General features: G+C 39.3%; 3 protein-coding genes and 1 pseudogene across 15 annotated transcripts; 2 read left to right on the forward strand and 2 right to left on the reverse strand.

Annotated features, from left to right (window-relative positions):
* Positions 1-505: 505 nt before the first annotated feature.
* Positions 506-33,536, reverse strand: LOC111749762 (uncharacterized). 2 transcript variants are annotated; one of them, XM_023544653.2, is made up of 4 exons: positions 32,981-33,536; positions 6,843-6,964; positions 5,488-5,569; positions 506-4,749 (listed from the first exon to the last, which is right to left on the reverse strand). In XM_023544653.2, exons 1-4 carry the CDS (start codon positions 33,407-33,409, stop codon positions 4,705-4,707), a joined length of 678 nt encoding a protein of 225 aa, XP_023400421.1. In that variant the 5' UTR covers positions 33,410-33,536; the 3' UTR covers positions 506-4,704. The 2 variants fall into 2 exon arrangements, with proteins under 2 accessions (XP_023400421.1, XP_064146010.1); XM_064289940.1 differs by lacking the exons at positions 506-4,749; positions 5,488-5,569 and adding an exon at positions 5,588-5,704 and having other exon boundaries at positions 32,981-33,435.
* LOC111749731 (high mobility group protein B2-like) lies at positions 11,928-13,801 on the forward strand (annotated as a pseudogene).
* Positions 33,123-91,439, forward strand: DMTF1 (cyclin D binding myb like transcription factor 1). 12 transcript variants are annotated; one of them, XM_023544463.2, is made up of 21 exons: positions 33,126-33,255; positions 35,063-35,202; positions 41,393-41,451; positions 42,196-42,263; positions 42,454-42,576; positions 43,264-43,380; positions 46,425-46,547; positions 53,666-53,760; positions 59,231-59,345; positions 63,710-63,786; positions 67,612-67,769; positions 69,123-69,155; positions 70,059-70,168; positions 72,334-72,562; positions 73,776-73,927; positions 75,188-75,397; positions 79,253-79,338; positions 80,906-81,061; positions 81,582-81,962; positions 82,584-82,722; positions 82,924-91,439. In XM_023544463.2, the coding sequence occupies exons 6-21, from the start codon at positions 43,272-43,274 to the stop codon at positions 83,031-83,033; spliced, it is 2,283 nt and encodes a 760-aa protein (XP_023400231.1). In that variant the 5' UTR covers positions 33,126-33,255; positions 35,063-35,202; positions 41,393-41,451; positions 42,196-42,263; positions 42,454-42,576; positions 43,264-43,271; the 3' UTR covers positions 83,034-91,439. The 12 variants fall into 12 exon arrangements, with proteins under 12 accessions (XP_003407219.1, XP_023400232.1, XP_010585600.1 ...); XM_023544464.2 differs by lacking the exon at positions 35,063-35,202 and having other exon boundaries at positions 33,124-33,255; XM_010587295.3 differs by lacking the exon at positions 42,196-42,263.
* On the reverse strand, positions 84,129-103,899 carry TMEM243 (transmembrane protein 243). The gene is made up of 4 exons (XM_023544461.2): positions 103,611-103,899; positions 86,994-87,044; positions 85,956-86,060; positions 84,129-84,677 (listed from the first exon to the last, which is right to left on the reverse strand). The coding sequence occupies exons 1-4, from the start codon at positions 103,686-103,688 to the stop codon at positions 84,555-84,557; spliced, it is 357 nt and encodes a 118-aa protein (XP_023400229.1). The 5' UTR covers positions 103,689-103,899; the 3' UTR covers positions 84,129-84,554.
* Positions 103,900-144,179: the final 40,280 nt, after the last annotated feature.

Consider the following 144,179-nt stretch of genomic DNA (forward strand, 5'->3'; position numbering starts at 1 on the left):
TTTGGGGAAATTTGTTAAGCAGTGATAGATGACTAAAACAAGAGGTGGTGTGAAGTCCTAAGGATAAAGTGTTTTTCTATTCAAGAAACAAAAAGAGAACTCACAGCTAAAGTTTAGTATTGGCTCCAAGGTTGAAAGGAGAATGTATTTTAGAAGTGTGTAACTCAGAAGATCTATGCTTAGACAAGAAAAAAGATCTTCAGAGCAAGGGTTAATGACAGCAGAGAGGAATGGAAAAGATGGATCTAGGTCCTAAATCCTTCTCAAGTAACCTAGTAAAGTGAGAATTTACTTTTACTTTTGATTAAAGTACATACTTTGAAATTTCTTTGTGGAAGAAAAACATTTAGCTGTGGCTTGGAACTAACTATTCTGAGCTGTGTTAAAGAACAAGGCAGAGAGGGAAATGGGAAACTATCAGAGAAGGAAGATCAGGGAAGCCCTGCCCCAAAGAATTTTCTCTCTTTTTAAGTGAGGAAATTCCCTACTTGGGCTTAGTTTAAAAAAAAAAATCCACTACAGCACTTATTCTGTACTGCAAGAGTTGGTTTATGAATCTGTATTCTGTTCCAGACTATGAGAAACTATGGTTGAGTCTTACTTATACATGTATTCTGACGCGTTTCTTGAGATGTAGAACATAGTAGGTATTCGAGTATTTAGTGAAACAATAAAGCAATGAATGAGCAACTATAATGAGTTAGGGTTTCTTATATCATAGTGTGACTGGGTTATTCTTCAACCAGTATTTCACTCTTCTGGTTGTTGTTGTTGTTAGCTGCCATCCAGTCAGTTTCAACTCATAGCAACCGTATGTACCACAGAACAAAACACTGCCTGGTCCTGTGCCATGCTCACAATTGTTGTTATGCTTGAGCCCACTGTTGCAGCCATTGTGTCAATCCATCTCATTGAGGGTATTCCTCTTTTCTGCTGATCCTGTACTTTGCCAAGCATGATGTTCTTCTCCAGGGACTGATTGCTCCTGACAACATGTTGAAAGTACGTAAGACACAGTCTCCCTACCCTTGCTTCTAAGGAACATTCTAGTTGTACTTCTTCTAAGACAGGTTTGTTCGTTCTTCTGGCAGTCCACAGTGTGTTCAATATTCTTCACCAACACTACAATTCAAAGGCATCAATTCTTCTTCCATCTTCCTTATTCATTGTCCAGTTTTCACATGCATATGATGCGATTGAAAATACCATGGCTTGGGTCAGGCGCACCTTAGTCTTCAAGGTAACATCTTTGCTTTTCAACACTTTAAAGAGGTCCTTTGCAGGAGATTTGCCCAAGAAATGAGTCTTTGGATTTCTTGACTGCCATTTCCATGGCTGTTGATTGTGGATCCAAGTAAAATGAAATCCTTGACACTTCCATCTTTTCTGTTTATCATGATGTGGCTTATTGGTCCAGCTGTGAGGACTTTTGCTATCTTTATGTTGAGGTGTAATCCATACCGAAGGCTGTTGTCTTTGATCTTCATCAGTAAGTACTTCAAATCCTCGTCACTTTTAGGAAGCAAGGTTGTTAATGAGTCTTCCTCCAATTCTAATGCTGTGTTCTTCTTCCTACAGCCCAGCTTCTCAGATTATTTGCTCAGCATACAGATTGAATAGGTGTGGTGAAAGGATACAACCCTGGCACACACCTTTCCTCATTTTAAACTACTCAGTATCCCCTCATTCTGTTCGAATGACTGTCTCCTGATCTTTGTATAGGTCCCTCATGAGTACGATTACTGTTCTGGAATTCCCATTCTTTGCAATGTTGTCTATAATTTGTTATGATCCACACAGTCAAATGCCTTTGCATAATCAATAAAACACAGGTAACCCTCTTCCTGGTATTCTCTGCTTTCAGTCAAGATTCCATCTGACATCAAGCAATGATATCCTTTGTTCCACATCCTCTTCTGAATCCAGCTTGAACTTCTGGAAGTTGCCTGTCGATATACTGTTGCAACTGCTTTTGAATGATCTTCAGCAAAACTTTACTTGCATGTGATATTAATGACATTTTTCAATACTTTTCATATTCGGATGGATCACCTTTCTTTGGAATGGGCACAAATCAGTGGGTTAGCCAGGTAGCTGTCTTCCAAATTTCTTGGCATAGACAAGTGAGCACTTCCAGTGCTGCATCCATTTGTTGAAGCATCTCAATTGGTATTCTGTCAATTCCTGGAGCCTTGTTTTTTGCCAATGCCTTCAGTGCAGTTTGTACTTCTTCCTTCAGTATCGTTGGTTCTAGATCATATGCTACCTCCTGAAATGGTTGTACAGCAACCAATTATTTTTGGTACAATGACTCTGTGTATTCCTTACATTTTCTTTTGATGTTTCCTGTGTCATTCAATATTTTCCCCATAGAATCCTTCAATATTACAACTCAAGGCTTGAATTTTTTCTTCAGTTCTTTCAGCTTGAGAAATGCCAAGTGTGTTTTTCCCTTTTGGTTTTCTATTACCAGATCTTTGCACATTTCCTTGTAATATTTTGTTTTCTTGAGCTGTCCTTTGAAATCTTCTGTTCAATTCTTTTACTTCATCATTTCTTCCTTTCACTTTAGCTATTCTACATTCAACAGCAAGCTTCAGAGTCTCTTCTGACATCCATTTTGGTCTTTTCTTTTCTGTCTTTTCAGTGACCTCTTGCTCTCTTCATGTATGCTGTCCTTGATATCATTCCACAACTCATCTGGTCTTTGGTTATTAGTGTTCAGTGCATCAAATCTATTCTTGAGATAGTCTCTAAATTCAGGTGGGATATACTCAAGGTCATATTTTGGCTCTCTTGGACTTGTTCTAATTTTCTTCAGCTTCAACTTGAACTCGCATATGAGCAGTTGATGATGTGTCCCACAGTCAGCCCCTGGCCTTGTTCTTACTGATGATATCGAGCTTTTCCAACATCTGTTTCCACAGATATAGTCGATTTAATTCCTTTTGTTGCTGTTTATGTTGTTGAAAAAGGTATTTGCAATTACTAAGTCATTGGTTTTGCAAAATTCTATCATGCAATCTCCAGCATCATTTCTATCACCAAGGCCATGTTTTCCAGCCACTGTTCCCTCTTCGTTTCCAACTTTTGCATTCCAATCACCAATAATTATCAATGCATCTTGATTACATGTTTGATCAATTTCAGACTGCAGAAGTTGGTAAAAGTCTTCAGTTTCTTCATCTTTGGCCTCAGTGGTTGCTGTGTAAATTTGAACAACAGTCATATTAACTGGTCTTCTTTGTAGGTGAACGGATATTATCCTATTGCTGACAGCATTGTACTTCAGGATAGATCTTGAAATGTTCTTTTTGTCAATGAATGCGACACCATTGCTCTTCAATTTGTCATTCCCGGAACAGTAGACCATATGATTGTCCAATTCAAAATGGCCAATACCAGTCCATTTCAGCTCACTAATGCTTAGGATATTGAAGTTCATCCGTTTCATTTCATTTTTAATGACTTTCAGTTTTCCTAGATTCATACTTCATACATTCCACATAACAATTATTAATGGATGTTTGCAGCTGTTTCTTCTCATTTTGAGTCGTGCCACATCAGCAGATGAAGGTCCCGAAAGCTTGGCTCCGTCCATGTCATTAAGGTTTACTCTACTTTGAATAGGCAGCTCTTCCCCTGCTGTATTTTGTGTGCCTTCTAACCTGAGGGACTCATCTTCCCACACTATATCAGACAATACTCCGCTGCTATTCATAAGGTTTTCCCTGGCTAATTTTTTCAGAAGTAGACCACCAGGTCCTAGTCTGTCTTAGTCTGGAAGCTCAGTTGAAATCTGTATACCATGGGTGACCCTACTGGTATTTGCAATACCAGTGGCATAGCTTCCAGTACCACAGCAACACACAAGCCACTGCAATATGACAGACCGACAGGTGGGGTATTCAACGGGCACTATACTAAATACTTTTTATGCATCGTTTCACATAATTCTCACAATACCAGTGTGAAATAGGTACAGTTATTTGCATTTTACAAATAAGAAAATTGAATTGACTCACTTTACATATCCCACACAAATACTGACACACACCAAAAATGAGGTATTCATCATATATTCTTTTATGGGAGTTTTTCTTGGGTAATTTTTAAAATATGTTTGACACATCCACTAGTTACTGATTTTGCAGTTTAAGTCTCAAAGAAAAATCTAATTTCCCTTATTTTATAATTTCTTGGGTGGCAAGCCACTGTTGCCCCCATATACCACCTGTTGCCCTTTAAGCATGTGATTTTATATACTTTTTCTGAGGTTGGAACCCCCCGTGTTCAGCTGCCTTGGCCTAGAGATGGGCACACCACGTTACATGTGCAGGAATCTGGACCAGCAAGGTGCTGACTGCATGTGGGAAGTGGTATTTTTGGAGGCAGTGTGGGGACAGTTTTCAGTATCCACTCCATGTAGTAATGACAGAAACAACAGCATTAATGCATAGATCAGACTCTCCCTAAAATTTTGAAACAACTTGACCCCGTTGGAATATTTTCTTAGAAATAAGCTGATCAATTTTGCCGTACTTTAATGCCAACGGCTGTGTCAGCATTGCTGATTTGGAGGCCAATTACATGATTTTATAGCTATTCTGGGAAAACATGAACATACTGGAAATAGAATGGCAGAGAGTATGAGAAGGGACCGAAAATGGAGACAAGCCAGATTGTTAATGACTTCCATGTTGCTCAGCAGAAATCATCTCCCATGGTCTCTGTTGATATAGTTTGAATCTAGGAAAAAAAAAATCGTAAGTTATGGATACAAAAATGTTTACAAGAAGTCTTCTCTTCCTGCAATTAAAAATACATGAAATTCAATAGTCTACTTTGAAACAAAGTCACCCTGGTGTGGTGCAGTGGTTAAGCACTCAGTTGTTAATCAAAAAGTTGGCAGTTCAAACCTACCCAGCAGCTCTGCAGGAGAAAAGACCTGGTAACCTGCTCCCATAAAGATTACAATGTAGGAAACTCTATGGGGCAGTTCTACTCTGTCATATAGGGTTGCTACGAGTCAGAAGTGACTCACCGGCACACAACAACAACCTTAAAATAAATAATCATTATTCCAAAAACATTTTATCAACCAAATCTTTGCCTAGAACAGTAGACCTCATATAAGGGTAAGTTAGATGTAGGGACATAGTAATCTCAAGGAGTTCTTAAAATTAAGTAGGATGAAGGAGAAATTTCAGGAGAAATGAAAGCAGAATCACTAATATTAAAGAACTCAGACCAACTGTTTTATGGCTCTTTCCCATCCTGGCATTGATGTACACTTAAAATTATATCACATACATCTTAAGAATAATTAAACTGTTGAATCATTAATAACTATTATATGTGAGAGAAAACCCAACTCAAACTGGCTTTAACAATAATGGAATCTCTGTCAGCAAAGACTCAGCTCTCTCCATCTCTCCACTCTCTTTTGTACAATACAGGCTTTCTTCTCAGGGTTTGTATACTGACCTTCCTGGGAAGCTTCAGGATTTCCCCTCTGGTGAGAGTAAAATGGCTAGTCAAACCAACTTCATATTTCATACCTTGATATCTAGAAGAAAAGAGATGTCTCTTCTGACATTTTCCACAGAATTGCATTTTTTTCCTCTTTCCTTTTCTTTTAACAAGATAGCCCAGCAAATGTCACCTTAAATACGACTGTTTTGATCCAGTTGTGCATCTATCTCTGAAACAAACACTGTGGTTAGGAGGATTGTAGACACTGATTGACTTGGGCTAGCATGGACCACATGTTCTACAAAAGACGTGTGATGGACCCAGCTCTACACTCATGAACTCCAGGCCTGGATCATTAGACAATTTCCTCCTTCCCTAGGGTTTAGCTCCCGTTTGAGGGGCTTTGGGAATATTACTGGCTGTTATCCTCTGTCAGGAGAAGCGCAATCCATTAGAAAGATTCTAACAAACTTGGACCTCCCAGAAGTACCCCTCATGCCCCTTCCCAGTCACTTAACCCATACCCACCAAGACCAACATTATCCTGTCTTCTAACACCATAGATTGGTTTTTCCTGTACTGGAGAGTGAGCATGAATGGTGAAGATCTTTGTAGCACATATTAACATCCATCATGAATGGTGAAGATCTTTGTAGCACTATGAAAATGGCCCTAAACAACCCAGACGAAAGGAACTGAGTGGTTGATGTTAGCCAGGCTTTGTCAGCAGCCACTCCAGTGCTGGCCAAGAAGTATTTAGAGCAAAGTTGCCAAGGCAGCAGAGATGATGATTATGCATGGGCCCTGCAGCATAGATTCACATTGCTGCCTATGAATGCCCAACCTGCCAGAACTATACTTCAAGGAGACAAAAATCACTTGGAAGCAACTACACTGGAGCCCTTTCACCCTGGAAGAGCCAGCAATTCTTTCTTGCAGGAATAGATACCTATTCTGGATGTGGACTTGCTTTTTTGCTTTCAAAGACTCAGCCAGTACCCCTACACCTGACGCATAGGCATGGAATCTTCCACAACGTAGCATCCAATCAGGGAACACACTTTACAACAAAGGAAAAATGGGAGTGGTGCCATCAACATGGGATATACTGGTCTTATTTAATACCTCATTATTCAGAAGTGGTCAAACTGAGAGTTGAAATGGAATGACCTTCCAAAAGCACAGCTAAAGCACCAGTTTAGAGGCAATATCCTGTAAGAATAAGGCACTATCTTTCAGGACACAATATATAGTTTGAATCAGACATCTTTGCATAGTGTACTGTCCCCAGTAGAAAGAATACATGAGTTCAGGAACCAATTGTGGAAGCAGGAGTGACCCCACTTTCCATTATTCCCAATACCTACTGGGGGACTTTGATGCCTCCCATCTTCTTAACTCTGATCTCTGCAAGAAGCACATGCTTTCCAGGGGCCACAGCAGGGTCACGAAGCCACAGATGACACCTGGTCTCTTGGGGTTCCTGTGTCTACAGACCAGCAGACATGAAAAGGAGTCACCATATCATCATGGATAAATTACCCTGATCAGCAGGAGACATAGGGCTCAATGACATAATCACAGCAGGAATGAGTAAGCATGGAACTTACAGGATCTACTTGGGTGCCTCTTGGTTCTCTATGAATGGAGAAGTGTAGCAGCCCTAACCTGGAAAAGGGATGATTTTCAGGAGCTCTAGCCCCTCAACAATGACAGTAGAAGTCACACCACCAGATAGGTTACCCAGACTAGCAGAGAGGCCATCTGAGAATGAGGGGAATTTAGAATGAATAGTGCAGAGGCAGACAATGGCCATGAGTTGCTACCTTGAGACCAACTGTAGCAACAAGGTCTATTGGGGGGCCCACCAAACCCTTGGAGGAACTGCTCCCTGAAAAGAAGTGGATCTGTGTGGTACCAGGGGTAGACTGTGGCAGACACAGAGATACGCTGCTCCAGTCCCCCTTCAAGAAAGGGCTTGCTCAACTGCAAGAAGTATGGTTAGCTAACAGTCTCCACCCAGGTGTTACCTCATTTAGGGTCCTGCTGCAGCTAGCCAAGGCCAAACACCTCTCAGGGAAGCCTCTAGCCAATGACTGAGCAAGGCAATAGTGTGAAAATCTAGCCATTTCTGCAAAGTGCAGGGCTCTTCTACAGGCCATCTTTGCTCCAGAGCTCCCCATTGTGCTGGCAGAGACTAAGTCTGCACTATGTCTGATGTTTTCTCTGTACCTTCTTTTGGGTTACTCTCCAATAAACATTTAGCATCTGTAATTCTAACTCAACATCTGCTTTCTGGGGGAATCTTACCAGCACACCAATCAATGCTACTTGGGTTGTGTCTAACTTGATGCATCTAATCTCAATTTATAGCCTTTTATGCCTGATTTTAGCATTATACTGTTTAAACCCCTTCAATAGCCTCCCGTTGCTTCTTAACATAAATACAGAGTCTCACCCATGTGATCTGGTGTCTCACTGTCCCTCGCTCTCATTGCTGCAGCCAAACTAGCCTTGGAAATTTCAGTCTTCATACTTATCAACCAGCCCTTACATAGGTTATTCCCTCTTTCTGGAATGGTTTTTCCACTCCTGATTTTCACTTAGTTAACATTTATTCATCTTTTAAATCTCTGTTCAGGTGTCATTTTCTCAGGTGGGTTTTCTCTGACTTTGTGAATAAGTCAAATGCCTACCATCAGCTTTCGAAGCATGGTATTTTTCTCCTTCAGGGCACAAACAAAAGTTTGAATTTTACATTTATTTGTTTGACATCTGTCTCCCCATGGTAGCAAAGACCTTGTCTGCTTTCGTTCACCATTATAAACCCAGTGCCTACCACAGTACCTGGCATACAGAAGGTGCTCAATAAATATTCTTGAATAAATGGATGAACAAATAAGGGTTGCAAAGTCATTCTAAATACAGAAAAGTAGTGGAAGGATTGAGTCATCAAATGATAGGCATACTAGATTCAAAAGAACCTGTACAATACTGGTCAGCGCCATATTTACATTGCAAAAAACAATTTAGTTTTAGCAAAAGAGTAGCATCTTTATCACAAAGTGGTGTTAATTTGAACTTAATTGGGTTTTTTTTTTTGTATTTAACTTGTAAACTTTTGGTTTATGAATGTGAAAGAGCTGAAAGCATAAAGAGTTGACACCTAGTTTTATGTTTGTCATCACTGGAGGCCCATGAAAATTGGTTCTTTGAAAGGGATTTGTTTGTCAATTACTGGAGTTTGAGAAACATTATACAACATTAGTACTTGAGTCACTGGACAGGGCTCCTTAAATTCTCTCTGAATCAGAGTAGGGTTAGTTTGGAGCCTAGGCCAAACCAGGTCTCTGGGGGATATTTTGTACCTCTGTGGGCAGGCATAGAAAGGCCCAAAAGGCACAGTGAGCAGGCCCCAGCCCAGCACTGCACTATGACCTTTCCTGTTCCTGCAATAACAAAAATGATTGGTAACAATTTGTTACGATTGGATGACTACTGCTCAGCATGCAGAGTTTAACTTTCTCAACATGAGCAAATTTAGAAGTAAATCTGTTCTCACATGGACTTCTTTCTCTCGAGTTAATTTTTAAGAGTTTCATTTAACTCGTTTCTGACAGTAAATCTAAGAACACTCTCCCATATGAGTTGGAACGCTGTCCTTTAGAAAATTCAAGTAATTCAGTAGGTTAATCCATCAAATATCCTATTTTGCACTTAGATTACAGAAACTGAAGCCTAAATAACTATGGTCATAAAATGTCACTGAATGGTGCTTTTGTTCTATCTCCTAGTTTGTTGCATAGTGCCTGGGGTCTTAAAAGCGTGCAAGCAGCCATACAGGCTATAACAATAGGTCTCCATTCATCTGGAGTAGTAGGGTTGAAAGAGGAGTCAGGAATTAGAAGACAAAATGTTGCCAACATGAACATCTGCCTCCTGTGCCGTGGGATCAGAAGAACTGGATGGTGCCTGGCTATTATTACTAAATGATTTGACCTAAGATTCCATAAAGAACCTTGATCAAAAGGGGGTTAAAAAACAACGACAACAAAATTCCAGGTTCTCAATGGAATACAGACCTTCTGGAGCCATTGAGTCTGGACGAACACCTGAAGCTACTGCCCTAAGATAATCTTCAGACCTTGAACCTCAAACCCAAACTTTTTCCAGATGTCTGCTTAGCACCAAACAACAGTTTAGCTTAATTAGTAAAGTATGTCTGTCTTGAGCATCGAATCTTTCAAAGATTTACTTATGTGGCATCAAATTGACAACAGCATCTCAAAAGGTTAGATGAGAAGCTTAGGGGGCAGACAGTTTAGGTTACTGCTGGTGGAATAAGTTGGAAAACGATAGTGAGAATGGCTACACGACGTGAAGAATGTAAACAATGTCACTGAATTGTACATGTAGAGTTTGTTGAAGTGGTGTATCCTTTGCTGTGCATATTTTCATGTTTAGTGAATGAGTAGGTAAGTAAATAAATAATAAATGTGTTTAGGTATTGTCATGGATTGAATTATGTCTCTCCAAAAATGTGCATATCAACTTGGTTAGGCCATGATTCCCAGCATTGTATGGTTGTCCTCCATTTTGTGACTGTAATTTTATGTTGAGAGGATTAGGGTGGGATTGTAACACCACCCTCACTCAGGTCACCTCCCTGATCCAAGATAAAAGGAGTTTCCTTGGGGTGTGGCCTGCAGCACCTTTTGTCTTTCAGGAGATGAAAGGGAAGCAAGCAGAAAGTTGGGGACCTCATATCACCAAGAAAGCAGCACCAGGAGCAGAGTGTGTCCTTTGGGCCCAGAGTCCCTGTGCCTGAGAAGCTCCTGGACCACGGGAAGATTGAGGATGAGGACTTTCTTCCAGAGCCAACAGAGAGAGAAAACCTTCCCCTGGAGCTGACACCTTGAATTTGGACTTTTCGCCTACTTTACTGTGAAGAAATAAATTTCTCTTTGTTAAAGCCACCACTTGCGGTATTTCTGTTATGGTAGCACTAGATGACTAAGACAGGTATAACTAAAAAAAAAAAAAAGTCACTTAACAGCAGTGTAACACAGCCAAGTTAATTACTTTGGCAATCTAAAAATGGTACAGATTATGTATGACACTACAGAGAATGAGTGGTGACCTATATCAAAATGAGACAGTTACAGTGATTAGAATAGTTGTACTTTGATTCAAATGTTTCCATGGAGAAAGGCCAGCATAAAGGAAAACCAACTAGGTTTCTCTTGTCAATGTGGAATCCACAATTTACCAAAATTCAGGGGAGGTTGCCTAAATTAAGGAAATAAACACATCACTTCCTTCTGACAGAAAACCCAGCCCCAAACCTAAATAGTCACTGGCAGAGATTCTTATCAAAACATTACTTTCAGTATCAAGGGGAAAAATAAGCTTTAGGATCCGTGGGGTAGAAGGGACTGAATGGTATCAACTGACCCAACTTGTTTTTTCCATAAAAGAATACAAAAGAACTATTTTAGGTAAATTGGTATCTGAACTCTTTTCCCTAAAAAAATAAATAAACTTACATTAACATAAAAAGAAGATAACTTTTAGAGCACACCTGTTAGGATATCCTTTCTTTTATCTCATTTCCAATGTGTAGTCATTGCTGTTTCCTGCTGATACTTTCACTCTAAAATGGAAGCAGGAAAGATACTGTGAAAGTATATGGATACTGGTATGCCATTACTACTGACACATTTTATTAATCTACATTACATAGACTAGAAATCTGGGAAAAATGTGCTCACAAATGTGGCAATGATCAGGAGGGAAGATGAGTAGGGAAAAGCGGCTAACTACTCATTCATCTCCAAGCAGGGTGGCATGGCCTTGGTAAGTTTGTCATAGGCTTAGCTTTCCGCCTTCAAAGCTCATGTATGTGATTTGTCAACACACCATGCACCATATCTCACTAATTCAGCTCATGAAGACTGGCTTAGAAACTCAAATTCAAGCGCATTAACTTGCAAAGGAACATATTTACTGCCACATATTTCATAACCTGCACATTCTTCACCTATAGGAACACTAATGGAAAAAATGGGAAGCTATGTTATAAATAAAAGCCTTCTTGAGGATCATAACCTCAGAATGAGTGGTGTCAGTACTATGCTATCTCTGGACCAATGCCTCCTGTCCCTGGGCACAGTCAACCTTTGCCCCTGTAATCTTTCTTCTTCTGAAATCTCAGGGCTGGCCAAGCCCCCAGACTATGTAACTGATACGTTCTTTCTTTAGCTACTAAATTCATTCAGTCAGGCTACAGTTCAATGTTACCTGCTGGGCAATCATTTTTCCCCTGAAGAGGAGATTTTGCTGTTCTATGCTCTGATTCTTCAAAATTTGAATTCTCAAACCAGTTCACACCAGAACTCTTGGAAAGAAGCATCTCTGCCGGATCCAGACACTTTGAAGGACTCTGAGGAAAGGCTCCTTGGCTCGCACCAGCCCAGCACCATCCTACACTATGGGCAAGGGAGACCGCCACAAGCTGCAGCGCAAAATGTCCTCATATGCCTTCTTTGTGGAGACCTGCCAGGAAGAGCACAAGAAGAAACACCCAGACTCTCCTGTCAATTTCGCTGAGTTCTCCAAGAAGTGCTCTGAGGTGTAAGACCATGTCTGCAAAGGAAAAGTGGAAGTTTGAAGATGTAGCAAAAAGTGACAAAAATCACTATGACAGGGAGATGAAAAATTACGTTCCTCCCAAAGGTGAATAAGAAAGGAAAGAAATAAGATGTCAATGCCCCTAAAAGGCTACCCTCTGCCTTCTTGTTTTGCTCTGAACATCGCCCAAAGATCAAAAGCGAATGCCCAGGCCTATCCATTGAGGATACTGCAAAAAAAATCAGGCGAAAGGTAGTCTGAACGTTCAGCCAAAGATAAACAACCATATGAACACAAAGCAACCAAGCTAAAGGAGAAATATGAAAAGGATATCGCTGCATACCATGCCAAGCAGGAAAGAAAGGTCCTAGCAGGCCAACAGACTCAAAGAAGAAGGCAACAGGAGATGAGGAAGAAGGTGAAGATGATGAGGAAGAGGCTGAAGAGTACTAATGTGTGTGGAGTATGCATGTGTGCTTAGGAGATGGTTTAGCTAAGAATGTGAATTCAAGTGCAGCTCAATATTAGCTTCAGTATAAAAACTGTACATAATTTTTGTATAGCTGAAAAGATTCTTCGTAGAGAAAATGCTTTTCTAAAAACGCAAGTTATAGCTTTGTAAGGGGCTATGTACAATTAGATTTTAAAGTTTTGATGTTGAATGTGTCTAAATATTTAATGCTTTTTTAAAATTTCTTGACTTGTGTATGGTAGCACTGCAAACTCCTGGGAATTAGAATCAACAGTAAATTTTAGGGTTTTTAGGATGTTGCTTTTTCTTAAATTTTGTAATAAAATTATGTATATTAGTTTTTTTTTTTTTTTAATTCTCAACAGGCAATCACATTTCCTTTTAAAGTCTTAGTGAGGAGGAAAGGAGCTCACATTTACTCCCAAACATTCACAACACGTAGTAATCATGAATTTCAAAAATGCTTCCTCCTTTAGCTTCCCCCTCACATGTCTCCAAAATGTCATTTGGGCAAAAAACTGTTTTAAGCAGAACTGCATTTATAAGGGAAAGAGAGATAATTGGGAAGCGTTACAACTTGGTTGTAGGTTATCAGTTTATTTTAGCCATAGTTCCTAGACCCATAGGTCAAAAGCTTAAAAATACACACAAGATGAAAGTAAGGATAAAATCAGGAGCAATCAGAAACCAGGGAGGTTAATAAAACTTCTAATCCATGAATAGTGAAACCCAGAATGTAGAGTGGGTTAGAAAACTGGTCTAGCAGAAATCAAGAGAGCCAGAGCAGACCCCAGGGCGGTTCCACTGGCCAATTCCAGGGACACCTTTCATAGCATTGTCTTAGTGAACGGCACCTGCTGGAGTTTTGTAGTGCACATGCACAGTATTTGTGGAGGCCTTGGGCAGGCAGTCCGAATCCGCCAGGCACTCTTTGGAAACTCTATGAGGAAGTTCTACTCTGTCCTATAGAGTCACTATGAGTCAGAATCGACTCGACGGCAGTGGGTTTTTGGGGGTGGGGTGGGGCAGGAGAATAAGATCAGAGCTACAGGCAGTTAAGAATATGGAGAACCAAAGGAACTAAGGGTGAGGGCAATACAGGCAAGGCAGAAGATGTGAGACCATAGCACTAAAAGGACTTTAAAAATTCAAACAGTCTCTTAGTTAAAAAAAGCACTTATATAGATTATACTGCATTTAAATCTTTAAAAAAAAAAAAAAACCTTTAGGACCCTATAAATAAGGAAACTGATTCTGAAGAGTGAATTAATTTAACCAAGGACATGTGATTAATAAACAACAGCATATAACACTAAATAACAGACTAACTTTCTGGCCCAGATTTATAAAGATTTTTCGCTGCAGGAGACAATTTTGTTACAGTGTTATTTTGGATCATTTTATATCGTTTGTTTCTTTATCTCAAAAATTTCAGATGTTTCTGTCTTCAAAGTTGAGTTTAAATCCAGTTTCGGATTCTTTTCACACTGTGTTGCTCAAAGCAGTCACCTGGAGATCTTTTCTCTCTTTTGGTTTAAGTCATCCAAATCCAGTTCTCCAGTGGTGGTGGGGATGGACAGGATAAGAGATTCAAAGTCAGGGAAAATATTCTTTTTCTCCAATTTAATTCTCTCTCTGCTTTTCAGAGAATTCTTCCCACCTTCCGTTCTATCATCCTCCCCACAGGAAAACCCAAAGTGAGAGTTGGGTAACAAGATGTTTTAGGAATGTAAATAGTATTGTGGGAAAAAGAGAGAATTATTATGGTTTCTTCTCCCCAATCTAAAAATGCATGATGACATAGCCCATATTTCAATTATATAACTTTTCATATATTGTTAAAAAGTAGTTTGCATTATGACTTTTTCACTTGAATATTAAAGTGTCAGTGTTTCCAGTATTTTCTGAGTGCATTCTGTAAGATCCCGGTTCTAATTTAATTTCCTTCCATTTTTGTCAACAACTCTTCTAAGTGCTAACAGCTCAAACAAGCAACATAAATGCTCTTCACTCATTCTTGTCTCACTTATTTGGGCAAACAATTATTAGTTACTAATTTGTCATTTGTTAGAAGATATCTTTATCTTCTAACAAATCTCTAGGTTTGGGGCTTATATTGAGATACTGTAACTTCTTGTAAGTACCCTTTTGATTATGGAGCTAAATCTCTACCTTTCTCCCTCCCTCTTCACAGTCCTTTACTTCTGCCTAATCCTTTATTAGTTCCTTCCATTGCATTTTATTGCAACTCCATTTAATTATAAAATCTCTCTGCACCCTCAGACTTTTCTAAGTGTTCCTTCAGTTACAATACCATAGTCAAAATCTGGCTGTTCCCTGTGACATCTTTAACTTGAAACATACTGTAGTAGGCGTCTTAGTCATCTAGCGCTGCTGTAACAGAAATACCACAAGTGGATACCTTTAACAAAGGGAAATTAATTTTCTTACAGTCTAGTAAGCTACAAGTCCAAATTTAGGGCTTCAGCTCCAGGGGAAGTCTTTCTCTCTCTGTTGGCTCTGGAGGAAGGTCCTTGTCATCAATCTTCCCTTGATATGGAGCTTCTCAGCGTGGGAACCTCCAGTCCAAAGGACACGCTTTGCTCCTAGTGCTGCTTTCTGGGTAGTATGAGGTCCCCTGTCTCTTTGCTCACTTCACTCTTTTATATCTCAAAAGACATTGGCTCAAGACACAATCCAATCTTGTCAATTGACTCCTGCCTCATTAATATAACTGCCACCTATCCCACCTCATTAACAACACAGAGGCAGGATTTACAACACATTGGAAAATCATATCAGATGACAAAATGGTAGACAATCACACAATACTGGGGATCATGGCCTAGCCAAATTGATACAATATTTTTGGGGGACACAATTCAATCTATGACAATAGGATAAAACCCATTGCCGTCAAGTCAATTTCAGCTCACTGTGACCCTACTCTACTCACAGGACAAAGTAGAACTGCCCCATGGAGTTTCCATGGAGCGGCTGGTGTATTCGAGCTGCCAACCTTTCAGTTAGCAGCCAAGCTCTTAATCACTACATCACCAGGACTCCTAATAATAGGGTAATTCTTCTTATTTTCTCCAATTCAAGTTTAATTGACAAGAAGGATTAATCCTTCTCCCAGTTTCGCACTGCCTGTTGGCTGTCTTCAAGCCACTTCCTTTCTTTGCTTTCCATACCACTGACTTATGGCACCTGTTCCTTATGCTTGTGCTTTCTGGCTTTCTAGGCCACATCAGCCTATGATTGTAAAACAATGTCATGATCTCTGCGTATACCCAAATTACAATAGTTTTAATCACCACTACGTTGATTACTGGATTTCATTTCTCCTTTGGAAAATGTTCCCAGTTATTTCATACATGAGTACATGACTACCATCTACCTTGGCTGCTATGGTTACCAAACTATGTCTTCCATATTCTTTTTCTACTTTTCCTTTTCAAGTTCTCTCCAGGTTCTATCCACTGTTCTTGAAGCTGCCTAAAGTAACCATTTTTTCCCAGCTCCTACTCATTACATTTCCAGAGAGAAACATTCTAGGGTCCAAGAGTCAGGGCACTTCTACACTTGTAACCTAACAAATTCCAACACCATCCTACCTTCAATGATTATTTTAGCACAAGTTTAGATTATTCTTTCTCTCATCTCTTATCCTTTTGATTTCAATGTCAGTTGTGATTCACTTAATAAATCTGTCCCATTATCATCGAGTTGATTCCAACTCCTAGCAACCCTATAGGACAGGGTAGAACTACCTGAATATTATGGATCATATCTTGACCACCAAAACTCCACAAGCACTGCCATCTTATAAACCCTGCCTTACAATGAAATTTCTTCATTGTTAAAATCTCAAATTCTGAGTTTCATCTCACTGCCCCTTCTCTCCAACTCTCCCCATTCCATCCATCCCTGTTCTGTGTTCCCCGAGGGACTTTACGTTCAGGTAGAACAACTAATTATAGATGAAGAGGTCCCAGGTTGAAAACCAAATAATTTCTCTTTCACCTGAAATGTTCTATTAAATGAGATCTTCGAAGACAGAAACTATTCATCTTTATATCCGTATTTTGCTCTTTGAATGATTATCAGCTCATAGTAGACACTCATAAATGTTTGATGAATGGTCATTCCTAATTACTGAATATTAGATGTTGCTGACAGGCTTGCTGGATATCCTTAACAAAAATACTAGGTAACCAGTAGGTTTGGGGGTTGGGTAAAATGGGAATGACAAATACAATTTTCCTACAAAATTGTTTCCTCTTCCTCCATGAGACTGACTTTTATGTTATTAAACAAAACATAAAACATTAGTACCTTAATATCATATGTGTAAACTATTGAGTGATCAAACCATATTGATGGAATGTATCAAAAGTGCTCAGGTGCCAAGTGAAAGAGATTTCAATGGCCAAAGGAGGAACAATTTGAGCAACAAAACACATAAAGCAATACTGGATTATAACTCAACGTATAAAATGAATATCCATAAGCTCTGATACAAAAAAAATTGAATAAATTAGTAAACGGGGGGAGGGGGATGGACAACTCTCCCATCAGAAAAATTCTAAATAATTTATGTAGCTACTTCACCCTCATGGAAGGGACACCATAACTCCCCACTCCTTAAGTGTGGACTAAGTAAAGTAACTTTCTTTCAAAGAGTCCAGGAAAAGGGTAAGAAGAATATCTTCACAGTGGAGAAACAACAAAAACTACTTCAGCCAGGTGATCAAGATTCACATCAATAGTGATGTTATATGGATATGTATCCTTGACATTATATAATGGAACTGGTACATACCTCTGTGGTCTTTCTTCAAAAACCCCATAACCACAATCTAATCATGACAAAAATATCAGACAAGTTCCAATAGAGAGGCATCCTACAAAATATCTGACCAGCATTCCTCAAAACTGTCCAGGTCATAAAAAATAAGGAAAGTCTGAGAAACTTTTACAGCCAAGAGGAGCCTAAGGAGACTTGACTAAGTATAATATGGTATCCCAGATGGGATTCTGGAATAAAAAAAGAATATTGGATAAAAACTAAGGAAATCTGAATAATATGGACTTAGTTAATAGTAATGTATCATTAATGGTTCATTAATTGTAACAAATATACCATACTAATGTAAGATGTCAATAATAGAGGAAACTGAATACAGGGTATGTGAGAACTCTATTATCTTCTAAATTTTTCTACTCTAAAAAGCAAAGTCTATCTTTTTTAAAAAAAGTTGTTTTTTTTTTTTTTTGCTACATCTAAAACTGGTCTCTAAATGTGTACCCTACCTTTCTTACCAAATAAAAGTCGAAATTTCTTAGCTTAGTATCCAATGTCCATGGACCTGGTAATCTGCAAAAAGAAAAATGGCCACTGATAATATGCACCTGTGAAGGGGTGGAGTCATTTCTTCCAACTCTTATATATGGGCTTTGTCAGTGACATGTTAATGTGACACCACTAGAGGCTTAAAAAGTGGTTGAGCACTGGGGCTTGCCTTCTCTTGCTGCTCTTGGAACACTGCTGCCATAACCCTGAGCTACCTGGCTGATGTGGCCACGTAGAGGAAAACTGAGGCACACCAGCCACCAACCTATCAACTAGACATGTGAATGAGGCCATCTAACCCAGCTAATCTTCCAACAGCCTTCAGCTCCATGAGTAAAACCCAGGTGAAAACAAAAGAACTGCCCAGCTGCTCCAGTCCCAAAAGCCAACAGAGGAGTAAACTAGAAACTGTTTTAAGCACTAAAAGTTGCTAATTAAAGCTAATTAATACACCCCACCATACTCTTATCACACCATTTCCAACTTTGTTGACCAGAATTCCTCTATGCTCCACACAAACTGCAAGATTTTTTATTCTCTAAGAAAGCTTTGTACTTTACTGAATACTTGCTTATATTTCCCTCCACCTGAACTGACTTTACTACTACTACTATTGAAATGTCACTCATCATCCCATTTTTACAGAAAGTTTCATGTATAAATAATTAAATAAATAAAACCAAACCCATTGCTATAAAAAAAAAAAAAAAAACCCCATTGCTATAGGGCAGGTAAAACTGTCCCACAGGGTTTCCAACGCTGTAAATCTTAAGGAAGCAGACTATCACATCTTTCTTCTGTGGAGCCATTGGTTTTGAACCCCTGACCTTTTGGTTTGCAGCCTAGCACTTTAACTACTGCGCCACCAGGGCTATATATGTGTATATATATAGACAGGAAATTCAATTCACCAGAGTTTTTCTTAGAAAGACCATTGCTTTCTTAAGAAATTCCTTGGTGTGAAGGTTAGGCTCCTGAAAGGCATTGTACTGAATAGGATACAGACTTACCTATAAAAACAGAACGCCAAAACAGAAGTGGATTGAACATGTGACAGCGAGGGCATAAGTTTCGAGGGCAGGTATGGAAACTCTACAGTGTTAGTCCATCTTGTTGCTCTATCATTTCTGTTGTCTTTATCTGCATAGTTTAAGATGGCTCATTACCAACACATCCACATTCCAACATCCACATCCAGGAAGGGAGAAAAATGAAAGAGGGAGCAAGCTCATTCCTCTAAGGGAACAACCCAGATGCTATACACATCGGTTCTGCTTATATCACACTGGCCAGGACATAGCCACACAACTATACCTAACTACATCGTAGGCTAGGAAATGTCATTGTTATTTTGGCACCCAAATATTCTCCTACTGCTGTAGAAGAATGTTATGGATTGAATTGTGTCCCCACAAAACATGTTAAGTCCTAACCCCTGTATCTGTAACCATGACCCTGTTTGGAAATAGTCTATGAAGACGTTATCAATCAGGTTTACGTAAGCTTATACTGGAGTAGTGTGGGTCCTAATCCTAGATGACTGGTGTCCTTGTAAAAGAGAAGATACACAGAGACAGAGAAAGGACAGTCAGGTGAAGACGTGTCCACAAGCCAAGGAAGGCCAAGGATCACTGACTGTCACCAGAAGCTAGGAGAGAGGCACGGAACAGATTCTCTCTCAGAGCCTGCAGAATGAATCATCATGGCTGGCACCTTAATCTCAGATTCCTTGCTTCCAGAATTGTAAGACAATAAGTTTATGTTCTTATAAGCTGCTCAGTTTGTGCTATTTTGTTACAGCAGCCCTAGGAAACCAACACAGGAGGTCAACATTAGTCTCAGCCACAATTAAGCTTAAAAAGTAAGCCTGTTAAAATGCTATGTGTAAAGCTAGAGAAGGAACTGGTTTGATTCCTGAGAGGTAGAAAACAGAGGAAGCGGGAAAAGAAATCAGGAAAATGGGGGAAGCCTTATGCACAGTAATAGGCGATCCTTCTTTGCAACCTTTAACTCTCTTATCAAGCCTCTGAATGCCTGAATGAGAAGTCTTGTGGTAACTGGTGAAGAGGCTCAAGACTTCAAGGTAAAAGGGAATATACCTGGCTGCAAGAGTTAGAGGAAGAGAGTGCCATGATACTGTAATCCTGAAAACCCACAGAAAAACGGCAAGCTTTGAACATAACTGAACTTTGGAACTGGGCATTTGAGCCAATCTTATATTGAATTTATAAGATAAGAAGTCCTCACTGACATCTGAGTATACCCAAAGCTTCTTTTAAAATCCATAACACTTAAACAAAGGTGCTAAGAGTAAGAAAGTATAACAACAACAAAAAAGGTTTCCTAAAATAATAATAAAAAAAAATCAGCATAGAGTTCCTAGTGATGCTACTTATAGCAACCATAAAGTTAGCAACTGGAGAGAGCTTTAGTTAGGTTTAACATAGTGTTAGCTTTAGCTACTGGAAATAGACACGAAGTATGACTCACTTTCTTAAGTGAAATGTAGGCTAAGTGTAACCATCACAGATTTTAAGAATGTCATTTACATTTCTTCTCAACCACATTTTGTGTACTGACACTGATGAATCAGTAACGAAAACAGGATGAACTGGTCGATTTCCGATCTTTACAAAAGAGCCCAAATGGACCACAGTTTATTATGATAGTGGAAACAACATTTGCAGATGGTAAGGTCTGTAACAGCTAAAACAACTGTGTGCTTCTGATAGAATGAAACATGCCAGACTACCAAATAATTCCTTGCTGAATCAGCCTCATCAACAGAAGCTGATGGAAAAAAAAAAAATTTAGATGAACAAAATAAACATAAATTGTGAGCCTTCACATATCATTTTTTAAAGGAATTGACCTTTTAGATGCTAACCAGGTACAATGCAAGAAGTCCTTCTTGGAAGAATATTCTTGAACAAGTCAGTCGTTTCTTTCTTATATAAACTGTCGGGGAACAGAAGTTGAAAGCATCTTATCAAAATAGGAAATGGAGAGCATCATTCTGCCCTATTTTGACTATTAGTGGGTACTTCAGCTTTCTGCCTACATATTCAGGCAATCTGTATGTTACTCATTACATATAGAATTGAGATAACTTCTATGAATATTCCACTTTATTAGTAATATAACAAATATAGGAGTATCTATTACACTCAAAAAAAATTTTTTTTTATTACACTCAATTAAGCAACGTTCTTTTTCTACATATACCATGGCTTGCAAGCGTTTGTTTCAGTTATATTTTAAAGCATGTTAAAAGGAATTTAAAACAATTACTGTCAGCTTCTAACATAATTCTAAAAATCCTAATATTTTAATACCTTTATCACCTGTGAGCATTATGAATATCTCTTCAATTGTGTCCTTTTACCGTTTGTCATTTTGTCTCTCTATCATTGGAAAGGACTCAGGCAAATACTCCACTCCCAGTCCTTTAGGAACCCAGAGGCAACTCTGTATTCTTTAGAATGCCTTCAGCTGTTTTATGTCCTAAAAATACCAGTCATTTCCAGGTACATGTTTCCTCCAATCTCTATTTCCTATAGTACAATGTTGTAACATGGAATTGTGGTCCTGGGTACCCCCTTTAACTGTCTTTTGTGATAGAATTCCAAAATCTATCACCAAAAAAAATGAAAGATAATGAGGAATTGAGGCCTCCAGCCAACAGCCAGGGAGGAACTGAAGCCTCCTGTCAATAGCCATGTGAATGAGCCATCTTGGAACTGGATGTTCCAGGTTCAGTCAAGCCTTCAGGTGACTGCAGCCCCAGCCGACATCTTGATTGCAATCTCATGAGAATCCTAAGCCAAAATCACACAGCTAACCCACTCCCGAATTCCTGACCCACAGAAGCTGTGATGTAATAAATGCTTGCTGTTTTAAGCCATTTCGGATACTCTGTTACACAGCAATAGATAACTAATGTGGAAAGGAGACTTGTTGCATCCTACCATTAGTTACATGCAATCCATTCTATTGCAGCATTATTTACAATAGCCAAAAGGTAGAAACAACCCAAGTGCCCATTAACAGATGAATGGATAAACAAAATGTGGAATATACATACAATGGAGTATTATTCTCTCAAACACAGAAACAAAATTCTGACACATTCTACCACATTAATGAACCTTAAAACCATTATGTTCAGTGAAATATTGTAAGTCAGACACAAAAGAACAAATATTGTACAATCCCACTTACATGAAATATCTGTCGTTGTGAGATGCTGTTGAGTCATTTCCGACTCCTGGCGACCCTATGCACAACAGAACAAAACACTGCCCAGTCCTGCACCATCCTCACAATTGTTGCTATGCTTGAGCCCACTGTTGCAACCACTGTGTCAATCCATCTTACTGAGGGTCTTCCTCTTTTTTGCTGACCCTCTACTTTACCATGAAATATTTAGAATAGGCAAATCTATTGAGACAAAAGAAGATCAGTGGTTACCAGGGGCTGGGAAAAGTGGGAAATGGGGAGTTAAAAAAAAAAAAAGGAAAAAGAAAATCTCATTTTAAAATTCTCAATTTATTATTTATCATAATGTGGTTGTGGAGAAGAGAGAGGCAGGAAAGGCCTGAAAGTAAAAGGCTTCAGATTTATTTTCTTTTTTACGCACCATAGGAGACAGACTGCTTACAGAGTACTGTATTTACTATGACCTTTCCAAATAACCCAGTTATTTATAACATTATATAGAAAATGCTGTTGATCTACATTTCTCCTGTAATTCATCTGCAATGGTAAAGCAGCATGAGTTCCTTCTCACTGGAGATTCTTGTGAAAATGTATTACAGGCTCAAGATTTAAGAGTGTTCTGAGCAGAGAATGATCCTATGGCAGATGGCTCTTTGGCAAAGGAAAAGAAAGAAAAGACTGTAGCATTATGTGAAAGCGAACTGTTCAAAAAAAAATAGAGCTTTTCCAATTATAATAGAAATAGAAAAAGGAGTTTCACCATATTTCAGACAATGACTGTGATAGCCTTATATCTTCCTACACCTGAACCAGTAAAGACCAATGTTCAGCATAAATGTAAACTTCTGACAAAAAATATAAACAATCACAGAAAAAGACAGTGGTGGTACTGTGACCACTGGAGTCATATATCTTCCTTACCCTAAGTTTGCTAAAATAGATATAATACTGTTGCAATGGCTACAATTATAAAATATGATTATATATAACAATGTTATTCTCAAGTTTGAACAGATGGCCCATAGAAATTCTGCTTTCCTAATCCTGTTAGTCCTGATTTTATTAAATTGAAAATTATATATTACATGTCTTCACCAGTTCAGCCCACAGTCATTATAACAAAGATATTATGCTCTGAAAATTTAATTTGATATGGTTATATTTAATGTAAATGTAGATTTCTTAAATTAGGTAGATATTAAAAGACTGCATTGATATTTCAGCAAATTTTTTGGAAGGAATAGCCATCTTGATAAAACAGTGTTTTCTATTGGGTTTAGATTTGAAGTCTAACAATTTCAGGTCAAGAAAACCTTTCACTTGCATATGTTTATATGTATCTGTTGTATGTATATCAAGGGTGTCCAATGAGTCCAAGTAGAAAGGGATTCCTCAAGTAAGAGGCCATATCTCCTTCCGTAATGCATAAAACACTTTGCCCAGAAACATGAAAACAGTACTATTTCCAAGGAGTTTCAAAGAAACAAAAAAAATTTAAACAATGGAATTTATAATATCTCCCTTTGTCTTAGGCTGGGTTCTCTAAAGCAAAAACCAGTGAAGCATATACATACATACACACATATATATATACACACACACACACACACTATATATAGAGAGAGAGAGAGACTTATATCAAAGAAATGGCTCGCAAGGTTGTACAGGCTGGGAAGTCCCAAGTCCACGGGTCAGGCTGAAGACTTCTCCTGACTTCCAGAGCTGCCGGGGCTGGCAAACCCATGATTGGCAGGTCAGACAGTAGGCCTCTGGCTCACACGCTGCGGAGGCTGACCAATACCAAGATCGGCAGGTAAGACGGCAGGCTGCTGGCTCCCAGGCTTCAGAGGCTGACGAATCCCAAGAACAGCAGGTAAGCTGTTAGCTCAAGTTCCAAGAACCAGAGGTCAGATGAGGATCCAGACAGAGCAAAAGCCAGCAAGCTTTGCCAGAAAGTCCACATATGTTGGATGCAGGCCATACCCCCAAAGAAATTTCCTTTCAGCTGATCGGCTGCTTCAAGCAGAGCTCATCGTGGAGGTGATTATATTATATCAGACCTCATTACAGAAGTGATTACATCATTATATAGCTGCCAAATTACATAACTGCCAAACCACTGAGAATCATGGACCAGCCAGGTTGACCCTCAACCTTAACGATTACACCCTCCATACCTATCTGATGTTTTGAAAGGCAATTAAAAATAAGTTAAAAAGAAATCTAGAGACAGATTCCTGCTAGCTATTGTTATTGCAATACAAATCTTAATATAGCCAAAGAAATTTTTGATATTCCAATCCTCACTGAAATATAGTTGTTCCCATGACAAATTCCATACAACAATCAAGAAAGATAACAGGTCTCTTTTCCTGCTATTCATTCTTTGTTGTTCTGGTTAAAAAATAATAATAATATCGAATATTTTTGAGTGCTTATTATTTGCCAGATGTGTTCGAAGTGCTTTGCATGTGTTAGTCTTTGACTAAACAGGAGCAATAAGCTTTGGTCCATCTTTCCTAACATCTGCAATTTAGCTTAATCTGATGGCACAACTGATTTGATTCGTATCTTGTCTGTATTCCTCATTAAGTTACTAATCACAAGCAAGTTGTTGCCAGTAACTTAGTAAGCTGATCTTTTAATGAAAAAAGTTTGGTAAAAAGATGCATTGAAAATACTACTATAATGTAAGCTCCTCCACTAGAATATAGGTTCCATGAGGGCAGGGACCTTGTATCTCTTAATCACCACTATATCACCTGTGCCTAATCAGTGCTCAGCACAAAGTAGGAACTCAGAAAAGCCTTCTGAATGAATGAGTGTATCACAGATTTGCAAACTCCTAAAAGCTATAAAGATTACAGGGGTGCCTTGTTTTACTTTCTCTGCCACTTCACATTCATTGCGAGGAAACTGAACATATATTGGAAAAAGAGGATTAATCTGTAACAAATCTTTACTTGCTAGAGGACTTTTCATATTTGGCTTCAAAGCATTTAGTCCCTTTGGTTTTATTACTGTTGAAGCTTGTCCTAGGTTTACCATAACATAATCACTAGCAAATCCAAGCCCAGGCTAATTTCCACCTACTGCTGAAACTACTACCCTGAAAAGAAAAAAAAATCTTGCTGAACAATAGGGACATCTGCTGGTTAAAATGAAATGCTTTTACCCTTAAAATACTGCATCTATAAAGACATTAAAAGATTTGGTTAATAAGGTTTCTAGCAACACTGAAGTGTTTTATTAGTACTCAAGCCAGACTTGAGTAATAACAAAAGGTAATATTTGATCATTTATTGTATTTCCAGAATTTCTCAAGTAGTGACACTATCCGAAGAAAAGGCTATAATTTCTTTTGCAGTGACCATTGCCAAATCATAGAAATGGCTATCTCCCTGATCTTCTGGCTTAAGACACTTAAGTATCTATGATATATATCAACAGACAATTAAGTGTCTACAAAGTCAAGGCACTGTGCCACATGCTGGCAAACTAAAGCTTTAAAACATGGCAGAGGTAGCAGATGGCAGCTCTCTGCTCTGACAGCATGCTTAGCAGTAGCAGAGTTAACCTCAGTTAACACCTGCCAAGGACTGAGCCTATCACTTGCCAGTGCTGTGGCCTCACCATTTCACAAACGTACAGGCCCGGTGCTTTCTACAAATACGTCCTTTCCAGTCCTAGCTGAATAAATGCCTTCTCACCCCCTACTATAGCAATTTCTTGCTAGCCTTCTAGTTTCTGCTTACATGGCTTTTCAGAAAGGCCTACTCTGAACTCCTTACGTAAAGTTTACTCTCAGAGCACCCAGTTTGTATCCTTTTTAGAATTTATACAAATTGGTAATTATTATTTTATCAATGTATTGCTCCTTTCCTTTCCACATTAGACTATAAGCTTTAAAAGCAAAAAAACATGCCTTATGAGTCTGTGTGCAGGCATTCAACAATTAAAGTAACAACCATTTTGATTTGTATCCCAAAACTTCAGGGTAGAAAGAAAACTTCTATCTCATTCCTGGGAGTATCTGAAGACTTAGCTACCCATTCCCCTAACTGGAAAGGGGAAACAATTTTTGTTAATATTCCATTAATAGGTCACAATAAATACCTATTGCAAAAGAATAAGACATGAAGAGGGTTAAGGAGAGGTGGTAATCAGGGATTAATTGAAAGCCTAAAAGAAGTGTGGAGATGAAACAATGACAAGATGGAGGGCAGGGAAAAGATCACAATATGGAGTGTCAAAAACTTCAGAGGAAAGCCCAGAGAAGAAATCTAAGATAGAAGAGGGCCTAAAAGGGCCTGGTGTGTGAGTCTAACTGGGGGTAGTTTATTCATTCTTTTAGCATATGAATCCTCATCAGCTCTATCAACAGGACTCAGAGATGGTGTAGAAACATAGACTACTCAGCGACTGATTTACTTTAAACAAAGTCCTTGCAAACATATCCCTTTTTTCCTGAATCACAGGTAGAGGAACCATGCATTAGTATCCAGAACACAATATAATCATGAAACGACTTCTTTGAAACACATTTGTTAATATTTCAGCCTTTCATAAAAGCATAGTATCACCAATATTCAATCACTGATGAGGTACACAAAGTGTCATAAAAGATCTGGAGACGAAGAGAGTTAATAACTAGATCAATGCAGCAAATACCATAAGAGTGGTATAAATAATTTTATAATACAATAATTTTATATTTAGGATAGAAACATTTCTCACAATTTTTCTGCAAAATAATTCCTAAAGAAATCCTAGGATAATATTTTTAAAATCATACAATTCCTATGTACACATTAAATGACGCAGGAAGATCAAAAGAAAATGGAAGGAATATACAGAGTCATTATACCGAAAAGAACTGGTAGACGTTCAAAAATTTCAGGAGGTAGCGTATGATCAGGAACCGATGGTACTGAAAGAAGTACAAGCTGCACTGAAGGAATTTACGAAAAACAAGGCTCCACGAATTGACCGAATACCAATTGAGATGTTTCAACAAACGTATACAACGCTGGAAGTGCTCAATTGTCTATACCAAGAAATTTGGAAGACAGCTACTTGGCCAACCAACTGGAAGACGTCCATATTTATGTCTATTCCCAAGAAACGTGATCCAACCAAATACGGAAATTATCAAATGGTATCATTAATATCACTTGCAAGCAAAATTTTGCTGAAGATCATTCAAAAGCGGCTGCAGCAGTATGTCGACAGGGAACCGTCAGAAATTCAAGCTGGATTTAGAAGAGGACGTGGAACCAGGGATATCATTGCTGATGTCAGATGGATCCTGGCTGAAAGCAGAGAATACCAGAAGGATGTTTACCTGTGTTTTATTGACTATGCAAAGGCATTCGACTGTGTGGATCATAACAAATTATGGATAACATTGAGAAGAATGGGAATTCCAGAACACTTAATTGTCCTCATAAGGAAGCTGTGCATGGATTAAGAGGCAGTTGTTCAAAGAGAACAAGGGATACTGCATGGTTTAAAGTCAGAAAAGGTGTGTGTCAGGGTTGTATCCTCTCACCATACCTATTCAAACTGTGGAAACCCTGGCAGTGTAGTGGTTAAGTGCTATGGCTGCTAACCAAAGGGTCAGCAGTTCAAATCTGCCAGGCGCTCTTTGGAAACTCTATGGGGCAGTTCTACTCTGTCCTATAGGGTTGCTGTGAGTCGGAATTGACTCGACGGCAACGGGTTCACAGGTATTCAATCTGTATGTTAAGCAAATAATCCGAGAAGCTGGACTATATAAAGAAGAATGGGGCATTAGGATTGGAGGAAGACTCATTAACAACCTGCGTTATGCAGATAACACAACCTTGCTTGCTGAAAGTGAAGAGGACTTAAAGCACTTACAGATGAAGATCAAAGACTACAGCCTTCATATAGATTACACTTCAAAATAAAGAAAACAAAAATCCTCACAACCGGAATAAGCAACATTATGATAAATGGCGAAAAGATGGAAGTTGTCAATAATTTCATTTTACTTGGATCCATGATCAACACCCATGGAAGCAGCAACTGAGAAGTCAAAATACACATTGCACTGGGCAAATGTGCTGCAAAAGATGTTTTTAAAGTGTTTAAAAACTCAAGATTTCACCTTGAAGACTAAGTTGCACCTGACCTAAACCATAGGGTTTCCAATCGCCTCATATGCATGTGAAAGCTGGACAATGAATAAGACCGAAGAATTGACGCCTTTGAGTTATGGTGTTGGCAAAAAATACCAAAAGAACGAACAAATCTGTTTTGGAACAAGTACAACCAGAATGCTCCTTAGAAGCAAAGATGGTGAGACTACATCTCACATTCTGTGGGCATGTTATCAGGAAGGATCAGTCCCCGGAGAAGGACATCATGCTTGGTAAAGCAGAGGGTCAGCAAAAGAGAGGAAGACCCTCGACGAGATAGATGGACACAGTGGCTGCAACAATGGGCTCAAGCATAGCAACAATTGTGAGGATGGCGCAGGACTGGGCAGAATCGGCTCGACGTCACCCAACAACAACTCTAGATTCAAATTGTGTTACGAATAATCTGTACATTGTTTGAGTTAAAGGTATAGAGGTGTTATTATAATAAGATTTACTTTAAAAAATTATGTATTAAGCTAATAATAAAATATATTTGTTTTCTCCAAGTAAATACCAACTGACCTTGGGAAAGTGTAGTTAGGAAAGAAACACACAGAGAGGGAGAATTTAATAATAAGGATGCACTTAAGTTTTTCAGAATAAATTGTCAAGTGCACGCTGACCTAAAATTTTGCAGAAGTAAATGGGTGGCCAGGCTATAATTTAAATATCACCATCTTACGCCTTAGTGAAAAGAATCCTGTATGGTTATTCTTTATGAAAAATATGGCTAATTAGGAACCAATTTCTAATAAACGTTAATGTCAGATCAACAATTTTGCATATGTAATTTTATTTCGTTGGAACAAGAAGTTTAATTGCTTTTCTGGGGTTTATTAATTTCCATTTTTAAGTGCTTACTACACACAGAAAAGCTAAATATCCTCAGTCAGAACAAGGCCAGGGCTGACTGTGGAACAGACCATCAATTGCCCATACACAAGTTCAAGCCAAAACTGAAGAAAATTAGAACAAGTCTATGAGAGCCAAAGTACGACCATGAGTATATCCTACCTGAATTTAGAGGCCATCTTCAGAAGAGATTTGATATGCTGAACACTAACGACTGAAGACCAAACAAGTTGTAGAATGACATCAAGGACATCATATATGAAGAAAGCAAGAGATCATTAAAAAGACAGCAAAGAAAGAAAAGACCAAAATGGATGTCAGAAGAGACTCTGAAACTTGCTCTTGAACACCGAGTAGCTAAAGCAAAAGGAAGAAATGACGAAGTAAAAGAGCTGAACAGAAGATTTCAAAGGACGCTTGAGAAGACAAAGTATTATAATAACATGTGCAAAGATGTGGAAGTAGAAAACCAAAAGGGAAGAACACGCTCAGCATTTCTCAAGCTGAAAGAACTAAAGAAAAAATTCAAGCCTCAAGTTGCAATATTGAAACATTCTACGGGGGAAATATTAAACAACACAGGAAGCATTAAAAGAAGAGGCAAGAAATAGAGTCACCATACCAAAAAGATTTGGTGGACATACCATATGATCAAGAACTGATGGTACTGAAGGAAGAAGTACAAGCTGCACTGAAGGCATTGGTAAAAAAAACAAGGCTCCAGGAGTTGACAGAATACCAACTAAGATGTTTCAACAAACGGATGCAGCCAAGAAATTTGGAAGACAGCTACCTGGCCAACTGACTGGAAGAGATTCGCATTTATGCCTGTTCCAAACAAAGGTGATCCAAATGAATATGGAAATTATCGACCGATACCATTAATGATCACACGCAAGTAAACTTTTGCTGAAGATCATTCAAAAGCGGCTGCAGCAGTATTGTCGACAGGGAACTGCCAGAAATTCAAGCTAGATTTAGAAGAGGACGTGGAACCAGGGATATCATTGCTGTCAGATGGATCCTGGCTGAGAGCAGAGAATACTAGAAGAGACATTAACCTGTGTTTCAGTGACTATGCAAGGGCATTCGATTATGGATAACATTGAGAAGAATGGGAATTCCAGAACACTTAAATGTGCTCATGAGGAACCTGTACATGGATTAAGAGGCAGTTGCTCTAATAGAACAAGGGTATACTGCATAGGGTCTCTAGGAGTGTAACCGACTTGATGGCACCTAACAACAACACTACATGGCAGGCTCTGTGCAAAGTATTTTGCCTACATTTTTCTGGGAGGTAGGTTTTATTATCCGCATTTTTCAGATGAGGTAAATGCAGCTGAAAAAGTTTAAATACTACCCAAGGTTACCCTACTATTGAGCAATAAACAGGTCAGACCTGATGCCTATATAAACATGACATGCACTCATTTCTTTAAAAATGGAATGTTTTGCGATACACCCCAATAGGATCCAGACCAGCTGGAAATTTGTAACAAAGTTAGATATAATAAAGTGCTGCTGCTTGATTTGGAGCCCTGGTGGCACCGTGGTTAAGAGCTTGGCTGTTAACCAGAAGGTTGGCAGTTCAAATCCACCAGCTGCTCCTTGGGAAGCCTATGGGACATTCCTCTGGGATAGCAACCGGTCACCATGAGTTAGAATCAGCTTGGTGGTAATGGGGTTTGGTCTGGCAGTTATCTTTGAAACTTGGTGCAGATTCTGGAAACTGGCTGTAATCACTTGTTTTCCTCATTCGACTACAGTTTCCAGTTTTGTGAGTGACAGCAGAGTACTTCAGAGCACAGGCTCTGGAGCCAAGGCTTCAAACCTGGCTCCACCACTTACTAGCTGTGTGACTTCTGACACATTAATTCTGTGGTTCATGTGTACAATGGGATTCGTCTGTAATAATCACACTGGTCCATTTGGTGCTTAAATATATTTAATGTATATAAACCATTTAGCTGACACATAGTAAGCACTCTAAAAATGTTGGCTTACACTGTCCAAATCAAAAAGCTTTTCACAGGGTCTTAAACGCTAGAAAGTGGCCATCTAAGATGCATCAATTGGTCTCAACCCACCTGGAGCAAAGGAAAATGAAGAGCACCAAAGATACAAGGTAAATACGAGACCAAGAGACAGAAAGGGCCACATAAACCAGAGACTACATCAGCCTGAGACCAGAAAACTAGACAGTGCCCCGCTATAACCGAGGACTGCCCTGACAGGGAACACAACAGACAACCCCTGAGGACGCAAGAGAGCAGTGGGATGCAGACCTCAAATTCTCGTAAAAAAACCAGACTTAATGGTCTCACTGAGACTAGAAGGACCCTGGAGGTCATAGTCCCCAGACCTTCTGTCAGCCCAAGACAAGACCATTCCCAAAGCCAACTCTTCAGACAGGGGTTGTACTGGACTAAGGGATAGAAAACGATATTGGTGAGGAGTGAGCTTCTTGGATCATGTAGACACATGAGACCATGTGGGCAGCTCCTGTTCAGAGGGGAGATGAGAAGGCAGAGGGGGTCAGAAGCTGGCTGAATGGATGCCAAAATAGACAGTGGAGAGGAGTGTGTTATCTCATTAGGGGGCAAGCAACTAGAGGTATATAGCAAGGTGCACATAAATTTTTGTATGAGAGACTGACTTGATTTGAAAACTTCCACTTAAAGCACAATAAAAATTGAAAAAAAAAAAAGGCTTTTCACACTTTCATCTTAATTTTCATGATATGCAACACTTGAGAGAAAATCATCCCCAAAGAATAACATGGTAATGTGGGCTACTGGTAAAATCTATGCACACTCTTAAAACCTAAACGAACATTTATTTTTCTAAATCCATTTCCCTGTGTAATTTATTTTCTCCCCAATGTTTCTTTGATGGATTGGGGTCACTTTCACTTAATCTTCCAACTACACTTTGTATTCACAGGAAACTGAAACTGCTGAAAAAGAAACCACCAAGCAGCAACCCATTAGTGACTTAAAACTAACTTCGGGTGCACATACTCTTGATAAAGCTCGTTTGATTTTTACAACTGATGAATAACCCCCACAGTGAAAATGCAAGCCCAGACACAGCCATTGGATGAAAAATTAGTCCAAGTTTAACTTTTAAAACTCCTATCATCCCAGTTGAGAAAGGAAAGCAGACTATAATAAATTTCGTTTTATAAACAAGTAAAATTAGGTTGGAATCATCAAACGAGTTGTAGTAAGCTTCAGGCCACTCCGTATCTCGATTTACAACATCTTGGAACTTTTAAAATTAACAACAAAAACAAATAAAACCTCGGCTGGGACCTCACAATGATTCTTCAAGATTGCTCTGGCGCAGGGCCAAAGTCTTTTCTAAAAGCTCCCAGGTAACTGAAGAGCAGACACTTAAAACGCCACAGCGGATTGCCTAACAGAGTAGCATCTTCCTAGAATACCCAAGATCACGAACTCAGAGGACACATTCCATGAAGAGTTATTACATTACACGCCCAAATAGGTGACACTTCATTTTAATTACTGACCAAGTGTGAAGGGCCGGGCTCTGGACAGACACTATCCGGTTTTTTCTCCACTCAGACCATCCTTCCAAGCCCTTCCACACCGGGGCTCCCTCTACTCCGAGCCTTGGGGAACTCCGAAACTGTGCCCTCAGGGCCCGGCTGTTCCTAGAGCCAAAGATACCACAATTGCGCCTGGGAAGAAGAGCCACCTATAAAGCATCAGCAGCGGGATGATAGGTGCCGGGATTCCCTAATTAGAGGAGTGCAAAAAGTAGGGAAAAAACCACCACACGGACCCGAATTGAAGCGCCAGAAACCCGGAACCTTCTTTGCGCGCCGACTTTGCCGGAAGTGACGCCCGCACCCGGCGCGCGAAGCCACCCCACGGAAGAGGGAGGGGGAGCGTGCAGGGGGCTAGGGGCGGGGCGCGGTCGCGGCTCCGTTTCCGGTGGCTCGTCGCGCTCGCTTACTCCAGCCGCAGCCACTCTTGCCCGTGGCTGCTTCCTCCATCCTGGTATTTTTTGGAGCCTCCATCCTGGTTCTTCCAAAGTGCCCGGACCCAAAACAGGAAGTAAGTGCAATGGAACCTTCAGGTCCCAACCGCCGCCAGGGCCGCTCCGCCCAGTGCAGCCTGCCCGGCCCCCTCGCCGCCCGCTTGCTCCTGCCGGCCGGTCCCAGCTGCCCGCGCTGGTGCACCGCGGGCGGGATTGGAGCCGGGCCTTCATGACGCTGAAGCTACTGTGCCCGCACGCTCGGGCCAGAGCCTCCTTTCTGGGGCCGGGCCGGTGGCGGCAGTGGCTCCGGCTGCAGAGCAGGGGAGCGAGCGACCGCCGAGACGTTGTAGCGATCCGACGGGGGCGGAAAATGGCGGCGGCTTCGGAGGATCTAAATGGCGCCGAGACCCCTGGGGGTGGGGTGGGCCAGAAGCGTCGACAGAAAATTGGGCCGGGGCTTAGGGGAGAGTAAGCGAGCTTGTTTGCTTTTTCGTGGTGGTATATTTTTGTTACTTTTTCTGATTTTATTGTGTGGTCGGGTCAAGGAAAGGTGGGCTTGGGTGGGGTTGAAGGAGTTGGGGCGGGTCTCCCTCAACCCCCACCCCACCCAATCTTTTTGGGTTCATACTTTTTATCGATTCATGGTCTAGACAGAGTAAATCAGGGTTGCTGGCTGAACTGTCTGTGCTAAGTCTCTTTAAGGAAGGGAGATAGGCTGGAGTTTGGGGAGATTTCACATCCGAGCAGGGAACAGTAAAATCTGTCTGCGAAGTAGTAATTTGTCACGTTTTGTAGAGTTCCGAGGAAGTCCACCCCCCCTCCCCCGCCATTCTTTGTGTCTTTTAAATTGGACTTCGTTTTGAGATTCTCTCCAGGGACTTAGCGTGTTTTATCCCGATCTCCACACTGAAATATTTGAGAGTAGAAGTGGCCAAGTGCCATTCCATGCAGATAAATTATACAGCGTGTGTTTTTATAATAAAAACTTTGGTTTTAGATACGGAGAGGGTGATAATTCAATGAGATGTAAAACTGGAATCCCTCGCTTGTGTTAAAATGATTGAGCTTGTGTGATTGCTTTTCTCATAACTTGAGTCATCGTGTCCTTCTTTTCTGACAGTACGAGAGGCTACCCAGGGCATCGACAAAATGCTTATTCTGTAGGCTTACTTTTTAATATTCGTCGTCTTAGAAGATTAAAGTACTTTTGAGGAATTTTTTTGCCTTTGTATTAATTGTACCCATACTTTTAATTCGGGGAAGGTAGTAACCATTTGTAGCTTTTAAGCTCCGGTCATCATTGTGTTGAAAAGTTTTAAAAGATAAAATCCGTTTTTCCTTTTTCGGTTAAGGAATTTCATATTTTTCCATTCAGATTCTTTCTTTGAGCTGTTTTTAAATTTGTGTTCTAAGTAACTTTTTGAGGATTTTTTTTTTTTTTGGGTTGTTGGGCTTTTTTTGTTGTTGTTCTTTTTTCCAGTAGTAATTTGAGTAATTTACGACCACTTTAACATTTAAAAGCTCTGGGCGTGGTGATAACAAACCGAAGACTTAGCTTTATTTACTATGATGGTGTAGAGTGGTAGTGTTTTGCCTATTAGGTTAAGATTTAGAAATCTAGTTAAGGTTTAGGAAAAGAGAAGTTACATTCCTTAACATTAGAAAAATTGTGGTGTTTAAGAGACTAAAATTGGGTATGAGAATAAAGTTTCGTTCTGTAATCAGAGGAACATGAAACAGTTTGATCCTGTCTTTGGCGGGGGGGGGGGGGGGACATGAAGAAATACATTTCATGATTTGTGGTTATTTTATCTTATTTGACTCCCATATACTAGGTGCTTTTGTCTGTTAATCAAGCAAGCTAATATATTTTTTTAATTTTAGTTGATAGGCTCACCCCAAAATATGCTTTTGGGGAATGATCTAGAACCTGCATATACTGCCTGAATCTGTTTAATTGATTGCGGTTGAGCTAGATGGTGGAGCCAAAATGCTATTGCCCTGTCTTCATCAACATTTAATCAGTAAGTACTGGGCATTGCATACTTACTTAGAACTTTATGTTCGTATTTTAGCAGTTATGTGAATGAATAAGTATTATGTAAACAGTTTTCTCTGAGTGTTCAGGTTTGAGAAATGTTCTGAGGGGAAGCAATCACACGCAAAAAAAATTGAGTTAGGATTTGAGCTTCTAAGACAGCAAGGCTGGAACATAGTTGTTGGTAAAGAATCATATCAAAAGTAAAAAAAAAACTAAATCGGTTGCCATCAAGTCAATCCCGACTCATAGGAGCCCTATAGGACAGCGTAGAACTGCCCCATAGAGTTTCCAAGGAGCCACTGGTGCGTTTGAAATGTGACCTTTCCAGTTGCAACCGCTACGCCTCCAGAGCTCCTTATGTCAAAAGTAGGAGGTAGGTATCCTCTTTAGTTTTTGGTTTTCTTTGTTAAGCTCACTTCTTTTTAAGGCTTTTTTTTTTTAAATGTGGAGAAAGGTGGTTATCTCATTCCACCCCAAGGGTGCTTTGACTGCTGGGGGAAAGAATTTATTTGTAAGATTAATTAGCTGTTACCTGGTATTTAATCCAAAAAAATAAACTTGCTACACCTTCCCTACGTAATCCTTATCTTTCTATTCGCTTCATCACTGCAGCGTTTACACACCTTAATTTTTATTAATTTATAGTAAATTTATATGCAAAAAAAATCTGATTATTTTAAACAAATGCTTTTATTATGCCCTGTTAAGTATATTGGTTTAAATTAACACTTGTGAGGATGGATAAGATAATGTGAAACAAGTGTCCTGGAGATTTACAGCCTGACACATAGATATTAAAAAATTGAAGGGGCTGGGAGGTGTTTTTGAAAAGTATTGAGGTCCTGGAGCCCTTGCATTAAATGCACATTTGTATCTGTTGAAAAGATAATCAAAACTTCAGAACAACAGCAAAATTGAGGGGAGGGTTCCACTTTTTATATATCATATGTATAGACTGCCTGTTGAACGTCGAACTTATTATCTCTTGCCTTCTCAAAATGGAGTTGTTTGCAATTTTTTCTTTCTTTTTAAAGTCCGATTTTCTCATACCACCATCATTCTTAGCCCTCCTTTTTTCCTGTATTAAAGGATTCACTAGGAAATGGTACACTTTTAAATGGTTTGCATTTCAGCTCCAAAAGTCTTTTTTGTCTTCAGATGACATAAAATGATCTGAAAAAGTGAGTTTACTGCCTAATGTTAAATATACAGGTAGTTGTCAAATCTGTGTGGCTTTTGTTTGCTTTCATATCATTTCTTCCTTTCTTTTCATATTTTTTTGTAAAGAAAATTCTTGTAAATCACAAATAGTTTTTGCTTTGATTTCATAAAGGTGAATGAGGAATGATAGCTCATTGAACAATTGAATATGAGAAGTCATCAAGAAAAAAGCACACTGGAGAGCCTTTTATGAATAATTTATCTCCTTTTCCTTTTGGTTAGGTGCACTGTTGTCAAGCCATTCTTCCAAGCACCCGTTGTTAAAGCTAACCTCTTACTTACTGTTGGGGGTTATGTAGCAAAAGAAATACTCATGTTTTTTCGCTGCTCATGTGTATTTTAGTATCCGCTGAGGTAGTATGCTTTAAAAATCAACTTAAGTGTAAATCAGAGGAATTTAGTGATAATTGATGTTATTTCCCTTTTAAAGAGCTTCTGATGGTTTCTTGCATAAAGTGCTCAGGTTTTTTGTTGTGTTTTAAATTGTGGTAAATATATAACAAAACATTTGCCACCAACATTCTTCACATATGTATAATTCATGACATTGTGTTCAGCACATCGTGCTCAGTTTCGAATGGATGAAATCTTAAAGTAGCCAAGTACACTTTATAAGCTTTTGAATCATGCACTGGGTGAAAAATAACTTACTTGCTTTTTAATAAGCAGTCTGATTTTATTGCCGGATCAAATCACCTTAAAGTGAACCATACTACCAAGTAAAAAAAAAGTAGTTACCCTTTAATTAAATAACAAAATTGTTTTCAGTAGTTGATAATTGATGTTAATGTTTTAAGCAATTAAAACCTATTTCAGTAGACTCCATTAACAGGTTTATTGACAATTTGCGATGTATATTTTACCATCTTAAGAAGCCATAATGAGCATTAGTAATCTTAATGAGCACTAAGTATCTTAATTCAGTATGCTTTGTGTTCATCTGTAGCTCTGCTTCTCAAACCTTTCCACAGAGTGTTCAGAAGAGCAACTCTCCCGGGTCCTGGGACCACAGTCCAGAACATCCTATCTCAAATATAAAGTGCATTCCTATCTTGAGTAAAATCAGTACTCTAGAACATGTTATTTTTATTCTGTGGCTATGTCTATTTTTTTACATCCTTCTGTGTACCCATGTTCAACATATGGGGATTTGTTACCTGTTATGTTCCTCTAAGATTTTCTGTTTAGCAAAAGAGTCATTCTTCTAAAATAAAAATATTTTAAAGTACATCTTTGAAATTGTTTATTATACATTATTAAGCAAATCCCCTCTTAAGCATTTCCAAAGGCATAAGTTATATGCAGTGATACGTATAGTGGTGGTCAGTACCAATCCTTTTGATACAGTAAGTGCAAAAAAGATTATTAAAGATGTGACAGTATGATGTCAGTATTGTAAAAACAATAAAGATAGGTGCGTTGATACAAGGATAAAGGACTTGAAAGATAATCACAGAAAGGTTAAAGCATGTAAGTAGTTTTTCTTACTATAATAGATCAGAAAAAGACATCTGAAAGCTAAATGTGTTTATACTGCCTTATTGAAGTATGCTAGAAACTTTACCTCGAAGCCAGTGTTTCTCGATCTGTCATTCACTTAATACAATTGTGGTGCTATGTGTTCCCTAGCTTGTTTCATATTTTCTTATGAGAGTATTTTATAATACTGAATGTTTTTAATACCATCTTTTTTCTTTTTTAATACCATTTTCCAATTTAGAATCACGACTCTAAGCATCTAGGGAAAGCAACTGTTGGCTCCTGTGAGCCTTCTCCTCTCCACTAATAGCATCTAGCCCTCCTGTCATACAGGTGCTGTGCTTGGGGACTGATAACAATTTATAGAATTAGCCTGAACAAGCTAGGGAGAGAGCTTTTAAGTTAAGCTTGGTAATTCTTTCCTTGGTTCTTTTTTTAGAGGGTATTTTATACTAAATTGCCCAGATAATCAGGACAATTTTTTAGACTCAGTTTGATGGATAAAAAATAGTTTTTTAGGGTATTTTTTTTACACTTATTCCTTTCTTGTTCAGCTAGGTTATTGTGTATTAAATAAGGTCATCTTGTTCTTGGGAGTTAAAACCAAAAATTTCTCATTTAAATGTAAAAATGGATATATAAAACCAAAACTCAGTACCATCAAGTGATCCTATAGGTAGGGATGGATTACCCAGTAAGCGAGGCATGCACAGGTTTACTAATCTGTTGTGCACAGTTTGATCTGTTTTTCACCACCCCCTCTGACGTGGTGAAACCCGTGTGAAATTGTGCACTGCAGATTAGTAAGAACACAAGCCCGTTCACACTTTACTGGTTAACCGGCCCCTGCCTCTTAGAGTAGAACTGCACCATAGGGTTTCCAAGGCCATAAGTCTTAACAGAATCAGACTGCCACATCTTTGTCCCGAGAACTGGCTAGTGGGTTCAAACCGCCGACTTTTTGGTTAGCAGCCAAGCATTTGACCGCTGCAGCACACCTTAAAACTGTTGCCATCAAGTCGATTCTGCCTCATAGCAACCCTATAGGACAGAGTAGAACTGCCCCCGTAGGGATTCCAAGGAGCAGCTGGTGGATTTGAACTGCTGCCCTTTTGTTTGGCAGCCAACCTCTTAACCACTGAGCCACCAGAGCTCCCTAAAGATGCGTACATAAACCAAAATCCATTGCCATTGAGTTGATTCTGATTCATAACGACCCTATAGGACAAAGTAGAACTGTCCCATAGGGTTTCCAAGGCTGTAATGTTTATAGAAGCAGACTGCTACATCCTCCTGTGGAGCCGATGGTGGATTTGAACTGCTGACATTTGGGTTAGCAGCCTAGCACTTAATCACTGCACCACCAGGGTACATATATATACCAGAAAACTAAACCCATTGCTGTCGAGTCAGTTCCAACTCATAGCAACCCTATAGGACGGAGTAGAACTGCCCCATCAGGTTTCCAAGGAGCGGCTGATGGATTCAAAATGCCAACCTTTTGGTTAGTAGCCATAGCTCTAAACAACTGTGCCACCAGGGCTCTGGGATGCGTATATAGGAACTTAAATACAGCTGAACCTGGCTGGCAGCACTGCCTTGTTTCCTGGGTTTCACAAGTTTTCCACCTTTAATGGAATAGCCTTACACTTTATCATTGCTCGTTTTAGTGGAAAATATTTGATTTTCCTTTGATAGGTTTCTGCCTTACATAGGTTCCAGCTTTCACAGGTTTTACTGCAAATGTTTTGCACCACATTTCAGATATTTTGAGTTGGAATCAACTTGGTGGCAACGGGTTTGATTTTTGGTTTTGTTAGATACTGTAGTCTGAGTGATCTTTTTTAAAGTGTAATTTTTATTTTCTAGCTTAGAGCCCTTCAGGATTTTCAAGGCTCTATGGGATCTACCCCTGTCTATATCTCCAACCTCAATTTCATCCACTCTGTCTCTTGCTCAAAAGCCTCTGTCATACTATGACATTTCCTTCTAAAATGCCAAATCAGGTCATACCATAGGAATGTTGCTTACTTGAAGTCACGTGTCATTATATTTGTTGAGGAGGTAATGAAGGTAGCTATTAAGGTATATCTCAGTGTTTTTGGTATATTTACGTAAAAGGGGTATATGTAGTGGGGAGAGATCTATAGATATATTAGCTTATGTATATGCATAAAATAACTGAAAGAAGCATAAGAAATTGATAACATTATTTGCCTCCAAGGAGGGAATTGGATGACTTGGGAACTAGAGTGGAACACTTTGCACTGTATACTTTTCACCTTTTGAATTTTGAGGCATGTCAGTATGTTACGTGCTAAAAATAAAACCAGGTCAACTTCTTAAATATTAATAAATACACTCATCATACAGCTCTAATTACAGGAGGAAAAAGTTGAGAGCATATACCTAAAGTGACAGGGTAAAAAGGAAAAAAAAAAAGCTATATTCCCCATGTATAGGGAAGACTGCCTGACGCATAGTAGGTGCTGTCTACTATGTGATACGTATTTGTTGATTTACCAAATGCTTTTTAATTTGCAAAGCAGCATAGAACCATCTACTAATCTGTAACATAAGTTAGAGAACTTTAAAAAATGAGAACCAAAATTCCGCACTTAAAATAGTACACTGCATGGAATTAGCTCTAACCAATACAGGTTAATCAAGAATGAAATGTTCTCTTTGATTTAGCTGTTTCAGATCTTATTATCCTTGTACTATTAAATTTTTCACAATAGCTTCTCAAATCCACCCTTTTTATTTTTCACAAAGATTTAGATGAACTTGGCTCTTGAGTTGACATTCATGAAAATAGTAAACCACCATTTTTTCACCAAACAAATAAACAGCTGTGCTGTTTGTTTTTTGCTGTGAGGTTTCTTTTTAAATGCAGAAATGGGCAAAGTATCAGGCCCAAAACACCCAATGCTGTCAAGTTGTCAGGAGTAGAGTTTATACCTCAGTGGTTGGGATATAAATTCGTATAGTCTTTCTGGAATATAAATTGCAGTATGATTTAAAAGTTCTAAAATTTTTTATATCCTTTGAATAATTTTTACTTAAAATGTAAGGAAATTGCATAAAGATGTTTGTTGCAGTATGGTTTAAGGAAATAAAAAATGTCAACAACATAAATGTCCATTGATAAGGAAATTGTTAAATAATGTCACATTTTTTATGCAACGTAAGTTTTAAATGATAACCCTAACCTATTGCCATCCAGTCTGACTCATAGTGACCCTGTAAGACAGAATAGAACTGCCCGGTAGGGTTTCAAATGAGCAGCTGGTGGATTCCAACTGTCGACCTCTTGGTTAGCAGCCGAGCTCTTAACTGCTGCCACCAGAGCTCCAAAAATGACAATAGAGAACTTATGTTAAATGTGTAGTTTGGTGTCCTTTATACTGTAAATTTCTAATATGAATGAACTTTAAAAACTATATGTAACGTATAGTCTCATACACATACAGACTCCAAGCGGTAAGATTGGAAGGAACCATACCGAAGAGTTAATTACAGCCTCATTTTGGTGAGCTTATCAATTTTAATCCCTTTTTATTATTTTACTATCATTAGTTTTGCACATTTCTTTCTCCCATTTTTGCAGTACAGTGAAATCAGTTTTTTAAAAATCTGCTTTTAAATAAATAAAATCTAATGGATTCAGAAATGAGAACAACTTCATAAAATCTAACAGCTGCCTGGGTGTTGATCTATACCTTCTCCACTACAAATTTATCTATGTATGGTAATTATCAAATATGACCATCCTGGATATAGAAGAATTGTAATTAGAGTACTCAAAAAATGAGAATTTTGATCCTTAGTTTTTGCTAAAATATCCCCTTGAACCCCAAATCCTTTTTTTTTCTTTGATTTGCTCTTTAGGATGAAGATAAATGTATTGTAAGAAACCTTTAAAAATCAATCATTTTATATTTTGTAAGGTCTCATATTGCATTTAAGAGTTTATATTTTTCTGGCCCAGTAGTTGTTAAGATTTCTCTCCCCCCCCGCCCCTACATGGGGTTTTTCACTTGTCATCGTAAATGTTTTCTGAAAGGATAGATACAGATTTTAACACTTTTAAATGAAATTTGGTATTATATATAAAGAGGTATTAGAAATGAATTATTATCAAGAAAGATACAATTCCTCATAATATGTATAGAACTGTATTGGTTGATATATGCACTAGGTCATGCTATATATTGGTACCAAGGTCTGTGGTTCACAGAACCACTAGCACAGTTGACTCTGATTATTTTTTCAGAGAATGTTGAACTGCCTAATGGGAGACAACTTGGGTTGAAAACCTGCCTATAAAAACTTACTTCGTAGGTATGGTAAATCATCATTCTGCCCTTTCTTCATTGGGGAATACTTCTAGAAATTGATTTCTAAAAGGTCTACTTAAAGAATTCTGGCTTATCTATAGCTGAGACCTCACAGAGGCTAGAGCGTCATCCGTGTACAGCTAGCACTCAGTTGTTTTCATTAAACCTCACTGCGTAATGCTGTTATTTTCCAGAGTGTTGCAGAGGTAGGAACATGGGGAAGAAACAATCGGGATAACATGAAAGTGATGCTGGTGGCTAAGGGAAGGCGACTTGATTCTGTGGGAAGGGCTATAGCTGATCCATCCATTGTCCAGGTAAGCCTCCTTTGTTCCAATGGCCTCACCTCATGAATTTGTAAATTTTAGTCATAACTAAGTCATAATTTCTATCTTTCATTTGGGAATGGCGTCATTACCATAGTAACATGAATGATGTATTTTTAAAATAATAATTTGTATAGTAAAACTTTAATAAATCACCAAATCTTTGCCAAGGGGAAGCGCATTTGCCTAATTGGTAAATATATAAATGGACTAGTATTATCTTGTGTATCCCTTTTAAAAAAATCTTGGAAAAATGACTCTTACATTAAGGTGAAAGTTTTGATCAATCTTCTGCTAAAGAATCAGAAATTAACCACCAATTTGAATATATCACAATGCTACCAGTAAAAAAAATTAACCAAAAAAGTGATGAGTTTTCCTGAATGTGACAAACAACTTAGACCTTCTTTCATTAGATGTGATAAAACAACTTCTTAAAAACTAAATGCTGTAGATTTTAAAATATTCATAGCAATCAGATTCTTGCAGATTATTACATTTAAATAATGCATATAAACTTTTGGAATATGAACTGTCATTGCAATTTTGCATAAAGAACATGATAGGCAGATACCCAGGCAAATTTTCTGTATGTTTTTTTGGAAGGAAGCAGGAGACTGCTTTGTGTTTCTATCTGGAAATAACTTTTTAAATGCTAATGTGGAGTCTGTTGTACAGATTTGAGTATGAGCACAGTTGAAGAGGATTCTGACACAGTAACAGTAGAAACTGTGAACTCTGTGACTTTGACTCAGGACACAGAAGGGAACCTCATTCTTCATTGCCCTCAGAATGGTAGGAGAAATTGCTGAAATATAATTATGAATCTTTGGATATCTAAATTTCATGTCACCTTTCATTCCTGTTATCCAGATAGTTTAGGCTAGTAGAGTAGTAAGAAAAGTTTATGTCATTTATTGAATTATGATTTTTTAATTAATTTTGTTTCTTTGTGTATTTAAATTTATCATAAATTTTAGCCATTATCAATCTTATAGTTATTTTATAAGTAAAATTTTTTGAGCCTCCAGAGATTATGATGGAAAAACTGTAATATACTTACTCTTTTATGCTGTTTGGTGCTAACAGTATATTTAGTACCTTAGAAAATGTATTAGTAGTCCTGTCAGTAGAAATAGAAAACTTTTTTGTTGGTACCTGTGTTAGAGAATTTTATACAGCTATTTGAACAGGCTTTAATGTGATCATCTGTAATGAATTAAGATTCAGCAGCCTGCTCCTTATTTTATTTATTTAGCATTTAAGTTCATCTTTATTCATCATAGGTTCTGTCTTCTGCTCTTTCCACTCTATAATCCCTGGGTTATTTCATGCAAACTCGTGGTTTTAGCTACCACTTGCCTATATTAAAATGACTCAAACCTCTGTCTTTACTTTGAATTCTCTGTGCTTCTCATAAAACCAGTCAAACCAAACCCATTGCCTTTGAGTTGATTCTTACCCATAGGGTTTCCAGGGAGTGCCTGGTGGATTCAAACTGCTGACCTTTTGGTTAGCAGCCAAACTCTTAAACCACTCTGCCACAAGGGTTTCCGTGCTTCTCGTAACCAAAAAACCAAACCCACTGCCGCCGAGTTGATTCCAACTCATAGTGACCCTGTAGGCACCCTTAAATTTAACATATCCCAAACTGAATTCTTCTTTCAAACACTTCCCAAACCTAGGTCTCTTCCTTTCTCAATCAGTTTCATTACAGAGTATCCCACATCATAAACATAAGTAAAAATAAATTCCTTCTCTCATCTTCATGTCCATTCGATCATGAAGTTGTGTTGATAGTATGGTTTCTTGAATTTTTCTCTGTCCCAGGTCACCGAAGTTAAGATTCTCATTTCTTATCTTGTTAGCTCTAAATAACATTTTGATTATTCTCCCATCTCTAATACATCTTTCAAGCCACTGGTAGACTAAATCATGATACTCAGTGGCATAAAAAGGGTTTTTTAAAGCCTTCTGGTTTTTAGAATATAGGTTAATTAGGTTCTTTAATTTGACACATAGGCTTCCCATCATCTCAGCTTTCCTTCCAGCCTTACCGCTGAACACTTTCATATACCTATGTTCTAACAGTTCAGAAACTTCTTATTTTTCTAACATAACTCAGGGGGATTTCAGACCTCAGTGTTGGTTGTCATTGTGTGCCATCAAGTCGATTCTGATTCGTAGCGACCCTACAGGACAAGTAAAACTGTTCCATAGGGTTTCCTAGGCTATCAAGGATTTCATTTTACTTGGATCCACAATCTGTCCATAAACGTAGTAATCAAGAAATCAAACGATGTATTGCATTGGGCAAATCTTCTGCAGAAGACCTCTTTGAAGTGTTAAAAAGCAAAAATGTCACCTTGAGGACTCAGATGCACCTGGCCCATGCCATGGTATTTTCAGTTGCCTCATATTCATGGGAAAGCTGGACGGTGAATAAGGAAGACCAGAGAAGAATCGATGTGTGACTTGCCTAATTCTCAGTTTTCCCATATCTAAAAGAGGAGGTTGGTTAATTGACAAGTTTCCTTTAAACAAGACTGTATCATTAATTTTTGTCTCTTTTTGAAACCATTGCATTCAAGTCGATTCTGACTCAGTGACTATATATATGTATGTGTGTATATATGTATAACAGGGTAGAATTGCCCCAGAGAGTTTCCAAAGCTGTAATAAATAAGAAAGATCAAAGAAGAATTGATGCTTTTGAATTATGGTGTTGGAGAAGACTATCGAATATGCCATGGACTGCCAGAAGAACAAACAAATCTGTCTTGGAATAAGTACAGCCAGAATGCTCATTAGAAGGATGAGACTTAATACTTTGGACATGTTCTCAGGAGGGACTAGTCCCATGGAGAAGGACATCATACTTGGTAAAATAGAGGGTCAGCAAAAAAGAGGAAGACCCTCTTCGATGAGATGGGTTGAAGCAGAGACTGCATCAGTGGTCACAAACATAGCGACATTGTGAGGATGGTGCAGGACCGGACAGTTTTTCATTCTGTTGTACATTGGGTTGCTGTGAGGTGGAACTGACTGGATGGCGCCTAACAAAAGCAACAACAGTCTTTACGGGAATATATTGCTAGGTCTTCTCCTATGGAGTCACTAGTGGGTTCAAACCACTAACCTTTTGGTTAGTAGCTGAATGCTTAACCACCGCGCCACCAGGGCTCCTTTAACATCTCACTGCCGCTGCCCCTGTTATTCCAACTGCCAAAAATAATTTTCCTCTGGCTTCTGTTTCAAGTTCAGGATACCTCCTCCAGAAAACCTTCTCTCACCTTCTAGTTTAAATTCAACGCCTCTTTTCTGTGCTCCCAAAACAGCCTCTCCTTTCTACTTTCCTAGCTTTTATTGCAGTATTTCAAAATTGTTGGTTTAGGCATCTCCTCCGCTACACTTTGGGCGCCTCGAAAGTCAAGGCATCTTTCATTGTTCTGTCCCCAGTGCTTAGCACATAGTAGGTACTCAATAAATATTTGAAAATGAATCATCCAACTACGTACTGAAGTAACTAGCCCCTGTCTTTACATGTGCAGTATATGGAAAGCCAGATAGTTAATAGCACAAAAGTGTGTTGTCTCAAGAGGTGGCACCTTTGTTCATAGTTCATGGTCATAAGAATAGGAGCTGAGGTACTACTCCACTAGACATAGAGAAGGCGCAGTGTCTTTTTGAATCCTTGTTGTACAAATGGGGTTAATGAACCGAGCAGATGGATAAGGAGATTGTTCTAGAGTCATTACTATTTGGAGATTTTGGGTTTTTTCCTCATTGGCTTAAAGTTTTTGAGATTTTTGTTCGGTGTTGTGTTTTGTTTTCGTTAGAAGCTGATGAAGTAGACTCAGAAGATAGTACTGAACCTCCGCATAAAAGACTTTGTTTGTCCTCTGAGGATGATCAGAGTATTGACGATTCTACTCCTTGCATATCAGTTGTTGCACTTCCACGTAAGTCATGTGTCTTAAGAATATAAAGTTATCTTTTGAAATCAAATTCTAACTTGTGAGAGTTTCAGTTGAATGTAAGAGTTGGCATTTCTAGGTGGGCTTGGACCAATTATTTTCCTTTTTATAGCTCTAAACACTTCCACATATAATGCCTAATTTAATTTTCACGATAATTCTGTCAAACAGTGCTTCTCAACCTTTTTAAAATTATTACCTCCAATGAGCCATTTGTAGACTTTTTTTTTTTATTACCTCCCCCCAGCCCCTGCCAGTGAAATGTTAGTACTGCAGATAATACTGTATTTTTTGTGTGTGTCTCATAAACCAAACTCATTGCTGTCGAGTGGATTCGAAAACTCTTAGTGACCCTGTAGGACAGAGTAGAACTGTCCCATACGGTTTCCAAGACTAAATCTTTACAGGAGCAGACTGCCACATTTTTCTCCTGCAGAGTGGCTGGTAGGTTCAAACTGCCAACATTTTAGTTAGCAGCCAAGTGCTTAGCCACTGTGCCCCCTTTGTTCATAAAGAGAGTAGGAGTTTTTCACTTACTCCACAAGAACCAGTTTTTGCATTGTTTAATAAAGCGTTCTGTAGGGTAGGTATTACTGTTATTACCCCGATTTTATAGATGAGGATCCTGAGACACAGAGAGTTATAAAGTTGTTAGGTGCGGTCGAGTCGATTCCGACCCACAGCAATCCAGTATGACCAAGTAGAACTGCCCCTTAGGGTTTCCTAGGCTGTAATCTTTGCAGAAGCAGATCACCAGGTCTTTCTCCTGGGGAGCTTCTGGGTGAATTCATACTGCCAGCCTTTCAGTTAGCAGCCGACCACTTAATTATTGCGCCACCAGGGTTCCTTAAGAGATAGAATAACTTGCCTAAAATCATAGCCAAGCAGTCTGGTTCCCGTAGTTTCCCATAGTTCATACTCTTAACCCAAATACGACACTGCCTCTTCACATAATACAGTCTTTATGGAAATCAGAGAGAAGCCTAATTAGTTATTCTCATTAGGAAAGTTCTTAACGTGTTTATATTTCAAGATTACTTAGCATAGAATAGGTTGTAGAGGTGTAGTATTTCAGGTGGAATAGTGTTGGAGAAAGTCTACAAACATACCAACTTTAAGGTCAGATTACATTTCTGATTATATTTCACAAAGGATATGGAATCTTGTTGAAGTGTAGTGACCCCACAAAGCTGCAGCAGATGTCATAGTTCATGGTGGTAGAGGTGGAACACGGCTGTTGGTGGCACTCTCAGCGCAAAGGATTCTTACCACGTCTGGGAACTTTGATTTTGCGCTCAGCCATCAAGTGCCATCACACCTTCATCTACTGGGAGAGAAAATACTATGTTTTCAGTGTGGGAAATCATGTCTTCGCAAATAGATATATGCTTTGTATTTAGAGCTAATTACTTACTAGATTGAATAGTGAGAAACAGGTTTATATCAGTTTACTATGGGACTTTTACGAAAAGCAATACTAGTGTTCATATTGCTTCTACTGCGGTATATACAAGCAAAATGTATTACTAACTAAATGACCCTGATGGCCATTCATATGTTTTTTTTTAGAAGTCTTTCCTAATTTGACCATCATTATGTTGTTATTCAGTTTTTAAACTTGGTTGACCTGTCTGGAATCCTCTGTGAACATTTTCTAAGTTAGAATTTTTGAGTGATTATTTTGCTGTAGATTATGACTAGATAATTTATTTGGTTAAAATAGAGTGAAACCTTGATCGTGATGGTAGATTCAAACTACACTTTGGTATTTTGTTCTATTTTGTGGGGTTAGCCTGAATCCTTCATTTCCTCCTTTGTTTCACTTGGGTCCGATGACATAGATAGCACATGAGCTACTTGATGTTGGAGCATAGCATCATCCCATACAGAGGACATCCTGGAGCCTAAGGTTTGGCAGTAAGACTGTTTCTCAAAGGTGGGCTTGAAGTATTTACACATTCCCTGAGTTTGTAGAAAGTGTGTTGATAAAATGAACTTAGGAACATTTCTGCATTAAGGAGGAAAAAAAAATTAGTGTAAAAAGCCTAAAGTCTGCATTCGTCATCGTCATGGGACTGGTTTACTTCCTCTGATTGAATGGATAAGCTGTTACTTTGGACTTCATGGAGGTGGATATTAACGTATGTAAGATTTAACGTATGTAAGATTTAACTTTAAATTCAATATTTGGAGTTGTTTTTTCTTACATGTCTTATAAAATTGATAGAATTTATCTGTCTGGGCCTTAAAAGTTCTCTCAGCACCCACCCATAACTCCTAATAATCCGTCTAGATCACTTCCTGACCCCTTCCTTTTGCAAACATCTGTCATCACTTTTATCGGGTTCCCTATTCATAGTTATTATTCTTGGTGATTACAATATTCATTTATATAATCTTCCAATACTTTATATTCTTTGTGGTTTCCATACTACCCCCGTTTAGCATTTCCCTTTCCACTTTTGCCATTACCTGTTACTGGAGTATATTTGTGATCTATTTGAGACTTGCTGTTTTCCTACCACAACTTCCTATCTTTCCAGCTTAATTGCCCCTAGTACTCTTTAATTCTGCAACTCTTTGCTCCATTGTGACATAGTCCATTCATTGATCCTTTTTTTTTGTTGTTGTTCCTTTTCCCCTTATATCTTTTTTTATCTCCTAATCTAGTTTCGGTTTCATGGTTAATCACTGTAATCACAGTCTTAAATTTATCCTCAAATCTTTTTTCCTTCTCACTTCATTTTCTTCGTCGAAACCACAACCTAGTTAAGTCTGTCTATGCCTATTTATGTCTAAACTAGTACAGCTAACTAAAAGACATTGGAGAAAAATAGGACAAGCAAACTGACTAGCCTCATTTTTAATTCATGAGCATTAATCTGAAATGAAGGATTCCTGGTGGCACAGTGGTTAAGGAAAGGTCGGCAGTTCGAACCCACCAGCCTCCCTATGGGAGGAAGATACGGCTGTCTGCTTCCGGAAAGATTCATAGCCTTGGAAACCCTATGGGGCAGTTCTACTCTGTCGTATAGGGTTGGCTATGAGTCAGAATCGACTCGACAGCAATGGGTAAGCTCAAGAAGGTTTATAATACTGCCCTCTGGTGGCATAGTGGTTGAGAGCTGTTGCTGCTAACCAAAAGGTCAGCAGTTTGAATCTACCAGGCGCTCCTTGGAAGCCTCATGTGGCGGTTCTACTCTGTCCCATAGGGTCGCTGTGAGTCAGACAGCAATGGGTTTTGATTCAGGTCACACCACACTTTTCTAGTGTTCTTTCTCCCACTTGGGGTTGAAGACTTGAAGTGCTCCTGAAATCTCCAATATTTCCTCCACCTTTCTTACTCTCAACTACTAACCTTGCTTCCTACTTCACTGGGAAAATTGAAGAAATCAGAAAATAACTTGTACAGGTTCCCTCCCCAGAAATACCTGTCTACCATCATCTGTGTCCACATTTTCTGTCTTTTCTCATAGTTAAAGGCAGTCCTTCCATTCACTGAATCCCACCCTTCAATTAATTACGTCTGCAAATTTTTCCCTCTCTCTTCTGAATCATCGTTTTTTTAGTTCTCTGCTGGATCATTCCTATCAGTATTACAAACATACTGTTATTTCTTTTTTAAAACGAAGTCACTTTAGCCCACTATCATCCAATTTCTCTCCTTCCCTTTAGAGCAGAATACTTAGAATTGCCTGTACTGGCATCCATTTCTTCTTCCCATTCTTTCTTAGACCCACCCCAGTCAGGCTCCTACTCCTATCACTTCACCAAAACTGTTCTTCCCAGGTCTCTAGAGACCTTCTTGTTGCTAAATCCAATGGTCATTTTTCAGTCTTTGTCTTAGTTGATCGATCCGTAGGACAATATTTATGCTTGAGGAAGCATGCTCTGGAGTAGGTATTAATATCCAAGACTTGCAACAATGTTTATCATTCTCTACCCTGAAACATTTTTTTTTCAACTTGGATTCTAGAAAACACATTCCTCTGGTTTTCTTCCTACCTTTCTTTCCATTCCTGGTTAGTCTTTTACCACCTTGTTTTCATCTCTTCAACTTATAAATGCGAAGTAACCTAGAACTCAGTTGTTAGACTGTTTTATTCCTGCTTTTATTCAGTTGATCTCAATTCGTGGTTTTAAATACTATCTCTGTGATGATGATTCCCAGATTTATTCCAGCCCAGGCCTCTCCAGATGTTTTAAAAAAAAAAAAAAAAAAAAGCCCATTGTTGTCGAGTCGATCCCAACTCATAGTGACCCTATAGGACAGAGTAGAACTGTCCCATAGGGTTTCCAAGGAGCACCTGGTAGATTCAAGCTGCTGACCTTTTGGTTAGCACCCGTAACCCTTAACCACAACACCACCAGGGTTCCCTCTAGATATTCAGTAGGTGTAAAATTCGAATAGTAGTAATTGTGTCAGAACCTCTGTAACAAGGTTGATCTCTTTGAGGTAGAGGTCAGACATACCTCCACTCTCCAACACATTTTATCAGTTCTGACATCGACCAGCTGTCCCTCCCATGGCAGTTTCTACTTCTCTTCTGGGTTTGATAATCCACTGCAGTGGTCACACAGAACTCATGAACTCTGTTTAGAGTTAAGTGGTTTATTCAGGAAGTAACAGGCTACAACTCAGGAACAGGATCAAGAAGCATGTAGACAAAATCTCCCATCTTAAGTGCAGGACAGCACTCTCAGCTTTTCTTGGCCATGCAGGCCTCCTCTTGGCCCACTCAGGACAGGCTCCTCTTGACCCTGCTGTCTGTCACCACCGACTGTGTCACAGAGCCCCTTCCAGACTTGTTGCCCCTGGCTCTGCTGCTGAATCCCGTCCGAGCCTCTCGCTGTCTTCAGTGTTACAACCCTTGACCCTGTCACACTCTATTAGGAGGTTCCTTGCCTCCTCTTTCTCTCTCTGCTCCTTTCTCTTCCTTATCCTGCTGCTACTCTTCTTCTTTCTGTCTGAATAACTCCTGTGGGTCTGGCTGCATACATACGTCTCCTTGTCAATTCAAGGCACGGCCCCTCCTAGTTGGCGGGGGGAGGCACAAACTGACGAATGCCCTTTCAGTAGGCCACAGATACTTCATTTGCATAGCAGCCGTAGTCACCTCATTTGCATCGTTTATTGGCCAAATCCTCCAAGGTACATACATAGCAGTCACAGGGCAGGCTGGAGCCCAGGACCAGAAAAAAAGTGTCACACCAAAAGTTGTTTACAACTTACCCAGGAAATATCAGTCAACCTGGACAAAAATAACAAACCCTCTAGGGTAGGAAACAACGGCAAAGGTAACTCCTCAGGGCTTAGGGATAAAATCTCTCAAGCTGGTTTTCCAAAGAACCAAGGCAAAAGGGGGCCACGTAAAGGAACTTATTTCACTACGGTAGCTATCTCAAGCTAATGTGTTTAAAATGGAGCTCCTGAAACTCTGAATTCTTAAACTTGCTTCTTCAACAACTTTCCCCATCTTGTTAATGGCAAGTCCACCCTTCTGTTACTGAGTGCCCCTTCCTCTATTGGACCCATCCGGATTTGTGCCATCCAATGAGACTATTGAGGCAGCCTGGAGTCACACAAGCAAATTTATTTTGCCGGCAGCCAGCAAAAGGACACGGTAAGGGCTAGAACCTTCAGACAGACCATCTCTCCGGTTTGCCTAAGAGCCAAGTATTTAACAGTTTCAACAAGAAAGGGTCTTGATGTTTATTCGTGGGATTCTCAGGAGGAAGGGCAGAGATTTCTGAGGAGGGGTTGGGTTATACAGATGCAGGGGCGCAGCACAGGATTTCTTCAAGATGGAAGACCTTTGGTTTCCCTTGACATAACTCATTATGGGATGTGATGCAGGCACACTGGGTACCTTTGTCACATAGCCCCTTTCAGCGGGCACGGGAAGGCCAAACAGTGGTCGCTTTTACTTTTGCATACACTCTGCACCTGTGGAGTCGTGCGAGATCTACATTAGCAAGTTTGTTTGCAACATCTTAGAACATTTCAGTTTGTTCCACCCCACAGCCGGAACATCTTGCTCTACAGGGCCTGTGTGTGTTCTGTTCTAATCTCCAGGAGGTGGGTTATAGTTGCACCAGTGCCAATAGGTAAGCTTGTTCGTTCCACTCTGTCCTGCTTGACTTTTTCCCGGCCTGTGTGCCTGGGCGGTGGGGGGCAACTGACCCTGCTCCAGCCTAGTCATGTCTCACTTCCAGTAGCTCAAATTTTTAAAAAAGCGTTGACTCTTCAATATCTCTCATATCTGATTTGTCCACAAATCTCATTGGCTCTGTCACCATGTACATAGGATTTAACTACTTTTTACCACCCTCACTTGCTTTTACCCTAGTCCAAGTCATTGTCTTTTGTCTGGATTTTTGCATTAGCCTCTAGCACTTCTCCCTCTTCAGTCTGTTTTCCCCTTAGCCCTCAGAGTGGTGCTATTAAAAGTTACATCAGTCCTCTACTCAAAATCTTCCAATGGCTTCCCCTCTCTGAGTAAAAGCAAAAGTCTTTACAATGGTCTGTAAGGCCCCACACAATCTCTTTAGTGTTCTTGTTATGTCTGCTGTAGCCATGCTGGCCTCCTTGCCATTTCCATGAATATACCAGACATGCCTCCTGTCTCTGAGAGTCTGTACTTGGCTTTCCTTTTTCTTGAAATGCTTTCCCCCAAGATGTCAGCATGGCTGGCTTCCTCATTGGGTTCCAAGTTTTGGTGACTTTTCTTGGCTTCCTATCTAAAATTTCAAACAGCCTCCCCCAATCTCAACACACTCCCTTGCTTGCTTTTTTTTTTTCTTCGTAGTACTTATTACAATATAGCATTTCTTGTTCATTTTGTGTCTTCGCCACAAGAAAGAATATAAGCTCCATGAAGGGAAGCTTTGTTTTGAGTTTGTTTTTTTCTCACTGCTTATTACCCAAAGTGTTGTATATAATACGTATACGATAAATATGTTTAACAGATGAATATATGTGTGGGAATGTATTGGCAAGGAGTGTGTTAAACAGTTAAATGATCACTTTTTTCCATAGATATTTTTAGATTAATTAGAACTTACTGTTGTTACTCTCGAGATGAATTTTTTCTTTCTTGAAGTTTCAGAGAATGATCAGAGCTTTGAGGTGACCATGACTGCAACCACTGAGGTAGCAGATGATGAGATTACTGAAGGAACTGTAACGCAGATCCAGGTATAGTAAGTCTTTTTATTGGGCACAGGAGGGTTATCTTTTACGCATAGATGAGGTGATAATGATGAGAACATGTCTTCTCTAACATAAAAAACACAAAATTAAGGTAAGACATTATTTGATTCAGGTTTCCAGTACCCACATACATAAGAGTGTCAGAATTGTAATGGTAGATTTTTTTTAAAAAGCCATTCCCTATAGGGTGGTTCACATGTGTTGAAATGAGATGATGCATGTGTTCCTTGTCTACATGTAGTGGTATCAGTTGAGCTGTTAGGTAACTTTAACTTTCATCTCACAGTAATACAAGATAGTTGACTGGAAGATAAAGCTTTTTAAGTTAAATTTTACCCAGTGGTTTTCTGTAGCAACTGATTTAGAAAGGCTACACACTCTGTGTTCTTATACGAATGGAAGCTATTCATTTCAAATAGATTTTAATTATAAGAGCTGTAGTTATGGTAGTATGGTTTCATTTGGTGCTTGTAGGACTACATACATTTTAGCTGTATGTTAAGAAGTCGGTTTATAATCAGGGTTTGCTGTTTTTCTTTTATGTAAGCTTATATAATTGTGTCATAATCAGCAGTTAAGTTACTTCTGCCAAAAGTAATCGTAATTTTTTGTTCTTTTAGATAACCTGAAGCTTAAATCTATTTTATTTATAAGTTTATCTTTGACTGATTACACCTTTATTTTTTAGTAGCTTGTACTTTTTGCTTCATCTCATCATTTAATAAAATATTTTTGAAGTAGACAGTAGAGACATTGTACCATGGTTTGTTTTCTGAAAGGGCTGGGGACATCGCAGGAATATGCACTGTGGATCTTTTGCAATAAGGAGCTTCAAAGTGATTCCACAATCACAGGATAACCAGAGGAATGAGTCTCTGATATGGCTCAGAAAGCTTTGAGCCAGGCTAGAGATCTCATAACCTCCCATTTGGATTTCAGTAGGTGATTTGGACTGAAATTAATTTTCCAGACCCCTTGAAGCACTAAAACATATCCTTCCTTCAAAATGGGGCTTGTCAGATTTATTCTAGATTCAAAGACTGTGTAGTCTCACTTCTGCTTTCCATTGTTCAGCACAGTAAAAAACTGTACATATGTGTGTGATTTGATTTATAACCTAATTATTGTAAGCAGTGGTGGTATTAGTTCTTACTATAAGACAAAGTATAGGATTATTTTATTTTTGTTATTGCCAAAGAGTCAATGAGTTATAATTGTTATTTAGCACCTTGGTTTATTACCACCATTTAAGTGAATGAAAAACTTTTAGTATTTCTAGTATATGTTTAATAAAATAAAATTAGGTTGTGAATGAAAGTCAGCTCAGTTAAAAGTTCAGAAATAGCCTGTCTCTTGCTCAATCCTTGAATGTCGAACCATTTACAGCTATTTGATAGAGTTAGATGGTTAACGTACCATCTCTTTCCAGTGATGGGCACTAGATTAAAGAATAATTCAAACCTAAAAGAATTTTCCAGTATAAACCTTTATGCTTGCAGTAGGTTTTTAGTGAGTTAAATATTTGTCTTTAGATTTTAGATACGAAACCCTGCAGCCAACTCTCAAAGGTTTCATTTAAAAAGCAACAGCGTACTAAATAAGGCCTGAGTAATTTTAAGAGATTGAATCCCTGATGGAGCAGGAGAAAAGTGGGATGCAGAGCTCAAATTCTAGTAAAAAGACCAGACTTAATGGTCTGACTGAGACTGGAGGGACCCCAGAGGTCATGGCCCCTGGACTCTTTGTTAGGCCAAAACTAAAAAAAGGCAACTCTTCAGACAAAGATTAGACTGGACTATTAGACATAAAATGATACTGGTAAGGAGTGTGCTCCTTAGCTCAAGTAGACACGTAAGACTATGTGGGCAACTCCTGTTCGGAGGTGAGATGAAAAGGGAGAAGGGGACGGGAGCTGGTTGAATGGACACGGGAACAGGGTAGAGAAGAGGAGTGTGCTATCATAGGGAAGCAGCTAGGGCCACATAACAATGCATGTGTAAGGTTTTGTATAAGAAATTGGCTTGAACTGTAAACTTTCACTTAAAGCACAATTTTTAAAAAAGGGAGGAAATAAAAAGCCAAAAAAGAGATTTATGAGTAAAGGAGTTGTCTTAGTTATTTAGTGCTGCTATAATAGAAATACCACAAGTGGATGGCTTTAACAAGCAGAAATTTATTCTCTCGAAGTTTAGGAGGCTAGAAGTCCGAATGCAGGGTGCAAGCTCCAGGAGAGGGCTTTCTGTCAGTTCTGCGGGAAGGTCCTTCTTGTCAGTCTTTCCATGGCCTACGAGTTCTTCAGTACAGGGACCCTGGATCCAAAGGATGCACTCCACTTGTGGCTCCTCTTATATGGTGGTAATGAGGTCCCTCTCCTCTCTATTCTCTCTGTTATATCTCAAAAGAGATTGACTCAAGATACAACCTAATTCTGTAGATTGAATCCTGCCTCATTAACATCATAGAGGTTTGGATTTACAACACATACGGTAATCACATCAGATCACAAAATGGCAGGCAACCACACAGTACTGGGAATCATGGCCTGGCCAACTTGAAACACATTTTTGGGGGACACAATTCAGTCCATAACAGGAGTTGTCATGGATTGAATTGGGTCCCCCCAAAACGTGTCAACTTGGGTAGGCCATGATTCCCAGTGTTATGGTGGTGGTTCTCCATTTTGTGATCTGATTATCCTCCATTTTGTGATGTGTTGTAAATCTTAGTCTCTATGTCTGTGGTTGTGGTCCCATTTGGGAGTGAGCTGTCCCTCAGTTAATGAGGCAGGATTAGGTCATGTTAATGAGGATTAGGTTATATTTATGTTAATGAAGCAGGATTAGGGTGGGATACATCTTGAGTTACCGTCCTGCAAAAGATAAAAGCAGAGAGAGAAGGACCTCATTCCCAACAAGAAAGAGCAGGGAGCAGAGCACATCCTTTGGACCTGGGCGGGGGAGGGGGGGTGGGGGGCGGGGGTCCCTGCCCTGAGAACCTTCTAGGCCCAGGGGAAGATTGATGCCAAGACACATGGAGATCTCCAAGGAATGTTGGGCCCAGAGATGTTGAAAGGAGACAGGGACCTTCCTCCAGATCCAACAGAGGGAGAAAGCCTTCCTCTAGAGCTGGTACTCTGAATTCTGACTTCCACCCTCCTAAACTGTGAGAGAGTAAATTTCTGTTTGTTAAAGCTATCCACTTGAGGTATTTCTGTTATAGCAGCACTAAATAACTAAGACAGGAGTAAAATATTGTAAATATTTATATGTTCATATGTAAGTATAAATAGTATAGTATATTTATATGTAGTATAGATAGATACTCTTATTAAACTTATCTGTTATTGATAGTATTGAATATTTGATGATTACTTACGTGTTTATCTTTATATGACTTAAGCAATAATGGTAACTCCCTCAGGAAAATTTGAGTCATAAGGTATTGTTTGCCCAAAGATAGCAGTTAATTAGCATGACAGGCTTATTTCTAAGGTTCATAGAGTGGGCTTTGCTATGTATTTAGATTCTCTTGAGAAATGACGATTTAATTCTCTTAATCAACTAATTTTAGAGTGGATCATCTAAGGAGACCATTTTCTACATCACAGCTCTTAAAAGTGGGTATTGTATGTGTTTTAGTTATCTAATGTTGCTATAACAGAAATACCACAAGTGGGTGGCTTTAATGAGTGGAAATTTATTTTCTCACAGTTTAGGATGCTAGAATTAAGGGTGCCTGCTCTAGGGGAAGGCTTTCTGTCTGTGTCTGCTCTGAAAGAAGGTCCTTGTCTCTTTTCAGTTTCTATTCCTAGGTTCCTTGGTGATCATGTGTCCTGTATCTTCCCCTGCATTTATGCACATTTGTTTGCTTCATCTGTTCTTTTATGTCCAAAAAGAGATTGAGATACACTATACTGCCTCGTTGACATAACAAAGACAACCCATTCCCAAATGGGATTGTAACCACAGTTATAGAGGTCAGGATTTACAACACGTATTTTTGAAGGACTCAGTTCAATCCGTAACGGTGTATATATCAAGGTTTTTTGATAGCTGTCTATTACCCATTACTGATTTATAATAGCTCAAAACTGTAACTTTCAAGTAGATCTCTTAGGACTTCAGATCTTAAAGAATCATGATCTTCAGCATATAAGGAGTCATAGACATCATCTAGTTTTCTCTCAATTATCAGGTTTCTAAAGGCTTCTTAACCTTAAAAAAAAAAAGTACATAAAAGTAGAGTTATAAACCTTTTCAGGATGGTTGCAGTGATTTCTAGCTTTTTGCCCATGGATTTAAAAAAAAAAGTATTTGAGATACAAATCATATTATCACAGTAGATGACAATAAAGATATGGTTCTTGTCATTGTGCTCTGGCTGTTCACTGACAGCGTAACTCTTTTCAAGGGAGATGGGTTTCAGTTATTTTTGAAATTGGAATTTCAGTTTATGCTTATTCAAGAAACAGTCCAGTCTTTCTTAGGAGTTAATCTCCAGCCAGTAATAAACTTAGTAGTTATCCAGTCTGAGACTGGACTGAGTTGAGTGGTCACTAGGCATATGGCTGTTCCTTATCTAGGCTCATACCTGAGATAGTAGTACTATTGCCAAGCCTTTCTTACTTACTGTAGCTCTCTTTAGGCTAAGACTAACGTCATTAAAAGAAGCTTTGCTCATACAGAATGTGTTAGATGAGGTATGTCTGTAATTGAAGATATTATATACCAGGTGATGGTTGCACAAATGTGACTACTGAATTGTACTGGAATTTTTGGCGTGTGAATTTTATATCAATAAAGACAGTAATATAATAATAATTACAAAGTCCTTCGAGAGGAAAATAACCTTCTCAAGGCTAGGAATCAGCTCCAGAGGGCAGGTTAAAACAAACAGATCCAGTAAACAATAAGCAGGCCATGATTTTGCAATACAGTAATGTCTTCTGGTTTAGCCTGTTACTCCTTTTAGTTTAGCAAGGGATTACATTACAGATGACTGTATCTTTGGACAACAGACTACTCCCTATGAGGATATAAGCTGATTATAAACTCAACTTTAGCATTTCCATGATTTTACCTGGAATGATTACAACTGTGTGAGCTTATTTTACATATTCGTATACAAATGTGGTTTTGGATTTCCTGTATTGATTTAAATACTTAAAGAAATTTTTAAGCCTATTTATATTCTATAAAATTGAAGCCACCGTGCAAAATTACATACTTAAATGAAGGTTGTATTTCGTTAAAGCACATAATTTTGTTTTTATACTATCACAGCAATGAAATATTTGTCGCTGTATATTGAATGTATTTTGATAATATCTGTTACAAATGAATTCCATTTTACTGTATTACAGTGTTACAATGCTTAGCATTACAAAAAAAAAAAAATCAATCCGATTGGGTATTCATTCAAGCTGGTATTCCTTTTTTACTTTTTCGCTTTCAAGATTCTACAGAATGAGCAACTAGATGAAATATCTTCCTTGGGTAATGAAGAAGTTTCAGCAGTTAGCCAAGCATGGTTTACAACTAAAGAAGATAAAGATTCTCTCACTAACAAAGGTGTGGTATACTGTGAATTTTCGTATGGGAATATAATGGATGTAGAAAGGATTTGTAGTCATCAGGGTCCTGATTTGGGCCCTTGTTCTTTCTGATTGAGTAGTCTTTGAACTTTTCTATATTGAATTAAAATCGGCTGTGAAACGAACATTTGTTTTTTAATAACTGTTATTTTTCGTTTATAAAATAAATTTTGTCTGGTTAAATTTTGAACTTTTAAATGGTAGCATTTAAAGGACAATATGTTGTTAGGTGCCATCCGTCATGTACGATAGAACCAAACACTGTCTGGTCGTGCGTCATCCTCACAATCATTGCTGTGTTTGAGTCCATTATTGAAGCCACTATGTCGGTCCATCTTGTTGAGGGTCTTTTTTTTGCTGAACGTCTGCTTTACCAAGCATGATGCCTTCCTCCAGGGATTGGTCCATCCTGGTAACATGTCCAAAATACGTGAGGCTCTCACCATGCTTGCTTTTAAGGAGCATTGTGGCTGTGTACTTCTTCTAATGAATGAACAGATTTGTTCATTCTTCTGTAAGTCTGTGGTATATTCAGTATTATTCACCAGTACCATAATTCAGATGCATCAGTTCTTCTTCTGTCTTTTTTACTCATTGTCCAGCTTTCACACGAATGTAAGGCAGTTAAAAATACTGTGGCTTGGGTCAGGCTCACCTTAGTCCTCAGAGTGACATCTTTACTTTTGAACACTTTAAAGAGGTCTTCTGCAGCAGATTTGCCCAGTGCAGTACATCATTTGATTTCTTAACTGCTGCTTCCAGGGGTGTTGATTGTGGAATCAAGTAAAATGAAATCCTTGACATCTGTAATATTTTCTGTTTATCATGATGCTGCTTATTGATCCAGTTGTGAGAATTTTTGTTTTCTTTATGTTGAGGCGTAATCCATATTGAAGTCTATAGACTTTGATCTTCATCAGTAAGTGCTTCAAGTACTCTTCTGTTTCAGCAAGCAAAGTTGTGTCATCTGCATATCGGAGGTTGTTAATGAGTCTTCCTCCATAGTCCAAATAGTCTGGCTCCAAATAGTTCGGCTTCTCGAATTATTTGCTCAGCATACAGATGGAATAAGTATGGTGAAAGGATACAACCTTGATGGACACCTTTTCTGATTTTAAACCACTCAGTATCCCCTTGCTCTGTTCAAGTGACTGCCTCTTGGTATACGTACAGGTTCCCCATGAGTACAATTAAGTGTTCTGGAATTCCCGTTCCTCGCACTGTTATCCATAATTTGTTCTGATCAACATAGTCAGATGCCTTTGCGTAGTCAGTAAATCACAGGTATACATCTTTCTGATATTCTCTGCTTTCAGCCAAGATCCATCAGACATCAGCAGTGATATCCCTCATTCCATGTCCTCTTCTGAATCTTGTTTGAATTTCTGTCAGCACCCTGTTGATATACTGCTGCAGCCACTTTTGAATGATCTTCAACAAAACTTTACTTGCATGTGATATAAATGATACTGTTTGATAATTTCCACATTCTTTTGAATCACCTTTCTTTGGAATGGACACAAATACGGATTTTTTTCAGTCAGTAGTCCAGGTAGCTGTCTTCCAAATTTCTTGGAACAGACAAGTGACCGCTTCCAGTGTTGCGTCCATTTGTTCAAACATCAGTTGGTATTCTATCAGTTCCTGGAGCCTTGTTTTTTTGCCAGTGCCTTCAGTGCAGCCTGTACCTCTTCAGTGCCATTGGTTCTTGATCATATGCTGTCTCCTGAAATGGTTGAACATCAACCAGTTTCTTTTTGGTACAGTGACTCCCATCTTCTTTTGATGCTTCCTGTGTTGTTCAATATTTTGCCCATAGAATCCTTCAGAATTGCAACTCGAGGGTTGAATCTCTTCTTCAGTTCTTTTAGCCTGAGAAATGCCAAGCATGTTCTTCCCTTTTTTGTTTTCTAACTCTAGGTCTTTGTCTGCACGTTTCATCGTGATACTTAACTTTGTTTTCTTGACCTGCCCTTTGAAATCTTCTGTTCATATCTTCCATTTGCTTTAGCTGCTGTACATTCAAGAGCAAGTTTCAGAGCCTCTTCTAACATCCGTTTTGGCCTTTTCTTTCTGTCTTTTTAATGACCTTTGCTTTCTTCATCCATGATGTCCTTGATGTCATCCCATAACTCATCTGGTCTTTGGTCATTAGTGTTCAGTGTTTCAAATCTATTCTTGAGATGATCTCTAAATTTAGGTGGGATATACTCAAGGTGATACTTTGGCTCTCCTGAGCTTGTTTTTTCTTCGACTTCAGCTTGAACTTGGATATGAGCCTTTGATGATCTGTTCCTCAGTCCTCCCCGGCCTTATCCTGACTGATGGATGATATTGAGGCTCTCCATCGTCTCTTTCCACAGTTGTAGTCGATTTGATTACTGTGTATTCCATCTAGCGAGGTTCACATGTATAGTCGCTGTTCATGTTGTTGAAAAGGTATTTGCAACGAATAAGTCATGGCCTTGCAAAATTGTCACATGATCTCTGTCATCATTTCTGTCAACAAGGCCATATTTTCCAACTGCTAATCCTTTTTGCTTCCAACTTTCACATTCCAATTACCAGTAATTAATTATCAATGTATCCTACTTCCACGTTTTATCAATTTCAGACTATAGAGGTTGGTTAAAATCCTCAGTTTCTTCAGTTTTGGCCTTAGTGGTTGGTGTGTAAATTTGAATAAAACTTACATTAACTGGTCTTCCTTGTAGGTATATGAATATTATCCTATCACTGGTAGCCTTGTACTTCAGGATAGATCTTGAAATGTTCTTTTTGATGATGAATGCAACATCATCCCTCTTTAATTTGTCATTCCCAGCGTAGTAGACTGTATGATTCAAAATGGCCAGTACCAGTCCATTTCAGTTTACTAATGCCTAGCATATCAATCTTTACGTGTTCCATTTCACTTTTGATGACTTCCAAATTTTCCTAGATTCGTATTTAGTCCTAGATTTGTATTTAGTACATTCCACGTTCTGACTGTTAATGGATGTTTACAGCTATTTCTTCTCATGTAGAGTCATGCCACTTCAGCAAATGAAGGGCTGAAAAGCTTGACTTCATCCACGTCATTAAGGTTGACTCTCATTTGAGGAGCCAGCTCTTCCCCAGTCATATTTTTGAGTGCCTTTCAACCTGTGGTATCCATCTTCCTGTCACACTATCGGACAACATTCCGCTGCAATTCATAATGTTTTCACTGACCAGTTTTTTTGGAAGTAGATCACCATGTCTTTCTTCCTAGAAGTCTTAGTCTGGAAGCTTTGCTGAAACCTGTCCACCATGGGTGACCCTGTTGGTATTTGAAATACTGGTGACATAGCTTCTAGCATCACAGTGACACACAAGCCACCACCGCCCCCCTCCCAGGCCCCAGTGCCGTCGAGTCAATTCTGACTCATAGCTACCCTATAGGACAGAGTAGAACTGCCCCATAGAGTTTCCAAGGAGCACCTGGCGGATTCAAACTGCCAACCCTTTGGTTAGCAGCCGTAGCACTTAACCACTACGGCACCAGGGTTTCCAAGCCACCACATCCAAAACCCAGTGCCATCGAGTCGATTCCAACTCATAGTGACACTGTAGGACAGAGTAGAACTGCCCCACAGAGTTTCCAAGGAGGGCCTGGCAGATTCAAACTGCAGACTCTTTGGTTAGCAGCCGTAGGACTTAACCACTACGCCACCAGGGCTTCCAAGCCACCACAGTACGACAAAAAAAAGGCAGTATAGTTGCTTCTTATAGGTGCAGGATATCAAGACATTGGACAGTTTTCAAGGGTCAACTAACTTTGGTCTGATACAACAGCTTAGAGACAAAAAGTAGCATAGTGTGTATGGATTGCTAGAGAAGCTGCTGTGAAAAATGTGGGGGTTGTATTTATGCCACTCTGAAGTAAGGAAATGAAACAGAAGTAAGTAAATTGAATCTATTCAGGTACTGTACAGTAGAATGCTCTTGGGAATATATTCACTTGGTGTCCAGTATTTTGTTTACCTTGCACTAGAATCTCTTTTGTATGTTTCTTTTGCCTATAAAACTTATTTGTTATGGAAGAAATGTTTATTGTAAGTTTCTTAAATGCTAAAAGGATAAGAGGAAGTAATACTTTTTGAATCTTTTAATTACCATGTCTTTATTTAGTAGGGTCAAATGTATTTTTACTTAAACATCAGAGGTTACAAAAGTGAGTTTACCTGGGGAGCTTTCAGATGAACGAGAAATTAGCTCCATTTTCTTACCACAGATAATTTAATTACAAAGCAAATCTTTAGTATTTTATTCCTCTAAAGGAATAACAGTTTCTATAACATCACTTGTCTTGTTTTAAAGGACATAAATGGAAGCAGGGGATGTGGTCCAAGGAAGAAATTGATATTTTGATGAGCAATATCGAACGCTATTTGAAGGTATTTTATGGCATGTTTTTTGTATTTCACTAATTTGTTCACTGCCAATTGTAAAAATACCAAAGTAGCATATTGTATATACTTATTGGGAGCTTTTCTTTTGCAAGGGTAGATTGGTTAATATATTGAGCTTAATAATTCTAAGGTATATGGTTATAATTCAGTAATATTTTTAAACAAATTTTTGCATTCTCAATCTAAAATAGCTTTATTCCTTTAGTTTACCACTCTGAAGTTTAGACAGAATCTCTAATCTTGATAGCCTTGAAAAGCCCTGTCCATCCCTTTAACGTAGTCATATTCAAATAATGCATGTTTGAAATGTAGATGGGGGAGTACAATATTTATTTAACCATTCTCCTAGTGTTTGGTGTTTACATTGTTTCCAGTTCCTCACTATTGCAAATGTACTGCTGCCATGTGTGCATTCTTAAACTTAATTTTAAGCTGCACCCTTTCCAAACTGAGCTTTGTAAACTGTGAAGAGTTAAAAACTTTAATTCTTTGTTAATGAATAAAGATTCTTCTCATCAAGCTTGTTGTTTTAAGAGAAACAAATTCAGTGACCTTTGAAACTTTATTCAGAATTTATCCATTGGTCACATACTTTAAAGCTGGAGAAATGCTATGGGTTTAGATAAGGCATAATCAAGTGTTAAGAATAATGTTTTGAGAATGAAGAAGTTGGTTTCTTATCTAGGAGGTTGGAGTAGATGGTCTCCAAGGATTCTTCCAGTTTAATGATTAGAGGGCAGGAACATGACTAGAATTCAGCATGTTTTAGATGACTATTTGAGTGGACCAGGTGAGAGGTGGACTTGAACTGCAGTGATGGAAACAGAATCGGCAGGAAAAGGACAGATAAGCAAGGACTTCATAAGGAAGCCTAGTGACTGGATGTTGGGGAAGAAAGAAAAGGAAGAGTTAGAATAACTTAAGAGTTTTTATTTTGAGTGATTGGGAGAATGATGATAGGATTGGCAGAAATAGGAGATGTCCAAAAGATGCACTGATCTCAGAAAAAGATAGTTTGATTTTGAGTTTTGACCATGGTTTTTATTATATGGTGCTCTCCTAAGAACATCTTAGAGCCATTTTTAAAATTTAAAAAGCCTCAATTAGTTAAACATCATATATTCCATATTTCGGGTAAAAAGGTAAATGAAACTAAGAAGCCAAAAAAAAAAAAAGTCACCTCGCAACAGTGTCTTGCATAAAGGTGCTCAGCAAATATTTAGGTTTGATCACTTACGGAGTTGAAACTGCTTATAAACAAAAGAACTTCAGAAAAGATTCTGAACTTCAAAAACTTTTTAAAGTGATTTTCATACATTGAGAAGTATATAAAATGCACACCAATGTAATTTCACCTGTTTTTTAAGTTTATGTAAATCAATCCTCTGAGGTGTTCTTCTGTAACTTCTTTTGCTCAACATTATGATTTTGAGATTCATCTGTTGATTTGTTTAGCTATATTTTATTGTGCAGATACACCACAAATGATCCATTCCATAGTTAATAGTCATTTTGGTTCTTTTTAGTTTTTTTGCTATTAATTTGTACAAATCTGGCATATGTGAAATGATATCTCATTGTGGTTATAATTTGTATTCCTCTGATTGTGTATTTTTATATGTTTATTGGCCATCTGTATTTCCTATTTGAAATTCCTGTTTATGTCATTTGCCAATTTTTTCTTTGGAGCTTTTTGTCTTTTTCTTAAACTTTTATAGACGTTTTTAATGTATGCAGTATACAATGGTTTAGCGGTTATTTGTGTTACACATCTTTTCCCCAGCTCAATGGCCTGTATTTTTCTTCTCTTTAGGTTTCATTTGATGAACAGAGATTCTTAATTTTATGTTTTGCACACTTAAGAAATTCTCGCTTGCCCCAAGAGCATAGGATATTCTCTTATGTTTTATGGAGTTAGTATCTTAAGAGAGTTTTATAGTTTTGCCCTTTCCGCTGGTGTTTTTTCCTCTATAGGGTGTGAGAGGTGTGGTTTCACTTTTATCTCTTTCTGTGTGAATTACAATTGTCCCAGCATTGTTTATAGAATGTCATTTTTTTCTCCCAGTCAACAGTATCCATTCTGTCGTAAATCAGGCTTCCACAGATTTGTTCCTAGACTTTGTACCCAGGTTTTATTAGTTGAACCCTGCACCAGCATATCAATGTCTTCAAAGTTCCAGTATCTGATGGGGCAAATCGTCATGAACGTCCTGGCTGTTCTTGGCCCTTTCTCTTTCCATATAAATTCAGAATTCACTTGCAGAGAATAAAATCCCTATTGGGATTTTGATTGGAATTCCATTGAGTCTGTACATGAATTTGGGAAGAACTAACATATTTACAGTATTTGTATTGAAGAACATGGTATACAGCTCTCCATTTTAATTAGTTCCTCCTTAATAACTTTTGATAAAATTTTGTTTTTTCCCACAAAAGACTTACATGACCTGCCTGAGATTTATATTTAATGCTTTTAATGTTGATTGTATTGTAAATAACTCTTTAAAATTACATTTTAGGAGTTTTATATAGAAATGCGGGTAACTTTTGTATATTGATTTTTGTATCCAGCAGCCTTGCTAGATGCTCTTTTTTAAATCGAATCGTTTTTCCATAGATTTTTGGGTTTTCTATATCATCTGCAAATGATTGTTTTTTTCCCATCTTTATACTTTTTATATATTTGTCTTTTATCAGGTTAAGATAGTGTCCTCTTCTCCTAATTTGCTGAGAGCCTTATCATGTATGAATGTTCAATTTTATGACTGCTTTTTCCACATCTATTGAGGTTTTACAATTTTTTCCATAAATCTACTTATGTGATTAATTATGTTAATCTTTTTTCTGAAATTAACAAAAAGATTTGTATCCCTGTGATAAACTCACTTTGTGCAGTGATCTGTTAACTTTTTTTATATTGCTGGGCTTAGTGTGCTAAAAGGTTTTTAGGACTTCAGATTTATGTTAATAAATGAGCTTGGCCTGAAAATTCCTTTCTCAAACTCTTCTTGTCTGGTTTTGGTATTGAGCTTATGATAGCCTGATAAAATGAGTGGGAAAGTGTCCCAACTTCTTCTTTACTCTTACAGTAGTTTAAAATCAGAGTTTGGTGTCTCTGGACTGTTTGGCAGGACTTACCTGTAAAGCCATCAGGGCCTGGTGTTTTCTTTGTGAAAAAATTTTTAGTAACTGATTACATTTTTTTAATAGTTTGTGCCTATTAGATTTTCTATCTTTTCCTGAGTCAGCTTTGGTAAGTTGACTTTTTGTAGGTATTTATTCATTTTATTTGTTCTCAAATTTATTAGCCATAAAATTGTTCATAATGTTCTTTTACTACCTGTTCAATCTCTGCAGCATCTCTAGTTAAGCAAAGCATTTTTCATTTCTAATTTTTTTTTTTCCAGAGGTTTATCTTTCCAAATTTATTAACCTTAATGGATCTTTTCAAAGAACCAAATTTTGGCTTTAAATATCCTTTATTTATTTGATTACTGATTCTGTTAATTTTGTTCTTAGGATTTTCTTCTACTTCCGTTAGGTTTATGTAATTTTTTATAATTTTACAAAGTTGACAGAACTTGAATTTATTGAATTTGTTTATTTTTGTAACATTTAAGTATCACTGTATTATTATCTCTTGTAACATTTTAAAGTTTATATTTGACTTTATTAATGAATTAGAAATACATTATTTTTCTAAATGCCATTGATGAACTTTAAAATTAAAAAAAAAACTTTAAAAGTATATTATATGTCCATATGCATTTTATCAGAAATCCCTAAATCAAAGAAATGTAACCCATTTAGGCACGTGGAATAAAAGATGCTACAGAAATCATCTTTGAGATGTCAAAAGACGAAAGAAAAGATTTCTACAGGACTATAGCATGGGGTCTGAACCGGCCTTTGTTTGCAGTTTATAGAAGAGTGCTTCGCATGTATGATGACAGAAACCATGTGGGAAAGTATGAAAACTCATAGTGCTGCATGTTTTCATGTAATTAGGGGAAATTTTTACAGAACTGTCATTGTTTTTAATAGAGTTGTGATCAAGGCCTTAGAGTCAGCTATGAATTACTGTTGAGTTATGTTAATATTTTTATCTTATCCTCCAGGTCCATCCATGTTGTGAATCTGGTGTAATCTCAATATACTAAGGCCTCTTTTAGAATTTAGAATCTAAACTCCCTTATATTGATTAGGTTTAAGACCTGTCTTACTTAAGATGACATTGTCTGCTTTGCAGTAAAATAACATTATAAAAAGTATAGTAGTACTTAGGATTTAGGAAACGTGAAAAGAATGCTAAATTGCTAAGTTTATTGTAACATTTCCTCTTCATTTTTGTAGTATAGCATTTCTTAGATCAGTGATTTTTTTTTTTAATTAACTAAAATCAGTGGAAAATAACTACATTTCTGGAAACTGCATGAAATTCTATTATAGGCACCATTTATGGAAAGGCATCATTAAGATTCTACAGTGCGTTATGTGGTGTTACTGAATATTCTTAATTCCTATTTGGGAATTTTAGTTAGAGTAGTATGGCTGAGTAGATGTTGTCAAGTTACTGGTGCTGCTTTTCCTCTAGCTCTCTTCAGAAGCCTGCTAACGAGTGCACATTTAAAGTCTGAAGGGAATTAAATTATGTTTTTATAGCAGTGCAAAATGAGAAATGAAGGAAAAAAAGTAGAGCATGAATGACTTGCTAACTATTCGTAAGATTTCCATGCAGCACAGATGGCTACAAAAGTGAACCACACTTTCGTAATTATTAAATCGGCATTCTTAAAAAGAACACTTCATTGGCTGTATTGAGTACTTGCTCACTGAAGAGTATTTATGTTAGAACAAGAATTTGTCAGATACCCATGGTACGGTAAAGAAAGTGAAGAGAATTTTAAAATTTTTCAGTGCTTTGAGAGAATTTACCATAGGAGATTTTCTTTTTAGCTCTGGCTAAAAAGTCTTCAGGAATAGCTGTGATTTTAGAGTACCCTAACCTAATTTTGAAAGAAGGAAGAGTTAAGCAGCATAGAAGCAAATACATTTGTTTTAAATGTTGAATTTCCTAGAGAAAATTGTATGGTGCTTACCTTTACAAGACTAAATATATTTGCTGTCTTTTTTTTTTTTTTAAAGCTTTAATTTTTCATCTTGTTAATCCACTTTAAAATGACATTGGCTACTTTAAAAATATTATCAATTTGCTGAGTCTGAGTGACTTTTGGCTTTCTAAGTGAAATACTGGTTTTTATTAAAATTTTTAGCATTCCTTGTACTAATTTGTCTTTTTAAAAATTTCTCTAAATTTCTAGGTATACACCCGAAGAAATTGAAAAGCTCAAGGAGTAAGTTTTAAATTTTTTCATTAATTCTGATTTTTTTTAATGTCTTTTTTCTTTTTTTTTTTTAAGTTTTACTTTGAATATTTCAGGTGATTTTTGGCAGACTGGTATAATTTAATCCTGCTGTTCATTAAGCATAACTGATTTTCTGTCATACAAGGACCTTATCAGACCCATACCCGTACAGAATAGCCATCCCATAATGCATAAATTTAGTCTCCTCCTATTTGTCAGTTACCATATTCTTCCTTAGACATATAAAACAGGCTCCAGAAGAGATTAAGTGATCGTTTTTGGTGGCCTGAAGACTAAACTGGGGGGACTTATGTACCAGGACTAGAGCCAGGGCTGTGCTACGTGGTGTCATTTAGAATGGTGACTTAGCAAATGTTTCACTGAATGTCTGGGCTCACTTACCTCCTGGTAAAGGCTGTTGAATCTTGGGAAATACAGTTTGCTTCATTGAGTTAGGGCCATAAAGCATGGCCTAATGGAATGAAAAAAATTGAAGGTAGATCCTGTCTGTTATGATAAGGACCTGTGAAACCTGTTCAGATGTCTGAAGAAGAGCTTGTTAGGAGCGTGCTCAAAAGGGAAAAATCTGGGGCTTGCCTGGGAGATTGTGTCAATAACCTGAGGGGAAATTTGGTCTTTTTTGAACACATATCCAAGTTATTTATTTCTTCTCTGACCCAGGAAAAAGGCAATTGCTGCCTGTTTTTTTTTCACCCACAGACAAATGTGGACCTCAAAAAAGGCCACACTTTCAAACTTTGGCTCTCAAAGTATTGCTGCCCACAACTTCCAAACCAGTCAAATGGGAAGAAGAAGAATGAAGAATAAATGATGAAATTAGAAGGGAGAAAACAGTTGAACCAAATGCTGATTGGCAGACTCTTGTTTTAGGCTCCGGATAAAGCATGGCAATGACTGGGCAACAATAGGGGCGGCGCTAGGAAGAAGTGCGTCTTCGGTCAAAGATCGGTGCCGACTGATGAAGGATACTTGCAACACAGGTACTGTGAGTGCTACTGGTGGTACTTTCTTACCAGCATTTGAGCCTCTTGCCATTCAGATACCTGCCTTCTGTTCTGGAAAGAAATCTGTTATTTTATTTTCAAGTCTTACTTTTTCTTGAAACTCAACAGGCCCAACTAATCTTTCAGTTTTGTGCTTTTGCATAAGGTGGCATTGTTTACAGGGTCACAACATCTCAGTTCCAAAAGGATTTAGGTCTATCATGTTTCAGTTCAATAGCAGTTGAAAACTGTTCCAGTCGGGAAACATAGAGGACGTAATGTTAATTTAGGCTCATTTAATGGCAGCTTTTCAGTTTGTGTTTATGAAAAACTTTAGTTCTAGGCATGTCCCAACTTAGAGGCTATGTTCCAAAGGCCTGTATGTATTTTGCATATTCCAAACTCAGTATATTTTTGTATGGAAAAAATACTATTATTGATATTTCAGTACCTAGGGCAAACCGCAAATGCCTGTTTAGCTCTAAATGTGCGTAAATGCACTGATAATACTATTAAATACAGTCTTTGCGACAACACCATATTTAGGGTCTGCCACTAACTGTCACTTAACCTTTCTGGGCCTCAGTTCGCTCTGAAAAATTCAGAGGTATGAACAGAAGATCTCATAGTTCCGTTTTAGCCCTAATGTCCTACAAAGGATCCACAATCTGTGCTCAGTCTTTCGGTAAGAAAAATAATTCTCAAGTTTAGCTTGGGCTTATAGGAATATATCTTTTATACCTCTTCTCCCTCTCCCCTCCTCAACTCTGTTAACATGAAATCAGGAATGTTTCCTGCTTAACCCCTCCATCATTTCCACCTGCAAGGCAATGAGAACATAAATTCCACTAAGTCTGCTGTTCTGTGACATGGCCAGCTTAATGAATGAAACAGGGTGGGAGCTTTAGATTAGGATGAATCCAGAAATTCATGTAAGATACTGTGAGTACAGAACTGCTCTTGTTACCATAATTTGGAAGACTGCTGAGTCATTCCCCCATGGCCAGCCTGAGGGGGAATGGCTCAGCATTCTTCCAGGTTATGCTAACAACTGTAGCTCTGTACACACAGCATCTTACATCAACCTCCAGATACATCCTAATCTAAAGCTTTCATCTTATTTCCTTCGTTAAGCTGGCCTTAATGCTTGAACGCTGCCTGCTTCCTTTCCATGTTGCTACATATTGGTTCTGATCAGGAGTTCTCTCCTGTGTGCCTCCCCATGAAATAGCACAGTCCCAGGCTTTCCCTTCGTTTCATATTCTGCTAGAAGAGCAGAACTTTGTCTTGAATCCTCAGTATCCAGAACTGTGCCTAACATGTAGACATTCAAAAAGTATTTGTTGAATGAATGAATAAATCCGTGAAGCAAGCACATAGTCTTTTTTTAATTTTCTAAAAGTTTTTAGCTACCAGTAACATAATGGAAGCAGAAAAAGAGAGGGTAAAAAAGGTTCTCTTTTTCCTTTGTGATTTTCTGCTCAAGTCCCCTAAGAAAAAGACAAGAGAGGAACAGTTGCTGCTGTTAGTGGGTTTGTGGGCTCAGAAAGACTTGGAATAAAAATATGTATGAATACCAGTCTCATACTTTACTAATATTTTATTGTGGTAGCTCGGACTTGGGATAATGGGGAAAGGAGAGGGTATAAACCTAGCGTTTATTAAGATGGGTGGGATCCCATAAGTGTTACCCTACCTTGTCCTTCATTGTACATTTCCTATAAATAATGACCTTTATTTGACTTACTGTACTTCTGCAGAGCAGGGAATCTTAGGTGTGAGTAAGGAAAATGCATGAGTTCTTATGTCCTTCACACCATCATTAAAGCTTTTTCTCACTTAGCTGTTTATATATAAAGGACTCAGTGAAACTTAAAAGTACATGATTCTTTACAGTTATGTTTCGGGTATTTTTCTTAAAAGAGTCAGTCAGTGCTTTTTCTTAGGATCTTATATTTTCTTTTGTACCAAGAAACTTACTAGGCTAGTGAAATGCAACTGTTCTTGTAGGTGTATGTGGTTTCTCACCACAGGGTTCATTCACAAATAAACTCTTAGTACTACTGGGTATTTCTGTCAGTTCTTAGAAATACAGGACTGAATTTAATTTGCAAAAGGAGAAGAAGGTGGCACTGGTAGTCTGGATGATTTCCTTCTTTCAGGGAAGTGGACAGAAGAGGAAGAAAAGAGACTTGCAGAGGTGGTTCATGAATTGACAAGCACTGAGCCAGGTGACACAGTCACACAGGGTGTGTCTTGGGCAGCTGTGGCTGAACGAGTGGGTACCCGCTCAGAAAAGCAGTGTCGTTCTAAATGGCTCAACTACCTGAACTGGAAACAGAGCGGGGGTACTGAGTGGACCAAGGAAGATGAAATCAGTCTCATCGTCAGGTTTGTGTCTTAAATTTCTTAATGACAGAAGCTCCTTAATTGCTGTGAATGTCTTGATTGACTTTCCTCTTCGTTTCCCTAAATTGCTGATGTCTGAAAAACATCCTTTCCATAGACACCCACTGCTGCGTAAGATCCTAAGTATTTCATATTGAGCTCTTTTTGTTTTGTGTTTGTTCCTTTTTAGTGGATTTAGTGCTCGTGCAAAGTACCAGATTGAAGGCGTGGAGACTGAAGTCCTCTCTATATCCACAGAACAGGTACGGCACAGGCAGCGGCAGTGCAGCTTTTCCACTGTCCCACCAATGTGCCTCAGTCCTAGCCTAGGGGGAACGCATTTAGAGTAAGAGGGTTATTCAGTCTCCAAGCCCTTCAATCCATGGCTACTATGCTAAGACTGCCAGGAAGGGGGCTCAGTCTAGTTACCCCACCCCTTCAAACTAGATCAAATCATATACTTCCGTTTCATACAGATTCAAAAATAGTTTTAAGATAATAAACTCAAGGTTATTTTTTGAAGTAGTTGATTTACCCATCAAAGCTCAGCGACTCAGATGGGCGAAAATACCAGCAAGAAATTACTTAAGACACTGAATAGAAGCTGTCATTGTGGCTACTCATTACTGAAAATCCAAGTCAACATGACAGTTAAAACTAGAAAACAAGTGGACTTCTAAAACCCCAAATTTAGTTGTACTATTGTTTTGGTTGCTGCTAGAATTTTTTTTTTTTTAATCATTTTGGTTTGAATTTTGTTTTTAACATAGTTTGTTTCAACTAATCATCTTTATAAATAGTTCATTTTTAAATATTTTTATTCATTTTATAAATGGAAAAGCTCAGATCTAGGAAAGAACTGACTTAGTAAAGGCCACACTGTGAAACTGCAGAACACTCTACAACTAAACCTCGTCTTATGCTATGCTAACCTTCAGTTCTCCTCCCTTTCCTTCACAGTGCTTCACCTGATTCTGACCATTTACAGTTCAGCCCATTGGTTGTATCTTTAATAAAAAGCTGTTGCTGGTGTTAACTCTTAGCTCTGGAAGCGGGTCTGCACTCCAGGAATCCTTTCCCATGCAGCTTAACAACAGCATCTCATTGGCATAACCTGCCAATTCCCTTTATAGCTGTGCCACTATCTGTAGTCAGAGGAGGGTTATTATGGTGAAATAAATCAACATCTAACAGATGCTTGTTTTATAACCTGTAGGATAGCAGAACTTGACGTAGCTGATGAGAATGACATAAACTGGGATCTCCTAGCTGAGGGATGGAGCAGTGTCCGTTCACCCCAGTGGCTTCGAAGTAAATGGTGGACCATCAAAAGGCAGATTGCAAACCATAAGGATGTGTCTTTCCCTGGTAATGTATTATCTGCTCTTTAAGTCCTTCCTTTCCCTTGCCATACTTAACCTTTCAAGAGTTAGATTTCGGAAGTTCTTTACCTCAGCTAAAGAGATAATAGTAGATTTTTACCTTAGAGCTCTGTCCTGTTTCTTTGAGTAACCCTATATTTTGTTCCATAGAGAAGAGATGATGTGATTTGTAATTCCCAAAGCATCTAAGATGAAAATAAACATATTTACACACAATTTTTATACCTTCACATAAACTATGAAGAGGAAATAAATTTTACGTACATATTCTCATTCTACACAAAGGTGTATTTCTGAAAACATGTTTAATTCCATTTTATGGGTTGAAAAATAACTGGGTTTATTATTTAACGAAATTCTGTGGTGATTTATTTCATAGAACAAAAGATTCTCAATCCTATTTGTTTTGTAAATTCAGAGATCCTAAATTGAATTCGCTTGAAGTGAGGCATAGCATACTTTCACTTCATTGTCTGTTTTACACTTCTAGGCACTAAACTGAGTTGCACGGTCTGTTTAATTTAGGCTATCAGATTCATTCCCTTTATTGTAATGCTCTAAATTCCATTTTTCCAAACGAAAATAAGCACCAAGGAACTTTATCCTGACAAAAATGTGATTTTTTTTTTAATAAAACATTCAGCTTATAAATTTATAAATCTGACGTTAAAACCAGAAAAGTGAATGAATACTGATGCAGCTTGAATCTACCTCAATCACAGCATAAACTAAGAGGATTAGTGTAGCTTATCATAAATAGTAGACTAGGGCAAAGTCTAGAGTTAGCCTCTCTATGCAAGAACTTGATGTGGTTGCATGTTAGTATTTGGAAAAGATCAGCTGCTATCTCTGATCTTGTGAGTAGACCCACAGCCAACTGATTAAGCTACTTGGAGTTGCCAGTATTCTTCTTACATAGTAATTTTATCAAGAAGCGTAGAACATAGAAAATGTCTTATTTCCATGTTCTTTACAATGTCTGTTTTTTTGTGTGTGTATAATAAATCAGATAGAACACTAACATCTTAAAATTTTTAAATTTGTCATGACGGGTAACATCTCCAAAAAATTTCAGGGTAAGCTGTGGTTTCAAAGTATTTTAATTGTTACTTTGATAAGATAGTATATCTGGTATTACAATTATTTATTCCAAATACTTTCCCTCTTTACCCCCCACCTCCCATGCTGCTTAGATGGTGGTCTGTTGGAGAATCAATGTTCTTTTTGTCTACCCATCTCCCTTCAGTCTTAATAAAAGGTCTTAAACAGTTACATGAGAACCAAAAAAACAACCCAGCGCTTGTGGAGAATAAATCAGGATCTGGAGTTGCAAATAGTAGTTCCAACTCCAGCGTACAGCATGTTCAGATCAGAGTCGCCCGCTTGGAAGAAAATACAGCTCTTTCTCCAAGCCCCATGACAGCACTGCAGATTCCAGTCCAGATCACGCATGTTTGTAAGTGCCTGAACCACAAACTCCTTGCTATTTATTGATATAAAACCTACATGATTTTGTTGATGACTCTGGCGCTTTTTCTTCTTCTAGAATGTTGATAAAAATTTACTGAAGTTAATGAGTTAAAGGAGATCTATGCTATCTTATGTTTAGCTCAATTAATATTTCCCCAAAGAAGGGGTGTCAGGACTCATAATCAGCTGTCCAAAGCTACGATAAACTATCTTACTTTCTAGATTTGTGAAGAATTAATGATTAATATAAAACTACCCAAAATACAGTCCATCAGTCAAGTTTATAAAGTGGCAGGTAATTTATATTAATTCACCAGAATCACCAGAATTCTGGTGAATTAGTATAAATGCTTTGTTCAGGTTGAAAACGATTTTCTTCAGGGAGAAAAGGCCACTTTCTTATGGGAAACTGTTATTACCCCTCTGTTTTCCTTAGCCTCTTTGTGCTTAATGAGATTATTAGAACCCAGCAATTGTTATAAGGAGAGAAATTTTTTTTTTCTAATATCTAAGTCACACTGATCTTTCTACTGTTTTTTCCATTGATCTTAATTATAGTATTAGAAAAGAGAATGAAATTCTAAGATCCATGTTATTCTTCACTTACCTTTATCTCACATTTTTCTGTCTACATGTTGCTATTTGCCTGTGGAAAAGTCGTTGCCCAAGTGTATACCAGTCACTGTGTGTTACTCTTGGTTGGGCTATTATTGGCATTTGGGGCAGTACAGTTCTTTGTTTGCAGGACTGTCCTGCAGATTACACCAGTGTTCAGTGTCCCTTGACCTTACCCACAAAATCTCAGTAGTGCTCTCCAGTCATTATGACAACCAGAAAGGCTGCCATACATTTCCAAATGCAGCCTGTGACATGCTACTGCTGCCCCTGGTTGGGAATCATGGAGTCACCTATTGGTGTAATTAACAGTACTTATCTGTATATGCAATGGCTGTCAAAGTACCTTAGAGAAATTTAATCATGCCTTATTCTCAGAGTTCTGATATGAGTTTGGTTATTTGCTTTATTTTTCTACCAGTGTAATAAAGCATGCAGAATTTGTTTTCTTTGGCCCTACTTGTTTCTGTTCTATCATTAAAGAATTGCAAAGCACTGAAATTCCTAGTCCAAATAAATATGAGAGTTATTCTTGGCTCTTGGTGAACTAACCGATTGTGCACTGGAGAATGTTAGAGTTTTCCTTGACTATTGGGTAGATAGACAGACATGTTGGGAAGATAGCGAACATTTTATAAATGATACTTATTCATCATTCACAGCATCAGTCATTTAACTTTTAAATACTATCTAGATTTTTTTTTTTTTTTAATCTAGAATAATTTTATTTCTTCCATCAAGAAATGAGAATAGCTCCATAGACACATCCAGACTCCCTGAGGGACCAGATTACTGGGCTGAGGGCTGTGGGGACCATGGTACTGGGGAACATCTAGCTCAATTGGCATAACATAATTTATAAAGAAAATGTTCTACATTCTACTTTGGTGAGTAGTGTCTGGGGTCTTAAAAGCCTGTAAGTGGCCATCTAAGATACTCCACTGGTCTCACCCCTCCGGGAGCAAGGGAGAATGAAGAAAACTAAAGACACAAGGGAAAGATTAGTCCAAAGGACTAATGGACCACAACTACCACAACCTCCACCAGACTGAGTCCAGTACAACTAGATGGTACCTGGCTACCACCACTGACTGCTCTGACAGGGATTATAATAGAGGGTCCCAGACAGAGCTTGAGAAAAATGTAGAACAAAATTCTAACTCACAAAGAAGAAGACCAGACTGGAGAAGCCATGAGAGTATGGCCCTCAAGCACCCTTTTAACTCAGTAATGAAGTCACTCCTGAGGTTCACCCTTCAACCAAAGATTAGATAGGCCCATAAAACAAAACGAGACTAAAGGGGCACACCAGCCCAGGGGCAAGGACTAGATGGCAAGAGGGGACAGGAAAGCGGGTAAGAGGAAACCCAAGGTCAAGAAGGGAGAGTGTTGACAAGTCATAGGGTTGTTAACCAATGTCATAAAACAATACATGCACTAACGGCTTGATGAGAAGCTAGTTTGTTCCGTAAACCTTCATCTAAAGTACAATTTAAAAAAATAATAAATGGGAATAGAGTGTAAGAGTTTTACAGCCCACTCATGATTCTTAGCATTCTGGCTAAAATCTCTGTGTCTTCTTTTAGGTCAGGGGTCAGCAAACTTTCTCAGGCCAGGTTGGTCTTTCTAGAGTATCATTTAGTTTTGTTTTTTGCTTTTATAACAACTCTTTATAAACAGAAGAAAAAAAAACCTCATCCTTAGCCTTAGCCACATTTGTCCACTGCATAGTTTACTCACCTGTGATTTAGGTTATTAATCTGGAATCACATTGAATTATTCTGGGTTAGGTCTTAAGAATCCATCAAATAGTAAGAGAAATAACATGAATCAAGTGCATTTCTATTGCTAAGGGTATCATATTCCTTTCAAGTAACTGAGAAGTGCTGTACTCAGAATATAATAACAATGAACACTGCACATTAAAAGTCCACTGGAAATCATTTTTCATGAGTTTACTACAGGTGCCACTGAAAACACCAATTCAGATTTCTTCTCAGTTCTGTATAACCTTGAGCAGACGCTGTTAAGTCTAAGCCTCAGTTGACACATCTATAAAAAGAGATTATACCATCTGATCTCTGAGGTGCTGTTCAGTCTCCCAAGTTGGTTTTTTTTTAAATAACTCTATTTTATGTGTACCAGATGTAATCTTTATGGTGAGCCCTGGTGGCATGATGGTTAAGAGCTTGGCTGCTAACCAAAAGGTTGGCAGTTTAAATCCACCAGCTGCTACTTGGGAACTCTATGGGGCAGTTCTACTCTGCCCTATAGGATTGCTGTGAGTTGTAATCAATTGAACAGCAATGGGTTTTTTTTTTTTTTTTTTTCCCCTGGTAAATGTTTTTAAAAGTGCTTTTGATCCTCAGAACAACGATATAAGGGAGGTAGGCAGGAAAGGTAAAATCTCTGAACTTTAGCTTGGATTAAATTATCTGCCCAGGTTTACATCGCTAGGAAGCGATGTCGCTAGAACTAAAACCCAGTGTTTTGGTATCCGCAAACCAGGCATCTATATTGTTTACCAGAATATCCATGAAAGTTATTTTTTACCAAGTTCCTGTCCCTTTGCAGGTTAGTCTTAGTGCGTCCCTCTTATTTCCTAATGTTAGATTTTATAAACTATACCAGGGGTTGGCAAATCTTTTCTGAAAGGGCCAGATATTAAATATTTTAGGGTTTATAAGCCATGTAGTCTCTGTCAGAACCACTCAGTTGAACCATTGTAGTGTGAGAACAGCCATAGAAAGTACATAAATGAACGGGCATGGCTGCATTGGAGTAATACTTTATTATTTTTTTTTTAAAGTGTGCTGGATTTGGCTTGTGGAGGCATAGTTTGCAGACTCCTGATCCCTGTCAAAACCCAAACCAAACCCACTGCCGTTGAGTCGATTCCGACTCATAGCGACCCTATAGAACAGAGTAGAACTGCCCCATAGAGTTTCCAAGGAGCTCCTGGCAGATTCAAACTGCTGACCTCTTGGTTAGCAGCTGTAGCACTTAACCCCTACACCACCAGGGTTTCCTCATCCCCGCCATCCTAGGTAAATCCATTAGCTTTTTCTTACCACTGTGTAGCTTAAAAAGCTTAAATGACATCAGGTTTCCAGGTAAATTATTCAAGATGAGATTGCTTTCATGATAAATCTATGTTTCACTGAGCACACTGGAGAAATTTTTAATTTGCAGAGTGTTTTATTTGTTGTCCTTGTCTTTTCCACAGCTTCAACAGACTCCCCTGCTGCTACTGTTGACTCTGAAACAATAACCCTAAACAGTGGAACACTACAGACATTTGAGATTCTTCCAGTGAGTAATAAATACTGCAAAAAGTTGATTTTGGTCATTTTTATGCATAAGAAAAAACAGTTGGAATAGATTTTAGGTTGCTAATTTTTTTTTTTAAATTATCATATAAGCAGCTACATCCATTAGTTGGAAGCCAGATAGTTAGAAGACTAGACATAAATCAGACTTCAACCTTTATAATTAAATTTTTCTCCTTACCTGTAATGAAAAAAAAAAAATGTCGCTGTCAAGTCAATTCCAACTCATAGCGACCCTGTAGGACACAGTAGAGCTGCCTATAGGGTTTCTAAGGCTCTAATCTTTCCAGGAGCAGATTGCCGTATCTTTGTCCTGCAGAGCCACGGGTGGGGTCAAACCACTGACCTTTTGGTTAGCATCCCAGTGCTTAATCACTGCACCATAAGGGCTACCAATAATATGCTCTTTTTATATATGAAAATGATAGTGCACATGGGTAGGATACACACTGTGGGAGTCATAAATTTATAACCAAAAGTTGGTCTTTTGTTTTGGGTTTTTTTTACATTTCACATTGGTTACTCGAGGAAGTTTGGGGACAAATTTATGAGTTGTTAAACAACACTCAGTAAAATATCATGCTAGCCACTGAAGATACAAAATTTAAAAGTCTCAGTCCTAAATAGGTACAGCCACTTCAGAAAGTCTTAACAGATTGTCAGAAGGTTAAGTATAGAGTTACCATATGACCTAGCAATTACAGTCTCAAGAATTCCAATCCCAGGTATATATCCAAGAGAAATGAAAGCATATGGCCACACAAAAACTTGTACACAAATGTTCATATACTATCAGTTAACCAACTTTTCAAATAAGAATCTTATTTTTCCTTCAGCTGAACATTGCTGTTGCTGTTGTTTTTCCTTAAAACAAAAAATAATTCCTAAAATTATACTATGAAAAATCTGTTCAAGTAAGTAAACACTGCTGATTGTGCCTTTTCAGAAATGTGACGCCTTTTTTTTTTTTTTTTTTTAACCAGAAGATTGCTACTGAGAAAGGATAAAGAGGGAATACGGGTGTGCTTTGTTACTGTACTAGAAGCAGTGGCTCATGTGACTACCACAGTGCCCTAAAACAGACAGGCTGAAACCGGATCATGGTGACACTCAGGAGTACAGAATGGGATAAATGCCTGTGCCTCAGCTAAACCACCATTCTAAGTACTGACTTAAACAATAAATATTGATACCATTTGTTTCATTCCCTACTTGCACTTTTAGGATTATTAAGTACATTCATGGCTAGTAAATTACAGTCAGTCCATTTTTGCAAGGTCCCTGGGTGGTACAGACAGTTTGTGCTTGACTGCTCACCTAAAGGTTGGCAGTTTAAGTCAACCCAGCAATGCTACAGAAGAATATCTCGTGATGTGCTTCCATAAAGATTACAGCCCAGAAAACCTTATGGAGTTCTATTCTGTAATACTTGGGGTTACCATGAGCCGGAATCCACTCAACAACAATGGGTTTTGGTTTTGGGGTGTAAAGGTGGGTTAATCAGTAGTCTGCTGCACCTGTGTTAAACTATCTCTTTCTTTTTCCTTTAGTCTTTCCATTTACAGCCCACTGGCACTCCAGGCACCTACTTACTTCAGACAGGCTCAAGCCAAGGCCTTCCCCTAACTCTGACCGCTAGTCCCACAGTAACCTTGACAGCCACTGCTCCTGCCTCTCCGGAACAGATCATCGTCCATGCTTTATCTGTATGTTGCATTACATAAATTCCTTGGTTTTTCTAGTTTATATAGATTATGTCACTAGAGATAAGATTTTCCTAGTATTTATAATACTGTAGAACCCATGTGCCTTCAATAGCATTATATCTAGGAGGAAAATAGATTTTGAGCACAGTTCAAGTATTTGAGTACTGTTAGGGACCAGGATTAGTTGATCCAAAATTATAACATAGTCCAGTTATTTAAACAATTCTTCCTACCACTATTGTTCCAGAAAATTTTGCACCATCACTTCTGCCTTCCCTGGGGTTTATCTTTCATCCCGTGTCTCCTTATATGAGACGAACTTACATTGGAGGAATAGAGACATTAGGAGAGCAAGGACCTCAGTGGGTAAAGGACAGGGGTTGCAGAAAAATCGTGATAAGAACAATACAGACTCAGAGGTAATGGGGTACCACCTATAGATGTCATTTGTTGCCTGTAACCTAAATTTAGTAGGTACTTCTTTATTTTGCCATTGATAGTTTTCTTTAATGTTTTATAGCCAGAACATTTGTTGAACACAAGTGACAATGTCACAGTGCAGTGTCATACACCAAGAGTCATCATTCAGACTGTTGCCACAGAGGACATCACTTCTTCCATATCCCAAGCAGAACTGACAGTAGATAGTGATATTCAGTCAGCTGATTTTCCCGAGCCTCCAGATGCGCTAGAAGCAGACACTTTCCCAGATGAAATCCATCAGCCTAAGATGACCGTAGAGCCATCATTTAATGATGCTCATGTATCCAAATTCAGTGACCGAAATAGCACAGAACTGATGAATAGTGTTATGGTCAGAACAGAAGAAGGAATCTCTGACACCGACCTTAAACAGGAGGAGGAATCACCCTCTGATTTAGCCAGTGCTTATGGTACTGAGGTAAGTTATGCTTAAGGGAACTTAACGCCCTCATGAGTTCCTGTCTCAAGCCTCAGATCTGCAGTTTGGAAAGGAGCCTAGAAATAATTCAGGGGGAACAGCCTCGGGTACCTTCCGTCTATCTTTAGACCCACAGAATAAAGTGCCAACTCCAACCTCGGAAGTATCGTTGCCAGCAGATGTGGGCATGCAAAGACATCTTGTGGCAGCCAGGAGGAATAAGAAAACCATGTCCTGTCTTACCACATTCCTCACTAAAACCTTTTCCCTCTCTACCTCCAACAGACTGAGAAATATTTATTGGAAATTTTTCCTAAGGGTGGTTAATAACGAGCTGTATAGGTCTTCAAGATTTGGCTTGAGAACCTCACCCAACAGTGTAGCAGCAGTGTTTCTTGTTTATGTAACCTATAAATGAATTGGTTTTTTAAAGTTTCTTTTTGCTGATCTTTGATACATTAAACTATGAGGTTAAGATTTCTTTTGTCCATTTTTTACGACCTTAACTTTCATTTTATATTCTAATTTAAAAACGGATAACATTTGAGATTTAAGTCATAACAAACCTAGAAGTATTTGGGATGTAAGTCAGAATCTCTCTTTTTTTTAAATATCATCTAGGATTTAGAGTCTCCTATAGAAGAACAAGTTGATCAAACAACAATCGATGATGAAACAATACTTATTGTACCATCACCACATGGCTTTATCCAGGCATCTGATGTTATAGATTCTGTCTTGCCTTTGACAACACTAACAGGTACTGTAGCACAACCCCATATGTGCCTGATAAATCTTAAGGGAAAAACCAGGCAGTCAGACATTTAATTCAGTTGTTCTAGTCTTTCTTGATCCAACAATGAAGGTACATTAGTAGAAGAGTGTTTAATCTAAATTCTTGAAATAGAATAGAGAATGCATACATACATTTAAGACTAACTTGTACCTTAACTTACTACAGATCCCATACTCCAGCATCATCGAGAAGAGTCAAATATCATTGGATCATCTTTGTGCAGTCCTGTTTCAGAAGACTCAAAGGATGTTGAAGACTTGGTAAACTGTCATTAGGTGATTCTTAGAAACAGGGTAGTTTAAGCAAAGAAGCCACACTGTTGATTGTAACATCTCCAATCTAGGAGCAACTCCCAAGAGGCTTAATTTACCATTCCTCTGGCTTTTAAATAACTGTAGTGCTTAAACCATGCACATTGTTGCTGCTATGACTTTTTACCTCCTTTAAGTATAACATCTGAAGCCCAGTTTATAACTGTAGTTTTGGAGTGTGGGGGCTTTAACTGCATAGATCTGTATGTTTAGTGTTAATTTGTCAGTGGGGAACTTCATTCACTTCAGCTACTACTGCGAAAATTTTAAAAGCACCAAAGCTTAACCACTCTGGTTTAAAAGCAGGAGTCGTCATCTCTAAAGATTAGATATGGCTCTCTATCCAGTCTTAATAAAGTAGGCCTGGTTATATTCCAGGGAAGTCACATCAACATGGTCTAGAGCTTATCAGTGGCCTTCTTAAAAAAGATTAGGAATCATTAGTTTGAGACTTGACGAGAATACAGAGAGACCTAGGAGGTGACTTTGTGGCAGTTACTTTGGGTTTACCCATTGCTGGCAGTGGGAGCTGATTTAGGCAGGGTGAAGAGGAAAGCATTAAAAAGGTTAAGAAAAGTCACTACAGGTTTTTTTAAGTTACTTTTAAAGGGAATATAGATGAGAGTAGTAACAAACCACACCAGAAGCTAAGCAGAACTTTCAAATCCCCCCCCCCCGCCCACCACTGTCATCAGTTTACCAAGTTAGCACTTTGAAGTAAAATTAAACTAAATTAGGAAGGTGGTAATGTTGCCTGCCCTTGATACCATGATTGTTTGTTACATGTTTTGCTGTATAAATTACCAAGAAAAGTTGAGGGGGACATTAGAGTTTTCCATTCATTTAGTGTATTAGCTGGTGGGGTACAGCGTAAACTTCTCCTTCTCAAGCAATGCAATTTGAAACAAAACAGAACAAAATTTTCTACAATAAAAGGAAACAAATCAAGAGTCATTCCTATACTGGAGAAGGTTTAGCCTCTATAGAAAAGTCACAAAAAACCTTGTATAAATTATTTTATTTATTATTGTAATTAGATCTTCACAATCAAAGTTGTCTTTTCACCGTCTGTGTTTTGTTAACGTGATATTAAATTGTAGTTACAAGCGAAAGTTGGTTGCATAGGGAACAATAATTGTATATTCCGTTTAACAGAAATAAAAATATTTGTCTTAAAATGCAAGATTTTGTTACATAGCCTTTTCGCCATGCAATTACATTATAAAAAATTTAATTTCAAAGGTGAAAATTACTTGTGCTATTTGAACTTTGAGTTGTTGGAATGTTAAAGCTTCTTAAAGAAAAAGCAAAGTGATCTATGATATGTCTCCCCTGCAAGAGGGAATTTAGATTTACAATTAACATGAAAATCATGTATCAGACTCCTCCTACAGGAGATTCTGCAGCATACTTTATCCAGCTCTATTCACAGTCCTCATATACAGTTTTGAAGAGTTCTGGTAAGTATTTTTCTTCTTGGCAGCCTCACTTTCCCACATCATGGAAGTACAGGTTTGCACATATACATAACATGATAATAGAAAATAAGATATAGTAGATTAGATTTCTAAATTTCGGTTCTAAGTCTCCTTGCCGATACCAGTAGATCTAAAAGAAGAAGAATTAAATAATTTTAAATGCAACCCTTTTTCCATTGTGACCAGTTCTGTCAGTATATACTTTTTCCCCTAAATTAGACAGTCTTAATATTAACTTACATTCTTGAGTCTAAAATGGCCATAATTTAATTTTTATTATCATTTAAATAGTACCAGTGAGTTTTCACATCCAAGATTATCCTTACTCCCGGGTTTTCCAGTTTTGTTTTATATTCAAACCTGTAGAATATCTGTCCACCAATCATGGCAGGGACAAATTCCTCCCAGGAATATGTATCTTCTGGATATATTTCAAATAATATAAGTAAAAGGTATAACTCTTTAGGGTACTAGAAGGGAGGATGATTTTTAAATTCATATAATTGATTCAGAGTGCCAATACAAAACAGGGCTTATATAATGCATACAGGAATCTAGCTCATTATTAGTCACTCTAGGCTATGGGTGGGAGGATAAGAGGAGGAAAGCATCTCTGTCCTCTAGCTTTGTTCCAAAGTGGGATGGATGGGCCAGCTTTTTCCTCAGATTACAGGAGTTTAGCAGATCAGTGAATTAAAACAGGTAGATACGTCTTCTAGTTTAATTTTAATTTAGATAAGCAAATTCATTGGTAAATCAAAACTGTTTTTAAGGGTTTACTGTTTTGATTCTGCCTCTCCCTCAAGGGAAATGAAACACCCAACTAATGGATGAGCACTTGGCAAATACCCAACAGAATCCACCATTATTCTTTAATTATTCTTTAGCATAAAAGAAGGGCCTCTCCGTGGTAAAATTGAACGTTCTTGTGAGATGGATACAACTGTAGCTTTAGGCTTCCAAGGAGATTTGGTGTTAATTACCTCCATCTTGGGAGATAAGCACAGAGACTAAAATAATTTTATAATTATTAGAAATACATCCAAAGTGCTCTCTCTTCTCCTAAGAGCATATCTGCGTTTCCCAAGGTCTACTGGGCCCTGTATATATATAGTCCTTGAATGAGGTGGAATTAAATTTAAATTATATCAAATCTTTAGTCACCTAAAGTCTTTTAACTTTTTTTGCCATCAGGGCAAAAGATTGGCAGTTTGAATCTAACCAGCACCCCTTGGAAACCCTATGGGGCGGTTTTTCTCTGTCCTATAGGGTTGCTGTGACTCCAGTAATGGGTTTAGGGGGAGATAGAGACAACTTCCTTTTTGTAGACCAGGGCTGGGAATCTGTCCTTATAAGCACAGTCAACTTTAACCCCTCAGGATACTATATTTAGTTAAATAGTACTCACCAGTATGCAGGCAGTAATACTACTCAAAGAGATGCAGACAGCAAAAAATATATTCAATGGTTTTGGAGGTAGTTGAGGGAAAACAAAAGCACTGATCAACGTTACCTGTGTGAAGAGAAATTACGTAAAGCCTTAAGAATATTTCTTTTAGTACTTTCCTTCATTTGTAAAAGGAGACAAAACGTCATACAGCAGTAAAACTAGCAAATCTCAAAATAACCTCTTCACTAACAAGGATTAGAGATCATTTACCTCTTCCCCAGGATTAATGATTATACCAGAAAAAGTTCTACTTACTTTGTTACTTTGAGTACTACTAAAAATCACTATAACCAAAGTTGATTTTATGTGACATCATGTGTACTACTGAAAGATGGGTTTTTAATACCCTATTAGTTCTCTATTTCTATCACAGATAAAAGAATTATATCCATTCTTTTTTATTTAAAAAAAAAAAAAACATGGAAACAAGCTTTATCAAAATTCTCTTAACAAAGTTAATGAAAATGTGCCACAGAAGTGTGATTCTCAGATGACAGGAAATACAGTTTTGTTATTTTATCTGTATTATTCAGGATGAAAAATTACTACACACTTAACCATAACCTTTTAAAACTTGGCCAAAGGATGGATAATGTTCTTTAGGAACAAAATTAAGACATTAGCAGAAATGAGAAAGGCTGGAAGCAGGAAATGGATTGTGACAGAAGGGAGTTGCTGGTAATCACTGACATTTTTACAGATTTACTAGGCAAGCAAATGTGGCCAAGTCAGTCATCTGAAAACCAAGTTGTTTGATTTGTACCATTTTATTTATTCGACTGAGGGATGGAGGTGAGGATTAAATTAGCTACGCCAATTGCAGTTTTGTTGATGGGAGCATTGCTTTAACTGTAGAACACTTCACATGTTCATTGCTGGTCCCTTTTAAGTTTGGTTTTAGTTCTGTTTGTTTTTTTTACTTTACTTGAGCCACAGTACTGAAGTTTTCCAAACTTTCGCTAAGAGTTGAGGGAAGCACAAGATAAAGATACTTACTAGAATCAATAAGGATGTTAAGCTGCCAACAACTAAATTGATGATTCGGTCCTGAAAGAAAAAAAATTTTTGAGCGATATGACTTGTACCCATGGTACTTTCACAGCAGTACAATACTGGGCTTTGGGGTGATTGAGAGTGAAGAAGCCAATATTGTGAACCTGATGCATACAAGTGTCAGACAGAGCAAAAGCATACTGAGCCCTGAGTGGTAAAGGCACTTTGAGAAGGCAGAGGGGCAACTGAGGAAGGTGTACTGAAGAGACAGGACGTTTATACTAGAGTCTTAAAGACTGGGTAAGATTTGAAAGGGGCAGGGAGCTTTACAAATAACGTGCCACTGGGAAAAGTATGAGCAGGGGATAAGGGCTGGGATGAGCCACACCAGAGCCTTGGTGGAAGGTATCAGGAACCAGACTAGATGAAGTGGAGCACTGAGGATTTTGGACGTATTAACGTGTGATACAGCCTAGGTTTCCTTGTCTAATGTAATCTAAAAGTAGATCCTACGGCCAGAAGGGATCATAGAATGCCAAGGCTGAACGCGACCTCAATGACCAAGTCCAGTGGTTTTCCAACCTATTTAATAGCAAAAGCCCAATAAACAAGTAGAATAATTTGATTGCACAGGGAGCCAGGAGTCCTACCCATCAAGTTTTCTTGTCACCCCTATCTCCATTCCAACCAATTCCACAGAATGGTTTTTCAAACTTCTGATCTAATCCAATCCCAGTTTTCCAAGTTAAGGTAAATGCAGGTAGGCCTGGCATGGTTAAATTGTTTGCCTAAAACCATACAGCAAGTTAGAAACAATAACTGTTTGAAACCCAGGATTCCCAAATTCAGCTCACTGGTTAGGTGTAGTTTCAGAGATAGACTAAAAAGTTTATATAGTAGGTTAATACAAAAAAAAAAAAAAACAACCAAACCTGTTGCTGTTGAGTCGATTCCAACTCATAGTGACCCTATGTGACAGAGTAGAACAGCCCCACAAGATTTCCAAGAAGCAGCTAGTGGATTTGAACTGCCGACCTTTTGGTTAGCAACCAAGCTCTTAACCACTGTGCCACCAGGGGCTCCAATAGGTTGGTAGAAGTTATTTATAGAGTTTACAGAATGAGGTGGTGAGGGGTTTAAGACCTGGTTAGTAAACACTAGTGCCAATGAGAATAGCAAGCAGTCCATTTCTGGGAAGTCAAAACTAAGTCTTTAATGAATCAGGAGTCTTGAAAGACTGTTTTGGTAACATCTGGGCAGAGAACAGCAGGATATGAAATGGGAGATGCCAATAAACCAAACCTCAGGAAGCACACAGAACAAGCAGAGAGCAACAACTGAGCCCTCATTTGCAAAGTGTCCACTTTTAAGGATAAGAATCCAAAGAATAGGCAGAGCTGAGAGGGAAGAGTGAAGGAAAGCCCAGTATTGTATCAAGTCTGGCTGATTTAACCAAGGATTAGCCACAACTCTCCAGACAAAACAAACCAGTTGCCGTCGAGTCGATTTCGACTCATGGCTACCCTACAGGACAGAGTAGAACTGCCCCCATAGGGTTTTCAAGGAGCGCCTGGCAGATTCTAACTCCCGACCCTTTGGCAGCTGTAGCACTTAACCGCTATGCCACCAGGGTTTTCCGTGACAAAGGCCAGTGCAATTCTCAAAGGTTATCTAGGTCAAAAGAACTATTTCAGCCACACTCTTAATAAATTTAGAGGACTCAGGCCTTACCACTACCTGGGCTAGAGAAGCCTACATAACACACAAGAATCTGAAGTTAAGACCATTTGTAGGAGAAAAGACCCAAGGACACACCACCTATCACTATCAACTTATTCCCAACCCCGCATAAATATGGTGTATGGTGAGACCATTTTTTAAAAAATATAGTATGTGTATACAGCTAAACTGGGAGCCCCTTGGAGCTCTGGTGGTGCAGTGGTTCAGCACTCAGCTTCCAAGCTCACCAGCAGCTCCATGGGATAAAGATGTGACAGTCTGGTTCTGTAAAGATTACAGCCTTGGAAACCCTATGGAGCAAGCTCTATTCTGTCCTACTGGGTCACTATGAGTCAGAATCAACTGGATGGCAATAGGTTTGGGGTTTTTTGTTGTTACGGAATCCCCAATGTTTTCTGCCTTGTAAAAAGTTCAGCTAAGCCAACCTTCTCTTCCCTGGTCTATTGAGAGAAGTCAGCAAGTATCGGCTCCCATCTCTTAAGTCCAGGGATTTGGATATCTCACAACAGCCCTCACGTCAATAGAAGCAAATGAGCATGTTCAGTTGACAGGTAAACTATCTCCAAACAGCACAGAAGTTGCCCACCAGGATCAAAGCAGTGGAAAAAATAGTAATGATGGAGGGAGAGTATGCAAAGAGCTTTCACACAATTTATCTTCTAACAAATTGTGGGATGAAGATGGTATTACGACTGTTTCACAGGCTCAGGGAAACTGAGAACTTCCCCAAGATCTCAACAGTAAGTGACAGAGACAGGAGTCAAAATGCCAGGCCTGCTTTCCCCACTAGAGCAGATTCCATTTATACCCCTCACTGTAAGAACAACCTAGAATGCTGCTGCTGGTGGTCTAGATAAAGATGTCTGTCAAATGGGCAGATACCACCTCACAAAGCCAAGTTAGCAAAGTACTACAGTAAGTGTGTCTTTCAGGAACGAAGATTTCCTCAAGTGATTTTTCTACATTGCTGAACTTCCTTATGTAAGCATCACTGTTGAAGCATTTTGATGAAAATATGTTTCAACTTTAGTGAATACTTCCTTGCCTCCCTTCTTAACACAGTTCACTGAACAGAATTCCAAGTCATCTTCATGAATATCAGTTATTCTATTAGGTTATAATTCAGTCATCCACTCTGGAGCTCTCAAGGTTAGATCAACTATTTAGGATATGGTCGAAATGTTTCTCAGTGTTTCTTCTTTCTTTGAGCTAAAGCTTTGGCTTCAGGCCTTCTGCTAATCAAAGCAATCAAAGGATTCCAGGCCAAGGACACAGCAGAGTTAACTCTGGAAGACTTTCCACTTCTAATGCTATAATTTTGCTACTCAAAGTGTGGTCTACAGACCAGAAGCATTGGCATCACCTGAGAGCTTGTTAGAAACAGTCCTAGGTCTTGCCCCAAACCTACTGGATGATAATCTGCATTTTAGCAAGACCCCCAAGTGATCCATGTGCACATTTAAATTTGAGAGGCACTGTTCTGAAGTTCAGAGTCTAAACCATTTCAGAGATGAGTTCAAATCATAGAAATTTCTAGGCCCAGAGATTACTCTAGGGATATTAGCATAAAGAATGTCCTGTTCCTCAGCTTCTAGTCTTCAAAGATAAAAAGATAACAGAATAGTTAAATAGCTAGGACAGGGTTTTCAAAAGACAGTGATGGGGTTAATGTGCTCCAAATCAGAGCTAGAGTACATGGAGAAAAGAAAATGTAGCATTTAAACTTTGCTGTTCATGGAATGAACCGAAACTCAGGTTATTTCCACTTCTACAACTGGTCTCTATTAAATCAGTTATTTAATTTCTCATAGAAGCTAGCTGTGCCTCCCCAGCTTTTTTGATTATTATTACCCTATTTCCACCTACCAAAATTGTCCTCCCCTGCCAGAACTTTAAACCTTGTACTGTAGCTCATTTTCACTCCCCAAGGAAGCGTGACAGGATCAGAATCAGTCTTAATCCTCATCTGCAGAAAGTCAAGCTGGGCTTAAGGATATCCCCCCTGTAATGGATTGAATTATGTCCCCCCCAAAATGTGTGTATCAACTTGGTTAGGCCATGATTTCCCAGTATTGCGTGGTTGTCCTCCGTTTTGTGATTGTAATTTTATGTTGAGAGGATTAGGGTGGGATTGTTAACACCACACTTACTCAGGTCACCTCCCTGATCCAAGGTAAAGGGAGTTTCCCTGGGGTGTGCCCTGCACCACCTTTTATCTCTCGAGAGAGAGAATGAAAGGGAAGCAAGCAGAGTTAGGGACCTCATACCACTAAGAAAGGAGCACCAGGAGCAGAGCTCGTCCTTTGGACCAAGGGTCCCTGCGCCTGAGAAGCTCCTCAACCAGGGGAAGATTGAAGACAAGGACCTTCCTCCAGAGCCAACAGAGAAAGCCTTCTCCTGGAGCTGACTCCTTGAATTCGGACTTTTAGACTACTTCACTGTGAGGAAATAAATTTCTCTTTGTTAAAGCCATCCACTTGTGGTATTTCTGTTACAGCAACACTGGATGACTAAGATACCTCCCCAAGACAAATACTCAACAACAGGTATAGAAACAATTCAAGTACACAGATAAAAATATACACACAGTGTATCTTTGTGAAGGCTTCCACATATACCTACTGAGTCATTTATTCATTCAAAAGTTGAAGACTATCTTCCAGATGCAAATAAAACTATGAGTACAAACCATCTCTATCCTCCAGAAGTTTACTATCCAAAGCTCAGCAGGGCACTAAGAAGAAAGGAAGTTAGGTATCTTGAGCAGTTGGGGAGAGATTACCAGAGGAAGTCAAAACCTGACGGGGGGACTAGCAGATGAGCAAGAAGGAAAGGAAAAGTGGTTCACGAAGAGGGAACTCTACGGAGACCCAGGCAAGAGAAAAAGCATAGCTGTTACAAAAAAGAAATGGGGTGAATCAAGAAAGTTGATAGTTGAACAAGTTTCTCTCCACTTGCACGATGCATTCCAGCTGGGAGGAAAGAAGAGCTGGAATGCAACACGCCAGTGGAGAGACTAGCCTTAGCCCAAAGGAGTCACATCTTTGAAAGGCGAAAAAGAGAAATAGATGAACATATATGCAAATAGTTTCTACCTGGGATGGCAGAAGATAACCCTGTGAGGCAAGTGAAGAACATATTACCTCCATTTTACAAATGCATTCCTAAATTCACTGAGACAATGATTTGCCTAAGGTTATAAAAAAAAAAAAAGTTACACAGCCAGGTAAATAGCAGAAGTCTCCTATACAATGCTCTCTGCAAAATACAAACCTAATGAGTACTTCAAAAAGCCTACGCATCAGCCGAATACCCATGGATGCTGAACTTAGTCAGGAGACCAAGAAGTTCTCATCTCAGTTCTGCTATTGGCTAGCTGTGGGACCTCAAAAGGATCCCTTCACCCATCTGGGTCTATCAAATGAGAGGACTGGCTAAATGATATCTGGTCCCTTCCACTTCTCATGATTCATGGTTTTAGGTCATCAGCTTCAGACCGCACTTAGCCAGCTAGAAGGCCTATTCCCCTGTAGTCAAAAAGCAAGAAGCCACCAATCTTGCTTGGTCAGTCATTAGCATCTCAATTTAAGACAGGTAACTACGAACTCATTTCAAATGCTCTGATAGTAATGATGACTCTGGGAGGAAACTGGCAGTAACATCTGAGATAACCCAAAGCCAGTCATTTGTCCTCAGCTACCTGGAAATAGCCTGTGTTGTGGGTTGAATTGTGTCCCCCAAAAAGATACGTTGAAGTCCTAACCCTGGCACCTGTGAGTGTGACCTTATTTGGAAAAAGTGTTTGTAGATGTAATTTGTTAATATGAGGTCATACTGGAGTAGGGCTGGCCTTATAAAAAGAGACACAGAGGGAAGACAGCCATGTGAAGATGGAGGCAGAGATTAGTTATGCTGCCTTAAGCCAAGAAACCCGGGACCATCAGAAGCTACAAGAGACAAGGAAGGATTCTTCCCTTAGAACCTTCAGAGAGAGCATGACACTGCCAACACCTTGCTTTTGGACTTCTACCCTACTCAACTGTGAAAGAATAAACTTCTGTTGTTTTAAGTAACCCACCCAACTGGAATTTTTCATGGTAGCCCTAGGAAACATCCTGATTCTCAACAGTTTGGAATGCCAACAGTGACATATGTGTTCACCCTTCATTTCTCACAGCAACTTATGCTTTGCCTACTTCCAAGATGGATTTGAAGGGCTTGTGCTACCGTAGTGAAATCCAAGTCCATCGGGGACCAATAAAACCAAGGCAAAATTTCTAGGAAAGATGGAGGATGGAAAGAAGGTATAAAAGAATTTACAGGAAAAAAAGTGGGCTAAAAGAAACGTTTCTGATTTAAGCTCAAATTTTAGTACAAAGAATCCTGGCAGGCGAAGAGGGAAGTAAAACGGGCTTTAAAAATGTTATCAATAATAAAAGTAAGCACACTGCATCATTAAAAACCCACTGCCGTCGAGTCGATTCCAACTCATAGCGTCATTAGAAGAAGCAAATTTTTCCTGGCTTAAGAATTTGTTGCATGGGTCTATCCAAATACAGAGACACAGAAATTATTGATATTTCATACACTGGCCCATAAGAAAAGCTAAAGACATAATGTGAAGTCATAGTTCTTAAAAAGTGAGATGTGGGCAGAACATTTATCAGGTGGGGTGGCTGAAATGCCCTGTCAATCTGACTACTTATTCTTAAGAATTCAACTCGAACATCATCTCCACTGTGAATCCTTTCCAGACATGTTTTCCCTCAAGAGGCTTGTTCCTGTCTCAGGGCTTCCAGATCACACCATCCAGGCTTTACATTTAAACACACATAGACACACAAACTTGTTGCTGTCGAGTCAATTTCAAATCATGGTGACCCCATGCATGAGAGCAGAACTATGCTCCATAACATTTTCTCGGCTGCAGTCTTTTACAGAAGCAGATCACCAAGCCTTTCTTCTGCAGTGCCTCGCCGGGGGGGGGGGGGGGGAGGATTTGAACCGACAATCTTTTGATTAGTAATCAAGTGCAAACCATGTGCACCATCCAGGAACCCTTTACACTTACAACATCACAATAAAGCACACTGTCTATCTCCTCCACTAGGACTGACAGTTACTTAAGGGTGGGTAAGTTAGCATAGTTATTTTCCGTCCATAAAGTGTACACTGTCAGTGGTCTATAAATGCTGGTTAAATGACAGAATCATAAAACAATGGTGGCCAAGAGCATTTTCCTTAGAGTGCCTCTCACCAATAGGAGTTACTCTTATCACTCATCTGGAGCCTAACCTGTCAGTAATCTCAAGCTTCCAGTCAGAATCCTCTAGCCCTCCACCCTTTCCCCCCTTGCTGCCCCTGGATCTGGTCTTCACCCATGTCCATTGACTGGAACCTTCCCTATCTGTTACACCAAAGCACTCCAATCTCTGACTATATGGTTGGCAGTTTCAGCAGTGCACCCAAGACTGGTGGATGAGTTCATCTGCTCTTGATACTGTGAAGGCCTCATCTGGAGTCACTCCACCCCCACCAACCACTTCTATGCTTCAGAGCTAGGCTTTTATTTAAAGCCTGTGAAGCCATTAACCTGTCCTAACTGTAAACACCAGTTTACTCATCTGTCTCCTCTAGACTGTAAGGTCTAGGAGGGTATGTTCATGGTTGTATTCTGAACCATTGCTTATGGCAGTATGGCTGAAATCCAGCCCAATGCTGCACTCTCCAAGCTGTGTACCTTGGCACAGGGCTGTGTCCACCCAGAGGAAGAAACACCTTTCTCTAATTCCGACAAAGTACGACGAAGTCATGATGTGTGCCTGTGGGAGCTGCCACTACCCAGAGTGGAGATACCTTCTTCAAATTGTACAAAGGCACCACCACAGTGCCCACACATATTAGATATTCAAATGTTAGGTGAAAGAATAAGCTAACTGGGTTCAAATTTGTGTTTTTTATCCTCAGCTGGCCCATCACGATGGTTTTCATTTTGAGTCTCTCTGCGGAAAGTAGTCAAAACTTCCACCTCTCCTCAGGCTCCAAATTCCACTCTTGAAACCTTTACCAGCAGCAGACATCCTTACCAAAAAAAAAAAAAAGACACCAACGAAAAAAGGAAAGCTCCTTCTCACCTGTCTTCATCCCTTCCAGCATGAAGAAAACCGAAATGTGGCCTGCTCCTTTGCCAGTCCTGCACCTATTCCCTTGCTCAGTTATCTCCTTTGTCACCTCTATGTTGAGTCTCTCCCTCATGGAGTCCATCTCTGGACCAAAAATTTCAAGTCCTTCCAAACATCAGAAGAATGTCCCATCCACCCTGCTTCCCATTTGATCTTAGGCACTCATTCTCCATTTTTTTCTACACATTAAGTGTTAGGAAGAAACTAAAAACAGAGTAGATGAAGAATGACCAGTGTAGAGATGGGGGAGCTATTTTAAAAAGGGAGGTCAAGGAATTCTCTCTGAGGATGTGACATTTGAGCAGGGACCTTTATAAGAAAAAAGGAATGAGACATACAAGTATGTGGAAGAAGGATACTGCAGATAAGCGAGTACAGCAAGTATAAAGGCCCTAAGGTAGGAATGAGCTTGGTGACCTGGAATAACAAAAAGGAGGCCAGGGTGACTGAAGCTTAGTAGACAAAGGAGAGAGGAACAAGGATTTAATGCCTTTCTATCTTCGCTATTTGCCTAACTCACAATAGTTACTTCCAACCCATAGCACGTTTCCTGGAATGTAGTATGCACTTAATAATTGAATGAAAAAATGCCTGCATGTACATTTAACAACCTGCAGCCTATGGAAGAAAATCAAACTCAGTACAGCACTGCAAGACTCTTCGTCAGGCCCAGCCTCTCCTCTGCCTGATCCTCTCAAGTTCTAGTGTCCAGTCACAATGGAGCACTCCCAGTTCTCTCACCATTTCCTGTACCTTCCTGCTACTACTCCTTTTACTCAAGCTGAGCCCCTGTTTGGGGCTGTCACCTCCTCCTTGGTCAAAAATCTTACTCTTGCTCCACAGTCCAAGGCTTGAAAGTCATCTGACTTGATGCCTCCAGAAGAATTACTACTCCCTTCCTCTAGCACTTTGATTGTTAGGTCTCCATCCCATTTATATTCAGTACTCATCCTCTCCACCTCACAAGGTCTTCAGATCACTGGAAGCAGTGATTATCTTCTCTCATGCACAGAGAAGGGCAATATATTCTGCATGTATTAAATGTCCAAAGGACACGAGCTTCCTTCCTACAACTGTTTTCCTGAACTGAGTGATTCAGACCCTTGAGCCACACCGCTTACAATTTTGCCTCCAAAGTTTTGCATTTCACAATTAATGGTTCCTATTTTTTATACCATAAATAAAAGATTGAGTCTCAGAAACAGCTTTCCTTCTCTTCTTCCAAATCACAATGGAAAACTTCATGTCCTGAAAGCTCTGGAACTGGTCCAGTCAGAGCCTAAGGGGCAGTCTTCTAAGAATAAACATGGTGAGAGGACATGAAATGTGGGAGGTTTCCCCAGGGATGCATGGTTTTGCATAAGCAGAGCTGCCCCTCACACTGTCACCACAAACCACCACAGGGAAAGCATCTACATGGGTGGAGCATGAAGGGGATGTTTTGCCTCACTGGCTACTATGACGGTACAGTGAACTCTGACCACAGGTACTACCGTTCTGAGACTTCCCAAAGAAAACAGTGGACTTTGAAATGGTTCCAAGAATACAGGATGTGTGAGAAGAGATTTATGAGAATGTAGACACACCTACCCTCATAACTCTCCCACTCTGAACTCTCCCTCATTGCTACATGTGGCTCTGAACACCAGTTTTTTCCTCATTTTTATCGAGAAAGTGTATTTACAGACATTTTTAAGTCTTCCCTTATTTCACATTTCTCAGTTGTGGATATTTTTGTACACCCATCCTACGCTATTCTTTTCACTGATACATATGCTTGAAATATATACATATTTTTATTGAAGCACTATTTGTGGAAATCACATTACAGTGGAAAACAAACCTACTAAACATGTTTAAAGGGGAAAATGTCCCCTAGAGTTGGTACCACAGAAGTGCCCTCACTCCAAGCTTCAGAATGGGAGGCACAACGCAAAGCAAAGACCATGAGCTTAGAAGCCTGACCAACCTGACTTAGATTTATTCTCCCGCCATATGCCCACCTTGTGGCGGCTTTAGGTAAGTCACTTAGCTTTTTAAGCCTTAGTTCCCCTATTTGTACGATGAGTCTAACATGCAAGGTTGCCATAGGATTAGGAGATAATACCTTTAAAGCCCTAGAACTGAGTACCTGGCATTCAATAAAAGGTCAGTAAATGTTAACTAATAAGGTATTAACATTATTTTTGCCATGTCTAATGGGAAGTCTTGTCAATGAGAAATTAAGAGCTAAGTAGGAACTGAGCTGGCCCCATGCCCTGGGTGGTCATACATCCAATTTCCAGGACAGCTCCATTTTCAAATACATTCCATTGCTTCTATAGAGACGTTCAGGTTTGTCAACCCACATATCCCTATGGCAGCTCAGAAAATATAATCACTATGAGTCAGAATCGACTCAATGCCATGGGTTTTTATACCTATACCTGGTCTTTGGACAGACAAAAAAAGATTCAATACAGCATACCCAGCCTATCACTACAGACCTGTAAAAATCACCTCTACAAAGAGGAAAACTATGTAAACCACCAGCTTCTGGGAGGCTGGGCCTCAGTTTAAGGTGTTTTATCCTTGTAAACCCTATAAAGCAGTTCTACTCTGTCCTACAGGGTTGCTATGAGTTGGAATCGACTCGATGGCATTGGGTTTGGGTTTTGGTTTTTTGCAGGATACATTACCCATTTACAACTGGCCTCTTTGCTGTAGCCTGCTGGGGAGAGGAGAGAGAGTGATGGCTTTATTTGCATCACAGCCTGAAGCACCCCTTCCTGTCTTTTGTATCCAGCACTTCAGGTTTCAGAACACCAGCCCTGCTTCCTACTGTGGTGCAGAATGCCCCTAAGAATGCAGGCTACTTCCTGGTGATGCTAAATTCTCACTTCACTTAAAACTTAATACACATAAAATCAAGAGATGAGTGAAGCATTGTGCCTAGTGCTAAAAAAGAAATGAGGAAACTGGCTCCTGTTCCTTGGGTCTTATACTCTAGCCAAGGAGGCAAGATCTGTACAAAGCCCTGACAGCACAAGGGGCCTGCAAGTGCCGAGGGGCATCTCTGAGGTCAGGGTTTGCAGGAGGGAAGCATGACTACAGGCTGAGTTGTGAGGGTAGTTGTAAGGTGGAATTAGATGGAGAAGTCAGATACTTGCAGAAGAGAGGACACTTCAGAAAGGAGAACAGAGTTTGCGAGGGGCAGGGAGGCTGCTAAAGGAAAGAAGTCAGTGGAGAGTGCCAGCCTGGACACACACAGAGCATGTGTAAGGCTGGTAGGTCTCAATGTTCTGTGGCATCAACGTTCCTTGAGCAGACTTCTAAAAATACCAATGCCTGCACCCCACCCCCAGAGATTCTGCTCTGGTTGGAGGAGGGAAAACAATACAGCAGGAAAGAAAACAACCCTGGCATCTGTTTGTCCTGAACTGCTTCACCAGCACAAGAAACAGTAACTAAGACTGGCCAGGCAGCTGGATGAGAGGAGTTTCCAGTCCCTTGGGTGACTAGCTTGCCTTTGAGGGAGACAGGAGCTCTGCTCAGAAAAGCACCGTCAAGAGGAGAGACACTAGAAGCCTGCGCTCCTTGTAAGACAGACTCTGCGTCTCTAGGCCAGGGGTCTGGGGGCAGCAGGCACAGACACAACAATCCTAACTACAGCTTTATTCTTAATTAAGCAGCAAAAGCCCAAAAATGGGCATGAAGTAGCACTGTAATCTTACACTATCATTTGCAGAGGCCAAGTGCTCCAAGTTTAAATTCCTTACAGAGACCTTGTTTTTCACCATTTTTGCTTATTGGCTTTGGTGGGGTAGGGGGAGAAGGGAGGGATAAAGGAAGAATGCTTTAATATATGGAATTTTTGCTGGTTGACCTGAACCCTAGGGTCCACTAACTTGCCCCCTATACAGAGGTTCCCCCTCCACGTTATCTGCTGGGAGTTCAGTGTATACACCTACCCCCAAAGTTACTCACTTTTGTTATATCACATCCAGGAAGAAATAAAGGGACAATAATTGTCACCACCCTTTTTAAGGGAGGAATCATTTATTTTTGTGATCATTGAAAATCAACAGAGTAAGCTGGTGTAGTGTAGTGGCCTCCTTTTCCCATTTGCACTAGCTACAGTGCACTGGGAAACCCTGGTGGCGTAGTGGTTAAGTGCTACAACTGCTAACCAAGAGGTCGGCAGTTCGAATCTGCCAGGCGCTCCTTGGAAATTCTATGGGGCAGTTCTACTCTGTCCTATAGGGTTGCTATGAGTCGGAAGTGACTCGATGGCAGTGGGTTTGGTTTTTTTTTTTTTTTGGTTATGGTGCACTGAGAGTAGTCCTGGTGGCGCAGTGTTAAGTGCTCGGCTGCTAACTGAAGGGTCACCAGTTCGAACACATCAGCTGCTCCAGCCGCTCTACGGGAGAAAGATGTGCCAGTCTGCATCCATAAAGATTACAGCCTTGGAAACCCTCTGGGGCAGTTCTACACTGTCCTCTAAGGTAACAATGAGTTGGAATCAACTGGACAGCAATGTGTTTTGAGTTTTATGTATACTTATACTGGCTTGCCTTCTCCCACTGGGAGAACAGTTCTGCCCTTCCTCTCCTTGAGTCGCCAGGCTAGATTAGCTGAAACTGTTTTCAGATGATTCTGTGGCCAGCTAGCAAATCAAGATCTCTTGATATCTCTCCATTATAGTTACAAAGACTGCTCAAACTATGTGTTGTCCTAAAGCAAACTTTTAAAGGGCAGGGGAGATAAGGAAACCTTCCATGTTCAAACTCACACTAGGGAGGATAGGGAAGTGGGAAGCAGAGGAAGAAGATCCCTAGAATACCAGTCTACAAAGGGTGTTCTGTAGAATCTTGTCTCATAAATGTCCTTGAGAGGAGGGTAAGGCATTGAACCTAGGGTTGAAAAGACCCAGCACTACCAAAGTAGTTCAGAAAGCATTACTTACCCACCCTCTCCAACTATAGTCACAATGAAAAACAGTATATTAAAGGTTCTAAGAAGTCCTAAAGAAAAATGTTTCACAAACATGACTATGGAACCTCCTTTAAATAATGAGTCACCGTTGTGTTTCGGAAATTCGCTAATTCGGTAGCAATAGCCACATACATTTACTGAGTGCTTGAAATGTGGCTAGTCCAAATTGAGATGGGCTGTAAGTGTACAACACACACTGGATTTCAAAGACTTAGTATGAAAAAAAGAATGTAAAAATCTCAATTTTTATTACATGTGGAAATAATATTTTGGATATAAAGGATTAAATAAGATACATTTTTAATATTATTTCATCTGCTTTTTACTTTTTTAAATGTGGCTATTAGAAATTTTTAAGTCATAAACGTGGCTCACATATTTCTGTTGGATAGCACTCCCTTAAAGAATGCTAAACTACAGGGCAAGCTTGTAAACCGTAGATATATCTTATTAGCTTAGCATCTGTGGCACACTTGTTGTTCATTTGAAACAGGTGTACTACATCATAGAATTTGGGAGTCTGTGAGAACAGGTGACGCAAGCATTTAGATATTCTGACCAGGAATTGCATTCTTAATAAAACAGCCCAGCTGGCAATATATAATCCAAAAGGTATCAAGGAATGAAAGATACACTTCTTACAAAGCTTTCCATTTTTTCCTATTATCCCTTAGATATTTATTGTTAACAACACAGAACTGTTTCTCTTTGCCTTTTGTTCCATGACTGTATCTGTAAAGTCATTCCTAAATATCATGCTAAAGATTGAATAATTTCCGAGTTTCAATAACTGACATCAACTACTGCATCAAGTACAGGTAAAGACAGAAGTTCCTTCAGGGATTTACTCATGAAGGTGCTGCTCTGGGTTATATATTTATTGTTCTACAATACTAATCCAGGATCTTTCGTTCACTACAGAATTTTGGGCAAATTACTTTACCTCCTATTTCCTGTGAAAGGGCAATGTTAGACTACCTAGACTGCTTTTAGAACCACTGTGGCATAGGCTGTATAATCAAGTTACTATTCACTCTACCATGTAACTCATGAAAAGGAGTTTGGTGAAGCATTACCATAAGTGAACTAGTTGTGTGACCCTGAACAAGTAAGACTTTTCGAGATCCAGCTTCCGTAATTATAAAATAGAAACAATAATAGCCATCTTATAAAGAAATTCAATGACCAAACAAGGATAAGCTGAATGCTAGCATGTTGCCTGGCACTGAAGAAACACAAACATTCCTCCAGACTCTTCACACGATAACTTTTTGAGTTTCAGTTGTCTTTGCTTTAAAGTTAGACAATAGCCCTAAAGCTCAAGTCCTTTCTAGAAATAAAATTGAAAGGCTATATATTGTCAGTTGTTATAAAGCAAGTAAGATTACTAAAAGGTCAAAAAACTTGTCACACTATGATAGGAAGTGGATTTCCCCCTCAGAGGTGGCAGCTCACCAATATTGTTTCCACTGCAATGTGGCTATTGTGTGTCCAGTTTCCTGGCAGTATAAAGAGAACTGGGAACACCCTCACACAGGGGCCAGAGATGGGTTTCTCAGGGTCCCCATTAATCCATCCTGCTTTAGCAATTACTGTCCTGCATGGGACTGGCTCCACAGCCTCCACTGTAATGTGTCCTTTCCTTTCATTATTGAGGCAACACTCCTGTACTGCCCACCTCAGACTCTCAAATAAGATCTCTGCTTGCTGTCAATAAAAGACCAGAAATTAAGATGTCTCTCCCCCTCCAGATTTAGCTCCTCAATTTATTAAAAACAAAAACCTGTTGTTTTCTCCCACCCTCAGACCAGGTATCTCCTCCTTTCTCCACTCTGTGGAGTTTCTCTATATTCAGTCATCCTGTTAGTCTCATGGAGGGAACCAGAGGAAGCAATTCTGATAGATCTGAAATTATATTTTATTCTTCACTTTTTTCTCTGAGCAGCTGGATCTACTATCATAATGTCCTAAAGTTGCCTACATAACACGGGGGCTATATAACCTTGGACTAAACAAGTACATAATAAACAGATATATTTGGAATAGTAAAGTTCTTAGATGGGTTTCAAATGAATCATAAGCAATAAGAAACAAAGTTATTGGGCATTTTGGTCTAAGTTATTCAGAAAACATCAATATTTCTAAGTGTCTACATAAATCAACAAGTCCATTATCAAGTCATCTACCTTTATATTGGAGGCTATGAAGTTAAAGGAGGCCAGAAGTCTGGATTACCTAGAACTCTGATCTGTGTGCCAATGAGTGTGGGGAGAGACTGAACATGTGAGGGATTAGGACAGCTGGGCAGCCAAGTGCCCCGGGTCCCACCCCTCCAAGCAGTAAGCTGTCTTCACAACCTAGGCCCCAAATCTCCTTCTAGCTGAATTCTTACGTATAACATAAGGGCATTCATTTCAGAAAGCCCAAAGCTATCAGAGACTCAGGATGGAGAAGCCATTCTCTTTGCTCTTCCCCAAGCTCCTTGAGTAAAAGTGACCACTCTCTACTCTGTACCCCAACATGTCCCTGTCATAACACTAACAGCACTGCATCACATTTGCTGACATATTTCCCCCACCTGACTGGGTCTAGCATATTATGCTCAGTGTTTGCAGAAATAGGAACATCTACTGGACTAGAGCCAAGATTCTCAACCCAGGTGCACTGTGGGCTGGGGTTATGCAAAAACACAAGGTAAACAAGGTGCATCTTCCTGGAGATTCATCTTAAAACATTTTCTTATCCAAACACTTTGAGAAGTGAAAGCAAAATCCATATGGAATTTTAAAAATAAAATAGAAGTCTTGGGGCAGGCTGGAAGTTTCCAGATTCAGGGCTATGTCCCAGACTGCCAGGTATACAAGTGCCCTGTTGTTCTTGCTGGAGGGTGCCTGCTAAAGCTGAGGAATCCAAGAAGCTCTGAGCTCTTAAATGCCCTACTTTTTGAGAAACTGAAAGCACTCTGTCACATGACAAAGATCACCACTACCACTTTTTAGGTGGAAAAACAGGCTAAACTTGCCCGAACTACTCAGAAAGTTAATGCTTAGGGCAGGAAAAGTAGCTCTCTTCACTTGTTGGCCCAAGGCATCACACATTTAAGCTTTCTAAAAAGGTGTTATACCTTTAAAAGCCTAGTGTAATGTACTATATAACTTGTTTGGACCCAGAGATTCTTTACCCACTTCCTGAAATAGAGCTCCATCATCAAAATAACCCTCCTTTCACACGTTTCCTTTTCCCTTCCTTAGCTGCTTCACCGCCTCAACAGAAAACACAGCTCCATGAACACAAACCACAAGCACCTCTTCAGCCCCTTCTCACAGCAATCTTAGGCGCACACCTGAAGCCGGGCTCCAGGGCCCTTTAGGTCTGCTATTCAGCTGAAGACGTGATTGTGCAAACGTCACAACAACATTTCCTCCTGAAAGGGGCTTCCGCACTCCCCTTGAAGGGCCTCCTACAGCCCAGAACTTTCTGAACTTTTCTCCACTCAGCCTTCTAGGCTACTGGCCAACCTAGTCCCACAGAAGGAGAGGAGTGGCAGGGCAAACACCTTGGGAAGGAAAGCAGGTTTGAACAACCAGCTCGCTCTTCTTTCAAGTCCCCTCAGGAGCCGCAGAAGGGCCCAGTGAGGACTCTTGGAGGAAGGAAGGGAGACAGGCAGGCAGGCAGGCAGACAGGCAGACACACACCCAGGCCTGGAGCCACGGTCCCCGCTTACCTTGGCTGATGTCTCTCCGAACAGAGGTCTGTTGTCCAGGCCACTGGTGCCGTAGGTCCTGGTAGAAAAGTCCTCCATTTTTTAGTTCCTTCACTCTCCCCAAGCACCTCAAAACCAGGCCAGCATTACCTCCCGAAGTCTCGGGTCCACGACTCCACACGCGTGTTCACGGAGCACTCATAGCCGGAACGCCCAGGTCAGGTCGGGGAAGTCGGCTGGCGGCGGCAGGTGGGCGCTCAGGCCCGGGGGACGAGGCTGCTCCGCCCAAGCCCCGCTCTCCTCCTCATCCTGAGCAGCTGCCGCGGAAGTGAAAGGAAACAAAAACCGCGTGGCCGACTCTTGGCGGGGCGCCCCCGCCCGGGCATCTCCCACTTCCCTAAATCTCGGCGCGCTGCTCGCCCCGGGGCAGCATCTTGCACAGCAAATCGGTTACCCACCGCCCCCGGAAAAACACTATCCCGTGACACACACACACACGCACACCACCATTTCTTTTCACAATAATTTCCAGATTTTCTACAGTGAGCACGTATACCTTCATGCTCAGAAAAAAAAAAAAAAAGTTTAATGGACGAACGGATTACAAGCCACTCTCCAAGCCCTCCCACTTTCCCACTCCTTCAGTTCCGGAGTGGCGGGAGAAGGGAAGTTGCCGGAGTGGAGCCGAGCGCTCCGCAGACCCCTTCCGCAGCGCTGCGGGTTCGGGTCGCAGCAGTGGCCACGCCAGGCAACTTGGATCCCGTCGCATTTGTTGCATCTACCCGAGGGCCGGCCGGGCCCTCCGCAGCTCTCCTGGGAGCTGGGCTGCAGCCGCGACCTGGGCAGAGCGAGCAGGAGAGAATCCCGGCTCCGCTCTGCACAGTGGGTTGCCCTCCCGGGAAACGCTCCGCGCCTGCAGGCCGAACCTCGGCGTCCCCCGCCGCCCGCACGCCGGGGAGTCCTGGTCGCGCAGGGGACTCGGGCCCGGGTCCACACCCCGCCGAACTCGGAGGCCAAGGCTCGGGAACGCTGGCGAGATGCGTGAGACAGGAAGAGACCTCCCGCGCTGGCGGAGAGCGGGCGCACAGGCTGGGCACGGTGCTGCCGTTTCCCAATCCCTGTCCACACACCCGGACCCGTGGCCACTGTCGCAAACCGCCGGGCCCGCCCAGACCACGTCAAGGCCCAGGCCACCAATCCCGCGGGCCAAGACGCCGCATTGGCTGCGGGTCTTTATTTCTAGAATTGCCAGTTTGTTCCCCGTGGGGGGACAAATCTCGGCACCTGCACGTTTCTCAGCCTTTTAGTAATTCGGAGTCTGTGCGATCCACGTGGGCAAAGAACACTTTTGAAAATAGCTGTGCATATGGTTGGAAGTATCTTAAAAGCAATCGGCCTGCTTTAATCACCTCTGTCTTTGCACCTAGGACAGGACAGGAGTCACTGATAATTTTGGTTTTGAGTTGTCTGTATGTTTGTCTTGTTATGTTCTGTGATAGGGATCTTACGTCGTTTCCAGAAACAGTCTGGAGGTTATACCTGCTAGGGAGTTCCACTTGTCCACACAGCATGCCAATGATGGTGCTGACTGAGCATATTCGCAGCCATACAGAGCGTTTTGTGTGTCTGCCTCTGGGTTTTAGGGCATAGGGAACTGGAAGTGGACAGGCCATCAAAGGTAACATAGTGTCAGTTACTGCATTGGGATTATCTATAAGTATTCTGTCAAGGATTTCATTTTACTTGGATCCACAATGAACATCCGTGGAAGCAGCAGTCAAGAAATCAAGAGACCCATTGTGTTGGGCAAATCTGCTGCAAAACACCTCTTTAAACTGTTGAAAAGCAAAGATACCAACTTGAAGACTGAGGTGCACCTGACCCAAGCCATGGTGTTTTCAATCACCTCATATGCGTGTGAAAGCTGGACAATGAATAAGGAAGACTGAAGAAGAATTAACACCTTTGAATTGTGGTGTTGGCAAAGAATATTGAATAATGCACAGACTGCCAAAAGAATGAACAAATCTGTCTTAGAAGAAGTACAGCCAGAATGCTCCTTAGAAGCAAGGATGGGGAGACTACATCTTGCATACTTTGGTCATGTTATCAGGAGGGATTAGTCCCTGAGAAGGAAGTCATGCTTGGTAGAGTAGAGGGCCAGCGAAAAAGAAGAAGACCTGCAACAAGATGGACTGACATAGTGGCTGCAACAATGGGTTCAAGCATAACAATGATTGTGAGCATGGCACAGCACCAGGCAGTGTTTTGTTCTGTTGTACATAGAGTCGCTGTAAGTCAGAACCGACTCTGTGGCAGCTAACAACAATAACATGAGTGTTCTGAAAAAACGCAACCGTGCTGGAAACACATAGGAAAATCACATCAGACAAAATGGTGGACAATCACACAATACTGGGAATCATGGCATAGCCAATTGACACACATTTTGGGAGGCCACAATTCAATTCACCCTTTGGCCCCCAAAAATTCATGTTCTTGGCACATGTAAAACACATTCACCCCATCATATCATAGCAAAAGTCTTAAATCAATTCCAAGTTCAAAATCTTATCTTCCATAAAATTCTTCATCTGTGAAATCTAGAATACAAGTTATCTGCTTCCAAATTACAGCGGTGAAATAGCCACAAGCTAGACATTTCCATTACAAATGGGAGAAATAGGAGGGATAACACGCAACAAGCACATCATCAGAACGCATTACCTTAGCCCTCAAGGCTTGAAAATAATGCTCTGTTCTCTGACACAATTTACACAATGGCCCTGCCCTCCAGACTCTAGGTATTGGCCACACTCTCTGGATTCTGAGTGGAGGTCCCTCTGCCCTAGGCTTCAGCTCCACCTTCTAGGCCCACTGGAACCACAGCTCTGCTCCCTGGGCTTTTAGGCACACCATTCTCCTAGTCTGTCTGAGTGGTGACTCCACACTTTGAGACAGATGCAGCTCTGCTTCCTGTGATCCTTGTCTCTTCAGCTTCTGTTTCTTGGTTCCTTGGTCTCTCAGCCCCTAGGGCCTTGCTGCCAGTGTCTGCCTGGCTCTGGCAAGTGTTCCAAAGCTCTTTAGCTCCACCAATAAGTGCCTGGAGGCACCCCACTCTGCCAGTAAACTTTGGCTGGAAGGCACTCAGCTCTCTAGCTCCACAGGTCTTCAAGTTTAGCTTCACCAGTAAGTGCCTAGAGGCACCTCACTCCTCCAGGAAGCCTCCTGCCAAAGGCACTCAGCTCTCTTACTCTGTGGATCAGCTCCAGCACATCTTGCACTGGTCTCCAAGGTCTGCTGCTGCTGGTTCTCTGCTCCTGCTTCTCACCATCTGTGCCATCTCCAATGTATCAGCTCTCCTCACTTCCTTGTGCGTCCTCACCAGAATTGTCTTTAATTTCCATAATTCCACTAACAGTCTCTTCAAGGCAATCTAGGCATTTACTATTAGGCACTTTAAACTCGTCCATTCTCTAACTACTCACAGTTTTGTTAGGGGACTCTGGAGGCTGAAGACACTGAAGATGCCTAATTAATTAGTACTCAACCAGGTATCAGGCCACTCCTGGTCACCTCCCCACCGTGTCACTCACTTCCTCTAAGTTGTTTTTCAGACCCCCTGGAGAGCCCTGGAAGAGTTCAGATCTAACTGGCTCAGAGTAGCCTGACATGCACAGAGTAGGCCATGATGACTGACAAATGACTCTGGGCTGCCACGCATGCTCAATAATGCAAGAGAACTTATGTCAAGGAACCAAAAGACTCATGCCAAGGAACCAAATCACCGGAAATGCATCATCAACAATAGTCGAGCCTATTTGAAAAGTGGTCAGTCGGCCACTTCGGTGCCGAGTCTTAGCCCCACCTCATAATAAATAATTACTAGAAACTGTGAATATGTAAAACCTCTAATCCTGCCTACTGTTTCCCTCCACCCCTAAATGCATATGTATAAGTATAAATTGTATATTGCTCGCACAGATTGGGGAACTCAATCTGAGGTCGATACATCTGAGTTCCCACTTGCTAGCCTGCGAAATAAACTCTTTCTCTCAAAACTAGCCTCTGAGAATTTGGCTTCTTTGCACGCTTGGTCCGGTTTCAGTTTCAAAACCACTTCCATATTTTAGGTATCTGTTAGAGCAGCGGAAACCCTGGTGGAGTAGCGGTTAAGTGCTATGGCTGGCAGTTTGAATCTGCCAGGCGCTCCTTGGAAACTCTATGGGGCAGTTCTACCCTGTCCTATAGGGTCACTATGAGTTGGAATCGACTTGATGGCACTGGGTTTGGTTTTGGTTTTTGGTTAGAGCAGCACCTCACTCTCTCAGTACCCAATTCTGTTTTAGTCATCTAGTGCTGCTGTAACAGAAATACCACAAGTGGATGGCTTTAACAAAGAGAAATTTATTCTTTCACAGTCTAGGAGGCTAGAAGTCCAAATTCAGAGTGCCAGCTCCAGGGCAAGGCTTTCGCTCCCTGTCAGCAATAGGGGAAGATGCTTTTCATCAACCTTCCCTGATTGAGGAGCTTCTCAGTGCAGGGACCTTGGGTCCAAAGGACGTGCTATTCTCCTGGCTCTTGTTTCTTGGTGGTATAAGGTCCCCATGTCTCACTGCTCGCTTCTGTCTTTATATTTCAAAAAAGATTGATTTAAGATACAACCTACTCTTGTAGATCTAGTCCTGCCTCATTAACATAATTGCCACTAATCCCACCTCATTAACACCAGAGAGGTAAGATTTACAATGCATAGGTGAATCACATCAGATGGCAAACTAATGGACAGTTACACAATACTAGGGATCATGGCCTAGCCAAACTGATACACATTTTGGGGGGGACACGATTCAATCCACAACATGAATGAAAGGACATTATTAAGTGAAAAGACAACCTACAATGGGAGAAAGTATTTGCAAGTCATATATATCTGATAAGAGTTTAATTTCCAGAATATATAAAGAACTCCTGTAACTCAGTGACAAAATTAAAAACCCAGTTACAACATGGGCAAAGGACTTGAATAGACGTTTCTCCAAAGAAGATAGACCAGTGGCCAATAAGCACATGAAAAGATGCTCAATATCATTAACCATTAGGAAAATGTAATACCACTTCACATTTATTAGGTGTGAGCTATCACTTCACACCCACTAGATTGGCTATAATTAAAAAAGGAAAATAAATGTTAGCAAAAATGTGGACAAAACAGAATGTTTGTGCATTGCTGGTGGCAATGTAGGATGGTGTAGCTCCTACGGAAAACAGTCTGGTGGTTCCTCAAAAAGTTAAACATAGAAATACCATGTGACCCAGCAATTCCACTCCTAGGTATATACCCATTCTGCCCATAAAGGACTCTGGGAGAGATCAGAGTACCTTACTGAGGAGTGGCCTTGGCCATTAAAAAAACAGACCAAACACCTGACTTCATGGTAACGTCAATTGGAACCCATTAACTGTACAAAAACAACCCCATCCATCATAGATTAGGTATGTTTTTCCCTGGCTGCCCTGCACGTATCCTTGCACATCAGTACTAGGTATATAAACAGCCACCCCTCACTATTGTGTGTGGACCTCTAACCAGTGACACTCAACACTTCACTGTCCTGGCAAGAATCTTGGCATCGACCCTCTGTACGTAAGTTCCCTAATAAAGCCTTGTCTAATCAACATAACTTTTACTCTCTCTTTTTTTTCTAAATCCAACCTGTGCCGCTCAGAGCCATTCCTGCCATTTGTCCAATAGGGTGCTACCACCCAAAAGAGCTGAAAATAGTGACTTGGACACTTCTAAACCAGTGTTCATTGCCGCATTATTCACAATAGCCAAAAGGTGGGAACAGCCCAAGTGTTCATCAACAGATAAATGAATAAAAAAAATGTGGCACATATATACAGTAGAATATTATTCAGCTATAAAAAGGAATGAAATTCTGATACATATTACAGCATGGATAAATCTTGAAAACATGTTTAGTAAAATAAGCAAGACACAAAAGGACAAATATGGTGTGATTACATGAAATATCTAGAATAGGAAAATTCATAGAAACAGTAGACTAGAGGTTATCAGAGATTGAGTGGCGGGAGGGAAGAATGAGGAGTTATTACTTAATGGGTATAGAGTTTCTGTTTGAAGTGATGAAAAAATTTTAGAAACAGTAATGATAGTTGCACAACATTTTGAATATAATCAAGGCCACTGAACTGTGTACTTAAAAATGGTTAAAATGGCAAATTTCATGTTACATATATTTTATCATAATAAACAAAGATATAAAAAGTGATGATGGTAATAATACTGGGAACTGTGTACCTCAGAACAAAACAATGCCTGGTCCTTCGCCATGCTCACAGTTGTTGTTATGCTTATGCCCATTGTTGCAGCCACTGTGTCAATCAATCTCGTTGAGGGTTTTCCCTTTTTTCCGCTAACCCTGTGCTCTACCAAGCATGATGTCCTCCTCCAGGGACTGATCCCTCCTGATAACATGTCCAAAGTATGTAAGATGCAGTCTTGCCATCCTTGCTTCTATACATATTAGTATATAAATATACTGTATCATACTAGTATACTAAATATTCTAATACATACTAGTATATAAATATACTGATAATACTAAAGAGATTTAAAAAATATATTTAATAGAGAATATATGGTAAATTCCTTTTACTTGGATCCACCATCAAGACCCATGGAAGAGCAGTCAAGAAATCAAGAGATGCATTGCATTGAGCAAATTTGCTGCAAAAGACCTCTTTAAATTGTTGAAAAGCAAAGATATCACCTTGAAGACTAAGGTGTGCCTGACCCAAGCCATGGTATTCTCAATCTCACCTTATGTACGTGAAAGCTGGACAATGAATAAGGAAGACCGAAGAAGAATTGATGCCTTTGAATTGTGGTATTGGTGAAAAATATGAAATATACCATGGACTGCCAGAAGAATGAACAAATCTATCTTGGAAGAAGTACAACCAGAATGCTCCTTAGAAGCAAGGATGGCAAGACTGCATCTTATATACTTTGGACATGTTATCAGGAGGGATCAGTCCCTGGAGGAGGACATCATGCTTGGTAGAGTACAGGGTTAGCAGGAAAAAAAGGAAAACCCTCAACGAGATTGATTGACACAGTGGCTGCAACAATGGGCTTAAGCATAACAACAACCGTGAGCATGGCGAAGGACTGGGCATTGTTTTGTTCTGTGGTACATAGGGTCACTATGAGTCAGAACTGACTCGATGGCACCTAACAACAACAACCCCAAAACCATATGGTAAATAGCAAGCATCTAAGTGGTCATTGTCTTAAATGGTGACAAGTATTGTGAACTGGAGTGTATGGAGTGCTAAGAAGATACATAAGAGGAGTGTCTACTATCTTCAGGAGGCAGGAAGGGCTTCCTGAAGGAAGCCACATCTAAATCAAGACCCAAAAGAAGCGTATGAGTTAGTCAAAGTGAGAAAGAGAGGCAAGAAACAAGGCCAGAGAGGCCAGATATATCCATACACAAGTGTAGGATGTATTTGAGGAGGAAGATTGAGTCTGGGATAATGATTCACTCTAGAACTGCTTATTTTCTTGTCTATCAATTTTCTGTTCCTTTATTCCATTCTTTTTCCTAAAAACCAGCTCCTCTGCTTTTTCATGACTACTGCTCCCCCAGATCTTCAACTTCTGTATGGCTTTAGCTTGTTTTGGTGCTAAACCCAGGGAAAATGTACCTTACAGCTCCAATGTCCATTGCTGGTTGGCAGAGTCAATCTCTATTTGTAGTTCAGATATTCATGACGAATTTTGATCCATTCAAACAAGATTATGGATTGATTTCTAGTTGCATTGGGCTGTTCCCTTCTCCAACTCGCCAATATTTAGGACCAGGTGGAACATAGCTTCTAAAGTTAACACCCTTTAAGAGGGTGGGATGTTGTTGTTGTTGTTAGGTGCCGTTGAGTCGGTTCTGACTCATAGCGACCCCATGCACAACAGAACAAAACGCTGCCCAGTCCTGAGCCATCCTTACAATCGTTGTTATGCTGGAGTTCATTGTTGCAGCCACTGTATCAACCTACCTTGTTGAGTGTCTTCCTCTTTTCCCCTGACCCTGTACTCTGCCAAGCATGATGACCTTCTCCAGGGACTGATCCCTCCTGACAACATGTCCAAAGTATGTAAGACGCAGTCTTGCCATCCTTGCTTCTAAGGAGCATTCTGGTTGTACTTCTTCTAAGACAGATTTGTTCATTCTTTTGGCAGTCCATGGTGTATTCAATATTCTTCGCCAACACCACAATTCAAAGGTGTCAATTCTCTTTCAGTCTTCCTTGTTCGTTGTCCAGCTTTCATATGCATATGATGTGACTGAAAATACCACGGCTTGGGTCAGATGCGCCTTAGTCTTCAAGGTGACATTTTTGCTCTTCAACACTTTAAACAGGTCCTTTGCAAGCAGATTTACCCAATGCAATGCATCTTTTGATTTCTTGACTGCTGCTTCCATGGCTGTTGATTGTGGATTCAAGTAAAATGAAATCCTTGACAATTTCAGTCTTTTCTCCATTTATCATGATGTTGCTCATTGGTCCAGTTGTAAGGATAGAGGATTGTTTAAAAGAAGAGGGTATGGTTGGAAATCAAGGATAGCATTATCCAGTGCTTTGCCACTAACAGAGTGATTTCCCCAACCAGTAGTGTCAGCATCACCTGGCAGCTTGTTAGAAATACAGAATCTCAAGCCTCACCTGATATACTAAATCAGAATCTGCATTTTAATAAGATCAAGAAGGAATTCAAAGGACATTAAGTTTGAAAAGAACTACTTTGGTATACCTCTATTTTTACAGGTTGGGCCACAGTCTTGTAGATGACCCTCCTATTACCTTGGCTTCCCAATTCTTTACCTTCTCTGCTCTGCTTCAGCCCCATTCACAATACTTCACTCCCATTGCACACTCTGGACTTTGTGAATACCCAGCATTTCACCATGTCTGAAATCAGTCCAGATAGATCATTTGGTAAGCAATAACCTCTCATTCTTCCAGTTCTCTTATTTGTTGTCAATGTATCATTCCTTCGCTCCTCTGGCCACTTCATTATGTCTAATCATTTGGTCCTTCGACTTTCTCCCAGTGGATCTACTTCCCCTTTCTTCATTTTCTTCCAGATCAGAGTCTGTATTCTATCATTGCAAATGCTCTTTTGCTAGTATTTTCAGTTCCCTTGCCCCATTTATCCTCTCACACCTGTGCAGAAAAATCCCATGAGATACGAATCCTTCTGCCTTCCCAGCACCTGTGGCCAGGTATCTAGTATAGCTGGAGAAAAAAAAAATCATAAATGCCCTTGATTTTTAATTCAGAGCAGCCAACCTCAAGTGAGCCCTTAAAACCATTCAGAAATGCTGTGTTACCTGGTCAACTCTTTCTCCTGTTGTCTACTTTCTTCAGACTTCTGTTCTGGACCCTCTCCACTCCTCCCTTCCTCTCAGTAGATGACTCCGCCTCTTATTTCACAGAGAAAAAAACCAAGTCTTCAAATGGGAATTCCCCCAACTCCACAACAAAGTACACATTCACCTATATCCAAACCATACCATTTCTCCTTCCCTCCAGTTAGAATGGAAGAGATGCCTGTCCATTTCTTGTGTTTCACACCTCATTTCATCCCACTTTCACAGGTGCCTCACTATTTGATTATACTTTCTTCTATGAAAAACATTTGAACATGTTAAATTTCAGCGATATCAAAACAGCAACAACAACAAAAATCTTGAGTGAAGCCAATGTCTCCTTCTAGCTACCCACACACTCTCACTCTTAGGACTCTATGGAATTCTTGGTTGCCTATACATCCATCTTTCTCCTCCCCTTCTCCTGTGAAGGCAGAACCTACCTCCCGAGAGAAAGGTGGAAATGCCAGATGTTTACTTTCTGGAATTCTCTTGCAGGAGTGGAGAGGAATGTGAAAGTTTAGGTCAATGAGTTAGGGGAAGTCTTCTGGGTGCTTTCAGAAAGGTTTCTTCCCTGATGAAAGGAGAGAGGCATACGAGGAGAGGTAACCCTCCCATTCTTCTCTGGAGGTTTTCATTTGAGGATATGATGTCTGGATATACTTTTGCTATCTTATGACCGTAAAGGGTAGCTAAGAGGATCCCAGAGAAGACACCCATAGCCTGAGTCTGTGACCCACCTACCTCTCGACTTCTTGTTATGTGGTTTGTGTGTGTGTGCGTATCAGGGTAGAGGGAAGCCTGTATTGTTTAAGTCACTTAGATTTGAGTATTTCAACTGAAAACATATTAACTGGAACATTTTTAAAGCCAAACTATTAAAAGGTCAGTACAGATTGTATCTACTTCCTTATCTCCGATGTTTTCCTCAACTCACTGAAACCTGAATTGGCACTGCTCCACTGTATTCTCCCATGAAGGCTCCAGTGAGAACTTGTCATAAATTCCAGTAGACACTTTCCAGGCCTCTGACATGGCCTCTCAGCAGCACTTAGTGTTAAGAAATCCTGGAAATAGCCTTTACTTACAGGATTGCTGTGAGTCGGAATTGACTCAACAGCAATCGGTTTGGTTTGGTTTATAGCGCTACTGCTCTTCTTCCGTCCATCTCTTAAATATTATTCCCTAGGCCTCTATCCTCGGTATTTTTCTCTTCAAGAGCTGCTCATCTATAGCCATGGCTTCAATTAATATCTGTATGTCAATGACTCCCAAACCCACATAAGTGGACTTCTACCATTTGGCAGGAGACCGAAGCCCTTTTTCAGGTTAACTTAAATAACTCTCATCCATTTCAGTGCGATTTAACTGTGTTCCTGCCCTTTTGTTGACTCTACAATAAAGAGTCATGGTAGAGTGCTATGGTTGTCAATTCTGGCTGGAGATTAAAAGTACTTAGGGAGTTTTTAGATACCCTGATGCCCAGGCCACACTCCAGACCAATTAAATCAGAATCTTGGGGCATGAGATCTAGGCATCAGTGTTTTCTAAAGCTCCCCAGGCGATTCTTGTGGATAGACAAGGTAGAGAATCATTCATTTAGGGACAGAGTATTGGGCCAGGAATCCGGGGCCTAGAGTTTGACTGTAGATCCTCACTTACAAGTTGATAGCATAGATTTTGGAGTCTACAGAACTTGGTTTGAGTCCTGCATTCATCCCTCAGTAGAAGCATGACTTCGAGCAAGTTATTAACCACTCTGAATCTCAGTATTTTGTTAAATGAGCAAAGCAATACTAGCACTGTAGGGTCTTATGGGAATTATAGAAAATAATGTATTTTAAGCACCTGACACATAGTTAACACTATAAATTATGCGTATTATCCATAAAGCAAAATGAACGTAATGATGGCTGTAGCAAAATGGAAAAAAGATTCACTTAATGTCAAAGGGAAAAACGAAATACAAAGTTGGATCTATATATTGTAACCATGTAACATACCTATGCATACGAACCAAGACTGGGAGGAAGCTTGAAAAATATGAAAATAGATTTTGATTAGATTTTCTCTCTTCTCTTTGAGTGGTTTTGAAGTTTCATGCCTGTAGAAAAACTGGCAATGATTCGTTTATGTTTCTTTATTCTTTTTCTTTTCTTAATCTATGCTCAGAAGCAGCAGTAGCATAATATGATCCTTCAATAGCCAAGGGCAAGAGTATTCAGAACTTGAAACTAGTGGTCAGGAGAGGGTGAGGAGAGGGTGTTCAAAGCTAGTTCAGGAAGGAAGAAGTCAGAATCAAGTACCTGTCAGTGAGATGGGTTATAACAGGGGTGAAGTACTAAGTATCTAAGTGCAACCTTTACTGGTGTAGAGAACTATTTCAAGTAGCTGGATCCAGTGAGGGTCATGGTCAGAGCAGAATTTTTAAAGTTCAGGCCTATATAGCTTTAAGAGATGTGTGTCCTAGGCTCTGGCTTCAACACTAGTTGTGTTATCTTCAGTTATTCTTTTAACCTGAGAGTTTCCATTTCCTCATTGTAAAATAAGAGCAATGAAAGAGAGTTTTTTTTTTTTTTTTTTTAAGATCTCTGGCACTAAAATCGTGTGACTTTTGACCATAAGAGATGGAGGCCAAAAGTTAAGGGGGAGAAAGAAAGAAAAATATAAAGAAAGGTTATAGATACAGTGTAGTTATAGTAGCTTTTGATATAGTGACAGTGAGATATTATTGGCCTCTTTTTGGGGAGGGTGTTAAAGTCTTTTTCATGAAGATATTTTCTCTGTGATAATTTCGATATTTTTAATATTGTAAACACTCAAGCCCAAACCTGCCAGCTTTGCTGTAGGCATCTTTCCCATACTATTTCAGTTACTCTTTAAGTAGACATAACAATAGGGTAATTGCACTTTTCTTAGAATAAGGCTGCTCTAATTTTTTTTTTTTTAAGAAAGACTATACAGGAATAAGGAGCCCTGGTGGTGCAATGGTAAAGTGCTCATCTGCTAACCGAAAGCTTGGCAGTTTGAATCCACCCAGTGTCTCAGCGGGAGAAAAGACCTGGGTATCTACTTCCGAAGAGTATAGCCTAGAAAACCCTATGGGACAGTTCTACTCTGTCACATGGGGTTGCTATGGGTTGGAATTGTCTGGATGGCACATAACAGCAACAACATACAGGAATGTAACTAGCTTGTTATTTAAAAATCCAGGTTATTAGTGAAAAATAAATACCTGAAGAAGTAAATGGTATTGCTTAACACTATGTCTGTCACTTTCTATTTATGGGAAATCTGTCAAATTCACTTTTTAAGTGCAGAAACACAGAAAAGTAAAAATTAAAAAAAAAAAATACTACCCAAAATGAAAAAGTAAATATTTTGTCATTATTACTTCTGACTTTTTAAATAAAATAAATAGAACATTACAAAGTAAATTTAAGTCCAATTTGTTTCCTTACCAGGGAAGAACTTTTGGGAATTTTTTTTTTTTTAAGAAGAACATCATGATCAGGATAAAAAATTAAATAAATTACAAGGAGAATAAAGTAATTCGTGCATGCTTTCCATCCAATATCTTGCATATTTTTCCTTCTTGGAGGGTCATTTGTATTCTCCCCAGTGGAAATATTAGCACCACTTCTACTTGGCTGGGTTTTTTGACAATCCCTGTGGTGAGAGCAGACATCTGTTACTTAGCCTCTATTTAGGGAAAAGGTTTTAACTCTCTCAAAATACACCTAGAATGATGTTTCCATTCTACTCCCTAAAAGAGAGACAGGAGTGAAACCTCTTACTATCTAATGTAATTAACTTCTGCCAATGATGCCTTCTGTTGCTTTCTATAGTGAAGTCAATTGTCACCTCCCGAAAGACATATCCACCTAAAATCTGTGAATGTGACCATATTTGGAAAAAGAGTCTTTGCAGATCTAATTAACTTAAGGATTTTGAGAGGAGATCATCCTGGATTACAGTGGGCTCTAACTCCAATGACAAGTGCCCTTGTAAGAGAAGAAGCCCTTGTGAAGATGACAGGAGGGACTGGAGTGATGCAGCTGCAAGCCAAGAAACAGTGAGGGTTACCAATGGCAAACAAAAGGTAGGGAAGAGGCACGGAACAGATCCTCCCACAGAGCTTCCAAAGGATCTAACCTTGCTGATAAATTTGATTTCAGACTTCTGGCTTCAAGAACTGTAAAAAAAAATAAATTTATGTTGTTTTCGGCCACCCACTTCATGGTAATTTTTTGCAACAGTTCTATGAAACCAATACACCTCCACAACATTTCTACCGGGAACTGCGTCTTCTTCACAAGATGTTGCAGTAATTAATGTTGACAAAGTTTTCTCCTGTGAAAAGCCCCTAGAAAACCACTTGTTCCAAGGTAATAAGGGTTCTAAGAGAACCATTGCATAAGAGTACAGAGTAGGAAACCCATCACCTGTATAGTAATGAGATCTACCTATAACATAGGGGCACTGAATTTTTAATAGACAAACAGAACTTTAATGTCATCCTTTATTGACATCCTTAGCCTATACAACTAACTCAAGTTACTTTACTCACACTTTTGAAAAGTCTTTTGCAACTGACCTTAGAACCTGTTGGTAAGTTATGCAAGCATAAAAATTTCATTCATTTATAGTCACAATTCCAAGCGTTATTATCCAATCTTTCTTTTATAATTCACAATGATTCTTTTATCATTTACAAATTGCAGTGATAAAAACAAATATTGAACTTTACTTCACATGGCTTTTAGTTAAAAAATATGTGTGTGTATGTGTACATATATATACACACAGATATATATACACACCCAACCCCAACCCAGTGCCATTGGGTCAATTCCGACTCATAGTGACCCTATAGGACAGAGTAGAACTGCCCCACAGAGTTTCCAAGAAGCACCTGGCGGATTCAAACTGCCAACCCTTTGGTTCGCAGCCATAGCACTTAACCACTATGCCACCAGTGTTTCCATATACACGCACATATATATATATATATGTATGTGTGTATACACACATTAAAACCTGTAAAAGCCAGGACTGTATAAGGCAGAAACCTGTCAGAGAAGGAAAACCCAAATATTTTCCACTAATAGAGAGCGATAGAAAAGTGGTAAGACTGCACCCTGTCAAAGGCAGAAAACTCATGAGGCCTGGAAAAACAAGGTAATACCGTCAAGTTCTGGCTTTCACAGGTTTCACTATAGATAGGTAGACAGACAGACAGACAGACAGATAGATAGATAGATAGATAGATCTCCCCAAAAGGTGAAAAATTTTTGCTATTACCACCATCTGTCAGTTTGTTGTACTCTGGAGGCTTGCATGTTGCTATGATGCTAGAAGCTATGCTACTGGTATTTCAAATACCAGCAGGGTCACCCATGGTGGACAGGTTTCAGCAGAGCTTCCAGACTAATACAGACTAGGAAGAAAGGCCTGGTGATCTACTTCCTAAAACTTTCCAATAAAAACCCTATGGATCACAACAGAATATTGTCCAATACAGTGCTGGAAGATGAGCTCCCTAGAGTGGAAGTCACTCAAAATACACAGTGGCGTCAACAATGGACTCAAACATGCCAACAATTGTGAAGACGGCACAGGAACATTTTGTTCTGTTGTACATGAGATCACCATGAGTTGGCACCAACTTAACAGCAACTAACAACAACAATCATTTTGCCACCCACTAGACTGCCAAAGGTAAATTAAAATTCTGACGAGATCATATTTTGGCAACGATACAAACATTAGGAAATGTTGTACTCTGCTAGTGACCATGTAACTAGAAGAACTGTACTCATTAGGTAGTAAAGGTTAAGATGCAAATATCAACAATTCTAGACCTAGGTGTATAGGAGAAACTCTGACATAAATGTACCAAGAGACTTGTGCAAGAAGGCTCAAGGTAGCATTTTTTATTAAAAAAAAAAAAACTGGAAACAGCCCAAATATCCGTTAACAAAAGAATGGATAAATAAATGGAACATACACATAAAATCCAACAGAATACAGAAATTAGAGAACAATATTATAAATATCGCATGTAAGTGAAATTTTGCTGAAGATTATTCAAAAGTGGTTGCAGCAGTACATTGACAGGGAACTGCCAGAAATTCCAACCGGATTCAGAACAGGACGTGGAACAAGGGATATCATTGCTGATGTCAGATGGATCCTGACTGAAAGCAGAGAATATCAGAAAGACATTTACCTGTGTTTTATTGACTTTGCAAAGGCATTCAACTGTGTGAATCATAACAAATTATGGATCATATTGTGAATAGAAGGAATTCCAGAGCACTTAATGCAGAACCTGTACAGACACTAAGAGGCAGTCGTTTGAACAGAGTAAGGGGATACTGAGTGGTTTAAAGTCAGAAAAAGTGTGTGTCAGGGTTGTATCCTTTTACTATACCTATTTAATCTGTATGCTGAGCAAATAATCCAAGAAGCTAGACTACATGAAGAAGAACATGGCATCAGGATTGGTGGAAGACTAACAAACAATCCACAATACGCAGATGACACAACCTTGCTTGCTGAAAGTGAAGAGGACTTGAAACACTTATTGATGAAGCTCTAAGACTACAGCCTTTAGTATGGATTACACCTCAACATAAAACAAAAATCCTCACAACTGGACCAATAAACATCATCATGATAAACAGAGAAAAGATTGAGGTTGTCAAGGATTTCGTTTTACTTGGATTCACAATCAACGGTCATGGAAGCGGCAGTCAAGAAATCAGACAACGCGTTGCATTGGGCAAATCTGCTGCATAAGACCTCTGTAAAGTGTTGAAAAGCAAAGATGTCACGTTGAGGACTGAGGTGCGCCTGACCCAAGCCATGCTATTTTCAATCGCCTCATACTCATGCAAAAGCTGGACAATGAACAAGGAAGACCAAAGCAGAACTGACGCCTTTGACGAAGAATATTGAATATACCATGGACTGCCAGAAGAACAAACATCTGTCTTGGGAGGAGTACAGCCAGAATGCTCTTTAGAAGGGAGGATAGTGAGACTTTGTTTTGTGTACTTTGGACATGTTCTCAGGAGGGACCAGTCCCTGGTGAAGTGCATCATGTTTGGTAAAGTAGAGAGTCAGCAAAAAAGAAGAAGACCCTCAAGGAGATGGATTGACACCGTGGCTGCAACAAATGGGCTCAAATATAGCAATGATTGTTAGGATGGTGCAGGACAGGCAGTATTTCGTTCTGTTGTACATGGGGTCACTATGACTCGAAACCGACTTGACGGCACCTAACGACAACAATGCATGAGATGAAGTATAGCCATGAAAATCAATGAACCACAGTTGTGTAAATAAACACAGCATGCATGAATCTCACAAAGCATGATGGTGAACAATAACAACAAAAGAAGCGAGTTGCAGAAGGCTTATAAAATATGTAGTAAACACTGGTAGTGCTTTGCTCATATCCCTTTGGGCTTTACCATTTCAGTGTAGGCCAGCCCAGCCTCCAACCACCAGTAACTACAACCCTTTGTGAAGAGGTTTCTCTGGTTGCTGAGGCCTGCTCTATCTAAACACACTGCAGGCAGGACCCTAAAACTCAGGAATTAACACCGTCTGGGAGCAGCCCTCAACCAATTATCCACAGGAGTTGGTGTATAAACACTCTAGCTCCTTCACCCGTTGGGTTGGGTAACTCTAAGGTGTATATCCTACTTTGGCTTCTAGAGCTCTCAGTTGCCCATGGTGTAAATTTTTTGATAATATACCCTTTGTTGGCTGCCTTTCCTTTCCTGTCTCAGTTACGAACTTCCCAAATGGTTTTTTTTGTGGCTTACCTCCAAAATAAACCACTTGCACTGGAATCCATATATCACAGTGTGCTACTGAGGAAACAAAACTAAGACAGTGTGATTCTATTTGTATATAATCCACCAATAAGAAGAATGGCAACATATTGTTTAGAGTAGATAGATAGCTTAATGGTTAAAGATACAGAAGCTAGAGTTGGACTGCCTGGAATTGAAACCAGGCTCTGCCACTTAGTAGTTGTGTGGCTTTAAGCAAGGCGCTTAACCGCTCTGTGCTTCAATTTTCTCATCTGCTGAATGGGGATGACAATAATAATAGTTACTTCATAAGGTTTTTGTGAGGATTAGGGCTAAAATATGTAAAAGATTTAGAATAACGTCTGACTCAGAGCCAGCACTCAAAGAATGTTAGCTATCACTATTATTAAGGATGCATACGTTTGCAATAAAACTATAAAGAAAATGTCATACACAAAATTCAGAAGAGTGGTAACTTCTGGAAAAAAGGGAGCTTGTAGGTCCAAGGAGAGGCAGATGAAGGCCTCAAAGATATTGGTCACGTTCTATTTCTTAAACTGGGTAATGGATATAAATGTGTTTTATTATTATGCTTTATAACTTACATATAAATTACATATTCTTTTATACATATTGAATATTACATATTTTTAAATTAGAATTTTTAAAATTTTCTAAAATAATAAATACAATATTCACTAAATATATACACTGTTTTGAGTCCTTTATGATCTCAGAGTGTTCTCTGCTGCAGCTACAGTGAGCCTCCCACCACTTTCCCAACACCCCCAGGAGGCACTAGCCTCTCAGGCTCTGCTTAGGCTGGTCCATTTGAAGAGACCAGGGCACTTTGGCCCTACAAGTCCAGATCAACTGCTGGGATCCGGCCCAAACTACATGATCCTTTTGGAGACATCAGCAACCTTGTGCTGTTATATTTAAACATATCTTGGTTCTCTAAAATTCTTTTTCTCTCTTTCTCTTATATGAGCATTGCATTTAAAATCTTTAAAACATTTAAAAATCAGTATACACTTATTTTAGAAAAAAAAAAACCTGTATGAAAAAAGTATGCCCACAATATCATCACTCAGCTATAGCCACTGTTCACATCTTAATGCATATTATAATATACATTTTTAATAGTTTATAAGAAATACTATTAAACTATATGCTTTTTAAACTTAATATACCGAAAACATCTTCCACGTTTATTTTTCAGTTACACTCCTCTGTAGGAATAAACAGAAGACACTCAACTGCCACCAGGTCAAAAAGAGGAGGGAAAGTTTACTGTAAGGAGACCTAGGCACTAAGTAAGATAGAAAACCCACCGCTGTCGGGACAATTCTGATGCATAGTGACCCTATAGGACAGAGTAGAACTGTCCCATAAGGTTTCTAAGGAGTGGCGGGTGGATTTGAACTGCCAACCTCTTGGTTAGCAGCCAAGCTCTTAACCACTTTGCCATGAGGGCTCCAAGGCGGCACAGGGACCCATGATTAAAGAAAAAAGTTTTTTTTTTTTTTTTTTTTTTTTACACAGCCTAAAATCTCGGGATGCCAGAGAGGGAGTCTGAGACCGCCCCTTTCAAAAAAAAAAAAAAAAACAAACCCACTGCCGTCCAGTCAAATCCGACGGGTAGCAACCCTATAAGACAGGGTAGAACTGCCCCATGGAGTTTCCAAGGAGCGCCTGGTAGATTTAAACTGCCAGTCTTTTGGTCAGCAGCCATAGCTCTTAACCACTACACCACCAGGGTTTGCATTGCCCCTTTAGAGTTCCACTATTAATGTGATTCTACTTTAATGCCTATTCACTTATCTCTCTTCTATCAACAGGGTTCCTTACCCTATATATTAATATCTTTTTTTTTTTTTTGGCTTATCGGTTCTGTTTACTCATAGTTTCTATTTCCGCATAACTTTAATTTGGTGAAAATTCTGGATTATTAATGACTCATTATTACCCTCCTAGCCAGCCTCTACTTGTGGCCATACTACTTATCTCATGGATTTTCACCTTTTATCTGTTCAGTTAAACATCTAAATCTTTCTGAAGTTTTCATTTCAAATATGTGAGACTGAGACTCAAATGGACCCTGAGAGTCCCAGTATGAGTGGGACTTTCAGTGTCAGATCTTTTGACCTGCGTTTGGGCCAGGCAATCCTTCTAAATCATTTGGTGTGGCCTGCAAAAAAACACCATCCCTGCCCTTCTCCCAAGCCCCCAAGAAGAGAGCCCTGGTATAAAATTTGTCTGGCTAGAATTATAGTGCCCTCTAGTGGAATCTGTAGGCATTACAAGCACCACGATTTTCTTCTAGAATTGTTTTCACTAAATACACGGTTTCCCATACATAAATTTAAGATAGTGAAATCAACTACAGGTTGGCAACCAAAATTTTAAGAATATAATAGAGTAGAATAGAAAAACAGAGTATATCACACTTAGTAATATTTAGTATTACTTCATAATTTTGTTGCAGATGTGCATAAAAAATGTATATGACGTTTGAAATGTTTAACAAATGGCATGGTGTAGGAATAGACACCCACCATAAACAACTTGCACAGTTGTACTGGTGGGAGCCAGCTGAACTTCAACTTTGTATGAGCGGACAGAGTTGTGATATAATTTGCTTTTAATAAAGATTGTGTCCAAAGAATTTGAAAGACACTTCCTAAAACACAACCCAATATATTTATGCATCCTATTCTTAAAACATTGCATTATATTTGTATAAATATGCCATAGTTTACGTAACTAGTGGTTTTCTCCCTCCCCCTCCCCCCCCATTGATGCCCTGGTGGCACAGAGCTTAAGAGCTATGGCTGCTAATCAAAAGGGTAGTAGTTTGAATCCACCAGCCATTCCTTGGAAACCCTATGGGTTGTTTTGCTCTCTCCTATAGGGTTGCTGTAAGTCAGAATTGACTCAAAGGCAGTGGTTTTATTTCTTTTACTCCAAAGGAGTACAACACATTCCCACCAGTTAGAAAAAGCCCTAGAAATTTGGCTACGCCCTCAAGACACACCTCTTTCCCACCTGACAACATATTCTTACATATCGATTCTCTCTCTTTCACACACATGCACACAAGATTGTGACTAGAGTCCAAAAAGTGGTGAAGACTAGAAAGCCCTTTGAGAGGAATGGGAAAAGAAACCATTTTGTGATTAAACATCTTAAATATCTGGTTTCTCCATTTTTCGTGCATGTCTCTTTTTAGAAATTTTATTATGAAATTTTTCAAACTTACACAAAAGTAGAGAGTAGCACAATGAACCCTCTTGTACCTATCACCTAGCTTCAATATTGCGCCAATCATGTTTCATCTTTTCTTTTTTAATGGAGTCGTTTTTTAAAAGCAAATCCCAGATATGATTTCACGTAATCTCTGTTTTTAAATGTAATCTCTTTTTAAAAGAATATGAGAGTTTAATTTCCAGCAATAACATTGACCAGATATCTTGATGAAACATTTCACTGAAATGTTTTAAAATGCTGAATTAAGCCAAGGGGAGAAAAAAAAAAGGTTTAAAATGCACTGGTGAGGTGGTAAAAAAGAAAGGAACCCCTCAAGACAAGAATTTAAAACGGCCCTGGGTGGTAGTGCCCCAGGCTCCCGGAAGACACAAACATATTCTTCCTGGAGAGAATCACCTTAAACTTAGGCCTCTAAGGATTCCCACAGATGAACCTCCATTAAATTTAAACTCAATGTCAAAACCACAACATTCTTAAGCAAACACCTGTATCCTTTGATGCACGTTAAGTTTTTTATATGGACATAGTCAATTTATTAATCTTTTCCTTTATAGTCTGTTCTTTATATGTCATGTTTAAAAAATGTTTTCCTGTCCAAGTTCATAAACATACTCTCCTATATTTGTTGCTAAACATTTTAAAGCTTTGCTTTTCATACACAGACCTTTAACCCATCTGGAATATGTGTTTGTGCTTGACGTGAGGGGGCTAAAAGGGAAAAGAGCAATTCACAAACAGACACTTCTGAATATGAAATGAAACCAAGAATTTCCTATTTAAGAAGACGATTTGAGAGATATTTATAATAAATTTGATTTTCCAACAGCCCACCTGGTTCCCAGTACTGTGTTGTTGCTCTTGTTAGGTGCTGTCAAGTCGGTTCTGACTCATAACGACCCCAGGCGCAACGGAATGAAACACTGCCCACTCCTGCGCCATCCTCACAATCCTTATTATGCTTGAGCTCATTGTTGCAGCCACTGTGTCAATCCACCTCGTTAAGAGTCTTCTTCTTTTCTGCTGACGCTGTACTCTGCCAAGCATGATGTCCTTCTCCAGGGACTGATCCCTCCTGACAACATGTCCAAAATATGTAAGACGCAGTCTCACCATCCTTGCCTCTAAGGAGCATTCTGGCTGTACTTCTTCTAAGACAGATCTGTTCATTCTTTTGGCAGTCCGTGGTATATTCAATATTCTTCATCGATACCATAATTCAAAGGCTTTAATTCTTCTTCGGCCTTCCTTATTCATTGTCCAGCTTTCACATGCATATGATACGATTGAAAATACCATGGCTTGGGTCAGATGCACCTTAATCTTCAAGGTGACATCTTTGCTCTTCAACACTTCAAAGAGGTCCTTTGCAGCAGATTTATCCAATGCAATGCGTCTTTTGATTTCTTGACTGCTGCTTCCATGGCCATTGATTGTGGATCCAAGTAAAATGAAATCCTTGACAACCTCAATCTTTTCTCCATTTATCATGATGTTGCTCATTGGTCCAGTTGTGAGGATTTTTGTTGAGGTGCAATCCATACTGAAGGCTGTAGTCTTTGATCTTTATTACTAAGTGCTTCAAGTCCTCTTCACTTTTAACAAGCGAGGTTGTGTCATCTGCATAACGCAGGTTGTTAATGAGCCTTCCTCCAATCCTGCTGCCACATTCTTCTTCATGTAGTCCAGCTTCTCGGATTATTTGTTCAGCATACAGGTTGAATAGATATGGTGAAAGAATACAACCCTAATGCACTCCTTTCCTGACTTTAAACCAATCAGTATTCCCTTGTTCTGTCCAAACAACTGCCTCTTGATCTATGTAAAGGTTTCTCATGAGCACAATTAAGTGTTCTGGAATTCCCATTCTTCACAGTGTTATCCATAATTTGTTATGATCCACACAGTCGAATGCCTTTGCATAGTCAATAAAACACAGGTAAACATCCTTCTGGAATTCTCTGCTCTCAGCCAGGATCCATCTGACATCAGCAATGATATCCCTGGTTCCACATCCTCTTCTGAAACCAGCCTGAATTTCTGGCAGTTTCCTGTTGTTATACTGCTGCAGCCGTTTTTGAATGATCTTCAGCAAAATTTTGCTTGTGTGTGGTATTGATGATATTGTTCTATAATTTCTGCAAACGGTTGGATCACCTTTCTTGGGAATAGGCATAAATATGGATCTCTTCCAGCCGGTTGGCCAGGAAGCTGTCTTCCATATTTTTTGGCATAGACGAGTGAGCACGTCCAGTGCTGCATCTGTTTGTTGAAACGTCTCAATTAATATTCCATCAGTTCCTGGAACCTTGTTTTTTGCCAATGTCTTCAGAGCAGCTTGGACTTCTTCCTTCAGTACCATTGGTTCCTGATCATATGCCACCTTTTGAAATGGTTGAACATCAACTAATTCTTTTTGTTATAATGACTCTGTATTCCTTCCATCTTCTTTTGATGCTTCCTGCATCGTTTAGTATTTTCCCTATAGAATTCTTCATTATTGCAACTCAAGGCTTGAGTTTTTTCTTCAGTTCTTTCAGCTTGAGAAACACCAAGAGTGTCTTACCCTTTTGGTTTTCCATCTCCAGCTCTTTGCACATGTCATTATAATACTTTACTTTGTCTTCTCGAGACGCCCTTTGAAATATTCTGTTCAGTTTTTTTACTTCATCGCTTCTTCCTTTTGCTTTAGCTGCTCGACATTCAAAAGCAAGTTTCAGAGTCTCCTCTGACATCCATCTTGGTCTTTTCTTTCTTTCCTGTCTTTTCAATGACCTCTTGCTTTCTTCGTGGATGATGTCCTTGATGTCATTCCACAACTCGTCTGGTCTTCAGTCACTAGTGTTCAATGCATCAAATCTATTCTTCAGATGGTCTCTAAATTCAGGTGGGATGTACTCAAGGTCATATTTTGACTCTCGTGGACTTGCTCTGATTTTCTTCAGTTTCAGCTTGAACTTGCATATGAGCAATTGATGGTGTGTTCCACAGTCGGCCCCTGGCCTTGTTCTGACTGATGATATTGAGCTTTTCCATCATCTCTTTCACAGATGTAGTCAATTTGATTTCTGTGTGTTCCATCTGGTGAGGTCCATGTGTATCGTTGCTGTTTATGTCAGCGAAAGAAGGTATTCGCAATGAAGAAGTCGTTGGTCTTGCAAAATTCTATCATTCGATCTCCGGCATTGTTTCTAGCACCAAGGCCATATTTTCCAACAACTGACCCTTCTTCTTTGTTTCCAACTTTCACATTCCAATCACCAGTAATTTATCAATGCATCTTGATTGCATGTTTGATCAATTTCAGACTGCAGCAGCTGATAAAAATCTTCTATTTCTTCATCTTTGGCCCTAGTGGTTGGTGCGTGAATTTGAATAATGGTCGTATTAACTCGTCTTGTATGGATATTTTCCTATCACTGACAGCTTTGTACTTCAGGACAGATCTTGAAATGTTCTTTTTGACGATGAATGCAACAACATTCCTCTTCGAGTTGTCATTCCCAGCACAGTAGACTATAAGATTGTCTGATTCAGAATGGCCAATAACAGTCCATTTCCGTTCACTAATGCCTAGGATATTGATGTTTATGCGTTCCATTTCATTTTTGACAATTTCCAATTTTCCTAGATTCATACTTAGTACCTTCCAGGTTCCGATTATTAATGGATGTTTGAAGCTGTTTCTTCTCATTTTGAACTGTGCCACATCAGCAAATGAAGGTCCTGTAAGCTTTACTCCATCCACATCATTAAGGTCGACTCTCCTTTGAGGAGGCAGCTCCTCCCTAGGCATCTTTTGAGTGCCTTCCAACCGCATCTTCCAGCAGTATATCAGACTGTATTGCACCATAATTCAAGGGCTTCAATTATTAGTCCTTCATTTACACTATAAATATTAATTGCAAAAAGAGAACTGGGCAATATTAGTTCATTTTCCTCAAGCTTTAAACCAGAGAACTTTTTCTGAAATCAATTTTTCAACTCTACAATTTTAGGAAGGTAGTTTCCTTAGACTAACATTTTCATTTCTGGAACAAACTTCAGCGTAAGAAAATGGGACACATTATTCCTCACCAAATTAAGGTATCAAATGATACATTCATGCAACTAATGTTAATGCCCTTGCAGAGAAATATGTTTGGATTAATCAGAACTTCAGCCCCAAGGGCCAATTCTTTGCTTCTTTCTTTTTGGTGAACTGAGGTGGAGGTTTTCTCTGGGATGACATGTACAAACCCATTTCCTTAATTTTAATCAATAGAACAAATTACTTTGCATTTTCTTCTGTTCTGTGTTCCTAAAAATAAGTAGTGTGTGATAGTTAATTATATCATAAATCAAGTTAAAATGGTATTCACTTCCTTTCACATGAGTGGATTTCATTAGCAGTTTATGGCTGACACAATTCAGTGTTACTGCAAATGTTTTATCTCTTTTTAATGTATTCAGTCATTGACTCAAAAGAGACAAAACTTCTTTCTGCCTAGCAAGTTTATCTACCAGCTAATGCTTTTTTTGATAAGAAAAAAAATTTATGCTTTAATCGATGTATTTTTTTTTAACTTTTTTTTTCTTTGCTTATTAATAGCTAGGCAAGATTTGTTTTTTATCTTTATCATCAAAATGGAATGACAGTAAATTTCTTCACTGCTTGGCAACATATTTCCTATACCTTAATAGCAAGCTTTTCTAGTGCACCTAGACTCCTACAGTAAGTCTTACAATTCTTTTAATGTAATGGTTCTCCTAGAAAGTAAAAAGCTTTCAGAAAAATGCCAGATGAGCATCAGACAGCCAACTAAAGCATTTGAAAGTTAATGTTATGCTTTTACATAGATTTATTAAGAGTACATCTTAAATTATATTACAAATGAAGTCATTTTTCCCCCAAGGGTAAAATAAGATTATTATTTTTCTCTAACTATGTTGGACTATTTTCTTTATGGTATAGTTTTTCAGTAAAACATAAAGTTTGATTATTGATTCTGTATATTAAAGACTACCAATAAATGATCAGGGTCCACATAAAAAATATGAAAATAATACAGAACTGATTGGGAAGTAAAGAGATTAGTTGGTCTCCATACATTTGCCCCACCGCTTGTCTGTCATTTTGTCATACAGCGGTGACTTGCTGTGATATTGGAAGCTGTGTCACCAGTATTTCAAATACCAGCAGGGTCATCCGTGGTGGACAGGCTTCAGTAGAAAACTTCCAGACCAAGACAGACTAAGAGGAAAGGCCTAGTAATCTACTTCTGAAAATTAGTCAATGCAAATCCTATGGATCACGACAGAATATTGTTTAATATAGTGCAAGAAGATGAGTCCCTGTGTTGGAAGGCACTACACAATAACCACAACAATGGACTCAAACATACCAACAATCATGAAGATGGTGCAGGATCAGGCAACATTTTGTTCTGTTGTACACGGGGTTGCCATGAGTCGGAGCTGACTCAGTGGCAACTAAAAATACACATTTGCCTATTCTAGATATATCATATAAGTTATACTTGTGATTTTGATTTAGCATGTGTACTAACTTGAGTTGTAAACCTCAATTAAATCTTTAAGATAGTTGATTTACTTGAAGTGGTGGTTCTCAAAGCACTATGCCCAGACAAGTAGCATTTGCATCATCTGGAAACATGTTAGATATGAATATACTTGGGCCCCACCCTAGACCTACTCAGTCAGAAACTATAAGGATGAAGTCCAACAATTAGTGTCTTAATAAATCTTCCAGAAGTTGGAAAACCACTGGTTTAAGGTAACCTTGGAAGCTCTATGGGGCAGTTCTACTCTGTCCTATAGGGTCGCTATGAGTCAGAATCGACTGAACAGCACTGGGTAGGGTTAAAAAAAAAAAAAAAACTAGTTCATAAATGAGTTACTTGTTCAGGGGAATTTAAACTATTATAGGAACATTAATTAAAGAATACTTGGTTTTTCTTCAGATATGCAAAATTATTTTATTTATAAATAGAAAATTAAGATTTCTAAGTTGAACCTAATATGCTAAGAAAAACTAGGTTTTAAATTTTGGACTTTAATAAATTGAATATTAATTTAAACATAACTAACTGTAAGTAGTCTTTCAATATGAAAAAGCCCCCACCCTTGAAATTTAGAAAATTCAACTAACAAAGATCTAAACCAAAAAAAACCAAACCCATTGCCGTCAAGTCAAATCCGATTCACAGAGACCCTATAGGAACTATAGAACTGCCCCATAGGTTTTCCAAGGTTGTAATCCTTACAGCCCCCACATGTCTGTCAGTTAGCCCTACCGTGGGGGCTTGTGCGTTGCTGTGATGCTGGAAGCTATGCCACCAATATTCAAATACCAGCAGGGTTACCCATGGTGGACAGATTTCAGCTGAGCTTCCAGACTAAGACAGACTAGGAAGAAGGATCCAGCAGTCTACTTCTGAAAAGAATTAGCCAGTGTAAACCTTATGAACAGCAGCAGAACATTGTCTGATATAGACCTGGAAGATGAGCCCCTCAGGTTGGTGGGCACTCAAAATACGACTGGGGAAGAGCTGTCTTCTGAAAGTAGAGTCAACCTTAATGATGCAAATGGAGTCAAGCTTTCGGGACCTTCATTTGCTGATGTGGAATGACTCAAAATGAGAAGAAACAGCTACAAACATCCACTAATAATTGGAACCTGAAATGTACAAAGTATGAATCTAAGAAAATTAGAAAATCATCAAAAATGTAATGGAATGCATAAACATCGATATCCTAGGCATTAGTGAGCTCAAACAGACTAGTATTGGTCATTTTGAATTAGACAATCATATGGTCTACTATGCTGGAAAACACAACTTGAAGAGGAATGGCGTTGCATTCATTGTCAAAAAGGACATTTCAAGATATATCCTGAAGTACAGTGCTGTTAGTGATAGGATAATACCCATATGCCTGCAAGGAAGACCAGATAATACAACTATTATTCAAATTTATGCACCAACCACTAAGGCCAAAATGAAGAAATTGAAGATTTTTACCACCTTCTGCAGTCTGAAATTACTCAAACATGCAGTCAGGATGCACTGATAATTACTGGTGATTGGAATGGAAAAGTTGGAAACAAAGAAGAAGGATTGGTATTTGGAAACTATGGCCTTGGTGATAGAAACAACACCAGAGATTGCATAATAGAATTTTGCAAGACCAATGACTTCCTCATGGCAAATATCTTTTTTTCACCAACATGAACAGTGGCTATACACATGGACCTTGCCAGATGGAATACACAGGAATCAAATCAACTACATCTGTGGAAACATACGATGGAAAGGCTCAATATCATCAGTCAGAACAAGGCCAAGGGCCGACTGCAGATCAGATCATCAATTACACATATGTAAGTTCAAGTTGAAACTGAAGAAAATTAGAACAACTCAACGAGAGCCAAAGTACGACCTTGAGTATATCCCACCTGAATTTAGAGACCATATTAAAAATAGATTTGATGCATTGAACACTAACAAAGATCATATGAATTGTGGAATGACATCAAGGACATCATACATGAAGAAAGAAAGAAGTCATTAAAAAGACAGGAAAGAAAGAAAAGGCCTAGATGGATGTCAGAAGAGACTCTGAAACTTGCTCTTGAATATCAAGTAGCTAAAGCAAAAGGGAAAAATGATGAAGTAAAAGAGCTAAACAGAAGATTTCAAAGGGTGGCTTGAGAAGATGAAGTAAAGTATTATAACGACATGTGCAAAGACCTGGAGATAGAAAACCAAAAGAGAGAGGAACACACTCAGTATTTCTCAAGCTAAAAGAACTGAAGAAAAAATTAAAGCCTCAAGTTGCAGTACTGATGGATTCTACGAGGAAAATATTAAACAATGCAGGAAACATCAAAAGAAGATGGAAGGAATACCCAGAACCACTATACCAAAAAGAATTGGTCGATGTTCAACCATTTCAGGAAGTAACACATGATCAGGAACTGATGGTACAGAAGGAAGAAGTCCAACCTGCACTGAAGGCATTGGTGAAAAACAAGGCTCCAGGAATTGTCGGAATACCAACTGAGATGTTTCAACAAATGGATGCAGCGCTGGAGGTGGTCACTCGTCTATGCCAAGAAATTTGGAAGGAAGCTTCCTGGCCAACTGACTGGAAGAGATCCATATTTATGCCTATTCCCAAGAAAGGTGATCCAACCAAATGTGGAAATTATTGAATAATATTATTAATATCACATACGAGCAAAATTTTACTGAAGGTCATTCAAAAATGTCTACAGCAGTATATCCACAGGGAACTGCTGGAAATTCAAGCCGAATTTAGGAAAGGATGTGGAACCAGGGATATTATTGCTGTTGTCAGATGCATCCTGGCTAAAAGCAGAGAATACCAGAAAGATGTTTACCTCTGTTTTATTGACTGTGCAAAGGCATTCGACTGTGTGGATCATAGCATATTATGGATAACATTGCAGAGAATGGGAATTCTGAAACACTTCACTTTGCTCATGAGAAACCTATACATAGAGCAAAAGGCAGTCATTCAAACAGAACAAGGGGATACTGATTGGTTTAAAGTCAGGAAAGATGTGCGTCAGGGTTGTATTCTTTCACCACACCTATTCAATCTCTATGCTGAGCAAATAATCCAAGGAGCTGGACTATATGAAGAAGAATGGGGCATCAGGTTTGGATGAAGACTCATTAAGAACCTGCATTGTGCAGATGATGCAACATTGCTTGCTGAAAGTGAAGAGGACTTGAAACACTTACTGAAGAAGATCAAAGACCACAGTCTTCAGTATGGATTACACCTCAACGTAAACAAAACAAAAATCCTCACAACTGGACCAATAAACAACATCATGATCAACAGAGAAAAGATTGACGTTGTCAAGGATTTCATTTTACTTAGATCCACAATCAACACCCATGGAAGCAGCAGTCAAGAAATCAAAAGAGGAGACAGGGCCAAGATGGCGGAATAGACAGATGCTTCCAGCAAGCCCTCTTACAATAAAGGCCTGAAAAAACAAGTGAAACGAGTGTATTTATGACAAGCAAGGAGCTCTGAACATCAAAGGCAAGGTTGGAAAATGAACTGAGGGGGAAGGGGAGGAAGAGACGGTTCAGAAGTGGAGAGGAGTTACTGGACCTGAATTGCTGGGAGTCCTCAGGCACCATTCCTGGGAGTGGCTGCGGCAGGCTGGTACTAGCATTTGGCTGCAGTTTCCTCAAGGAGAGGCAGCCAGCCAAACAGCCTACTTGTACCTCTGGAACCAGAGAAGAAGGGAACCCTTGGCAAAAGCTAAGTACTTGCATATATTTTACCATGCCCGCCACCCCCTTTTTTTCCCACCCCCAAGCTCACTTCAGTGGCTGTTGATTTCCCCGGTCCTGAGATAGGCCCTGTTGAGCACCTAGAGCCATCCTCCATGCCCTGGAGAAGGAATAAATTCATAATTGGGGGAAGAGATAATTTGCCAGCTCCATTAACCAGGCGAGCTCAGGGCAGAAGTGGCCCCTGTCCAGGCATAAATGGTCCATGGACTTTGAGTACCTTTCCCCTCTGCACGGACATGTGTGGGCCTATTTCAGGAGAATAGGCCTGTGTTGGCAGACTACAACTGTTTCAGCTGTGCAGTGGAGAGGTGGATGTTTGATGTTTGACACTGCTTTGTCTATTAAATAGGGTCCTCACCTACCTACATCAGGGGCCTAAGGACTGGTGGCTCGACTCAGGTCACCCAGCCACCCGCGACAGGGGTCCAAGGATAACTGGTACTTCCCAGTCCTTACAACCAAAAGCATTGGGTGCCCATGGTCTGTCTGCAGAACCCACCCACCTGTATGCTCTAGGGATCAGGGACACGCTTTCCTCAGAGACACGTGGGAGACCATTCTCAGCCCCTTGACTTGTTCAGAGCGTGACCCCCTGCTGCAACCAGATGCCGGTACCTACACAAATCATCCCTGCCCCTCTAAGACTGTAAGACAGAGCCTGTACCACACACTTGATGACCAGCTACCTGAACACCTGGGCTGAATTCATACAAGAAAAGGGAAAGGACTCCTAGACTGATATACCTGATAACAGCTCTAGCCATTTGGGGACAGGACGTCAGAGCTCCAAAGGCGAAAATAATCAAGCTAGCTCACTCAAGCAACCCATCTGGGCATATCAAAGCAAAACAAAGCAAGAAGCTACAATACGGTAAGCAAACATAAGTTAATACAATAACGTATAGATGGCTCGGAGACAACACTCGATATCAGGTCACATAAAGAAACAGATCATGATCGCCTCAACAAGCTCTCAAAACAAGAGATCAAGGGATCTTCTAGATGAAAGTGCATTCCTGGAATTACTGGATGCAGAATACAAAAGACTAGTATACAGAATGCTTCAAGACATTAGGAAAGAAATCAGGCAATATGCAGAACAAACCAAGGAACACACAGATAAAGCAGTTGGAAGAAATTAAAAAGATCATTCAGGAACTTAATGAAAAATTTAATAAGCTGGAAAAATCCATAGACAGACAGCAATCAGAAATTCAGAATATAAACAGTAAAATTACAGAATTAGACAACTCAACAGAAAGTGAGAGGAGTAGAACGAAGCAAGTGAAAGGCAGAATTTCTAAACTTGAATATAAAGCACTTGGCACCAATATATTTGAAGAAAAATCAGACAAAAGAATTGAAAAAATGAAGAAACCCTAAGAATCATTTGGGACTCTATCAAGAGAAATAACCTACGAGTGGTTGGAGTACCAGAACAGATAGCAGAAAATACAGAGAGACTTGCTGAAATTTTTTTGGCAGAAAATTTCCCTGATATCGTGAAAGATGAGAAGATATCAGTCCAAGATGTTCATCCAACTCTACATAAGGTAGATTTTAAAAGAAAGTCACCAAGACATATTATAATCAAACGTGCCAAAGCCAAAGATAAAGAGAGAATTTTAAGAGCAGCTAGGGATAAACAAAAAGTCACCTACAAAGGAGAGTCAATACGAATAAGCTCGGACTACTTGGCAGAAACCATGCAGGCAAGAAGGCAATGGGATGACTTACATAAAGCACTGAAGGAAAAAAAATTGCCAGCCAAAAATCATATATCCAGCAAAACTGTCTCTTAAATATGAAGGTGAAATTAAGACATTTCCAGATAAACAGAAGTTTAGGGAATTGGCAAAAACCAAACCAAAACTACAAGAAATACTAAAGGGAGTTCTTTGGTTAGAAAATCAATAATATCAGGTATCAACCCAAGACTAGAACACTGGGCAGAGCAATCAGATGTCAACCCAGACAGGGAAATCACAAAAACAAATCAAGATAAAAAAACACTCAAAATAAAGAAACAGCGATGCTATTATGTAAAAGAAGACAACATTAAAACAATAAAGAGGAACTAAGAAATGTAGTCATACATCTTTCATATGGAGAGGAAGACAAGGTAATACAAAGAAATAAAAGTTAGGTTTAAACTTAGAAAAACAGGGGTAAATATTAAGGTAACCACAAAGGAGACTAACGATCCTATTCATCAAAATAAAATACAAGAAAAAAACAGAGACTCAGCAAAAACAAAATCAACAAAAACAAATAACAGGAAAAGACAATATATAAAGGTAAACTACTTAGCTCAAAAAATCAAGTGGGAAAAAGAAACTGTCAACAACACACAAAAAAACACATAAAAATGACAGCACTAAACTCATTTAAAAAAAAAAATACCTATCCAAAATTACACAGAATGTAAATGGACTAAATGCACCAATAAAGAGACAGAGAGTTGTAGAATGGATAAAAAAACGTGATCTGTCTATATGCTGCCTATAAGAGACACACCTTAGACTTAGAGACACAAACAAACTAAAACTCAAAGGATGGAAAAAAATATCAAGCAAACAACAACCAAAAAAGAGCAGGAATGGCAATATTAATTTCTGACAAAATAGACTTTAAAGTTAAATCCATCATAAAGGATAAGGAAGGACATTATATAATGATTAAAGGGACAATATACCAGGAATATATAACCATATTAAATATTTATGCACCCAATGACAGGGCTGCAAGATACATAAAACAAACTCTATCAGCATTGAAAAGTGAGATAGACAGCTGCACAATAATAGTAGGAGGCTTCAACACACCACTTTCAGCAAAGGACAGGACATCCAGAAAGAAGCTCAATAAAGACACAGAAGATCTAAATGCCACAATCAACCAACATGACCTTATAGACATATACAGAACACTCCATCCAATGGCAGCCAAGTGATCTTTCTTTTCTAGTGCACATGGAACATTCTGTAGAATAGACCACATATTAGGTCATAAAGCAAGCCTTAGCAAAATCCAAAACATTGAAATATTACAAGGCATCTTCTCTGACCATAAGACTATAAAAGCAGAAATCAATAACAGAAAAAGCAGGGAAAAGAAATCAAACACTTGGAAACTGAACAATACCCTGCTCAAAAAAGACTGGATTATAGAAGACATTAAGGATGGAATAAAGAAATTCATAGACTCCAATGAGAATGAAAACACTTTCTGTCAGAACCTTTGGGACACAGCGAAAGCAGTGCTCAGAGGCCAATTTATATCAATAAATGCACACATCCAAAAAGAAGAGAGGGCCAAAAATCAAAGAATTATCCCTACAGCTTGAACAAATAGAAAGAGAGCAACAAAAGAAACCTTCAGGCACCAGAAGAAAGCAAATAATAAAAATTAGAGCAGAAATAAATGAAATGGAAAACAGAAAAGCAATTGAAAGAATTAACAAGACCAAAAGCTGGTTCTTTGAAAAAATTAACAAAATTGATAAACCATTGGCCAACCTGACAAAAGAAAAACAGGAGAGGAAGCAAATAACCTGAATAAGAAATGAGATGGGCTATATTACAAAGGGCCCAACTGAAATTAAAGGATCATATCAGATTACTATGAAAAACTGTACTCTAACAAATTTCAAAACCTAGAAGAAATGGATGAATTCCTAGAAACACACTACCTACCTAAACTAATACAAACAGAGGTAGAACTAAATAGACCCATAACAAAAGAAGAGATTGAAAAGGTAATCAAAAAACTCTCAACAAAAAAAAAGGCCCGGCCAGGACGGCTTCACTAAAGAGTTCTAACAAACTTTCAGAGAAGAGTCAACACCATTACTAAAGGCATTTCAGAGCATAGAAAAGGACGGGATACTCCCAAACTCATTCTATGAAGCCAGCATATTCCTGATACCAAAACCAGGTAAAGACACCACAAAAAAAGAAAATTACAGACCTATATCCCTCATGAACTTAGATGTAAAAATCCTCAACAAAACTGTAGCCAATAGAATTCAACAACATATCAAAAAAATAATTCACCATGACCAAGTGGGGTTCATATGAAGTATGCGGGGATGGTTCAACATTAGAAAAACAATTAAAACAATCTATCACATAAAACAAAAGACAAGAATCACATGATTTTATCAATTGGCACAGAAAAGGCATTTGACAAAGTTCAACAGTCATTCGTGATAAAAACTCTCAGCAAAATAGGAATAGAAGGAAAATTTCTCAACATAATAAACGGCGTTTATACAAAGCCAATAGCCAACATCATCCTAAATGGAGAGTGCCTGAAAACATTCTCCTTGAGAACGGGAACCAGACAAGGATGCCCTTTATCACCACTCTTATTCAACATTGTGCTAGAGGTCCTAGCCAGAGCAATTAGCCTAGATGAAGAAATAAAGGGCATCTAGATTGGCAAGGAAGAAGAGACAGTATCTCTATTTGCAGATGACATGGTTTTATACACAGAAAACCCTAAGGAATCCTCAAGAAAACTAGTGAAACTCATAGAAGCAGAATATCAGGATAAAAGATAAACATAGAAAAATCAGTTGGATTCCTCTACACCAACAAAAAGAATATTGAAGAGGAAATCACCAAATCAATACCACTTATAGTAGCCCCCAAGAAGATAAAATACTTGGGAATAAATCTTGCCAGAAATGTAAAAGACTTATACAAAGAAAACTACAAGACACATCTGCAAGAAACCAAAAGGGACTTACATAAGTGGAAAAACATACCTTGCTCGTGGATAGGAAGACTTAATGTTACAAAAATGTCTATTCTATCAAAAGCGATCTATACATTTAATGCAATTCCGATCCAAATTCCAAAAACATTTTTAAATGAGATGGAGAAACAAATCACCAACTTCATGTGGAAGGGCAAGAGGCTCTGGATAAGTAAAGCAGTCCTGAAAAAGAAGAACAAAGTGGGAGGCCTTACTTTACCTGATTTTAGAAACTATTATACCACCACAGTAGTCAAAAGAGCCTGGTACTAGTACAATAACAGATACATAGGCCAATGGAATAGGATTGAGAATCCAGACATAAACCCATCCACATATGAGCCGTTGATATTTGACAAAGGCCCCAAATCAGTTAAATGGGGAAAAGACAGTCTTTTTAACAAATGGTGCTGGCATAACTGGATATCAATCTGCAAAAAAAAAAAGAAACAAGACCCATACCTCACACCACGCACAAAAACCAGGTCAAAAGGGATCAAAGACCTAAGTATAAAATCTAAAACAATAAAGATCATGGAAGAATAATAGGGACAGCGTTAGGAGACCTAATACATGGCATCGACGGTACACAAAACATTACTAACAATGCAGAAGAAAAACTAGATAACTGGGAGCTCCAAAAAATCAAACACCGATGCACCTCCAAAGACTTCATCAAATGAGTAAAAAGATAACCTACAGGCTGGGAAAATGTTTTTAGCTGTGACATTTCCAATCAGTGCCTGATCTCTAAAATCTACATAATACTGCAAAAACTCAACTACAAAAGGACAAATAACCCAATTAAAAAATGAGCAAAAGATATGAACACACACTTCACTAAAGAAGATATTCAGGCAGCTAACAGATACATGAGAAAATGCTCTCGATCATTGGCCATTAGAGAAATGCAAATTAAAACTACGATGAGATTCCATCTCACTCCAACAAGGCTGGCATTAATCCAAAAAACACAAAATAATAAATGTTGGAGAGGCTGTGGAGAGATTGGAACTCTTATAACACTGCTGGTGGGAATGTAAAATGGTACAACCACTTTGGAAATCTATCTGGCGTTATCTTAAACAGTTAGAAATAGAACTACCATACAACCCAGAAATCCCACTCCTCGGAATATACCCTAGAGAAATAAGAGCCTTTACATGAACAGATATATGCACACCCATGTTTATTGCAGCACTGTTCACAATAGCAAAAAGCTGGAAGCAACCAAGGTGTCCATCAACGGATGAATGGTTAAATAAATTGTGGTATATTCACACAATGGAATACTACGCATCGATAAAGAACAGTGATGAATCTGTGAAACATTTCATAACATGGAGGAAGCTGGAAGGCATTATGCTGAGCGAAATTAGTCAGAGGCAAAAGGACAAATATTGTATAAGAACTTGAGAAATAGTATAAACTGAGAAGAACACATACTTTTGTGGTTACGAGGCGGGGAGGGAGGGAGGGTGGGAGAGGGTTTTTTTTACAGATTAGTTAGCAGATAAGAACTACTTTAGGTGAAGGGAAGGACAATACTCAATACACAGAAGGTCAGCTCAAATGGACTGGACCAAAAGCAAAGAAGTTTCCGGGATAAACTGAATGCTTCAAAGGTCAGCGAAGCAAGGGCAGGGGTTTGGGGAGTATGGCTTAAGGGGACTTCTAAGTCAATTGGCAAAATAATACTATTATGAAAACATTCTGCATCCTACTTTGAAATGTGGCGTCTGGGGTCTTAAATGCTAACAAGCGGCCATCTAAGATGCATCAATTGGTCTCAACCCACCTAGATCAAAGGAGAATGAAGAACACCAAGGTCACACGACAACTATGAGCCCAAGAGACAGAAAGGGCCACATGAACCAGAGGCTCTTACATCATCCTGAGATCAGAAGAACTAGATGGTGTCCGGCCACAACTGATGACTGCCCTGACAGGGAGCACAACAGAGAACCCCTGAGGGAGCAGGAGATCAGTGGGATGCAGACCTCAAATTCTCATAAAAAGACCAGACTTAATGGTCTGACTGAGACTAGAGGAATCCCCGTGCTCATGGTCCCCAAACCTTCTGTTGGCCCAGGACAGGAACCATTCCCGAAGACAACTCATCAGACATGGAAGGGACTGGACAATGGGTTGGAGAGAGATGCTGATGAAGAGTGAGCTACTTGTATCAGGTGGACACTTGAGACTGTGTTGGCATCTCCTGTCTGGAGGGGAGAGGGGAGGGTAGAGAGGGTTAGAAACTGGCAAAATTGTTATGAAAGGAGACACTGGAAGGGCTGACTCATTAAGGGGAGAGTAAGTAGGAGTATGGAGTAAGGTGTATATAAGCTTATACGTGACAGACTGACTTGATTTGTAAACGTTCACTTAAAGCTCGATAAAAATTATTAAAAATAATAATAATAATAAATGTTGGAGAGGCTGTGGAGAGATTGGAACACTTCTACAGTGCTGGTGGGAATGTCAAATGGTACAGCCACTTTGGAAATCGATCGGGCGCTTCCTTAAAAAGCTAGAAATAGAACTACCATACGATCCAGCAATCCCATTTCTTGGAATATATTCTAGAGAAATAAGAGCCTTTACATGAACAGATACATGCACACCCATGTTTATTGCAGCACTGTTTACAATAGCAAAAAGATGGAAGCAACCAAGGTGCCCATCAACAGATGAATGGATAAATAAATTATGGTATATTCACACAATGGAATACTACGTATCGGTAAAGAACAGTGAGGAACCTGTGAAACATTTCATAACATGGAGGAACCTGGAAGACATTATGCTGAGTGAAATTAGTCAGTTGCAAAAGGACAAATCTTGTATAAGACCACTATTATAAGAACTTGAGAAATAGTTTAAACTGAGAAGAAAACATTCTTTTGTGGTTGCAAGAAGGGGGAGGGAGGAAGGATGGGAGAGGGGCATTCACTAATTAGATAGTAGATAAGAACTCCTTTAGGTGAAGGGAAAGACAGCACACAATACAGAGAAAGTCAGCACAATTGGACTAAACCAAAAGCAAAAAAGTTTCCTAAATAAACTGAATGCTTCGAAGGCCAGCGTAGCAGGGGCAGGGGTCTGGGGACCATGGTTTCAGGGGACATCTAAGTCAATTGCCATCATAAAATCTATTAAGAAAACATTCTGCATCCCACTTTGAAGAGTGATGTCTGGGGTCTTAAACGCTAGCAAGCGGCCATCTAAGATGCATCAATTGGTCTCAACCCACCTGGATCAAAGGACAATGAAGAACACCAAGGACACAAGGCAATTATGAGCCCAAGAGACAGGAAGGGCCACATGAACCAGAGACTACATCAGCCTGAGACCAGAAGAACTAGATGGTGCCCAGCTACAACCGGTGACTGCCCTGACAGGGAACACAACAGAGAACCCCTGAGGGAGCAGGAGATCAGTGGGATGCAGACCCCAAATTCTCATAAGACCAGACTTAATGGTCTGACTGAGACTGGAAGGACCCTGGTGGTCATGGCCCCCAGACCTTCTGTTGCCCCAGGACAGGAACCATTCCCAAAGCCAACTCTTCAGACATGGATTGGACTGGACAATGGGTTGGAGGGGGATGCTGGTGAGGAGTGAGCTTCTTGGATCAGGTGGACACTTGAGACTATGTTGGCATCTCCTGCCTGGAGGGGAGATGAGAGGGTGGAGGGGGTTAGAATCTGGCGAAATGGACACAAAAAAAGAGAGTGTAGGAAGAGAGCGGGCTGTCTTATTAGGGGGAGAGTAATTGGCAGTGTGTAGCAAGGTGTGTATGGGTTTTTGTGTGAGAGACTGACTTGATTTGTAAACTTTCACTTAAAGCACAATAAAAATTATATTAAAAAAAAAAAGGCAAAGACATCACCTTGAGGACTAAGCGGCACCTGACCCAAGCTGTGGTGTTTTCAATTGCCTCATACGCATTTGAAAGCTGGACAATGAAGAATTGATGCCTTTGAATTGTGGTGTTGGCAAAGAATATTGAATATACCATGGACTGCCCAAAGAACGAACAAATCTGTCTTAGAAGAAGTACAACCAGAGTGCTCTTTAGAAGCAAGGATTGTGAGACTACACCTCACATACTTTGGATGTGTTATCAGGAGGAATCAGTCCCTAGAGAAGGACATCATGCTTGGTAAAGTAGAGGGTCAGTTAAAAAGAGCAGGACCCTCCACGAGATGGATTAGCACAGTGGCTACAACAACGGGCTCAAGCATAGCAATGATTGTGAGGATGGTGCAGGACTGGGCAGTATTTCGTTGTTTTACATAGGGTCACTATGAGTTGGAACCGATTGGATGGCACCTAACAACAACAATCTTCACAGAAGCAGACTGCCACATCTTTTTCCCACAGACTGCTGGTAGTGGGTTTGAACCCCTGACCTTTTGGTTAGGAGCCGAGGGCTTTAACCACTGAACTATCAGGGTTCCTTAACAAAGACCTAGATATATTTTAATGTTGCTTGTATTTTTCCTTTGGTGACACCATTGTCAGGTCAAACAATTACGTGACCTTAGGGTTGTTTTTTTTTTTTTCCTCATATGTTTTAAAAATATAGGGAAAAAGATGTGTTAGATTAGAAAGGACGTAACAAAGGAAAAAGTTTTAAGGCTGATTAGGAAATCAGCATGCTTCTCAGAATTGAAAATCCTGGTACTAAATATTGTGTACTTCAAAATTATTCATTTTCTGTCTGGTACTAAATTGTTTTCCAAATGTCACAAGAACAGTCTTCATTATAATTGGAACCCCATAGTGGTTTATAACTTTATGGCAGACTAGTGGTGCAAGTGCTGTATGTTTAGTTTTTATAATTCATCTAAAGTGGTTCAAATTCACAATTAAAAAGCAAAATAAACTGTATACCCTTCATTGCTTTTGTGTGACAAAAAGTTTTAATAGTTCTGGGAAATCGATGGCAATACAAATTATGCTTAAAGCATTCAACACATGATAAATGTTAAAGAAATTATTACTTTAGATATGGCAGAAATTTTGTTAAAGTATATAAAAAATAATTGACTTACTAAACGGTGACTCATTTCTTCAAAACCACTTTACACTCAGAGCCATTTTCCTGGTGAATCATTAAATCCTGTTAGTTTGCTGAAGATCAGTTTTTTTATATTACAGAATCTGTGTTAATATAAATCTTTCCCATCTCAAATTTATGAAAGTTCAAATAAGGGATTTAAAATGCTATAAGGCATACAACCAAAAACCAAACCTGTTGCCGTGAAGCTGGTTCTGACACATAGTGACCCTATAGAACAGAGTAGAATTGCCCCATGGAGTTTCCAAGGAACAGCTGGTAGATTCGAACTTTCAGCCAAGCTCTTAACCACTGCACCACTAAGGCTCCAGAAAGTATATGGTACACAGTAAGTTCCTGGGTTACAAATGTCCAAATTACCAACAACTCATACTGCCCTTTAATGTTGTGTAAATTTGCCCTCATTTTGAAATTACTGAATCAACCCCTACCTGCAACAAATTCTTCATCACAATCACCTTCACTAGCTGCACATGCAGCTTTTAAATCATTCAAAAAGCTTAGAGCATTTTCTTGCACTAACCCAATCAAACCAAACCATATGCACCTGTTCTGACTTACCTACAAATACTTAAAGACACTAGGAACAGATCGCATTCATAGTCAGGGGAACTGCCTGTATTTCTTTTTATTCGTCCTAGGAAGCATCAAAACAAGATACAAGGAATACACAAGAGTTACTGTACCAAAAAGAATTGGTTGATCCCTGTGATCAAGTATGGGGAGGGGGGATGGGTAAGGGAGGTAGGGGGACCCACAGGCCTCTGGCACAGGGGGTTAGGGTGGGTGAAGTGGGTGAGGTGCAGGAAGCACCCCTGCCTGGCTCTGGATGTGACTGTAGAGTT

The sequence above is a fragment of the Loxodonta africana genome, chromosome 8, assembly GCF_030014295.1.
Source record: "Loxodonta africana isolate mLoxAfr1 chromosome 8, mLoxAfr1.hap2, whole genome shotgun sequence".
NCBI classification, from domain to species: domain Eukaryota; kingdom Metazoa; phylum Chordata; class Mammalia; order Proboscidea; family Elephantidae; genus Loxodonta; species Loxodonta africana.

Bases quoted from the DNA above. Each gene is read 5' to 3' on its own strand.
- LOC111749762 (XM_023544653.2), bottom strand. From the start codon at position 33,409: ATGAAGGCCCGGCTCCAATCCCGCCCGCGGTGCACCAGCGCGGGCAGC. The intron at 5,570-6,842 runs GTAGGTATTGGG...CTTTTCTTCTAG, and splicing joins GGAGGCATCAAAGTCCCCCA to ATATCAAGGTATGAAATATG. The intron at 4,750-5,487 runs GTCAGTATACAA...TTTTTTTCCTAG, and splicing joins TCCTGAAGCTTCCCAGGAAG to ATTCAAACTATATCAACAGA.
- DMTF1 (XM_003407171.4), top strand. From the start codon at position 43,272: ATGAGCACAGTTGAAGAGGATTCTGACACAGTAACAGTAGAAACTGTG. The intron at 43,381-46,424 runs GTAGGAGAAATT...TGTTTTCGTTAG, and splicing joins TCTTCATTGCCCTCAGAATG to AAGCTGATGAAGTAGACTCA. The intron at 82,723-82,923 runs GTACTGTAGCAC...AACTTACTACAG, and splicing joins GCCTTTGACAACACTAACAG to ATCCCATACTCCAGCATCAT.
- TMEM243 (XM_023544461.2), bottom strand. From the start codon at position 103,688: ATGGAGGACTTTTCTACCAGGACCTACGGCACCAGTGGCCTGGACAAC. The intron at 86,061-86,993 runs GTAAGTATCTTT...CTCTTCACACAG, and splicing joins TAACATCCTTATTGATTCTA to GTAACGTTGATCAGTGCTTT. The intron at 84,678-85,955 runs GTGAGTACTATT...TTCTTCTTTTAG, and splicing joins GTATTACTGCCTGCATACTG to ATCTACTGGTATCGGCAAGG.